Genomic DNA, 144,179 nt, shown 5'->3' on the forward strand with positions numbered 1-144,179 from the left:
CTCCAAATATCTGCTCAGACTTAGCCCTTAGGCCCGCAAAGTCAATCAAACAATACAAGCATTAAGTTTTTTTTTAACTTCAGTTTTTATCTTCTCCACCTGACTTCCTCTAAATCAGCCATTGTGTAAGGCGGGTGGTGTTCTTCTTGTCTCCCGGTCTATGCATCAGCTGGTTCATGGAAGGCCTGGTTTGGCTTCTTGGTTCTCTTCCTGTTCCCAATGGCAGCTTGCCCCAGCTGATGGGAAGGTGTGGTTTTTCTTGGCTGTCTCTTTTCTTGGGTCTCTTTGGCTGTCTTCTCATAGCCTCTTCTCCCTTCTTTGTGAATCTAATAAATCTACTCATAGTCTGATTCTTTGGCAAGCTCTTAAAAACAAGCTCCCTATTACATTGGGACTTTGACATGTCATTTTTCTCTGTCATCAGTAAAACTCAGATCTCAATACAGGCAACTTGTTCACTCTGGCACTAAGAATTTTTGTTGGTGTTTTAAAATTAGATCACTAGTTCCCAAACTCTAAAAGAAATACATCAACTCATCTAAGTTGTCTTTTAAAACCTTCTCCATAGGTTTAAGCAGGGAAAGCATTTCTTTTCCATTGTTTAAAGCAAGTAGAGTAGAAAAATATCGTAACATTCTCAAAATTGTCTCATCTTTCAGCCTCTCTTATCGAGATCGCTTTTTTAGTTAGATTTGCATAAAATTCCGCATAGGTAGTGTTCCGGTTGAGATTTTGAGGGAATAGGTTAGCACACATTGGGTTTTTTCAGCTACATGTCTGCCTTCATCAATACTGAGAATATTACCAGTTTAGTAGATTTTAAAACTAATTTTAGTTAAGCTTTCCCAGAAATGATGTGCTCTAAAAAATTAGAGTAAATTGGCACATACTGACCGGAAAACAAAAGAGGAGGAGCTACAGCTTAGTGTAGTAAGAATTCCTGGGTGCCACTCTAGTGTGCTTGCAAGATTATCTTGAGTGTGGAAAACTACTGGTCTCATGCACCTCTGCAATATGAATGTTGAGAGCATATGTTGAAGGACATGAAAGTCACACCTGACTGCATACCTTTCACAGCATGGCCAATACATGTATAGATGATGCATATTCTGCATGAAATATGAACATGTTTGGCCATTTCACAATATGCAAGGATTCTACCATACTGTCAGTATGAGAAAATTTGATATAAATATGTCAGTACTTACTTAAAACTGATTTTTAAAAAGTTGACATGACAATAGTAACATCAGACAAAGCAACTGTAGAATATGGAATATTACCAAGAATAGAGTCATTTCTTATTAATAAGGAGAACAATTCACACAAAACACATAGAAGCCTTAAATATTGGCATTAAGATGGAGTGCTTGGGAAGTCATTATCTCTTCAGTAGGAAAAAACTATGATATTCATCTGTGACCGTTAGAGTTTCTCACATATCTCCTCCACTTTATACCTATATGACCCCACAATCTGGTGAATGTCTCAAGGAGAGATTATGAGCTTGATGCTAATCACCCAACCACCGATCTCTACTTTATAGTGTTACTACTTGAGATTAAGGAAATTTAAATTTTTTCTTACAGAATATTTTCCATAACTCCTATATTCACTCCCAGCCCAGAATTTAGGAATTATTTCTTTAGGGCTCTTGAGTTTCCTCAAGTTTCCAATTTGTTTTATATCAGCCCCACATGAAAAACTTTCTGATTTCTCTTCCTCCAGAAGAAGGTTTAGACCTGAGCAAAGTGTTATGGTTGATAAATTGTGTCAACCTAAGAAGTTTAGAAGTTGAAGGGCAACTCAGCAGGGAATCAAGGTCTTCACTTTGTAAATATCCTGAGCCTGTACAGAAGGAGGGCACCCAGATGGTATGATTGCTACACTTCCCCCCATCCCCAACCCTCTGGAAAGGGGTAATATGCTTTCAATATAAAGGAAGAGAGATTTGTCCGGCCCCCCTTTGCTCTTGTTGTTGTCTTCTGCCACCTTGAAGTGTTGCCCCACCGCCATGCCACCCTGCCTGGAAGCCAGCTGATTATGGATTGAAACCTCCACAAGCTGTGAGCTAAATAAACCTTTCCTTCAGTAATCTTGCATGCTGAGTATTTTGTTCTACCCATGAGTGAAAAGTAACCAAGACACCAAGTCTATCTCTAATCCTGGTCTCAGATTGGGCGAATGCCCTCAGCAGGAAGAGATAATCAGCTCCCTTTGCAAAGGCACTTTTTTCTCTAAAATTTTAATCTAATCCCTGTAGTTGTCACAGCCTCCTGATGTTTTTAATTTAGGATTTATATAACTTATCTAACTTTTCCTAGGCTTGATTTTTACCCTAGTGAGAAATGTATTACTAGCCTTATTGCATTTAAAAGTTGAAAAACTTAGCTCTATCAGTTTTTAAAAGTTAAACTGCATTTGTTGAACTTTCCTTACTTATTTTATGAAACACATTTTCAACTTAGAAATTTCTTGTATGCAGAGATATAACGACTAAATACATTTCATCAAAACAGATTAATTTTATTAAGAAATGAAATTAGGATAAGTTCTTTAAAGTTAGGTCTCATTTGTCAACATGAGTTAATGTTTGCAGTATTATGAAAATAATATAATATGTATGACAGGGATTTGGATAATACAAAAGAATATACATATGTGAACTTTTAAAAAATTATAATGAGGTAATTTGAAGAGTAGTATGACTTCTTTTTATACTAATTATTTTTGCAAGAGCTACAGATAGAGCATCCAAAACATTGTTGCACACACTGTATAGTCAGTTCTAAAAAGAAAGGAAAAGATGAAATTTTCAATTTTATTTTATCTTAATATTAAAATACTACATGTTAAATATTTTATTTTAATATTAAAATATTTCAATTTCATTAAGTTATATTCACGTAAATTCTCATTAAATTTTCATAAAGATTTTCAAAGATATTTTCTGCATTATGAGAATAAGGCAACTTTTTTAAAAACTAGAAGCAAAACAAAGAAAATGAAAACAAATGTTGATCAGCTATAGGTGGCAGGTGTGCTTGCAATCCCAGCTTCTTGGTAGGCTGAGGCAGGAGCATTACTTGAGACCAAGAGTTCAACATCAAGATGGGCAATACAGAAAGACCCCATCTCCTAAGAAAAACAATGAGATTTAGGCTACAAAGGATTATGACTCTATGGCAGACACGTACGTACAAGACTCAAAAGCAATCATCGAAACTGTGACACTAAATGCAAAACCTAGGCTCTTCAAATCATATCAAAGCCTTTTTAAACAATCTTCCTAGGAAGAAAAATAGAGTTGAAAAATTCAGATAGTCTCTGTTAAGGTGATTGTATGATCAACAGAGGTAATTTGCGTGGAGGTAGAAAAAAATCACTTTAGAGCAATCCTTATGGAGCAATGTTTTCTCTTAACTGTTTGCTTACTGTATATTAAAATTACACTGGCATGTTAGAAAGACAGGAGGGAAGCAGTCTTAGGAAAGGTTAGTTTCCCTGACATCTAAGAGACTGTTCAGAGACAATGTTAAGGAGGTGGAGGATTTTACAGATAGCAGAGTATATAAGAGTTCTTGAGAACTTATTGCAAGGGTTTCAAAAGTTGAGGCCTACAGAGAGAAAATAAAGTTGGTGAGAAATGAGAGCTGGTTGGGGGTTACAGTTCTCTAAGCAGGGAGAGCCAGCAGACAGTGGAATGACTTGAGAGTCCAAGCTCTGGGAGCGAGGGAACTCTTAGAAACTACGATAGAGGCATCATAGCATTAGTTCTCAAAGACTTTCTGGCAGATGGCACTAGTGGGGCTATAGAATGTTGGGTAGAGAGCAAAGAGAAGAGTAGTATTGACTTAAAAATAAGTAAAAGCAAGTTGGTTTGCCCTTAGGAAGCCATCAATGTTTGATGATACGAAGATCACAGACGAGGAGGAGGATGGCTCCAGCAAGAGAGTAAGGAAATCTGCTGGGTCATCCACCAAGGCTGCAAGAGCAGTGCCCAAATTCTTCAGCCAAAAACTTGATTATCTCTTAAAAATACAGAAATTCAGCAAAAATCTTACAATTTTCTAGCTTCCTAGTACCAGTTACTCAAGCTAAAGAAATACCACTGTCTGTCATATGATGAATGCAGTACTTCCTTGTTAGTACTTTTTATTAAGGTCTGCTTTTTCTTTAATAGGTATCTATTAAAATATATTTATCTTGCTTTCAATGCAGCTGATTTGAAATCTTACTGAGTATTTTCAAGCACACTACATCAAGGACAAGTATTAGATAGTGAGTTTAACTGTTTTCACTACTAATAAGTTTGATGATTCATACCCTCGCATTGGTTGCAATAAACCTAATTTACCATCCCAATTTTATTGCAAGGTGTGAGAATAAATATGATCAAACTACTAATTGGAAAAGCAATCAGATGAATTGTAAAGATAATTATTAACTTAACTTTAACCTCATTTACCACATAAGGACATTTTACATTCCAATGTTTCCTTTTTGGGTTTTAGAAAGAAACTCAGTCTAATTAAATAAGCTTAATATATTCAACTAGAAAATTCAAATGTAATATTTAGTCCTATTCAAACATATTATGTTTCTTTTGTAAGTAGTTTATTCTGTCACAATATAGACTATCCACAGAGATTTTTAAAACTCTAGCACTTGTTTTACTAAAGCATGTTCTATCCCTTCTGCCTAGAAAGATCTCCCTACCCAGTCCGCGTCAGAGAGCCTTTTGGTATTTACAACTCCTCTGTGATGGTTTCCCTGACTCTCCTACTTTTATTGCCACCCTTTGAAGTTTATCACTCCAACTTTTAAACAATTTCTACATACACATATATAAAGTAAATTACATACATATATGATTGTTAAATATATACTTGTATATGTGTATAAACATACATATAATAAATATATGAGCACATATTTTTAGTACACTGTTTTACAATTTCATTTTCATATCTGTCTCTCAATGATTATTCATAGAATTATATTACTTTTTTATCCACACATTCAGTGTTCTATCTGTTCTCAATACATGCTCAATAAATATTGTTGAATTGAAATATTTGTAACTTATGGCCTAATTTTCTACTTCCTGAATTGTGACCAGTTTTCAAATATATTCACTTAAATTAACATATTGTTAAGTAAGTTAGATAGCAAGATAGAGATAATCAGTTTTAAAAATTTCCCTAAAACACTTAAAGTCTAAGAAAAAAGATAAAGATATACCACATGGATCTGAAGTATCTTTATTCACATAATTTTTTAAAAAATTAAGAATTTTTGGGTAGTATATTTTTGTACCCTTATCTCTCTTGAATCTATATCTTCTGCATTACATTTGTTCAGGTAATCTCATAAAAGCTTGAGAATTTCAGAAGTATTGAACAAGCTCTTCAACAGTACATTTAATTTAAAGAGTTCCATGAAACACTATTAGATTTTAAACTTGAATGAAGTACAGATTTCCCTTAACATAAAGATTTTCATGGATTGTTAGGGTTGTCGTAATTTTTATTATAATACTACTGAAGTATTTTTACGGCTAGGTATAAACTTGTTAGATTTTTGTTCTTTTGTTTTTGGTGTTGTGACTCCTTGATCATACTGGGAATTGAACCCAGATCCTTCATTCTAAAAACTATACTCACAGCCCTTTTTAAACTTTTATTTTGAGATAATTTTCGGCACGGGCTCCAGCTTTTAATCCTCTTGTCACTGCCTCCCTGAGTGCTGGGTTTATAGGTGTGCACCACAATGTTTGGCTTTTATTAGTTTATTTTGGACTAAACATACCAAAACACACACACACACACACACACACACACACACACACACACACAGAAACATACACAATACAAACATCTTAGACTGATTTAGTTAAAATTAAAACATTGAATGTGATGTTATTACTTGAAATTTAAATTCCAATATTAAGTCTAATAACATATACTTGAAATCAAATATGCATTTAATTGTTTTGTTTATTTTATTTTTCTCTTTTTTTTTTTTTTTTTTTTTTTTTTTTTGTCTTTTTCCTTTTTATCAGTACCAGGGATCGAACTCACGACTGCCTGCTTGCGAGGCAGGCGCTTATGCCGCTGAGCTAAATCCCCAGCCCCTTTATTTTTCTCTTTAGGATTTTGTTCTTTCAAACTGCTAAGATGATTCATTATCTGTTTTTAATTATCATTATATTTTAATTTCATTTTTTATAGATACATTTTTTAAACTACTGAAACCTGATTTTAGTGAGCCCATTAAATTAATGGTGCATACTATACAATACTGGGAAATTGAAAGTTCTATTTAATAAAAATTTCTTCATTTTATATTTATAACTCCATATGCCAGTTCATTAACTTGTATGAGTTGGTAGGTAAGAAGAGAAGACCTGCTCCATATATTTGCTTGCTGATTGAACTGACCATTCTACTCCAAGTCAGTTTGTCTTCATCACCTCACTAATAATGTGGTATTGTGATAGCTTTTAGACACCACATACAAGTAGCAGTAAGTGACTATTACCTAAAAGCAAACCAGAGCATAGAAAATTGTGGCAGAATTGATTTTTAATTTGGTTTTGCAAATGACCCATTTATTCCTGTGTTTGAATTACTATAGCTTCACTACTATATTTTGGAAGTGTCTAAGACCTCAATCAAGATATCTTCAATTATCAGTCACTGTTGTATGATTCACACTGTATGCTCAAGAAGTCACTTTTTCTGAGAAAAAAATTAATGTAGTTTTACATTTTCAGCAAAGAATATCCATTCACAATAGAGAATTTTGAAAACTTGCTCATTACACTTGGTTTTCCTGTGTTGGCCAGAAGAATTTTCTGCGTCCATTTGTTCCTAAGAAACATTCCTGATGCATATAGTCATAGAATTTTTTCCCTTCTCCGTATTGTACTCCTGACTTTTTACCTATTCATAAGCAATATGAAAGAATTTTATAAAATAAAATTGTGCCTGCATAGGCATGAGAGTGCACTGGTAATCCCTCCCTCCATGCAGAAGACCCTGGTGGACCTGAGAGAACACTAGGGACCCTTCCCTCCATACAGAGGGCCTGGATGGGCCTGTGGACACCCAGTGATATAATCAGACCTCAGTTAGGTGTACAGATGGCCAGGTGGGTCTCGTGGCCTGGAAAAGTCTGAAGCAGCAATAACAATGGTAACCAATGATTGGTTTACATCAATATTCCTAGGCTACTCCATCTGAAAAGAATCTAGGACTTGCTAAACCCTGCAGGGGGAATTCAGGTTAACTGGCCCCTCTGTTATACTGGAAGACTCTCAGACTTGGGGAACACCAGCCATATAGTAGGATTCTGATTAAGGAACAGCCAATGGACAATCAAAACTAGTGAGTCTGAAAAAAACAAAATATGAACCAACAGGTGGTAAGTTAGGTGAGTCAGCATTGTGCTTAGGGACAAAGACACACATAATAGAATCAAGTGGGTGAGGTGGTCCTCTTTTTTAAAAATAATTTTATTTTATTCTATCTTGATTTATTTTTGGTTTGTCTTTTTCTTTTTCTTCTTTTTTTATAATTTTTTCTCTTTTATTCTACTTTCTTGTTTCCTTTTTTTCTCTCTTTTCTAAATGACTTGGATGAATTCCAGCCATATATAATTAATCCCAGCCCCCAAACACAAAGACCAAATTCAGGTAATGCCCCAAATACTCCTTCATTCCTTCTTTTCTACTCTCATCTCTAGTTTCACAAACCTAGTGTGATAGTCCTTTTTCCTCAACTTTGCTTCTGCCTCCATTCATTATCTTTATTTTACACAATATGCTCCCTAAATTTTCCAACTACAGAGTGTAAAATGACTCTATCAAGGGGAAATATTTTGCATACAAACTGCATTTATGATTGGTTCTATTATATAACTACAGATTTTGTTCCTATTGTTATTGATAATTGTACAATTTTACCTAAGATGTCATATCAGTTTTAATCAGTTGTTCTCACTTCTGTAACAATACTAGGAAGCGCTGGGGTAATAACCTCACTGCAGATAAACACCAAAGAACTAGAACTAACAACAGAGTCAAATAAATACCAACATCTCACTATCAATTAATTGGGAAGGTAGGATCCTGGGACAGATACAAGCTAAGTATCTCTTACACACAGAAGGCATTCTTGAAGAACAGATTTTCCCTAAACAAATTAAATTTATTCTGAAATAGAAAACAACAAGATGAAAAAAGCAAAATGTAATCTCAGACCTCCAGCCCACCTAGGACATGTCCCAGAAATCACATCATAGAATAAATTAGAAGACAAACATGAAAATTCTGAAAAGACATCAAGTGAAAAGAAATAAATCTATGAGGCCATAGATTAAATCAGATTAGAAATAATCCCTCAGATAAAATCAGAAATGACAACCATAACAAAGGAATTGCTCAGTGTAGATAGAGAAGACATAGGTTAAAAAACAGAGGAGCATATGAAAATGGCGAAAGCCTAGAATGAACAATATAGGAAACAGATGTTTGAGACAGATTCAAAGAGATATGAAGGAAATTAAAAACTCCACTGAAAGAATGAAAAACCACTTGAATGAAACTGAACAAAGACTTTCAGACTTTAAAGACAGAGTTGTGGTTAGTGATCAAAAAATGAGATATCTCTTAAAAATAACAAGGGATCATGAAAGAACAATTCAAGAAGATTAAAAAGACAAACATAAGACTGTTAGGTGTGCATGAAAAAGGCAAAACACAAATAATATAAAAAATTTGCAAAAAAACATAGCAGAAGATTTCCCAAGCAGGGAATACAATATGCTGTACAGATTAGTGAGGCATATACAACTCCAAATACCATAATCAAAATCAATTAAAACCCAGATATATAATAATCAAAATGCTAGAATTTCAACACAAAAGCATAATATTAAAAGTTGTTGTTGGAATATAATTCAGTGGTGTAAGCATCTGCTTGGCAAGTGCAAGGTTGTAAGTTTGATCCCAGGGACTAATAAATAAATAAATGTTGTTGGAGAAGAGAAACAGATCACCTATAAGGGAAAGGCCATTAGAATCATGGCCAACTTCTCACCACAAACACATAAGTCAAGAAGAGCATGGAATCAAGTATTTTAAGTACTGAAAGAAAACAATTTCCAACCCAAATGGATGTAACCTACAAAACTATCTTTCAAAATTGATGGGGAAAGAAGGCACATCCTTGACAAAAACAAATGAGAAAATTGTTATACATCAAACCAACCCTACAAAGTATACTGAAAGACATTCTAGATAGAGATACAATGATCACAATTCCAAGAACAACATCAGAAAGAAGTTATACTCCAGGACAAGCAATTAACCAGACAGATAAAGCATGGAAACAGCAAGAGGAAAATAACATAACAAAGATAAGCCACTACATATGTTATAACCATCAACATAAATGGTCTCAGCTCAGCAACCAAAAGACATAGATTGACAGAATGGATCAAGAAATGCGATCCATATGCTTACACAAGAAACACATTTAACGCAAAAATAAACACATAGGTTGAAAGTCAAAGGGTGGAAAACAATATTCCATACCAAGGATCCAGAAAAAAACATGGTAAGTTATTCTGTTTTGCAGACAATGTGACCTTCAAACCAAAAATGCTCAAAAGAGATAAAGAAAGTCATTATATACTTGTTCAGGGAAAAATTCAAGATGAAGAAATAACAATCATAAATTTACAAGCAAAAAATATGGGAGCACACAATGCTATAAGACAAATAATAGGTATTTGTTCTCTGAGTGTGACTGCTGTGTGGCTGGCAATGGAGTTCTGTTTGAGAATTCAGCTGTGAATCCATCGTGACCTAGGCTTTTCTTTATTGACTTCTTTACTTTTGGATTTTCAGGCACTCCTTGAACTTGTGCTTCTGTGAGACAGGTGTCTGAGCTGCTAAAGGGTTTAACCTGAATATCTGGAAAACAGAGGAAGATCCGGGCCACGAACGAAAGCAGTGATGGATGCGCTTGTACCACCGCCTGCGGGAACTTTCTCCCTGACTTGGGAGACCAGTCCGGCTCCCCACTGAAAGGTAAGAGTAACAGCTGTGGCTGGGAGCTCCGCCCACCTGCGGGAACTTTCGCCCTGACCTGGGAACTCAGGCCAGTTCTCCACCAGACCCCCGGGACCAGGCCAGATCAGAGACTGTGGCAGCGGCGGCTGGGAGCTCCGCCCAGCCTGAGGAGACACTCTTCCTAGCCTGAGGAGCAGGCCATAGTTCCCTGCTGGGTCCAGTGAGTGGGGACATCGAAGGGTACCCCATGCCAGGCTGGTGGACCTCTCTCCCACACCTGGAACACTTGAAGCTTCCAAATACAGGAAAATGACCAAACGAAAGTCTAAAATGCAATCTCAAACATCTAGCCCATGCCAAGAAAGTCCAGGAGCCATGTGCATAGAAGAAAATACATGCCACACGACTGAAATACCTGAAATAATGGTAACCGAAATAAACAAGCAAGTATGGGAAGCCTTGAAGGAATTCAAACTAGAAATATTCTCTCAGATGAAAGAAGAATTGATAAAAGAAATGAAGCAGATGCTGAACATAGCTAAAGAAGAGGCACTTAAAAAATTAGAGGAACTAAATGAAAGGATAGAATCCCTGGATGAACAGTATAGGAAGCAAACAGAATACATAAAACAGATGCAAAGAGATATACAGGAAATCAAAAACTCCATTGAAAGTTGTAAAAACTGCCTCAATGAATGTGAAGATAGAATCTCAGACCTCGAAGATAAGATTGCAACAAGTGAACAGGAAAGAAAAGATCTTTTTAAAATAAGAAGAAATCAGGAAATAACAATTCAACACCTACAGGATGACACAGAGAAACAACATAAGATTGATAGGGATAAATGAAAATGAAGGGGACAACATAAAGGATATCAAGAGGATACTTAGAGAAGTAATAGCTGAAAATTTCCCAAACATGAGATTGGAAACTGATATCAAGATCAATGAAGCATATAGATCTCCAAATAGTCACAACCAAAATAAATCTACACCCAGACATATAATAATGACCATCTCAGAAATTGAACAAAAGAATAGAATATTAAAGGCTGTCAGAGAGAAAAGACAGATCACCTATAAAGGAAAACCTATCAGAATTACAGCAGATTTCTCAGCACAAACAATAAAGTCAAGAAGAGCATGGAGTGATGTATTTCAGATCCTAAAAGATTTTCAACCTAGGCTGATGTACCCTGCAAAACTGTCCTTCAAACTTGATGGAGAAATACGATACTTCCATGACAAAGATCAGCTGAAAAACTTCATGATCACCAAGCCAGCCCTGCAAAGAATACTGAAAGACAGCCTAGATACATTTAGGAAAAAAACCACTAAACAAAGCAGACAGTTGAACAGAGCAGAAAGATAAACATGCAACGCAAGAAAGATAATATGTCAACAATAAACCAATTTATAACAGTTCTTACTATTAATGTAAATGGTCTCAATATACCAATTAAAAGAAACAGACTGGCAGAATGGATCAAGAAACAAAATCCAACCATATGCTGTTTATAAGAAACCCACTTAACTCAAAAGGATACTCACAGACTCAAAGTCAAAGGATGGAAAACAACATTCCATGCAACAGGAACCCCCCCCCCGCCCCCCAAAAAAAGCTGGGGTAGCTATTCTGTTTGCAGACAAAGTCAACTTCAAGCCAATAATGATTAGAAAGGATAAAGAAGGTCACTACATACTGGTTAGGGGAAAACTCCAAGAGGAAGATATAACTATCTTAAATATATATGCACCAAACTCCAGAGCACCCAGTTATATAAAACAAGTACTAACAGAAATGAAAAACCAAATCAGTAGTAATACAATTCTGACAGGAGATATTAACACACCAATGACACCAATGGACAGATCAACCAAAAAGAAAATCAACAAAGAAATAAAAGAACTGAATTACACCTGTGAACAAATGGACTTAATAGATATATACAGAGTATTCCACCCAACAACAATAGAATACACATTCTTCTCAGCAGTACATGGATCATTCTCTAAAATAGACCATATATTAATTCACAGAACATATTTAAATAAATGCAAAAGGGTTGAAATTATCCCTTGCATGCTATTGGACCATAGCGCCATGAAATTAGTAATCAATGATAAAAGATATTGCAAAAATCCCACAAACACATGGAAACTGAATAACACACTCCTGAGTAATCAGTGGGTCACAGAGGAAATTAAAAAAGAAATTAAGCAATACCTACAAACAAATGAAAATACAGATACAACTTACCGGAATCTATGGGATGCAATGAAAGCCGTCCTCAGAGGAAAATTTATTGCACTGAGCTCCCACATCAGGAAAACAGAATGAATACAAATAAATAACATGATGCTACACATCAGAGAGCTAGAAAGAGAAGAGCAAGTCAAGCCCAAAGCCAAAAGAAGAGAGGAAATTATAAAAATCAGAGCAGAAATCAACTCAATAGAGACTAAGAAAACAATCCAAAGAATCAATGAATTAAAAAGTTGGTTCTTTGAAAGAATAAATAAAATCGATAAGCCTCTAGCCAACCTTATTAAAAGAAGGGAAGAAAGAGCTCAAATCCATGCAATAAGAAATGAAAAAGGTGAAGTCACTACAGACTCAATAGAAATACAGACAATCATCAACACCTATTCCAAAAACCTCTACTCTCAAAGGTTTGATAACACAGAAGAAATAGACAGATTCTTAGAAACATATGAAGTACCAAAGCTAGATCAAGAGGATGTAAAACTGCTGAATAACCCAATCTCTATCAATGAAATTGAACATGTAATTAATTCCTTACCTATGAAGAAGAGCCCAGGCCCAGACGGATTTACTGCAGAATTCTACAAGAAATACAAACAAGACCTAATGCCGACACTCCTTAAACTCTTCAATGAAATTGAAAAGGAAGCAATTCTTCCCAAGTCATTCCTGGAAGCAAATATTACTCTAGTACCAAAACCCAGGAAAGACCCAACTGAAAAAGAGAACTACAGGCCAATCTCCCTAATGAACACAGATGCAAAAATCCTCAATAAAATATTGGCAAATAGGATGCAGCAAATCATCAAGAAGATTATACACCATGACCAAGTGGGATTCATCCCAGGCATGCAGGGATGGTTCAACATACGTAAATCAATAAATGTAATCCACCATATCAATAAAGCCAAAAGTAAGAATCACATGATCATTTCCATAGATGCAGAAAAAGCCTTCGATAAGGTCCAACATTCATTCATGATAAGAACTCTACAGAAAATTGGAATAGATGGTCTTTACCTCAATATAATAAAAGGCTGTCTATGACAAACCAACAGCCAGTATCATACTAAATGGCCAAAAATTGAAGGCCTTTACTTTAAAATCAGGCACAAGACAAGGATGTCCTTTATCACCTCTTCTATTTAATATAGTACTGGAAGTACTAGCCAGAGCAATTAGACAAGAGAGAAAAATAAAAGGGGTAAAGATAGGAAAAGAAGAAGTTAAATTGTCATTATTTGCAGATGACATGATACTCTACATAGAAGACCCCCTAAACTCCATTGAAAGACTCTTAGATATAATGAATAAATTCAGTAATGTAGCTGGGTACAAAATCAATACTCAGAAATCAATAGCATTCTTATACACTAACAACAAAATCACAGAGAGAGAAATAAGAGAAGCCACACTCTTCACACTAGCAACCAAAAAAATGAAATATTTAGGAATTACTCTTATGAAAGAAGTGAAAGACCTATACAGGGAAAATTATAATACACTGAAGGAAGAAATTGTAGATGATCTCAGAAAATGGAAAGACATCCCATGTTCATGGATAGGAAGAATAAACATTGTGAAAATGGCCATCCTCCCAAAACTGTTATACAGATTCAATGCAATCCCAATAAAAATACCATCAACATACCTTATAGATCTAGAGAAATCACTCCTAAGGTTCATCTGGAACCAGAAGAGACCTAGAATATCAAAGGCAATTTTAAGCAACAAAGGCAAGGTAGGAGGCATCATAATCCCTGACTTGAAGTTATACCACAAAGCAACAGTAGTAAAATCAACACGGTACTGGAATCAAAACAGAGCAGAGGATCAATGGAATAGATTAGAAGATACAACCACAACTACAAACACACTCAACCACCTTATCTTCGATAAAGCAGCCAAACAGCTTCACTGGAAGAACGACAGTCTTTTTAATAAATGGTGTTGGAAAAATTGGCTCTACATTTGCCAAAAACTAAAACTCGACCCAAGCCTATCACCGTGTACTAAATTAAAATCTAAATGGATTTTTTTTTTGTCTTTTTTCATTTTTATCGGTACCAGGGATCGAACTCACGACCGCCTGCTTGCAAGGCAGGTGCTTATGCCGCTGAGCTAAACCCCCAGCCCCAAAATCTAAATGGATTAAAGATCTGAATATTAAAACAGAAACACTAAATCTATTGGAAGACAAATTAGGTAGAAACCTCGAAGACATAGGGGTAGGTAGAGAATTCATGAACAGGACTCAAACTGCACGGGAAATACTTCCCAGAATCAATAACTGGGACTACCTCTTATTAAAAAGTTTCTGTAAGTCAAAAAAAAAAAATCTCCAGCATAGTGAAAAGAAAACCCACAAATTGGGAAAAGATCTTATTGAACTCCCCCTCAGACAAAGGACTTTTGTCTAAAATATATAAAGAATTTAAAAAAATCAGACCCCCAAAATTCAAAGACCCAATCCAAAAATGGGCATCTGAGATGAACACATACTTTTCAGAGGAAGAAATACAAATGGAAAATAAATACATGAAAACATGTTCATCATCATTGGTTATTAAGGAAATGCAAATTAAAACCACACTGAGATTCCATCTCACTCCTGAAAGGATGGCCAGGATCAAGAAGACCAACAACAACAAGTGCTGGAGAGGCTGTGGGGAAAAAGGAGCTCTCCTACACTGTTGATGGGAGTATAGACTGGTACAACCTTTGTGGAGGTCAGTCTGGAGATTTCTCAAAAAGCTGGGATTGGAAGTCCCATTTGTTTCAGCTATTCCATTACTAGGCATCTTCCTAGAAGAACTGAAAGCATCATACCAAAGTGATATATGTGCACCTATGTTTATAGCAGCACAATTTGTAATTGCCAGATCATGGAAACAACCCAAATGTCCATTAACCAAGGAATGGATAAAAAAGCTGTGGTACTTCTATACAATTGAGTACTACTCAGCTATAAAGAAGGATCACATTGAGGTATTTATCAATAAATGGGCGCAGCTTGAAACCATACTCATAAGTGAACTAAATCAAACTCGCATCTGTGAACTCCGAATAGTTTACCTAGTGTAGGAAATGAATCAAATATATAAAACTACATGATAACCATGATTCCCCATTATACGGCCTTGAAGCCTCATAAAATTTTCACTTATTAATTGGAATGGCTTTATTCTGGGCTGTTTGATATCATGGCTGGAGATGCAATGAATAGCCACTTTGAAGAAAATAAGACATAATAACAGCTAGTGCCGATTTAGTAACATCTTGTCTTAAAGCCACACCAAACTATGGTTCTTCTGTCTCCATTGATTTTATCATGTTGTAACTTGCTGGATTTTATCATATGTGGTAGTATAAACAAAAATTGTTATAGGCAAAGAGATAATATTGAAACCATTGATCATTTTTTCTGTTAGCTGATTCTAAATACCCTACAATGCTTTCATCCACTTGAATGGTGTTACACAGTCTTGATATGTTTGATGCTATAGCATATGAAGTTATATTCAAATATTTCAAAGAAAAAGACACTATGGTAACTACTATTAAGTCGGGTTATTTGGTGGTGAAGCACTAGGTTGCTGAAAGTGTTATGTTTTAACCTGTATTGTTATGTTGTTGTGTCCCCTTTTATCTCATCCTTTCCCTTATTCATTAAAAATTATTTAATTTTTAAAAAAAAATATATCAACCAATAAAAAATGCTCCTGGATCTGTAGGGAAAAGAAACCCTTTACAACTGTTGGTTAGAGAGTAGACTAGTACAAACACTGTGGAAATCAGTGTGGAGATTCCTCAAAAAATTAGGATTAGAGGTCCCATTCAACCCAGGTATTCCCCTTCTGTGTATCTTCCCAGAAGGATTGAAAAACATCACACCACAGTGACATATGTGAAACCATAAGGTTCAAAATATACAATAGTCACTGTGAAATGGGAGGAAACTGTTCAATAAAAAGAAGAAACTAAGATAGGGGAAAAGAGAAAGGATAGAAAGGAAAAGAAAAAAATGCAAGTTAGTTATACCATTAGTGTCACTTAGTTCACTGAATAGGAAAGGTTGTGCTAATATTGATTGAAGAAATTTTTATGCCCATATTTTGTACTTGAGTGACTAAAGATAATGATGTGTAATTTATCAACAATTGTTACTTTTTCATTATTTTGTTGTGAAAATTTGTTTTACCTTTTCTTCTTAATATTAACAAATAAAGTAATTTATAAAAAATTTTTTTTTCTTCAACACAAATGAGTTTAGGTATTATCTGGCCTGTTGTTCAATGCCCTAAGATATTGGGACTGTGAGAATTGGCATAAGAAAATTGCTACCATTGGCTACTACTACTTTTGTGTTAGATATTTATCTCTGATCCAGGATTCTTGTGTATTTTATCAATGCAATAACAAAAGTTCATGCCACCTAAAATTTGTAAATTGAAATTGTCACCCTAAAAGTGTTGGTAATAAGTGATGGAAATTTTGGCAGATGATTAGGTCACAAGAGTGGAGCCTTCATGACTGGGATTAGTATCTTTATAAAGAAGACCCTTGAGAGCTCATTTACTCCTCCTACCATCTGAAGACACAAAGAAATGTTGTCGTTGATGAACCAAAAAGTAGGCCCTCACCAAAATCTCCTTATACTTTTATCCTAGGCTTTCTAGTCTCCGAAACTGTGAGAAATACATTTCTATTATTTATAAGCCATTGACATTATGATATTTATTATAGCAGCTTAAACAAACTAAGACTGTCAGTATCTGAAACTGTACTTATTTTTGTCATAAGTCTATGATTATGAAGAAAAATCGTCTTACAAATAAAAAATCATGCTAATTTTAAAAAAGGACAAATAATAATACACATGAAAAATCAAATAAATAACAACAGAATTGTAATGGGGGAACTTAATATATCATTGTCACAAAGAGATAGATCAAGTAGACAAAAAGTCAGCAAATAAATAACAGAACTGAATCAAATGTGAAAAAATGAACTTAGTAGATGTTTACAGTGTTCCTTGCAACAACAGAATGCACATTCTACACAGCAGCAAAGGGATATTCTCTAAAATAGAACATATACTAACCCATAGAGCAGTTAATTTAATGTAAAGGAAGTGAAATTATTCCATGCATGTTATCTGACTGTAATGCAATGAAATTGGAAATTAATGACAAAAGAAACTGAGAAAATGCCATAAACACATGAAAATGAAAGAACACACTCCTGAAAAACCAATAGGTCAACAATGAAATTAAAGAATAAATGAAACAACATCTATAATCAAATGACCATGCAAATATAACATGGCAGGTCCTGTGAAATGCTATGATATTTCCCTTGCCAGAGTAAAATTTATAGGGGTGAATTCTCACATTAAAAAAACAGAATGAGCACAAATAATCTAATGCAGCACCTCAAGCATCTAGAAAAATAAGAACAAATCAAGTTAAAGGCCCATAAAAAAGAAGCAATTATAAAGATCAGAGCAGACATTAATGCAATTGAGACTAAGAAAATAATGCAAGTAATCAATGAATTGTAGAGTTGCTTCTTTGAAAGAATAAATAATTGATAAATCTCTAGAAAACCTCAGCAAAAAAAGAGAGGAAAACTCAAAGTCAAGCAAAGAAAAATGAAATGGGTGAAATCTCTACAGCTACTGTGGAAATTCACATCATCAATACCTGCTTTAAAAACCTTTACTTGTGTAGGATGGAAAACACAGAAGAAATCAACAGATTCCTAGAAATATATTAATGAACAAAACTGAATCAAGAAGATGTAGAAGTTCTGAATAACCCAAAATCAGTTAATAAAATTGAAAACATAATTAAAAACTTATCAACAAAGAAAAGTCCAGGCCCTAATGGATTCACAGGTGAATTCCATGACAAATTTAGAGAAAACTTAATGCCAACATTCCTCAAATTATTTAATGAAATTGAGAAGGAAGAAATTCTTCGTAAGTCTTTTTTGGAGGCAAGTATTACCCTGATACTGAAACCAGAGAAAGATCCAAACAGAAATGAGAACTACAAACCAACCTCCCTAATGAACATAGATGCAAAAATTCTAAATATAATACTAGCAAACAGAATGCTGAAAATCATCAAGAAGATTATGCACTATGACCAAGTGAAATTCATCCTAGGAATGCAGGGATCATCCAACATATGCTAATCAATAAAAGTAATAAATGATATGAACATAGCCAAAGATAAAAATCACATGATCATCTCAATAGATACAAAAAAACCATTTGAAAAAGTCCAACAGTCATTCATGCCAACAGCCAACATCATAATAACGGACAAAAACTGAAAGCTGTCACTCTAAAATTAGGAGCAAGACAAAGATGTCTACTATCACCACTTTTATTCCATATAGTTTTTGAAAACCTTAACCAATGAATTTAGATGAGAGAGAAGTAAAAGGAATAACAATAGGAAAGAAAGAGTTAAATTATTACAGATGACATGATACTGTACATAGAAGCCCCCCCAAATTACTAGATTTGATAAGCAAATTCAGCAGCACAGCTGGATACAAAGTCAACACTTAAACATCAATAGCATTGCTGTACAGAAACAATAAACTCACAAAGAGAGAAATTAAGGAAAAATACCTTTTATAATAGCATCAAAAATGAAATACTTAGGAATCAATCTAATAAAGCATGCAAACGATCTATATATTGAAAATCACAGTACTCTGATAAAGAAGATACAAGGGAATTTCAGGAAATGAATAGATATCCCTTGCTCATGGATATGAAAAATAAACGTGAAAATGTCTATACTCCCAAAACTGTTATACAACTTTAATGCTATCCCAATCAAAACATCATCAGGATACCTCATAGGTATAGAGAAAGCATTCCTAAAATTTATTTGGAAATAGAAGAGACTAGAATAGCTATGACAATGCTGGGCAACAAAGGCAAATTAAGAGATATCACAATCATTATTTAAATTATACTACAAAACTACCTTAATAAAATCAGTATGGTACTGACCAAAAAACCAAAAATCAGATCTGAGGATCAGTGGAACAGTTTAGAAGACGTAGACACAACTACATACACATTCAACCACCATATCTTTGACAAAGGCGCAAAACATGTTCACTGAAAGAAAGTCTCTTTAATAAATGATGGTGGAAAAACTGACTTTCCACGTGCCAAAGGCTAAAATTAGACCCAAGTCTATCATCATGTACTAAACTAAAGTCAAAATGATTAACTATATAAATATTAAGACATAAACACTAACTCTACAAGAAGAAAAAGTGGTAGATATCTGGAAGACATAGGGATAGGCAGAGAGTTTATGAACAAAGCCAAACTCATGGGAGTACTCTAATGTATCAAAAAATGGGACTGAATCTTATTAAAATGTTTTTTCACATCTAAAGAAATCACTCACATAGTGAAAAAAACCACACAGAATGGGAAATATTTTACCCAACTATCCCTCAGACAAAGAACTTTTATGTAGAACGTATAACAATTTGAAAAAATCAGGCCTCCTAAATTCAAAGACCCAATCCAAAACTGGGCATCTGAGATGAATACACAATTCTCACATGAAGAAATACAAATAGCAATTAAATACAGGAAAAATATTCAACATCATTGGTTATTCAAGAAATGTAAATTAAAACAACACAGATTGTATCTCTTTCCAGAAAGAATGGCTACCATCGAGCAATCCATCAATAACTAATGCTGGAAGGACTGTGAAGAAAAAGATACCCTTCTCCAACCCTGCTGGTGGAGTCTGGTAGAACCACTGTGGAAAACAGTGTGAAAACTCCTTGATAATCTAAGATTGGAGGTCACATCCAACCCAGTTATTCCCCTTCTGGGTATTTTCCTAGAGAACTGAAAACATCGTATCACAGCAATACATATGTACCTATGTTTATAGTAGCTCAATTTTTAATAGCTAAATCATGGAACCAACCAAAATGCTTATCAACCTCAGAATGGATAAAAAAGATATGGTATTTTAATACAAGGAAGTACTACTCATCTATAAGGCAGGATAAACAAGGCTTTTATAGGTAAATGATACAATTTGAGACTGTACTCATAAATGAAATAAATCAGGCTCACCACATTGTCTCCCTAGTATAAAAACTGAAACAGTAAATAAGATCCAAAATGTACAATACCTACTGTATAAGTCAAAGGGTAAGAAACTGCTCAAAAGGAGCGAAGAACTGGGATTGGAGAAAGGCGAAAAGAAAAAAGGAAAAATTATATATATATATATATATATATATATATATATATATACATATATATTATTGAAAAAAACAGTGTGCTTTCATTGATGAACTTTTCATCCTATATCTTATACTCTGAGCAACTATTTTGAAGACAGAAACATGTAGTATATTAACCATTGTTAGTCTATTATTTTGTTTTGAAATTCTGTATCACTGTTTTTACTTATTTTTCAAATAAAAATAAAATGAATAAAGCCGCATAGGACTTAGATAACTAGGAGATTCTATTTAAGATATCTGGAAAGATAGTAAAATATAATGAAGTAACTAGAGCCATACCTATAATCACAACATCAATATTATTGCAGTAGTTATTTTCTGGTTCCCTCAATGCTTAGCTTTCATTCAATTGCCTTCCCTTTCCTACTAAAATCTGCGTAATCTCACCAAGATGAGAGTGTACTTAGGAGTGTGTGGCAATTCATTGCAAATTAGAGAAGTCGCCCATCTCACCAGGTGAACGCAGCCCAGTACCAGATTGTGTGGTCTGGTGAGCAGTGCGTGTGTTCACTGTGAGCCATCACTGTTCCCCGTGGTTAGGTGCCCACGATACAGTGCCCTTGACTGTGATTCATTCAGACACTGTTACATGGACCAATTTAAAGTAATAGAATGAGACATCAGTCAGGGCTTCAGAAGTAAAAATTATGGTTTTGTATTAAAATATACTAAAAACCATATTATGTTACTGAACTTGAGCATGAATTGTCTTAGCTGCAATTGGTTAAAATGATTCAATGAGAAGGTTTCATGACTACTGGTAGCCCTAAGAGGAAGATATTATGATATAAGAAACAAACATAACTCAAACTGAACATGGATTTATTTCTACTTCACATAAAAATCAGGTATTTTTTCCTTACTTTCAGGAATACAGGACTTTTACATTTTAAAAATCAGTTTTTTGATGGTATAATTGACATAACATAAACTACATATATGTGAATTATAAAATCAAATTTGGAGTTGTTCAAAAATGAGGAATATTACATAATTAAAATTTATTTTACTTTTTAAAGAAAATTTTTTCATCTTTCAATTTCTATAGGTTAACTCCTCTATCTGGAAGCTATTTTCTGAATAATTTCTTACCTCTCATAATAACAACAAATTAGCTTTGGGGAGTAGCTTCTTTTACAGGATTTCCACAAATTTAATAGGTCTTGGGACTAGGGATTTAGCCTGGTGGCTGTTATGGATTGAGAACTGGTGGTCAACTTAACGCCAGCTAGATTACACTAGCATGCATTGAGCAAAGATGCTCCACCTGAGGAGGGCTGCCAAGATAAATAGGTGGAGAAGAAGGGAAGTGTTGAGGTTGAGGCATTCAGGAGGCATTATGGGTTCTACGAGTTGCTGTGTGAGCTGTTGGTTCTCCTGGAGAAGCTTTGGTCCTCACACTGAGCATTGCTTCCTGGCTCCGGAGGGGAAGACATGTGTTGCTTGGTCTCCAGGATGAACTCATCACGCTGCTTCCTGGCACGTTGGAGGAGGAGCTTGAGGCCTCCTTGTCGCTGAGGACAGCTGTGGTGCCTTTCAGGATAGCCCTGGTCTTTATTGTGAGTGTGACTTCTCGGCTCCAGTGTAGAAGCCTCATCCCACTAGCACAGCTCCTTCATCCTGCTGGCATAGACTTTCTGGCTTCCACGGCTGACCCTTGAGTCTTCCCGGCATGGATCTGTAAAAGAGACTGGTGTGAGTCCTTCTTGTGGGCTCTGGACATCCAGCTGGACTCATGGAAGGCATTGTCCTGAGCTCTGGGTTTTTATCTGGACTCATGTGGGACACTGCCATTGGGTTTAGGCTCCTGACTAAATAATCTATGTCTTTGGTGTTGCGGATAGATTTCCTGCATTTTCCTGTGTTAACTTGCTGTGACCATTAATAAAAGTATTATAAACTTCATGTCCTAATCCTAGTTGTTCTCTGTGTACAACCCCTGACTACAACAGTGGCATAAGCACCTGCCTGGCAAGTGTGAGGTCATGAGTTTGATCCCTGGTACTGAAAAAAAAAAAAAAAAAAAAAAAAAAAAGAAAAGAAACAAATTTAATAGGTCTTTTATGTCCATGGCATTTTGCAGCCTCTAGATTTTTCAGTGTTGGAAATTTCTGGCTTGTTTAGTGATTCAATGTCTTTAACACTTAGTAGCTCTACTTCATTTCTGGCAGCCTCATCTGTTCATAAATACATTGAAGCTCCTTTTTAAAAAATTGAATTATAATTCATACAGAAAAATCTATGTGCATTATAAATATGTAAATATGCTAAGTAGCTATTATCTTAAAATAGGCTGATATTAATAGAGGGTATTTTAAATAAGCTTCATTATAACACAAAAATACCTAAAACAGATATACAAATGAAAGAGAAAAGGATAAACCAAACCAATAATATAATTATCAAATCAGGAAGAAGACTAAGAGAAGAAGGAAGAAACAAAAGAACTACAAAGAAAACAGAAAACCATTGATAGAATGGCACTAGTAAATCTTCACTTTCAATAATTACTTTAAGGGCCAGGGATTTACTAAGCATTTGCCTGGTAATCATAAGTTTGATCCTTGGTACCAAAACCAAAAACCACAAACTTAAAATTAAAATTAAACACATGTAAAAGGTTAAATATACAGCAATATAGTGCTTAAAAATTCCAACACTTCATCTTTAATAATAGATGGAATATCCAGACAGAAAACCAATAAGGAAACAACAGGATTGAGCAACACTTTATGTCAAATGAATTTGACAGATATATACAGAACACTCCACCCAAGAACAGCACAATATGCAATTTTTCCAAAGGCATGTAAAATATTCTCCAGGATAAAGTATTTTTTTCAGACATAATGTGAACCTGATTTATTTTTAATTTTTGCTTTATTATCTACCTATTATTCCCACTTAAAAAGATGATTACCTGGAAACATTTTAAAACTATGTGTTGGAATCCTTCACACTATTACACCATAATTGTAGAAAGTCTTTAAAAACCTTTTACTATTTGAGCTCTACAATTAGTCATGTTTTCAATCATTTGAGACCTCACACTCTAAAATCTATTATCTTTTATTTCTGGTTGACAGTTAAATTGATCACTTTCTTAACATAAATTGTTGACAAAGCAACAGATATCAGCAACACATACTCACATTCTGGACAAAGCAACAGATAGCAGTGACACATTCTCACCATCTGGATCTTCTCATTCAGTTTCCCTTAGCTACAAATTCTTGGTTTACCTTCCAAACTGCTACAGCATTTGTTAAGTCTTTTTCTACTGACTAGTATTTCAGTGTATTTTCTCTATAACTAAAACAAATGAAACCAATCTTATAAAAACAACCAATCTTATAAAATTTAGATTGCTCTTAAGAGATCATTTGACTTCTGGTATCAACATTTTAATATAGTGAGTCAAACAATGTAAGAATTTTTGGCTCTCACATGAAATTCAGGCTAAGTGTTCTTCATCTTCAGATGCCTCTCTTTTAGCTGATTTGAATGCAAGCTTATCATCTTATATATATGGCTTCTAAGATTGTGATGCTCTTCCTTACCAGTTGGTGCAAGAAGAAAACCTGCAGAATCACTCATACTTGGCTGGACAGGGATGTAGATAGAATTTTTCCCACTGTCTCTTAGCTAGAACTCAATCATGTAGCTGAAGTTAAACATAAAAAAGCTAAGAAATACACATAGTCCAGTTCTGTTAAACTGAAAATTTTCATAAACATCTAACCAGTTTCTACATCCAAACCAATACCTCAGAAGGTAGAGGATAAGGCTGACAAAATCATACTTTGAGATACTTCTTCACATTTTCCATATTACTATATTGAATGCTACCTTCCTTTTATCGAAGAAAGCCATTTTAGTTTATTTTCTGCTCCTTGTTATACCTAAAATTGTAATTAATGTTTGCCCAATTAATTTTCCATTGACCTCAACTAACAAACCAAGTACAACTGGCCACCTTCCTGTTATCTATGTTCACTAGGAATTTTAATACTTGGGTTGTCAATAAAGTGTTTGGTATATCAGGTCTTGGGAAATTCATGTAAGTGTAATGAGTAAGGCTTTACAATGCATGAGATAGGAGGCTGAGGTAGGTTAACTCCCTGTCTGTAGGAGCCCTTGGAATTTATATTATCTGAGAGTAAATCTTGGAGCAGGAATGTGGTCTATGATAATCCCCTAAAGTCTTAGAATCTATGGCCACACATTTGAAATTTCCTCAAGCAGGAGAAAATCCACAGATTAATTGATGCTTATGTTTTATTAGCTTCTTTTTTTCCCTTTCTTTCCAGATTAGATTTCTTGATGCTACCCGTTACTTAATTTGCAAGGTCAGAATAGAACTGACTGTGTAGTTCCCATCTTATCTTGTCTGCATCCTTTTGTTTCATTTAAAAGAACAACAGTTCATTTTTCTTCTGCTTTTGAGAATCATCTAGTTATCCAGTCAGATAACAAATGCTTGCTGAAGGTTTACGGTGTGTCAGATCCTAAAATGAGCTAGGAAAAAAGCCATATTGAACTACTTCCATAAATCAGGCAGTAGAAAACTCACTGTAATTTCAATTTCTATTATCAGTTGTATGATTTGGAAAACCATAGGCTCTGAAGTCAAACAAATTGATGTTAAATCCAAACTCAATTATTTGCAAACTGTATTAAGTATGAAATTAAGATAAATAGTATTTTATCAGTTTTAATTTCATCTGCAAAGTGGTGATAATATCAGTTTTAGGCTAATAGTGAAGTGACAGAATGTTGGCAAAAAATGCTTGGTACAAAGTACAAGTATAGTGAGTATGTCTCTCTCTCTCTCTCTCTCTCTGTGTGTGTGTGTGTGTGTGTGTGTGTGTGTGTGTCTATGTCTCTGTCTCTCTTCTTCTTTTTTCTTCTCTTTCAAAATTTCTTTTTTTCTGTTTTTATTCTTTCTTTTTTAATTCCCTAATTCCCTTCCTCAGATACATAGGTGAATGGGTAAATTCCCATTACTGAAGATTACATTTAAGTCCCAATAAACACAATATTTCTTAGCACGAATGCTCCAGATTGTATGTTCTTTAAATATCATTTTAAGAATATAAGTGAAAGTACTCTTTACGAGACTCATATTTTGTTCTTTTCTTAGATTGCTGAGTGAATAGCTTCTTCTTTTCCAGGTATAACTAATAAAGGGCATCCAAATTAATAATTACAAAGAGCTAAAAACTACAAAATGGCAGGGTAAATATTTTAAATGAGCAGAAGAACATTAGTAATTTGTAGTCTTTAACATGATTTATCTAATTGACTGTTCCGATTTTTAAAGTTATTATTTGGATTTATTTCATTTTTTAATTTCATTTATTTTTTCATTTTATTTCATTTATTTTTATCTCATTAAGTAAATGTAATAGGTAAAAAATGAGTTTGCTTAATGGATTTGCTGCACATTTGACTTGAAATATAGTATTCATTTTGGTGCTTTAGAAAGTCTTTAACCAAATACAGTAGTATTACATGTGGCATCTTATATAAAGTACTTTTTGATAGAATTTATTTATTAATATAATCCCAAATTGTAATTAAAAATAGCTGAGTCTTTATATTAAAATGTGTGAAATACTTCGGTACACTCAGATTAAAAGTATTATGTATAATTAGATAAAGAAAGTTCGCATATGCTAAAAATTATGTTTGAAAACCACATTGATTTTTTTGTGTGTGAAATTCACACTTTTGAGGAAATCCCAAAATATATGAGAGATAGCATGTATAGCTCGAGAAGTTTATTTTTATAACTTTTATTTTGGAAAAAGCAGATGTTTTATTATCTTTTGAGCAAAGGAAATGATATTTTATTCAAATGCTATTTCCTGTGATATATTATTTCATGCATAAGTGTTAAAATGATCTCATTAAGATTCTAGTAATATTATATTTAGAAAAGTCCTATTGGGTTGAAAAACAACTTACTGAGCTTTATCTTAAGTACAGTTTTAAAAGACAGTGGACAATGTATGGAAATTTAATTTCATAAGATTTAAATCAAGGAAACCTATAATGTGCAAATAAGTGTAACAGGAAACCAAGCTACATATATAGCCTTGACTTAACTATTTACATATCTACCTATAAGCATATACATCACAAGTAAGCACATAAATAATAAGAGGCAAAACATTTTCTTAGGTTTTTCTGAGATGATGAAATTTTGACTAACTTATTTTTCCCTTTCTAAATTTGTTATATTTCTTGAAAATGCATTTGTATCATTAAAACACATAAAATGAAGAGTCCTCTAATTCACTTAATAGAGATGAGTGAAAGTTCAGCATTTAATATATGTATTGGCAAAAGCACATGACTTACTATCACCTCTCCAAAAGGTTACTTTCTTTTTAGTGATATTTCAATTCTTCCTAAAATGAATAGTAGCACAGTATATTTGCATTAAAGATTGGTGAAGAGGCAAAAAATAATCTATGCTAGTAAGCAATATTGCACCATTTTAATTCAGTACTTCTTACTTTATATATACGAACTCAGTACTCAGGACAACCCTAAAAGTCAGTGCTAATAGGGGCTGGAGGTTTAGCTCAGCGGCATAAGCACCTGCCTTGCAAGCAGGCAGTCATGAGTTTGATCCCCGGTACCAATAAAAAGGAAAAAGACCAAAAAAAAAAAAAAAAAAAAAAAAGTCAGTGCTAATTATTTTGCCATCTTATTAGAGAAAAAGCTGAGGCACAGAAAACTATCTTGCTTATGGTCATACAGCTAATAGCAAGAGCACTGAAATAAGCCATGCACTTCACTTTCAGGGCCTACTCTTACACAACAGAACTCTATGTCTGTATAACAAGATATCTACTGTGTGCTTTGCACTTTGGATTATGCATCACTACATAATGGCAAAGATGATGACCTCAGACCTCGATGGCCTAGGTTTAAATTCTGATTCCTTTAAGTTCATCTGATCTATTGTACAACATGGTAAATATGGTTAAAAACAACATTCTCTATTCTCAAAAATTTTTAAAAAGAATTTAAATAATCTAACTACAGAACATGGCAGGTGAGGTGACGTGATGTATATGTCAATTAACTCAATTTAGCCATTCCACAATGTACACATATTTCAAAACAATGTGTTGTACATGATAAATGATTTTTTTTGTTAATTAAAATAATAAATAATGAATTCCAACTCAAGTATTTAGATGTCATGTGTCTTTGGAAAAGAGATTCAGTCTCTCATCTTGAATTTCTGCATAAATCAATGACAATAATACAACTATATTGTGTTACAGAAATGATATTGAATTACATACATATTGAAAACAAATATAAAAAATATGTGCCTTGACACACTAAGTGACTTCTCCAGGATTACACAGTGAGTGGTTAAAGTCACAATTCAAACTCAGTCACAAACTCTTTGTGATTCAAAGAAATACACATTATGTATGTCACAGAGCTGCCAGGGGCCCAGAAGATCACTTATAGTCAACAATGTTCAGCATTGCAGTTTTAAAAATGGATTTCTTTTAGCTTTCAGTAAGGCCAAAGGGGTTCTTTAAATCGTATAGTATAAGTATTAATGTTTGGAGTGTTTTGTTTTTTATACTTTAATAGAGCCATTATTGTCATACAGCAGAGTTCTCTGAATCTGAAAGCATGGTAATGAGAAAGTGAGAAATAACTTCTTTTGTATAGAAAGAATAACCTGCTTCTATATACAAATCCTTTCAATTTCCTAAGAAATTATTCAGTCATTTATCTGACTTGATTTTTATAAGAAGAATGTACTGTATTCATCATATTTCACTTCCTAAGTACGAGGCTTATGCTCCTTAATTCTTGTGGCTAAGGTCAAGTTTAGAATCTGTGGCTAGATGTGTTTCAATAACTGCCCAAGGTCATTCTGCAGTTGAGTTGTGGAGCTGGCACTAAATCCAATGACTTCTCTTTAACACTGGAATTTGATGTGCTGCAAAGCAAAGAGTTGGCCTTGTCACAGTGTTTTTCTGGGATCTGCTATAAGTATTTTCTTCGCTCAGGCAAGATGCTATCACTTCCTTTGCTGAGATCCATAATTACAAATTTCAGTATTGCTTGCAAGCCTAGTGTTTCAAACTTGCTTTCCTTAGTTCTGCTAGCATTTCTGTATACTAAATGCCAGGTAGCACTAGCTAATTAACAAAGAGCAAACTGTGAATGTTGATGCATAACTTGGACTCTTCCAAGTCCCTTCTTACTACCAGTGACTGTTGACCTCGCTGTGAACCCAGTAGTAATAAAGCTACCACTGTGATTAGGGTTAGAATAGATGTAATCTTCTTAGTCTTAGTTGAAACTGTGAAAATCCCTTCATGTTTAATTATTATTTATTTGGCCCACTTCTCTGAAGGGGCGGGGTTCGCTAATCCTTTGGGCTGAGTCTCTGGAGTCTGTCCTACCAAAAAAGAATGCAAGCCTTACATACCAGGCATGGGAGACTGGGCCATGACTCTTATGAGGGAGATGAGGATGCTTCAGGAAGTCACTTGTCTTATGATTATTCACCATGGAGCTGCTTTTTAAATGGCTTAAGGAAAGTTTTCCTAAATAGAGAATGAACTTTAAAAACTTTTACTAAAAAAAAAAAAATCACAGATAATAGAGTAAACTGAAAAACTATCAAGTGACTGAAGAAGGACCCAACTAATTAACTGATTGTACTCAAAGTCTCCAAAGTCAGCAAATCAATGTGTGCTTCTTGGAGAGCCCTAAGCTTTTTTCTATAACAGCTGTGATTACTGGAAAATGTATTCACTCAAACTTGAGTCATTCGTGGGATAATGTATACACACTGGGAACACAACATTGAGTGAAATAAATCAGACATGCATGTTTGAATATCACATGGTTTCTCTAATATGAGAAACACAAAATATAAATAAAGACCAAAAGAGAGGATAAATAGTAAGTAGGGAGACAGATCTTCTCACATAGAAAGGAGACAGATGGAAGAGGGAGGGAAGGAGGAGGTGAAGGAAATGAAAAAAATATTAGGATGTGTATACCAACTCCCCACAGTGAATTTAATCATTATGTACCATAAACATATACAAATATAAAATATTAATTAAGATGATGTATCCAGATGGTATTGTTTTGGATGGCATTCGTTTTGGTGAGTCAGTACTAAAGATGGATTTGTGAACGATTTTATCAAAAGGAGAGGATGTGCAGCAAAGGCTGCAATCATGTGGACCAAACAAGGTTGTCAGTGAGGCCTCCTATCTACAACTGCTGCAAACAATTGTCCCTTAGGTCTTGGAGGTTTGGATTAATGCAACCCTGATCCTCCTGATTCTTCTGGGATTCAGAAAGCTGGAAGTTCTCATGCCTGTTTTGGGGATTTATCAGCCTCAAGAAGCCCGATAGATATGTGATGGGGTACCTCTGACCCGCCCATCAGATGAAAAAAGTTTTACAACAATATGCCTTACTTGGGAATGATTATTCTATTAATTTAAATAAGTGTCTTTCCACCAAGGAGAAACAAACAATATGTATGCCATAACCTCAATGTTAGGCTGTCTTCAAATTTTCTGCATCAGATTAATTAGCTGTCCATCCTTAATTTTACACAAAGTCTCAGGACATAAGCAAGATATAGACAAAAATTTTGCCAGAGCAAAGCACACATAGTCTCTAGCCCATTTCTCACCATAGTCGGTCTTCCCAACGCAAATTTCCTGAGCCTCATTTTTACAATTTGCCATTCTATCAGCATTCGGGTCCTCTGAATTCTTAAAACTCCCATAAAGCTAAGTTACAGCATTTTAGGGTTTCTTTCATTAGTACCTCTAAGCTTTTCAAAACTCTTGCTGCCAACCAGTTCCAAAAGCTCTAAATTTCATGGTCAGGTTATCAGTACAATGATATCATCTCTCTGATATGAAATTCTGTCTTAGTTACCTTCTTTATCACTGGGACAAAATACTCCATACCTAAGATTTACAGGAGGACAGTTTATTTTGGCTCATATTTTCATTCTATGGTTAGCCAGCTCCTGAAGCAGAAACAGCACTACAGAGGAACTTGGAAAAGAAAAACTGCTCATATTGTGGTGGCCAAGAAACAGACAGAGAAGGAAGAAGCTAGAAAGGGAGTTACACTCTTCCAGGTCAGGCCTCCAAGTGACTAGCCCTTTTGGATAAGATTTCATTTATAAATATCATATTGAACTATAGCTCTCCCATAGCTCAACCACTTTTCAAAAGTCCTGCCTATTAGAGTATTAGGCCTTTGAAAGACATCTAGTTAGAAACCATAACAAATTATATATTCACACTTTTATATATTTTGCTTTTATCAAATAATATAATATCCTGAAAGTCACTACCACTAAATAATCTTCATAAACCAAATATTAAATGACTAAAAAGTGTTAAGTCATAAATATGAAATTGTATGTTTAATACAATTTCTTATTGATATGTCCTTGGGTTGCTACTAAAAGTGATATTCTATTAAATATTTTAGTACCTAAATCTTTGCAAGACTTCTTGATTATTTCTTTTGAATATTAAAAGAGGAGCAACTGTTAAAGTGCATTTATCCCATACTGAGTAATTATGTCCATGTTTGTGACCCTTAGTGCATATTGCCAAATTGTCCTGAAAAAGGACTTATCCATTTAGAGAAGCTATTTAAAAGAGATTGGCAGAGTGCAACATGAGGGAATGACACTGTCTTTGGAGTGTGTGTCAGAGTCAGGAAGGGAGTAAGTCCTTACAACTGTCCTTCTATCCATTTCTAGCCTTCCATCTCTCCTTGTTTTCTGTGGATTCTGGGAGCAAAGTTCAAGCTTCTTGTAGAAGAAAACAAAGCAAAACATGTAGTTCACTACATTCAGGGCTCACAGTGGTTGGAAGGAACAGAAGGCATGGCCTTGCATGTTTCATATTTCTCATGACCATTAAAATATTTATCAAGTATCTGTACAAGTCAGGACATTAAATGGAGATTTGTCTGAACAAATATGGGAAATATCTTGAGCATACAGCTACGATGCCCCAAGTGTTAGGAGGGTATACACTTTTGATCTCACAGACCTAGTCAAAGTGGAGAGAGGGGAACCTATAAAAAGAATGCTGATAGGAGAGGCAACTGCAAAATGGCACAAATAATAGCTGCTGTTATTCAGGCATGCTGGAATGGGCCATAACCATCCCTTTTAGACTTAAGTAAGTTTATCATTTAAGATTTGATTTTGTTGTATGGAATAGAAAACCCAACTTGATATGGGTTAAATAACATTGGATATATTTCACTCACACATGAAATAAATTTGAGAAAATGATTAAAAGAGTGTCTTACTAAGCAACTTATTTTTGAAGAAGATTGATCTGGGGGTGATAATGGATAGTTCACACAAGAGGGACCTGAGTCCAGGAGACCACTCTCAGAAGCAGCTACTTTGTGAGATATGATTAAAAAGAATGCAATGAAAAGGACAAGATGAATGGGAGAGAGACTGAAGAAAAGTGGTGTCAATCTGGTGTCAAAGTGGGAAAGTAGGCCACAAGCAGAGAGGAGACAAAGATGATATCAAGTTTTGAACACCAGTCCCCTGGTGGAAATGCAATCCATACAGAGCTGTGGAAATGATTTCTATCAGTGACTCCTGAGCTAGGCCTGGCCTTCTGTGAAAGTCATTGCAGGACAATATAGGGAGCCTGTCTGACTTGTTCTGGAATTTGTGTGATTATACTACCCGTGAAATGGTGCCTTGGTTCTCTTGGGAGAGCAGAATTCTCTACCATGATAAGATCAGTAGGATCACGATGACAAAAGTTGGCCAGAAAAATAGTGAAACCTGAAACACATACTAAGCACCTGGTAGTGACACTTAGGACATTATTGTCAGCACATACTGAACACCCAAGATGGAATTGGAATTGTTGAACATCCTTGTCCAAGGTACATACAGTGCATTTGAAAATATGATAATGTTTCATCTATGAAGAAAATAGAAAATATAGAAAATTAAAAAATATAAGGCAAAGGAGTGATTTTACCATGTAGTAAAAAACTCTGATAACATGGTATATAATAGGGTACATAATACTCTATAATATGGTGTATAATATACTTTTTCTGCCAACAGTGTGTTTATACTTTATGCTTAATTGGGGTTTTATAACACTGTGTGATTTTTTCCAAATCTTAAAATGTTATGGAAAAAGTAATGTGAACATCCTTCCAGTTTCAATGTTTTGCTGAAATATTACTTATCAGGTCTATATAACGTGGCATCACAGAGTTATACCATTAAAATATTTAATCTGATCTTGTTTTGCAATTTTCAGTTTTTTTTGTTATTATAAACGATACTAGTTCAGGCAGTTTGTTAGCTAAGCACTCACATATACACACATTTTAAATGATTTTCATATCATAAATTTCCATGAATAAAACTGTCAGATCAAAGGCACATACTCAAAATTTCCCTCCAGGGGCTGGAGATTTAGCTCAGCGGCATAAGCGCCTGCCTTGCAATCAGGCAGTCGTGAGTTCGATCCCCAGTACTGATAAAAAGGAAAAAGACAAAACAAAACAAAACAAAACAAAACAAAAACAAAATTTCCCTCCAACAGTTTTTTAATGTCCCATCAGTATCAGATGGTAGTATCCATTTTTTGCACCCTAATTAATTTTGGATATTTTAATATTAAAACATTTTGTGAATATGAAAGTCAAGAATGATATCTCATTGTTTAATTTTCAAATTTGTATTACTACTAGTATTTTTCACTTTATTATTGGCATTTTGTTTTGTGGTAATGTGATTATTCTTTTACCTGTTCTTTTTTCTTTGAAGGTTATTTTATTATTTTAATTTAATTTTTGTTATAATTGACATAAACTAATTGAAAAAAATGATGAGTTTCTTTATGACATTTTCAAACATACATATAATGTATGTTGACTGCATCCACTGAAGGAGTGTTTCACAGTAATTTAAGAAGTACTTATAAATAAAGTATTTCCTTTTTGCCTGTTGCAAAAGTCTCTCCATTTGCAGTTACCATATGTCTTGCTTCTGGACACACACACACACACACACACACACAGACACACACACACACAGATACACACATGTGCAGACACACACACTTAACACATTTTTCTTTTTATGATTTTAACTTTTCATTTAATGCCTACAATAATGTCAAGTGAGCATTACCTTTTTGTTCTAATAAAATGTTTTGGGGAACTGTACTAAGGAATTTGTCTAAGATAGATTTGGAGAACTCAACTGATGGGATGTGCGAGCAAGGAAGAGGGAGGAGTCAAGTGTGACTGAGTGTTTAGGCAGGGTAGATTGTGGTAAGGGTGGAACCACTGATTAAAAACCAGGAATACAGGAAAAGGAAGAAGTCTGTTAGTGCAGATAATAAGTTTCCTTTTGTCTTTATTGTAAAATGTGCCAGAAAACCTGGTAGAAAGGCCCAACAGGCAATTTGTAATCAGCTTATGGAATATCAGAATTATGTTGAGAAATGCCCAACAGGCAATTTGTAACCAGCTTACAGAATGTAGAAAGAATGTTCAAGTTTTAGTATAGCTACAGAAATCTTCAGCAATTAATATGACACTTTCTTGTCTATGCAAATTTGGGCTGAACCCTTCATTGCACTATTTCATTAAATGTCCCCAAAGAATTTATGAGTAAGGATTATTACTGTCCTCATTTTGCACAGGAAGGGAAAACCCTCCGGAAGTTAAATTATTTAAGTAAGGTCTTACAACTGAAAAGTAGTAGAAACTGAATGTGGAATCAAGTTACATTCACCTTTAGTTTAATTTCCAGTGTTTAATAACTAGTTTAATTTTTTATATTGCCACAAGAGTTAATGAGTGCAAGAATGAAAAGCCAAGATCTCAAGGACAAAAAAATGGCACAATAATGGATGAAAGGGAAAGAAAGTAAGATTCAAGTGAAAGTTTCTGAGAAGGAGGTGACAAGGAAGATAGAAAGCATAAGCATCCTTGTCAGCGTACTAACTGGAGAGGCTGCATTTTGATAATAGGGCTTATATTTAACATACACTTAAATAAATGGGAAATGTCTTTTGACTCTGACCATCAAAAAATCCATTTCATTACTTTACACATAAACATTTTATACACGTTAAACCACACGTGTCTTAGCCCTTTTATGGCCTAAGTACTTACCAGAGATCCCTGGTTTACTATTTCCTTCTCTGGAAGCAACCTTCATATCCCAGGTCAGATTACTGCTACAGATGAAGAGCATGCCATCGTACCTGCGCTGACTTTTTGCTGAAGGGAATGTAGGATAATACCCTTTTGACATTCAGCCACAGCACTTTGTAAACTAGAAGTAGAACTAACACTTTTCCTTTATAATGTCTAATAGTGTAGCAGCCACAAATCTGGAGTAGAAGGCACATTAGAAAAAGTATGCACTCAGCAAGTAGAGATTACAATTCTTACAATGACATTTTGTATCTATGACTTTGAAGAAATTATTGAAATACTTGGAGCATTATTTCCTGAATTCATTATAGAGTAGGGGCACACACTACAAGTTTCAGAATTAAATAAGTTTACCAAGATAAAGAATACTCAATACTAGGAAGCTGAAATGCTAGTACACACAGAATCCTTTTTTGTGTGCTCTATTCAGATGCTTTTGTTTTTCTTTGTTTATTTCATAGCTTGTTTCTACTCATGTTAGGTGGGTTAGGAGGAAAGTGAGTTCTAACTCAGCCACATCTTTCCAATGCAAATCCAGTGAGTACAACATTCTACTTGGCAATAAATGTATTAATAAAAACAGTGTGTGTAGTGTATAATCTGGTTCTCTGGATCTATACTAATGGAGAATATTTAAAACTTATGTGATAATTTTTTTCATAATCAGGTAAATCTTTCTTTTGGAAAACATCAAAATTCTCATACACTAAAGTTACTTATTTTGAGCACTTCCCATACTTAAGTTTCTTGGCTTCTTTCTATACAACCTAAAAGTTGCCGCTCACTTCCTGACAACTTTTATATCCTGAACACTGCTGAACAACACTGGTTGTAACTCCAATTACAAGTTAGCACAAGTTTTGGACAAGCCTAGTGGATGAAAGGGGAATTCTTTGAAGACAACAGAGAAATGAGCCAAGCCTTAACTTGGCAGACCTATTTATTAAAACAGTGATTTAGGAGATTGTATTTTTTTTTTTTTCAAATGCCACTTCAGACATCCATCTCATTCAAGATCTCTAACCTTCTGTTTCAGGAATGAGACTGTTCTTTAGACTCATTGACTTGTCCTTGTTGTTTGGCATAATTATTAATAATGCCCCCTTGTTCTTTCAAGAGGCTTGCTGTGGATGATAAATTCTATGGTCACCTTTTCCCAGGCTTTTTGCAGAATAGATTAAGGCTCATCTCTTTATGCATTCCTTATATCAATCTAAGAAACATTAGTATATCTTTCCTACAATAAAACCGTTGGGATCCTATCTTACAGTCCTTTGAATACTCCATTGATGAAATAACTAGAGATCACATAAGCTAATGAATAACTCCCTGTGGCTTTTCTTAGTGGTGAAAACAAACAAGGCAACTTCAGGGAGCTTGTCTAATTCAGCAGGCCTGTGAAAGAAACATGACAGAGTGTCTTTTCTAGTTTATATTTGCAAAGCAATCTCCAATCACTTCAATTAGTTTTCCACTTCATAAGTACAAGATACATACCCACATTGGACAGTGAGAGACAAGAGACTCAGATATCTGATACCGTGCTTTTTGAGATACCACTCCCAGCTTGGATTCTGAGCACTTTGTGATCTCACACACTTCCTACAAATTTGAGTCATCTGCCTTTCTGCATTTCAGGAGAGGGTATGTGGTGGTTTAGCAGTGTGAGAGTAATGAGATTGTCAGCATTGCCAGAGATGCTCAGAATATGTCCAAGATACAGAATGGCTGCTGGGAAGATGAGCTGCTTTTGGGCCTAGAGACTCGGAGTATCTTTTACAAAGATTTCACTGAGCTGCTTGTCTAGGTAAATCAAAAAGTCACTTTAGTTTACAGCATTTAAAAAAATATATAAACTGTGAGTATTTTCTTCCCACTCTGAACAATTATCATGAGGCTTAAATGAATTCTTCTGGAGAGAAATTACCCATACTTCCTGTCCAGCTAGGGAGCTTAACACCAGAGTTGGTCATCATCCCTGGGCATAATCTCCTGCCCTCTGAGAGGCACTGATGCTGAAGTTTCAGGACTCCTTTCATGGCCCTAGACCTGAATTTTTAATTTTAACTTCATATTTTTTGCTTCAGCAGCTCTCCATTTTCTAACTTTTGTATTCCTGAAAGCCTGGATCATGTGGTATTTGTCCTATATCATAAATCTAAATATCTGATTTTTCCAACATGCTGCTGATCACAAGGGAGACCACAAAATGGTGACAATGACTCAGCCTGCTTCTGGCTCAGGGAAACAGGTTGAGGCCTACCAGGAAGCTGGCTCAGGCACACCACTGAGGGCCAGCCCACACTATGCCTCAAACTTCTTTCTCTCCTTGTTTCTATCACCATCAGCTCCTCACCTAGATCAAACCCTTCCAGCCTTACCAAACTGATGCTTTACATTTGGCAATGATCCTTTTTGTCATAATTCATACATTTTAAGGGCTAAAAATGATTTAACCATCTCTGGTGTCTGTGTACTCCTCCTGTAAAGGTACGGTGTTAGCTTATTCTTTAACAAGTAGAATATCTGTCTCATTTGGTAGATACAATCTGCCTGATGTGTCCCTCTGTGGGTGAAAACTAATAAGACCTACTTATCTAAGCACCTCAGCACCTTATCTAAACACACATAAATGCAATTCTACATACCTTTCCCTAGTGTCTTCTAAGATAAAACTAGAGAAGACAATACCTGTTCATAGATTTAAAACATAGCCCTCATGTCACTCTAAGATGGGCTTGGCATTTTACTACACATATATATCATCTCTAGTCCTTTCACTGACTGTATAATATAGGTATCATTATTCTCATTTTGTGGATGTGAAAATAAAAGTTTTAGTGATTATGTAATGTATCCAGGTCACACATCCAAAGCGTTCTGTGCTTGTGAGGTTGTAGAGGCTGAAGTGTGCAATGTCAAAGGAAAAAAAATTAAAAAAATCATGGCCACGCTCAAACTTCTACTTCCCATTTCACACAGGCTTGAGTTTAAATCTTGGTTCTAACACTTGTTACCTTCATGAGGTTTTGGGAAGGCTGTTCTCAATCTTGGTCTTCTTATTTCTAAAGGGAGCAAAATATTTTACTCCATAAGGCAGCTGAAAAGATGGACGAAACCACGTCCATCAGTGGAGTCCGGCACAGCTTATTTGGGTTTGGAATTTTCATCCTCAGGACTTGCAGGTCCACCTTTTCATTTCCTTTAGGTTGTCACCGAACTGCCTCCTTCTCTGTGAAACTTTCCCTGACCATCTTTCTAAAATGTCAGTCCCATACCAAGTCTTCATATGTCCTTTTATACCTTATCCATATATACGTTTAGGCCAGGAATCTTTGTTTCTGTTATTACTTCCATATTATCCTAAGTACACAGAGTTGTAGATGGTGCACAGTAGGCACCCAAGGTACACTGATTAAATGGATGAATGAAAAAAAAATTCTTTAGCAGCTTCAAGATCAAAGTTTGAGCTTGGTTTTTACCTCAATAGCTATTAGACCTGGGGGACACTACTTGACATGTCTAGTTTCTGGTTTTCTCTGTTGTAAAATGAAACAGTAATAGTATTTATTTTTAAGACTCCTGGATGATTAAATGACATTCATATGAAAACCATGGAAATATATCAAGGACTCCATAAATATTTGTTATTAATCTTACCTATCACTTGTCTTCCAGTGTTGCTCAGAGCTTTTAGGATAAGAGAAGACGCTCAAACTATTGATGCTCTCACCATTTTCAGTCTAGTCCTTTTTCTTTTTAGAGTAGAGGTGAAAACATTCAATGTTCCTATCGAAAAGCAGCTCAGTGACTAAGGCCAGGAGAGCAAACGACTTGCCCATGGTCACTAAACTCTAGCACAGGGTCAGACAGGACCCAGATGTTAGTGTTGTGGCTCCTAACACTGCTTTCCGGGCTGCTTTTCTAAGCTTTCTGTAGTGGGAGGTGGTGTAGGGGCTGGTGCTGTCAGGGTACCTGGGTTCAGGTAGGTGGGTCACTAAATCACCTTCTCCATAATACTTTTGACACTCATTTTTCTCCTATGCAAAACAGTGTAAATAAAATCCATACCTCACAGTTTTGTTGTCAGGATCAAAGCGAGAAAATCTCTGGCAACTGCAGAACGCAATGCAAATAAATGAACTCCAGAGTCCCTTAGTTTTCAGGCTGGAGCAAAACTCCTATCTCCACCCACTTCCAAAACCGCGAAGTAGGCAGGAGGATTAAGCCCGGGGAGGAGTTCCGCCCAAACCCCCGCCCCGCCGCAGAAGCCTCACCCTGGCACCCACACTTGTGCTCCGGGTGTCTGTCCCGCGCCGATCCCACCCAGGCTGCTCTTCCTCGGCCACGCACGGCACGGCGGGCCGGCCGCCAGGATGCAGGCCCCGCACAAGGAGCACCTGTACAAGTTGCTGGTGATCGGCGACCTGGGGGTGGGTAAGACCAGCATCATTAAGCGCTACGTGCACCAGAACTTCTCCTCACACTACCGGGCCACCATAGGCGTGGACTTTGCGCTTAAGGTGCTCCACTGGGACCCGGAGACCGTGGTGCGCCTGCAGCTCTGGGACATCGCAGGTGAGCGCTGCGGGAGGAGGGCGGGGCGGGAGGGGCGGGGCTGCGGGTCCCTGCTGGTTCCAGCCCTGAGCAGATCTACTGGAATCTTCAGGGCTTTTCTCTAGAAGAGCTCTGGTATTTTGGAAACTTGTTTTCAGAGGGGGTGTGGGGCAGAAAGTTTCACTCCAGTGCATTCTCTAGTGCTTTGAAGCTAAGGTTCTAATACTCTCACTTTCCTATGGGATATTTCTGGCCAGAGCAGGCCTCTTTGGGGACTCAGGGAGTGCAACTGGGTTTAGTTCTCTGTCTCATTGGTTTTGTGGACTAGGAGTCTTACTAATGACAGTGCATAGAGTATCACTCATGCTCTTCGTGGCTGAGCCCACAGAGGGGAAAATTCCTAGCCTTGTATAAAGGAAACTGGAATAGTCTCAGGCTAGTTGAAGTTTGTCCATTCTTGCTTTTATCAGTTTGTCCCAAATGTCACCCTCCCTCCCACACTCTTTAGTCAAGGGAGTTTGGGGTTATTTGCTTTCTATACATCAGGGGCAAAATTACCCTCCCCGTCTGTCTCTCTGTTCTCTATCTTTCTATCTCTCTGCTTCTCTGTGGTCTATCAAAAGGAAGTTGTGTTGCATTTTAAAGCAGCCACGGTAAGATCTATGACATTAGCTATAAGGTTCCTTGATTTAACACTGAAACTGTCTTTGAGCAATCTGGAAAATGAGTTTTTTGTTTTCCTTGACACCTTTGAAAATCAGAATTTGACTCTGAAGTTAGTACCTGGAGTTACATATAATCCAAAGTGAGGGTGGAGGGTGTCTTTGCCCCAGTGAGGCTTGGACCTAAAGCTATTTGCAACCTGGGCATGTCCACCCTTTTTCTACAAGTCTTGGTTCTGCTGACTCACTAACCTGCTCAGTGGCTTTGGGCAAGTTCTTTCAGCTAACTCCCATCCCTATTAAGTGGAAAGGGGTTAGACAGTGACGATCCAGAGCCTTCCTGCCTAGCTGTTTTAAAGTCCTCCAAGATTCTCCATGAATCACTTAAAACAGTCCCACTTAATGTCTATTTTATGGTCTGTGGCTCAGGAATCTTTCTTTATTTGTGCTGCACACAAACTAGTCAATTTTCTTCCTCCAGAAAACAGGTTCGATTCATTTGGTGTATTTGCCTGGAAATGTTTTATCATGACTTGAAATGAGAACAAACGTGGAAAATTTTTGAAAGGGCATTGCTGGTGTGGGGATCCTAGACTAATGAGTTGCCAGGTCTTATGATAAAGCTCTTGGAATGTGAACAGATTCATGCTTTTGGAGGCATGGAGAGTTCTTTCAGCATCAGGTTACTGGTGACAGGAATGCGTCATCAACTAGTGGCTGATTGGGCTTTTGACTTTAAATATTCACTATTACTCTTTATAGTACTCAGTTACTACATGTTTTACTGTCTGAGAACTCTTTTAGATACATAAAAGTGTCTAGGAATGGGGTTTAGAAATAGCTTCCTGTTTCAAAAGAGATGTACTTCTGTTTAAAATCTGAGTAACATTGTGCCACAGGGATATTTTGCCTCCATTAGTCTCCATTCCCTTACCTGAATGGTAGAAAAAAAAAGATAATGATTACAAACCCAAATCCTAGAGTTGAGCTCTTGTCTGAATCTTGCTTTATTCCATATGCTTAGAAGTATGTAAGTAAGACTTCAACAAAGTTTTGGAAAATCAATTTTACAGGTACAGTGACGTTCAACCCTGATAGTGGACTCTTTGGACCAGAATTCTAATCCTCAGTTATAACTAATCTTTCTTAGGCAGTCTCAAGCTTACAAGATTGGTGGGACAAGTTGGAGGTGCACAGAAAGCAAAGCTGGTTGGGTGGAAGTGAGGCCTTGTTGGAAGATGATGGTGAGGCATATATGCTTGAGGCTATTTGAGAAACCTGTAGGTTATGAGTGCATTTGAAATGCAGCCACAACTGCCCACTCAGACTGTAGTTAACTAAATATTGCTTCTAGTACTTTCAAGTCACATCCTGTCTTCTTCCTTTGTGCTCAACTTTGGTGTGTTTTCATAAAGTATAGATGATGGAGTTTGGTGTGCCTAGCTCTGGAAGGGCTGGGGTTGTCAATAAGACAGACAGGACTTGCCACGGCCTGATGGAATATCAGACATATTAGCTAAATCTTTGCTCACATAGATTTTTGATAATCGTTTGGCTCAATGCTAAATAGGGTCTTATTTGTCCAGGAAGTCTCTGTGATAAATGTCTTGTAGCCACTTTGGACAGTCTAATCGTGCAAGTCTTTCCAGAAAAAAATATCATTAGGGAGTTGTAAGGCAAGGTGATACATTCCACAAACTCTTTAGGGACTGGCAGTTGCCCTAGATCTTAGGACGCTATAATACAGGAGCAGCTGGGTCAGTTTTGTTGCCAGAAGCTTTTGCGACAGTCAGAAAAATGAAGTAACTTCCCCCAAGGCAACTCAGCTCCTTGTGGAAGAGCTAGATTAGACTCATTCTATGATTTGGAATCAAACCATGGTCTTTGTGCCCATAGACTGCTGAGTGACTGCCACAGAGTTGGCCTATGGGGATAGGACACTGTTTCCCTTATTTAGTTGGTAGGTTATCCTTGCCTTATCCTTGTGATTTCTAACCAATTTTTGGGTATCAGTACCACTCTGTAGAAAATGGAAAGAAATTGTATGAAAAGTTCATTCTTGGTTATGTGAATTTATCAGGGTTTTTTTTTTTTCTTTTTTATGTGGATTAATCAACCAAAAAAAAAAAAAAAAGGAAAGTTCACATATGAGTCTCCAAATGTAGATACTGTAATTGCTCCGTTATCTCCCTCACTGAAAGCTATACAATTTTATCTAAAACTCTTCATATGCTTTGTGACTCAGCTACTGGAATTTGGACACTTCTGGTAACAGCAGTTAACATTTCTAAACATTATATTGTTACACTTGCTCAGGAATATTTTATTTTCTAGTACAGTAGATGGTTATGTGCTAGTGCTAAAATTAAAACATGACTTGAATCCAGATCTCAGGTTCCTAATAGCTTTGCTCTACCTTCCTCAAATTAAAATAGAGTACTTCAGACATATTCTAAATATACTGTAAGTCATACATACTGTAAAAACGTAGCATTTGTCAGTAAACAATCCATGAAGCTTTGGTGGATCTCAGGTGCCTCATTTACAAAATAGCAGTTATTTTATTTTCCTGTGATATCAGGTATTGTAAGATGTTATCTCTTGCAGTCCCTATCAGCTTCGTTATCCTAGTCTCACTTTGCCTGTGGTATAAGTAGTTTATGAAAGGTTATTCCAGCTTCTTTATCTACATGTCTCTCATGAGTTGGCCAAGTTACTTATCCTCTATGCTTTCGTTTCCTGTTTGTAACCTGGGTATCATAACAGAATCTGTGTATCTTAGATTTGTTAAAATAATTAAATGAGTTAGTTCCTATTAAGCTGTACCTGACATATAATAAATGTTGAACAAATGTTTGTCATTACCTTATTTTAATTGTAATAACAAATTACTTTTATATACATTTTCCATCTTGAACTTATCAAGGTCACTAACAATATAGATAGAAAGGATGAAGTTCAATCTGTTTCATATTATAGATGATCAAGAATAAGAGAGGTAACAAATTTGCCTAAGATAAGGGATTGGACAAGCTTGTAGAAAAAGGTCTCAAATGCCACAGAACAAGAACATGTGTTAGAAATGACCCAAGAGTGTTGATCATCAAAAAATCAGAAAGCCCAATGCTATACCTAATAGAGTATAAAGCAAATTATGATTGCAAATATTTTATTAGGTACATTTGCACTATGCAAATTTTTATTGAAAGTCTCTAGCAAATAATGAATGACTCTAATGATAAGATTCTTTTTTTTTCATAAGCCATGTACAAGTGTTTATTTCAGTAAGAGGTCGTAAAATATATTTTTATAATATATGTAAGAAAAACATTTGAATGAAAAAAAGAAACAGGAAGTGACAGAGTTTAGTGTTTTAAATGAAATTTCAATTAACAATTCATAAAAGAAGTTCAAAGTGTACCTACAAGTTGAGACCATGCTTTACAAATGTTCTAGAACGACAAAAGGTATTAGCTGTTTTAAGGTAATACGTGGATTAACCTTTTCAGAATGATTTCAAAACAGGTTGCTAGATACTGTCATACAGACATAAAAAAGACACAAGAACTTTGGTGAGCAAAGTATTATTCTATAGCAGTTTGGTAAAAGTTTACTTCTTTTAATATAAAGGTTCTTTAATTTACATTTGTTCTTGTTACAGGGACAGAAACAATTAAAATGCTAATGTTTGGGGTCTATAAGCTATATGGTAAAAATAATTATTTCGATAAAGCATGAATTCTATGAAAATGTGCACCACACTGCATATGTAACTGAGTAAACGTAAACCATGTGATTAACTCTTCCATACAAAATGTTTAGAGTACATCTATAGTAACTGTCACTACCAGCTTTGTTACAAGAACTCAGAGAAGAACATTATTACTGGGCAAAGTAGCAAGTTGATGGTAGGCCAAACCCAGAGTCAGGGTCCCTAGGCAGCTTCCAGGCTCTTCACACCAGGGGCTGTGACATTCATTTGGGTCACAGTAGGAGGCTATTTTACAGTTTGCAAAGTGCCTTCAAGTTGTGAAACACAACTGGAGGGATCCGACTTTACAATCTCTTTAGTATCTTATTTTTTGAGTAATTCTCCCATGAGTTTTATAAGGTAGGGATTAAGCATTAAGGTAATACATCTAGAAATGCAGAAAAACTAAATTTGGCAACTAGAAAAAAAATATACACGTGTCAAGTCTGGGGCACTCTCTACCTGGCAGTTTCTTGCCTTGTATCTAACCTGGCTAACTATAGATTTTCTGATTTCTGTGTGGAATAGCATGTTATGTGCTTATAGGCATAAGAGTGTGTACTGAAAGCAAAAATGATGAAATTTCAAAGGTGGACAAAGGATATGGGGAAAAACTCAGCACTTCTTGCAGAACAGTTGATAGTATTTATACCTAAGACATGCCTTATCAATTAGGGTTAGTTTTATATTCATGCTACATCCCTCCTCTGAATTTGAGATCAAAAGTAAGAAAGATATCAAAGAATTCTTAGCTAGTCTTATATTTTGTGTGCTCGTACCTAGCTCTGTGATCTTACCAGAATTATTCCCTGGAAGTGGGTTTATACTATATTCAGATGACTCACATTTCATGCTGACAAACTTGAGTTCTCATAAACTTCAGACTCACAATTCCCTCTTCCAGATAGACGTATTCTTTATAGTATCTTTACATAATGATTGCTCAACAAAAGCAATTTGATATTTAGCAGCTACCAGGATTGGTTATAAAGGTATTATGCACCTGACACTTGAGAATAGTTGTCTTAACATAGGGTTATAGCTTTTGCCTTCTCTCTTCTAATTATTCTACTTGTGGAATCTTTCAAAGCTCTTAGAGCCCTCCTTATTTTTTTCAGTCTTTTACTGTGAGATGCATATGGTTAGCGTGAAATTTAAGGGTTTTTATGATGAGATCTCTGTTCCTTCTTCAAGCCTCGTCTTTCACCTATGATCACCAGCTACATCTAATATCTTTGTGTCTCTGTTTACCTATCTTCTTCCTCTTTGTGCTGTACCTCACACAATTACTTCTGGATAGATCCACTTTCCTTTTTTTTCTTAGATAACTACTATGGATCCATCACCGTGCTGTCCGTTGCACTCCTCCAAAATGGCTCTATAAACTCTGTCTGACCAAGGGAGACATCATTCCCTTGCCTCCAACATACTCCATGTACCCCACATTCGAATAATCTAGTAGTACGTTGGAATTTCTTTTTCTTGCAAATTGTAACTGTGGGTTATAACACAGTGCTTGGAACATAATAGATGCTCCATGAATATTTGTTCAAGGAAAAGTTTTTTGCTCAACTATTGCATCAATGCCATAATTTTAAGGCATATCGTTGAAGAGATTCTTTAAAAGGAAACAAATAAACTTATTCACTGTGTTCATGATTGAAAGACTTCATAATTTTATAGACATTGATATATACTTTTTTTTAAAATTGAGAAATAGGTAACCAGTTTTCTTAAGGGACTCCTCTATTATTTTACCGTAAATACTGGAGAATGACCTTAAAAACCATTCTTAAAAGTTTTGCTTCTTTGCTTAACAAAATCTCCATAATTTGGCATGAAATATTATTTGGAGATTAAATGGAAAAATCATATTTTATGAGGATTTTTCAGTTACATGGCATACAGTAGTGACTTTCTAAAAGATAATTTTATAAAGTTAAATCCTTGAGGACTTATCTGAAACAGATTTAAAGAATTAAAAACTTTTTTAACAATAGGTATTGCAGTGCTGTCCTAAGTACCAGTGTAAAAAGATAATTGAGTAGGGGCCCGCTTAGGCCTGTGGGAGTTCAGGCAGTGAAGAAGAGGGGATGGTGGCTTACCACTGTAGACAAATTACCATTCGCTTGGCTGCTCACATTTCTCATATCGTTTCTGCCTACTGTCCATTATAAGCCTTACATTTTAGCCATTCAAACTGCTTTGTATTCTTTGTTCACCCCCATGTTTATTGCCTCTATAGTCTTTCTTCTGGCTCAAGTGCCCTTCTTTTTAGTTCCACTTGTCCAAATCCTTCCCACTTTTAAGATTAACGCCTCAGTGAAAGCTTTCCTAATTTTCCCTAAACTTCTTCCTTCCTCAAGTCTTGTGATTTTTCTTATCTCCTTTGCAACACTTCTCCCATTAAGAGTGTTAGAGTTATTTCATACCTGCCTACGTATCCTTCATGGTTTTCAGCAGACCCTGCTATTTGGTATTTAACTAATGAAGTTACTGTACAATCAGAAAAGACGCAGAGAAAGAGTAAATGCTAAGTTGAAGCACCAAGCAAAGGCAAGCAAGAGGGAGAAAATTTGAGAAGGCTCCATATTTCTAAATGTCTTACCTTTTCCTTTGAATCTCTGATTTTATGGTTTGTGTTATCCTCATAAATTATTAAACTTTTGTTTCTCATCATTTATATTTGGATTTAACTTTTAATTAGGTTTTCAGTCTAGTGTAAAATTGTTCTCCCAGGAAGAATGATAAGGAATTTAGTTTTTTGTGTGTCTCCTCAAGGTAATGCAAAGCCAATGCTATAGACTGGGGGAGTCAAACAAATTCTAATTCAATTATTATGGGGTAAAGCTTAAAACAACCGAGATGTTTAATTGAGCTAAATTTTGTTGGAAGCTCCATTTTCATCTGCAATACAATGTGTTGTTAATGATCAGTATTTATTAAGGGTTGGGCATGGATATATGTTTGTAGGAGGCCGTTTCATTTACTGTTTACAGTGAGTTTATCTGGTGAAATAAGACAACTATGCTGAAATAGGCTATAAAATAGATAAATGACAAACAAACACAGGACTTTTCAGAAGTGGTACAGATTAGGGGTAGTACTGCAATGTGAACTGATATTTATGTAAGCTACAAATCCTATTTTCTACCAGTACATTCTATTTACTAATGCAGCATAAAACAGTGTAATAATTTTCACATCTCAAAAGACTGTTTAAATTTAGAGGATTAGCTACATTCTTTATATATATCATTGCTGAGACCATATGGTTGACTTGGTTTAGTAACAACTATCTGTTACTACTTTGAGGCAGGAAAAAACACAGTGCTTGTGGGACATGATCTTTCACTGAAAAAATAAAACTAAGGACACTCATGATGGTTTTGATACCAGAAAAAATTAAACTTTCTATGGTAGTAGAAGGAACTATGCATGTATTGTGTGATGTGTTTTTATATGTATGTACTTTAAAGACAGCAGAAGTTCTCAAATTTATAGTTCGCGACATATTTAGTGTCAAACAAGTTTTTCATGGTGCTTCTAAACAAAAAAACAACAACAACAAAAAAAAAAAGCCTAATGGTTCTGTTCATTAGTTTGCAGAAGTATTTTGTTCTAACAACTTCCTAACCATGTGAAGTAAATGAAACAGGTAATCTAAAAGAAACATTTTTATTTAATTTTTTTAGTGGCTTCAGGTTAATCCAGGCATATGTGTGCCTTTTGCTATGAAGCAGTATCTCAGACCTCTAAAACAGTATGTACTCTAACACCCTCGTTTCCTATTCATATCGGTTTTCACGTGATTTCTGTTTAATTACACAAACTTTCAGAATTTTATGTTCAGAAGATAAGTTGACACCAAAAAAAAAAAAAAAAAAAGCACTGTTCAAAGTATGAACTGCTGTAAGCCAAAAGTTTCTTAGGTGTTTAATTGCTCTTGAGTATTACTGTGTTTTCTATGAAATGAAAAAAAAAATATCATCTTGCACTCTCTGAGTTTACTGTGGCATCTCAGAGCATGCTGGTGCATGCTTTGAGAATTACAGCTCTAGAAGAATTTGGAAAGTCTTTAAGAATGAAAGTTTTGGAGTTGATGGTTTCTTGTGTAATTTATAAGAGTATCTCTAAAGGTTACTTATAGGCATTGTCTCCAATGTTGACTAAGTTAAAGACAGCTTTTAATTTAACACATTTGAACTTATAATTTAGTGGAAATAGATTGTTTAATTTAAAAATACGAGATGCTGATCCTCCTATCTTGGTTCATGTTGATGTCTCATTGTGACTTAGTTTCATTCTTTCCCTCTGCTCATTACTGGACCTTCAATTGCTTAATGGTCATATTTCTCCATATAGATGGATTATTTCACATAAGCTGTTGGTGCTGAATCTCAGTCTGAAAAGCTCTAACAAAAAAATGTACTGTGCCATTTTATTGGCACTCATTTTCAAATATACATGTACATGTGTGGCCTTAAATTTAAATATAGATTCACAGTTAATGAGACTACTTTTAAATTTTAACAGTAAATCACTATAATCAATTCACCTTAGTTTCTGTATGTGTACTGCTTATAGACACCCAAAAAATCAGTATTAACTTTTTTGCCGTCTTATTCTCTTATGTGCTTAAGCTTACTCCAGTATATCCTATTAACTTTATTTCTGTGTTGAAAAGAGGGAAGATTTGCCCCTGAGATGAAAACCAGCATAAGATAAAATGAGAGCCATTGCTAATGGAGGAGCTAAACAAATTAGAGAAAGAACCTGATGGTTTTGAACTGTAAACAGTTTCAAGGGAAACTTAATGCGGAGGAGTTTGTAGGTACAGAAAATAAGTGAACTGGATCAGAAAGTTTCAGCCCATCTACTCTTATTTCTTGATGAGGTTTTCATTGGAGAATAAGAGTCAGTATTAATTGCTACTTTATTAAGTGAAAAGTACTTTATTAATTGCAAGTGCCATTCTATTATTTAAATCCATCGAGGACATAAACTAAGGGCCAGACTATACAAACAAATGTATGGTAATTGAAAAACTGGTGGAGTCAAGGAATCTACAGGGTAACTGGGACACAGTCTGCAAAGATTTGAAGCTTGTAAAAATTAGTATTAGTCAGGGTTTGATTAAATGGCTAAAACTGTGATAGAATCAGAGGAATGAAGAGATCGGCATGGAGCCAAGTAGTAATACAAAGTCAAAAGAAGGTTGAATTTGGATATAACATTGAAGAATGGATAAAAGTTGGTTAGGTATAGATAAGGAAGATGATAGGTTCCAGTGGGAGAGACATGATGGAGTGAAGGTAGGTCAAAATAAGAAGCAGAATTTAGCAAAACAAGGCATAGTTTACTATCCTTTAACTTGTAGGTCAAAGTGTACAACCTAATCCTATAATAGGACAAAGGTTAGATAAATGAGCTCTTTTATTTGGCCTGGTTAACACTTGTTCATCTTTAAAAAGCCTTTCTGGGCTGACTGCAGTCAGTGGTAGAGTACTTGTCTGGCAAGTATGAGGCACTGAGTTTGATCTCCAGCACCACACACACACACACACACACACACACACACACACAACCTTTCTGAAAAACATGTTTCCAATTCTGTACCACCTGAGTCACTGCTCCAGTTCCCCTAGGACATCAAAACAAAACTTCCCCACATCCCTGATTTTCCCTTACTCATTCCCCAAAACTCCATGTACAGGTAGATGAATAAACTAGACTGATCCAAAGAAAGAAACAAAGGATCCTAGGTAACCCCATAGAAGCTTTACAGTTAGAAAGATGGATCAATAACATGATTTCTTTTAAAATGCAATTATGTCAATTTTATAAATTTCTAAATACTTTGTTAGAACTTTTTATAAAATTGTTATAAATGCATGAAATTAAAGCAGTGTTTTATGCTGTATGGTACTGTGAAAGAAGTGGCATCTCAGCATATTGCTTTTCTTAAAGATTAGAAAATTGAGACTAATGGACTGTAAATTAATTTCTGAACATTATTATCTACTACGTATAATGTGTGTGTATATCTAAAGGCTCTCAATTCTCAAGATATTTCAAAATCTTTGTATTTATGATGCATCTTCCAATTTATAGCTGTAGGGAAATGATTCAAATTGCTTTAAGTCCTATTTGGATCACATAGCTCCATTTTTATTTAGCATTTTTATTAGCATCTCCTGCATTTTTATTCTTTTTTTTTTTAATCGGTACCGGAGATCGAACTCATGGCTGCCTGCTTGCAAGGCAGGTGCTTATGCCGCTGAGCTAAACCCCCAGCTCCTCTTGCATTTTTATTAGCATCTTCTGTGGACAGTAGTGGATATCTAAAGGTATTTATTTAGGAAAGTGACTAACTAGAGGTGAAACAAGGTTAATCTGACAAAGGGATACACAAATTAAGGAAAAAAAAGTTAAATTTTCAGCATTGACTTCTTCCTGAAATTTTAGTCTCCTATATACAACTACCTACTTAACATGTATACTAATGCACATCTCAAACTTAGCATATCTGAATCCTTCCTTCCCTTCCTGCACTGATGCCCCAAACCTAAGGCTCCTGAAGTTGACATTACTACCATGTTGGTACACATCAATATCTCTAGACTGAATTATTGTAATAACTTGCTAACTGTTCTCTCTACCTACCTCAACTCCCTCAAGCCATTCTTGAATTTTGAAGCCACAGTTATCCATTCACTTCTGCCAATTAGTATTTTGATCTGCTCTAACCCTTCTGTACTTATCACTCTCACCTAGAATTAAAGGTCTGAATCTGTCTGGACCTACTGATCTCTTTGCCTTATCTTACCATCTTCTGACTCCACACAGTCCTTTCCACCTAAGAGTCCTTGCAGTTCCCAAATCCTTTCCAGAATCATTGTGCCTTAAGATCTCTTCACTTGCTATTCTTTCTGTTTAAAACTTTCTTTTCCAATATATTTATAGAGCCTATTGCTTTACCTGTTTTGAACTTTGCTAAGATGATACCCTCTTAGTGGTTCTTCACTGTCCAAACTGTTCAGATATGCTCCCACCCCAACATCCTTTTTTTTTCCTTTCCAACTTTTTCTTTGTAACACTTTTCATCATATAAGAGTATTATTTACATTTGTTTTACTTTTGCTTATGTTGTGTCTCTTTACAATAAGTCATAATTATCATGAAGTTCTTAGGATTAAGTTCTTAGAATACTTCTTAGAAAATTATACCCATTCATAAATGAGAATAGATGAGTAATTTCAATGCGAGCAGAAACAAAGTGATGAAAGCAACAAATTGAGCAGACAGTTCTTGGTAAGTATGCAACTATCATCTCAAAGAGGGGTGAGGGCTTGGGGGTTGTTCCTTCAACTCAGTAAGGGATCTTACTGAACTCTTACTATGTACAGAATGCAGTGGTTGTCATGACAGCTACAGAAACTTGGTTATGATGGTGTATCATCCAGTAATTTTGATTTTATTTAAAGAGAGACTAAACAAAACAGAAAACAGGTAGAAATAATACATACTTTCAAAGAAAAAATAAACAATAAGAAATCACTAGTTGATGTTTGCATATTGTCCTCTTACAAATAGTTATTCAGGATACAAAAATGGAACATATAAAGTGGGAATTCATACAGCAAGACTGCAAACAGTTCTGTTCAACTATTCAACAAAAACTTAGTAATATGGTTATCATTCCTATACACTTAAACATACATGCAGTTATCCACATTTTCATTTATGTTGCAATTAAACAAACCCGAACAGGCTAAAATCACTCTGAACAAAGAATAATAGTATTGCTGGGTTTCACATCATGACACTCCAGGATCAGTGTCTCTAGTGTCTCTTTTTCTTCAAAGTATTTGTTCACTTCATCCTGTATCATAAGATCAGGTCTCATAAACTGTTTATAGGTTCTACGTATGCATGAGTCTTAACATGTATTTCTACACATGCCACTTTTCTGTATTAGAGGGAGAAACAAACAAAGCAAGACGTGTTATATTCCTATAAACACATGAAATGAAAAAGACATATAATATCACTGTACAAGGAGTTCTACCATGGTTACTGTGTTGTCTCTTGTTATCTTCAATAGAATTGGCTATATCATCAGACATAGTATAATTGAATTTATCAGTACAAAACAGTATTAATAAAAACCCAACTTTGTAAATAGTGTCAAAAATAGGTAGTAATCAAACCAGAATGGGTATCATAGTGAATCTTGTCATCTGCAGTATAATTGCCTATACTCTTAGACTTGATACTCTCAATCATAACAGTTTTGAATAAAATCTGTCCATACCAAACAGCAATGAAACAAATCAGATTTAACTAAGATGAGTCATGATAAAACAGTATAAGTCATATAGGACTCCAAATTAAGTCAATAGGAAATTAAAGATGATTACTGTGCTGTATCCTGATGTTTTTGGGATAGCTGTCTGTGCCCTCAAATCTAATGCAAGTAGACAAACTGGGACAGAATAAAATCTATCTAAGCAGAGTGATGCGAGTAATATGGGTTTTAATTCTTGATACACTATTAACAATATCTTCTGCCATCATTTTTAAGACTATTTTTCCCCTTTCACTTCCCCAGGGTGCACTGTGCATTTTTGGATCTCATCAACTCCCTCAGTTTTAAATTGGGGGAACAACTTGGTATTTACCTAAGTGGTTCTGAACCTTCTCCCTCCTGGATTTGATCTCTAGTTGTATTCCCTTACCCATTAAAGCCTATCTTTCCAACTTATCCACAAATACTGGTCTAGTTACCCCTATTAATCTCTGGTTCCCTGTCACATAGAGCAGTGTTTTCTCACATTTGATTTTCAGTTCATATACCCTTTTTCACGTTAATTATACTTCCTATAAAGAGCATCTCAGTGGACCCTACCTCCTGATCTACTCTACCTGTGATTCTCTTTTTTTAAAATTAAGTGTATCAAGGCCATTTATATTAGAGATTATAACCAACCTTCTCTACCTCATCTGTTGTGCTCTTTTTCTGCCATTAGTTGTCTGCTTGTCTTCTTCATTCTTGCTTTCTGCTCTATTCATTGAGGCTTCTCTGAGAGTGTTCCTGGGATCCTGGTACTTTTTTCTCTCTCTAGAATGCCCTGCAGTATTCTCTGTAGAGTTGGACTGGTGGTCACAAATTTCCCCCAATCCTCTTTGTCTTGGAAGCATCTTGTTTCTCCATTAATTTCTAGAGACAGTTTTTCAGGGTACATCAATCTGGGCTGGAGCTTATTTTCTTTCAGGGCTTGGAATATTTTGCACGGTCTTGACTTGATAGTATGTGTTGAGAAGTCTGCCGTAATTCTGATTGGCCTTCCTTTATAGGTGATCTGTTTCTTGTCTCTAACAGCTTTTAATATTCTGTTCTTATATTGAATTTCTGGGATCTTCATTATTATATGCCTGGGTGTAGCTCTGTTTTGGTTGTAGGTGGCTGGAGTTCTGTATGCCTCATCCATCTGAATATCATTTACTTTTCCTATGTTTAGGAAGTTTTCCTTAATTATTTCTGTGAATAGCCTTTGTAGTTCCTTAGTTTGTACCCCGGCTTCTGCATTCACATTCTTTATTATCAAGTTATAAATCCTCTTGTCATCTTCTAGCCATTGTATTGTTACTGCTTGTTTCCTTATTATTTTTAAAAAGTTTTTCCTTTCCTAACCCCACATTGCAAACCTGTCTACCAGTTTGGATAATCTACCCTTAGTTTCTTTCAAGTAGCTTTACCAGCTTTCAGTGGAGTTTTTAATTTCCTGGTAATGTCTTTGAATCTGCTTCATGTATTCTATGTTTTCTTTATATTCTTCATCAACGATTCTGTCATTTTTTTTGTGTGTTTCTTTTGTCTTTGTCTTCTTAAGAGGTGCTTACCATTTTTTTTTTATTAATCTATTTATGTCTTGCTTTACTTGGTTAAATATTTCACTTTTGAACTCATCTATGAGGTCCTGAAGATATCTCTTTATGTGCACTGGTGGTGTGTCCAATGTTGCATGTTTGCTGTCCTCAACCTCCTTTGTATTTACTTTTCCTGGATCAGTGTTCTTAGGGTTGGGGCTGAGGACTTTTTCTTGTTGCTTCCTCTTCTCATATTTTTTGTTTCTTCCATACAGGATATAGAGAAGGCCCCAGTCTCTTTCTTTGTTGGCTATGATTCTTCTGAAGCTCTTTAGCTAGGTGATCCTGCCCTCTCCAGTGTGCTATTGTGATGCAAACAGGGTCGGTGAATGCTGGCCACTCCCCTCTAGGTCAGTCAACCTGCTGAGGCCTTCACTGTGTTAGTGTGTGCTCTGCATAAGGAATCAATTTGGGACAATTTATTGGGTCTTAGCCAGGGGCGTGACCCAGGCCACAATCCCACCAATCCTGTCTGGGAAGGGAACAACTGACTGAGGTCTCTGCAGTACCTTGTTTCTGCCAGTCCTGCCTGGTTCCAAAATGTCGACTCCTTTCCTGTGGAAGGGTTTTGTTCCCAGCATGCACCACAGGCCAATGCAGGTCCCTTTCCAGCTCTGCTCTCTGCTGGTCTCACTGATCTCCAACTTCACAGCCCCTGAGGTTCCCATGAGTCAAAACAGTGGGACTCCAGTCAGACCATTGAGGCGAGTTTGGGCATGCCAGCTAGTGCAGTTCTCTGGAGCGCTATTCCCCTTTGCCATCACATCTCCCACTAAGGCTTTCAAGCTTGTCAGCCGCGAGCTTCATTGTGCCTGCACATCTCTGGGTTCCAACAGTGCTTCTGGCTCAGTGGGACCAGCTCTGGGGAGAGCACCGCCAGCTACCGCCTTCTTCTGTTCAAGTTTTTCTTTTTTTAAAATTCTTTCTGTGTGCTTCAGTTCTCACTTTAGCTTCTTCCTGGGTCAAGGGGACCTACATCTTTCCTGCTTTTATTCTCCAGAATGTCATATTCCAGCATCCAGGCTGTTTCTCTCAGAGAGGCTTTTTACTCTGCTACTTAGTCTTCTGCCATCTTCCCAGACTCCCCCAGCCTGCGGTTTTGAAGGGGACAATCATACAAGGTTAATTCCAGGATTTACATGTGGATTACTTGCAAAAAATAGTGGTTGACACATTTCTATTGCTGTTTTGGCAAGGCAAAGTGGTAGAGACAGAAAGAGTTTCAACCACTATCGGTGAGTCAAATATGTTCCCCCAAACTGGAGAAAATGTCACTCATTAGGATGTCAGCCTGACTCTAATTCTAGTACTCTGAATTTTTCCTGATTTTCAAAAACCAAGCACCACTGTAGTATCCATGCAGTATCAGTGTGACAATTGCAACAATTATATTAGTTGATATTTTTCTTCCAGATCACTGTGCAAGATCCATGCTTATTTTTGGTTATATATTGACTTCTTGCTTTTTATGCTGTCATTCTTAGAAATTTAGAAAATATCATTGACGTTAGGTCTTCTGATTGTTTCATGAGCCCCCAAAGCACGTATTATTTGTAGTATAGTACACTAATTACAAAAGAGTATTTGACAATGAACATGAATACAGAAATGTGACATTGTAGTTTGAAACTTGTTGCAACAGATATTTACATAACTATGTTAGAATAACATCAATTTTCTCCCTCACTGGGGGTTTATAGATTATTTACTAGAAGTGAGGATTGAATATAGAGTAAATATGTCAGTAAAACAGTAATTAAAAAATACATGATGATGTGTTTTAGGGAAAGAAGGAACCTTAATTTCAGTTTATTTACATCATAGTGTCTTACGTCTTCCTGTATTCAAAAAGTGAAGAAATAACACTTAAATTTTACAACATCAAACATGACTAACCTGCTTGCCAGGATTTTCAAAATGATGATGGAAACTGAAGCATGAATATAAATTGTACAGATACTCACTGTGTGGGATAAAGAAAACAAAGAGGTCACAAAAAAGAGAGTAAATGATTCCAACTCTCAGGTCAGGGAAGGCTGTGCAAATATGGTAAGATTTCAGGTTACCCTTGAAAGATACATAAAATTTCACTGAACAAAATGAAAGAAGTAAGGATTTGAGAACTGAGATGTAAGTGGCAAGAAAATCTAGAGTAATATAGGAGGTGTCTTAAAAAGAAAGAGTAGTCTAAGGTGACTTGAACATGAAATACCTTAAAGGAAGTGACAAGAGAAGAATTTGAAAAAGTGATTAGAGCCAAAAGATATACAACCTTTTGTGTAGTGTTAATGAAAGTCTCTTTTTCATAGCCTGCATAAGTCATTTGATATCCAAAACAGATGAATATAGCTGTAAGAATTACCTTTAAATGACTTAGAATAGAAATAGAATGTGTTTAAAAATGCAGATTCTTGAGTCCCACAAGAAACCAACATGATAAGAATCTGGGGATAGTACAGGCAGGAATGGGTATTCTATAAATAAACTTCACATGACTTTTTATGGTATCAGATGACAACTGTCTAAAGACCTATATTTATATTCATTTCTGGGAAGAGAGCATTGTGATGAGGGACAATTAGGGAGCTGTCAGAGGTCCAAGTGAGGAGCTGAGCTGGAGTGGTAGAAATGCTGACAGAGAAGAGAAGGCACAGGGCAGAGCTGCTTTTGAAGTGGAGATGTTGGTGGGTTGTTGGAGATCCTTCAGATGAGGGAGTCAGGAGTGAGTTGGAAGATGATGATCTGAAGATAACGTTCTGGGTGTTATCTTTGTTATACTCAAGCTGTATTGCTGGTGATGTTATGATCAGATTGGGGAACATAGGAATAGGAGGTAAAGAAATCAGATTGGGGAGCATAGTAGCAGGAGGTGGAGAGTTTGTACCTTCTGATGCTAACGCGAGTTATCCAGAGCATTAATAAATTTATTTTGGGATATCTAGCCATTTATTTTGGAACATATGTCTAGATTCTTTATTTTACCAGTAAGGAAACTGAGGTTCACAGTGGTGAAGTGATGAATCAGATCACAAAAGTAGTTGATCAGATATCAGAAGGATAGAAAAACCTGCTATGCTTTCTGCCAAGGTTTTATGTCTAACTAGATTTACTACTTGGTTGTGCTTCTTAAGAATATACATAGAGTACTAATTGTGAAGTGAAAATACCATTAAATGCACAATATAGTTGTGCTGGTTCTGTGTATTTTTAGCTGAGTCTGATACAAAATGGACCATTTTAAGGTGTGAGGAAAGAGCAACAGTTTGAGTTAATCTGACGAAAGATAGGAGGGGCCTTAGAGTTCAACCACACCAGGCTCACTTAACACAAGAGAAAATATTTGCTGTTCTGATTTTTGTTCAAGGCTAGTCATGATTAAAATTAAGAATCATGACTTCTGACCCTATAAGTCAGTGAATTTTGCCATGAAGTTGCCCAAATTGTTACTGCACCCATTAACTTTGGTGATTCAATTGATTGCTTCTTCACTTTACACCCCTAAGAGCTACAAGCTGAGTAATAAGTCATATCTACACAGGGAAGGGAAGGGACCTCAGGGAGTAAATTGGATCACTTTCAATGCAGGCATTTGGTATGATGTTTCTTAGTTTAGAAATTCCTCATGGGCTAAAAACTACAAATTTTCAGCACAAAGTATACTCTGGACCTCATTAGCAGTTCAGTATATGTGTGTTGAATGAGCGATCTAATGCCAAAGGTGATTTTTTAAACTACATTCTTTTGTTTTAAAGTAAATTTGCCCAGGGTAATTTTTCAGGTCCTTACTCTGCCCATAAGTAGGTACTCACTAAGGGTCACATGGTTCTTACTCTTTTAATAAGAAACAGCAGAGAGGGCTGTCAGCTGACAAAGGAGGGATAAAACAGTCTGATCTGAATGTGACCCTTTGCTGGAATGCCAAAAATATGAACTTTCCAAGTGGGCTGGCCCAGTGACCTCAATATACAAAGGTCTTTTCTTTCTAGAAATAAGCCATTTTTTCCTTATTTCTGATGTGACATATGTAGGCTCACAAACCCACACACATTTCCCTTTTTGAATCTCTATGAAGATTCAAGACTATCTGTTGCTTTTTGACATAATCAGAAAAATGACCCATTGAAATCAAGTACGCTGGCTTCAAAACACCAATTTGAAGCACCTAACAAAAGTTCTGCAGTAAGGAGATAAAGATATATTTCTTTTAGTTTGTTCTTGACTGAATAAACTCTGAAAACCTCTAGTCAAGCAGATTATTGAAAAACCCATGACTTTGCCATTCATCTGATTAGATCTTTCAGATGTCATAAGACATCTGTTTTAAAAAGCCTTTAGGGCTTTGGAGTTCCGAATGATCACATAGAGTTCCCCTGTCCTGTCTTTCTGAAATGTCATGGCTCATACTGAATGGTATCAAAGGAGATCACTGTTTGCATCAGGAATTTAGAAAAAAGGAAAAAAATTAAAACTTTGGGGAAAAGTGAAAGTTCATCTTTGGGTTGTGTGTCATATGAAGAGTGTTTTACCCCTTTCTTTCATTGACTAGATGGCTGTGGGAAGTTTGAAAAGTGTACAGCCTATGTAAGAAATGATTTTGGATTGTCATGAGCTAGTTCTCTTTGTTGGTAATATCTGCTTGAGCATACAGCTCTATAACTACACTGGAACCTCTGATTTTATCCGCTTAGTGTTTAGGGACCTCTTTACCTCTTCAATACCAATGCTAATGCCATTGTGAACATAATTTACAAAATAGTTTGTAATTTATATTAAGATTCATTGTCATAAATCCTTGGCTCAAAATTTGTATATCCTTAGAGGTATATGTACCTACATTTTGTTAAATAGTATCCAGTTTTAGCATTCTGTTTTTTCTAAGAACAGTAATATGTACCTAACTCTATTGTAGTTTATATAATTTCTTAAGATTGTTAACATGCATGCATTTCTAGATCAGAATTAAAATTTTTGTCTGGCTACACACTTCTGGAATTTTGTTTTTAAAAGAAATATAAACTCTGTCTTCATAACTGCTAGTAGAAGTTGCTTATTGGCAGAGTTAGAAATAATATGATTTTATTGACTGTTTTTGTTTTTTCAGCTGAAATACCTGAAATTTTTTGGCATTAACTCAGGTCTGATTTTTACCATCATATTTTGTGTTATATTTTTAATGTGCTAACTAAGGGAAGGAAAAACTCAAATGTTTACTAGTTCTAAGATAATGTGCCGAATGTTTTATATGTGTTAATTTATTTCTCCACAGAACAGTGCTGTGGTTCTTATTCTTATAGTCATTTTGCAGATGAGGAGCACTTAATTTACAGAGTCTAAGGAATTTGTATTTTAGAAAATTGAATAGCAAACTGATTCTAGCTGATTGCAACTAATTCTAGAATGACTGTCCGTTATTTTTTTAAATAAAAATTTTGCAGTGTCAGAGAGCTTTCCTTATCCAGTACATTGTAGATTGCTAGCTGGTTCACTGTTGTATCCTAAGAATGTAGCCCAGAGGCTGTCATCAGTACTGAACATCTTCAATAAACATCTGTCAAATTGGGTTGAATAGGCTGTTCTGTATATAAATGTAGAGGAAAGATAGTACTAGACTGTGGTTTAGTTGTTGGAAATATTCGATGCTAGTAAATAATAGTAGGCTTTGGAATCAAACTGCTTAGGTTTGAATTCTGATTTAGCAAGCTTGCCATCTGTTAAATATAAGCAAGTTACTTATACTTTGCATTTCAACTTTCTCACTTTATTTATTTATTTATTTATTTATTTATTTTTTGGTCTTTTTCCTTTTTTTACCGGTACCAGGGATCGAACTCACGACTGCCTGCTTCCAAGGCAGGCGCTTATGCCGCTGAGCTAAATCCCCAGCCCCAACTTTCTCACTTTAAAGTAAAAATAATGTCTGGGGGTGTAGCTCATAGATAAAGCACTTGTTAAGCATATTTAAGGCAATAGGGTCAGTTGACTGTACCACAATAAGTAAGTAAACAAATAAATCATTGGTAGTAATTATACCCTCATAATCATTTATCCAAATCATATTTATGATGGTTAGTAAATATATAATGAGTGCTAGTTAGTATTACTACTTTTAATTCAAGTAGGTTTTAGATGCCTTTTAAACATATGAGGTGTGATCAAAACATGTGATAAAAAATGAATATCTAAGTTAAAAATGAAAAAGAATTACAGTAAAAGACAGACTGATATTAATCTCCTTAGAAACACTTTCCCCTTTTACTTCAAACCTACTCATCCCATCATTCTTGCCACTTTCTCAAGGAGTTCTGAAACTCTTCTTTCTTGAGTGTCTTTTTGTGTTTGCTTCAATACCTCAATTTGTTTTAAAACATTTACAGAACTTTATGCCAAATAAGACCATTATGATGTATCTTGACCCAACTTATTCACTGAGTCTACTCACTCGGAGATTTCTGGCTCATCCCAAAAGTCAAAATGATCATGAAAGGTAAATATTATGAAAGAATTAAGAATATCAAGGTAGCTGCTAAAGCACAAGTAAAGACAGTCATGAAAGTGGACTTCCAGAACTGCTGTAGGAGCGATATTTTGAGAATAATTGGTGACAATGTGTCTTACACTGTAATAAAGTTTTATAAATTTGCACATTAACCGTAAGTTTTGATCACACCTCATACACAATCTTCTTACATAGTAATCTACCTTTCCACTAAAATTTAAGCTTCTTGATAGCAGGAATGTTCATGTTTCATTCATTGTGTCTCAAGAGTTTAATGCTGTGTTGCCCTACATAATGTCCTGTACTGGTGAAGATGTTTGTTACTGACATCATTTAATCCAGAAACCACATTTATCTGGAGGACACTTGAAATATAACTGTGACTAAGGAACTAAATTTAAGATTTTATTTAGTTTTGGTTTATTTAAGTATAAATGATGAATGGTAAATAGTACATTAGATATAAATAGTTGATAGTGAGATATTGTATTAGCAGTTCTAGATATGCACATGATATGCAGTGCTTTCTCACTAAGTATTTGTTAAATGAATAAATTTCCTTTTGGTTTCAATTATTAAGAGCAAAGATGTGGGACTGATTATTTAACTCATTCTTTAAAAATTAGCAATAAAGTTCTTTACTGAATGACCTGCTCATACTGAAGTACACATGAACTTGAAATATATGACTCAGTTTCTGACTGTGATAAGTTTTTGAATTCTGTTTCTTTTTGATGACAGGTCAAGAAAGATTTGGAAACATGACAAGGGTCTATTACAGAGAAGCTATGGGTGCATTCATTGTCTTTGATGTCACCAGGCCGGCCACATTTGAAGCAGTAGCAAAGTGGAAAAATGATTTGGACTCAAAGTTAACGCTCCCAAATGGCAAACCAGTTTCAGTGGTTTTATTGGCTAACAAATGTGACCAGGGGAAGGATGTGCTCATAAACAATGGCCTCAAGATGGACCAGTTCTGCAAGGAGCATGGTTTTGTAGGATGGTTTGAAACATCAGCAAAGGTAAAGTGACTCTAAAGGATTAATTTATAGGCAAGATTCACAAAGACAATGGAGTATAATCGTTATCATGATAATGGTATGTGTTTGTCCATGGCTTTACAGTTCCCAAAGTGGTTTAAGCGTTTTTTTCATCTCAAAGTTATGGAGGAATAGGGCAGGAGTTATTATCCACAATTTAAGATGGCTGTGAATAAGGGAGTAAGCCATGGTTATTCTGATAATAGTTGATTATTATGTTTGATATGTTTGAGTGCTTCCTGTGTACCAGGCATGTTTTAAACCCATTTTTGCATTTAGTTCTCACCACACACCTGTTAGGTATCATTTTATAGTAAGTGAAAGAAATGAGCCACACACTTTGTCATTTTCTTTAATACAGTTAACATTATGCAGTTAACATTCAATATGTTCACCTGCATGTCAGCAATTGTACTTTGTTCTAAAAATAAAGTGATCAGTAACAGAGATTTTTAACATTGGAAAACTGGATTGGTGTGGTGGGAGAAAGTAATATGTACAGAATATGGCTGCTGCTGCTCACCCTCCTTGGAGACATAAGTAGCATGAGGTAGGAGAAGATGCAGACCTGGAGGATGCAGGGTCCTGTTGGTATGATGAGTATAATATACTTTTCAGTGTGCCTCTCAGTAATATCTGATTGATTAGGTGCATGGTTGTTGTGCTATTCCCTTTTGATTTTGCATATATTTTTAAAAAATCTCAGTATCAGAGGAAAAAATGTTTCATGGTAAATTTTAATTTTTAATTGATACGTAATACACATGTAGATGAGGCTGTTTATGATGCTTTAATTCATGTGTACATTGGGTAATGACTCAAGGTAATTACCATATCCACCATCTTGCTTCAGTATATTTTCTGATTTTTTTGTATAGTAAATAATGTTTTACATTATTAAGATTATAATCTGCGTAGTATATAATATGATCATTTTATTAATTTGTGCTTTACAGTTATGGGCCTATTTATAGAGCAAATGTTCTGTCCTATTTGTTTGAAATTCAACTATGATAAGATAGATACTATTATCATTACTTATGAAGTTCATACTTATGCCTTATTATAAACAATTGTAAACATCATCAGAAAGTGGTTTGAAAGTATCATTTGTGTGGTGAGCATTCATAATAGGCCGAGGGTGTTCTATTGCACAGAAGTGTGACTATAGATATTGATCATGTACTAGGTATTTCAAAAACAATGGAAAAAATGTTAAATATTTGAGGAAGTACGTACAGTTACCCAGATATTATGTATGTTTCTATGGAAAGATGGTGAGGCCGTGTCCTAGTGTAGCAACTATAATGGTTGAAAATAAAAAATGACTTCAGAACATCATTAACTTTTGAAAACAGCAAGATTACATAATTTTTTAGTTTCCATATTCTTATTTTCTTTCTGAATTTCCAGTTTTCTAGCATGTTTTGCCCCCTTTCCTCTAAATGTTCTGTATTTGCCCTATTTCTCAGAATTCTTCTATCATCTCCTGTTTCTTAGATGTTACTGAGCCTTTTTTAGTTTTTTGAAGGATTATTGCTGTCAAGAGAGACAGGTAGAGCAAAACTCAGATATGATTAAGCTACAGAAATTAAACAAATATGACACTTTTTAATAGTCTACTTTCTTGGACATTAGCTGGGATTTTTTGGGGATTAATTTTGAATCTCAAAAGACAGGTGAATTGCATTTCCTTTTCTCTTAGCCACACCCTCAACTCACAGCTTCTGCATTTTCTTTAAATCCCTTTCTTTTAAAAAGAGCCACTCTCCAGCTCAGAACCCTCCAGGCACACAGCAGTAAGAGATTTGGAGAACTCCTTTTCTCAGTTGATTGCTTTACATTTTAAAGAAAAACTGTACTGAATGATTTTTATGGGAAGGACAGTCTTCCATAGTTCATTCACTTAATAAATATCACTGAATATCTGTTATGTGCCAGCCAAGTATTCTAGGCACTGAAAATACCCAGAACATTGGCACAGCATATAATGACACAAGTGAAATATATAGTGAGTTCAATATTAATTAAGTGATAATAAAAGAAAAGAGAAAGAAAAAAGCCTGTGAATTATGGGAAGAGTTTAAATGGCTTGTGGTGCTGAGAATCTTTTCAACATTTTTTCCACTTTACATTAACAATCTTTGTTCAGTCATACATTGTCAAATTCTGTATGCTTAAGTACATAATGTTCATTAACTTAAGGCCTGTTGACCCTCAAACTTAGGTACTGAATTTCTAATTCTTCAAATCCTCACAAATGTGATTTTTAAGAAGCTTGTATAGCATGGGAGGGGAGCATGGAATTTAATAAACTAACATGACCAAGAGAGCTCAAGAGCTCACTGTTAAAGGTAGAGCCTGTGTCCAACATCTTTTTTTCCCCATCAAAGCAAAGTGCATGTTGAGGTTGTCCTGAATATCTTAATGGAAGTTGCTTCCCATGACCAGATTACTATTGAGTCATCCACTGGAAGCTTGGGAATAACACTGCAGCATTGAGAAAGTAGAATGGTCATCTGTTTAAAGATCTGGAGCAAAGTTTTGCTGACTTTCTTCATACAGCATTATGACATTTATGAAATTGAGGCCTGGATCAAACCATCTGCCTGAGGCTAACATGCCAGATTTTAGGGACAGCTCCAAATTCCTCCTTTGATTACATTTGGGACCAGAGAATAATTCCCACAGAGAACTTTCTTTTAGTGAGTCTGTGAACAATTAGAGTTCTTGAATGACATCATAATCAGGCGGGTGATAGGCATCTGATTTCCTATTTTTTTTTTAACATTTCCAAAACTTGTAAAGAGCCTAAGGCCACAAACTCAAGCTTTGTGCCCCTGGGCAGATCCTGTAGAAATTCTCTGGGTATCATCCAAAGCCGGGCCTTCAGTGAAACTGAAGCTAGAAAGGATTAGAGGAACTCATCATTAAAACCATCTTCCAGTCTGCTTTGAACAATCCAGCTCATAAGCTGCCATCTTCTGGATCTGGAGTAAGTTCCCTTGGGAGTTTTTATCCCTACTCCTCTTGCTGGACTAGTGAATTAACCTCTGGCGGACTAGTGAATTAAGGGGAAAAAATTTTTTTAAGTTTGCTGATTTTTAACTTTATATCATCCAACATTGAAACTAAAAGCTAGGAAAAAAAAGAAAAAAGTCATTCTTAAATCAGGTAATCAGGTTTTCTTTCTTTTTTTTTTTTTTTTTGGTTATCTATTTTTGAATTTTTTTCTGGTTTTCAACTGTGTTTCTTTGTATTCTAGCTTTGGATTCTCTAGGTATCACTGGGGTCATCCTTTGTCCCAATATTTCCCAAAAATTCAGAGTTTTTGCCTATTGTCCTAGCATCATTATTAATAATGTTCTTATTCCTGGTTTGTAGTATACATTTTTTCTTTTGCCTTTTCCCTTTTTATCGGTACCGGGGATCGAACTCAAGACTGCCTGCTTGCAAGGCAGGAGCTTATGCCGCTGAGCTAAATTCCCAGCCCCTGTAGTATACATTTATACAGATGAAAAACTTTATCCATTTTGCTCTCTTTATCAGTTTTACTCTAGTAGTAAATTTTAGTATTCTTGCTCCCAAGTTTAGTCTTCATTGTATACTTTGATGATTTGCCTCATTGGGGCTTGGTCCTCTTGTTAATGCGTCCCCAACGTTTGGGCCTGTGGTCTAGGCCCATGTGACTAACTGATGCTTCTGACTCACTAACCAATTTACTGGTAGGTTCTTGGTATTCACTGACTGCATCTTAAAGATTTTGTGTTTATCCTCAGTTATGCAACTTTTAGAGTAGTAATAACCATTAGGAGAAAATTCAGGTTTCAGATGCAGCATGTCTGATCCCACTACATATACGATATCCACTTTCTGTTTTTACAGCCCATCTGCTGGTCCAGGTTTCACTGTTTGCTCCTGGTTTTAATGTATATGGTAGCTGTATATCAGTGGAACTGTTTGTTTCTGGGTCTTAATCTTTTCCAGTCTATTCCATGCTACTTTGAGAGTACAGTATTTCACAAGTGGCTATGTTCAAAAGTAAGTCACCAGGGAAATAACTCAGTAGCTGGGAAATAATGGAGAAGCTATTTCTATCTAATAGTGGAGACAAGAATCAAATTTACAGAAGGAACCTGTGTTTCTGCCTATTCTTTCTTTCCTCTATTTTATGTCTTGTACCTGATGGATTTCTTTGGCTATTTCTGTCTAAAATATAATGATATTTTAGGTTCACATCTCTCTCAAAAGTTCTAAGAGCATTCGTGCCCTAAGAAGAAGCTTCCTTGCATGAAATTCTGTCTAATTTTGGTCTTTCCTTTGAAGCTAAAGGAAAAATGTTGTGTGTCTTGCTAAGAAAATGAATTCTGTATACCCAATTGTGGTCCCTGAGATGGTATTGGCTTTCTGTGTATGAGTAGGAGCATGAATATTTCATACTGCTCAGTTTTTTGGAACTTTCTAGCAACTGTTAAACACATTTATTATCTTTAGAAAATTTCTAGGTCACTTGCTTAGGAAGAACCCATAAAATTTTCCTCTTTTGCTTCTTTTTGCAGTTAGGGCAGAGTTATATGCCCTAGATTCCAACTTATATGAATTCAGAAGTAAGGAAAGAGATGGAAAAGATAAAATGCAAAATTTATTTTTCTGAGGAGAGGGGTGAGAGAAAGGGCTTCCAGTTTTGTAAGACAGCAAAGTTTACAGCATCTTGTGCTTGATGGAAAAACAGGATCGCTGCTAGACCTTGAAAGAGTTGAGCTCATTTTAAGATCCTTGGAGCTTCAAAAATAATATGACCCAGTACTCAGATAATGACTAGGAACAGTTTCCTTCTGTGGACTATCCTCTGTGGGGTTTGAGAATCGTTTTAGAGGTTTATGCTAAAGGAACTTATCTAGACTTTTGAATATTTATGCTAGCTACTCCGCATTCTTTGAATTAACTTTGTCATATTTAACCAGCTGGTGTCAGCTTCTATACCTTGCAAATTAGAGCCTAGATTACTATACTTGTTCGTGACTGTCACTATGTCCATACCTGGTTTGTAAATTTGAGAAATCAAGTTAAATAATGACTTTTCTTACTTCTTTTTTGAAATTTTTATTAGTGTGTTTTTATAGTGCATAATGATTACAGGCATCCTGGGAAGTTTATATGTACAGAACACATGTTAATTTTTTATTCATTGCCATCCCCTAGGCTTCCTCCCCACTCGCTTCGTCTTTTGGTCTTCCTTGCACTTGCAAAGGATTTATCTCACTGTTTCCTATTATCTGTCTTTTATTTTGCTTTTCATTTGTATGTTTGGGGGGTTCATGTAAGTGAAACCAAATGATATTTACACTTGTATGTCTGATTTATGTCATGTAACATCGTGGTCTCAGTGTGCCTCCATTTTTCTACAAGTGATTCAAGTTAGTCCTACTTTGTGGCAGTAGTATTTTCATTATGTGTAAATGCCATATTATCTTTATCCACTAATCTGATAGACATGTAGGCTGTTTTCAAGATTTAGCTGTTATGAATTGTGCTGTAATAAACACAGGTATACTTGTATAATTGTAATATGATGTTTTTAACTCTTTGGGGAAGAAACCTGTGAGGAGAATAAGCTGGATGGCATGGAATTTCTACTTTTAGTGTTGTGAGGGATCTTTATACTGATTTTCACAGTGGTGTACAAACTGTAAGCCAAGATAAACCTTTTTTTCTTTAAGTTATGGGTGTTGGTAATCTTTTAACAGTGAGTAAGTAACTAAGACATATCTCCATTAAAGAGATTGGAGTATAGTTCTCTTTTGTGGTTGGATCCTTGTCTGGTTTTGGAATCAGTGTAACGGTAGCTTTCAGGAATAATTTTGAATAGACTTCCTTTTTCGATTTCATCGAAGAGTTCCTGGAGTGTTAGTGTCAGATTTTCCCTTGAAGCTTATAGAATGCAGTAGTGAATTCATTCAGACCTGAGCTCCCCTCGGTTGGTAGTTTTTGGTTTGTTTGTTTGATTGTTTTAATTACTGCTTCAGTTTCCTTGCCTGTAAATGGATTATGTAAGTTGCAAATTTTGACTCAGTTTTGATAATTCATATCTATCTAGGAATCTGTTTCTCCATGTTTATTGGAATACAAATTGTCTAAGTATTTGCTAACATTCTTTTGAATTTCAGTGCTGTTTCTTATGTTTTCACCTTTTTCATTATTAATTACGTTGAACTGAATCTTTTTTTTCCTGTTTTTTTTCTTTCATTTTCTTTTGATTTTTTTTTTGGAGGGGGGTTAAGATTGGCTAAGGATTTGCATAATTTGTTTATTCTTTTTAAAGAATCAGCTCTTCAATCGATTCTTTGATTCTTATTTTGACTTCTTAGTGTTAATTTTACTAATTTCTTTGGAGGTATTTACTATTTCCTTTTTTGTACTAGCTTTGCATTTATATTGTTTTGTTTTTCTAAGGACTTGAAATGCATCATTACGTTTTCCATTTGAACTCACTCTGTTTTTGTGTGCTAGACATTCACAGCTATGAATTCCCTTTTTAGGATTGTATTCATTATGGCCCCATAAGTTTTGGTAATATTTACTGCCATTATCATTTGAGTCTAGAAATTGCTAATTTTTTCTTTGATTTCTTCTTTGACCTATTGGTTATTCAAGAATATATTGTTTAATTTTTGTGAGTTTGCATAATTTCTGTCATGTTTTACCATTGGTTTCTGGTCTCATTGCACTGTTAGACACATGGAATAATTCTGATTTTTTTGCACTGATTTAAATATGCTTTCTTGGCTAAAATGTGGTCTGTTTTGGCCATTTTTGTGTATTAGCTTTTTGCAAAAATTTTGTGTGTATGAGCTCATCAGCATAATATTATAGATTAAGCATTATTATTATTCAAAGAAAAAAATAGGTGGCTTCCCTATGGTTACTATCTTATTTCCTTTTGTAGCATACATTTTTATTTTTACATTAATATTTTGAAATCATGGTATGCTCTGTAGTCACTGTGGTGTTTCAAAATAATGGTGTACCTTAAATATAATGTTGTTTATTACCCTTCATTTTTTATTATTTGCACCAAAAGGGGACTGTAACCTGCAGAAGTTCTTAATTTTTCTAGCCATGTTGAACACTTAACAGAATTGTGGAAATGCTGGCCTATAATTCTTTTGCACAGGGAATGGTTTCTGAGATTCATTAAGTTTGGTGAATACTTTTGTTTTTTAATTTCTCTGCATATTGAAATATGCAGTTAAAAATTCCTAGTTTTCTAGAAACCGCTTGAAGGATAATATCACACATCATTTATTTTATAGGCTTCTAGGAAATATACTTAGTTATAAAACATAATGCATTTATACAAACTGAAAATGCATTGATAATTATGCTATGGGTAGATGGTTATTCTAATTCATTTTTTAATGGATTGAGTATAGCAAATTACTTTTTAAATTCTTTATATTTACATTGGGTAGTAGGCCCTTTATGATTTCCATTTCTTTGTGAAAAAAATCATTCACAGTCACTTTTGCATTCATTAATTAACACAATTTGCATCAAGTAACATTTCTGGCTCTGTCCTATGAGTGATGTGAATTAAGCCCATATCATGTTCAAAGAAAGTACTTCTTTTTTTTTTTTTTTTTTGTTTAATCTGTCATTAGGGAAAGTAGACATTTAGGTGTTAGGCATCATCTCCAAAGATTTAGATTGTGTTATTTCGTGTGACATGACTGATTTAATTGACCACATTACATTCAGTTTTGTATTTTTAGATGATCTGGTTACAACGGTAATTTTTAGGGACATAAAGAGGAGAAAGAAATTTGAAGTCGAAAATCAGAACAAAGTTAGGAAACATAGTTTAAAGGAAATTATGCTCTGCTTAATAGTCATAATCTATTCATAGAATGACCACCGGTCTGTAGTACAACTATTTGAACCATTGCTTTTGACCAGTTCTTAATGTCCTACATGAAAAATGGAAATTGTTTCCCAGTGTTTGAGCATAGCTTAAGCACAAAAAACTCAAATTCAGCTGCTTTTCTGCTTAAGGGATAGTATGAATTATGGATAATGTTTTAATTGTAACTAGTTAGTTTCTGAGTGATTCTTTAGGTCTATGTTTGCAGTTTACTATAAACTGAAATCTAACTAGGATGTAAACATAGCTTGGTGTATAAAAGGCCATGTGATATAATTGTCTTTGTGTTCTGCATGTTTCGCTTTTTGACGATGTAGAGCTCAGCTCCTTTCTGTCTCATACTTAGACAATGACAGCGACCCATCTCCAGATTTGGCTTCCAGGAGTCTGTGGTCCTCACTACTAAGAATTCAACCTGACAAGGGTTAATTTTGGCATTTTCACTGCCTTCTTTAATAATCTTCAATAGGCTTTACTTCTGAATAATTAAAATGTAAACAATTTAGGTATCAGAAAACCATGTCCGATAGAACAAATATGGTCTTCTCCCTATACTGTAAAATAAAATTTTATTAGAATACAGGATTAGTTTACATGGCTGCTTTCTATTACAACTACAGAGCTGATTAGTTATGACTGAGGCTTAGTGGCCTTCAAAGCCTGACTTATTTCTCACTTGACCTTTTACTCTTTAAAGTTTGCTACTGATATCTTGGAGTAAGAACACCTTCTCCTTAGGTACTGTGCTAGGGACTTTAAATTTATTTGCTGATTCTTAAGACAAGCTCGTATAGTAGATACTGTTAGGGTTTCTTTGTACCATTGAAAGGATTAAGTTTCAATTAAAAAAGTGTAAGTAGATAGCTTAAGGTCTTGCAATTGGTATGAAGTAGAGTTTAAGTTTCAGGACAGATGTGTCACCTGACCACACACTGTACTACTTTGTAGCTTTTTCCTATTTGCCCTTATATAACAACTATTTATTGAGCAGTGGACACATTGCAAGACTAGGTACTAGAAGAGTCAGATGAATAAAGTGGGGTAAGGGTCTCAAGAAGATTAAAGTGTAACGAGGGAGGTGAAGATGTGCATAGGTCTTCCAGAAAATGCAACAAAATAGAGTAGTTCACTGTAATTTTTGAAGGGCTGAAGGAGAAGGGGACTTTTTTTCATGTATACTTTTCTTCAGTCATTTCAAGATACCAGTCTTGTTCATCTCTGTGCTTATGTTCATGATATGTATGCTGTGTGGAAATCATAAAGCAGTTGACCTTTTTGTTTTTTTGCTGTGGAGGCCATATTGTATTTTGCCTAATGAAGTCCAGTTTTGAGTGTGAGAGAACAGTATAAACCCCTGTAGGAACAGAAGTAAAGAGTATTCAGAAATAAAATGTCAGTGAACTCAAAGATGAGTCACCTCACTTCCCGGATTCTCCTGTCTTTGAAGAGACCTATGAGAATACTTTTTGAAGATTGTTTTGGTATTACTTAAAAATTTTATGATTATTTCCAGTGTTAATTATAGTCTCAGTGGAGGTGAATATTTGGCAATGTCTGGAGATCTGTGTGTTTCTTGTAAGTGATAGGGTTGTGAGGTCTTGGTAACATTAAATTGTCAAGGGCAAGAGCCACACATTTAAATCCTGCTAAACATCCTGCATTGCACAGCATAACTCTCTCCCTTTCCCCTTCTCAATAAAGAGTTATTTGGCCCAAAATGCAATAGCTCTTTGTATGAGAAACCCCAGATACCATGCGTTTTATTAAAATTTTCCAAACTCTAAAGAAAAGTTATTTAAGACTTGTTTTTATTTAGTTACCTTTTTTGTGCCGGGGATTGGACTCACAACCTAGCACTTGCCAGGCAGGCGCTTATGCCACTGAGCTAAATCCTTGGCTTTAATTAACATTTTTAAGAAAAATCAAGCAGTATTGTCTTTTGATTTTTGTATGATTTTGAGTGTTTGACTCAGGCTGTTATAGTCTATGAAGGATTCTTAGTCTGAAGATTTTTTGCTGAGGAACCTGATTTGACACACAGAGCAACTTTCTTTATTTCCCACCCACCTTACACATTAATCTCATTGAACTTTAGCATTTTCGGTACTCTTTGTATTTCTTACTTCCATGCCTTTTTCCAGTGCTGTTCTTTCTGCTCGTAATGCTCTTCTCTTTCACCCTTGACTTAAAAGATTCTATAGACTATACCAGAGGCTGTTCTCTTCCAATCCACATCATATGCCTCTAAGGTTTCCTTAAAGGGCTTCATCACTCTCACCCACTTGCTTGACCACAAAAGAAGATGTAGCTATCAGGCACACCCATGTGGTCTGCCTCAGCCTTCTCTTCTGATAGATGATCATTGCCTAGAGATGAAGCCAGTATGTGCATATGCCTGAATGATTGCATGCATTTTATCTAAAACAATAATAACAATAAGAAACAAGATGACAACAACAACAACAACAACAATAAGATTTTCGTCAGGTAGATGCAGGATCATGATGAACCCAAAACCCGAGATGGAACACAGAGAAGTGTGGAGCAGGGCAGCTTTGGCAGAGGTAGAAAGTGTCAGCTTTGCCCAGACAGATGTGTGTCAGAAGTTTACCACTAACCTAAGGCTGTGTAGCTTCAAGCCTGTCTCTTAAATCATTCTGAGTCTCTTTATCTCCATTAAAATAAGGATAGTGCTTCATAGTGTTGTACAAATCAGCACTTGTAAACTTGAAACACTTAAAAGATGGTATGCAATAAAGGACAGATCTTTTTAGAAATTATATGCACACAAAATTTGGAGAATTCGTACGCAAGCTTGTCCACTGAAGAATGGGCTCTGTTCTATCTCCAGCCCTTGTTACACTGAGTTGTTTAAGTCAGTGATGAAAAGGATTCTTCAGAAAACTATATGAGAGCTGAAGATTTGTGAAGAAAAAAATTACTTAGCCAGTGTAGAATATTTTGTTGGAGTAAAATAACAGAATTTATGAAGATGAAATAGAGATCTTCTTTACAAATTATCTCCTCATATTATTCTGTAAAATGTCTTAGTGGATGGTCCCTCTACTCTTCACCCTTCCCCTGTGAGAATCATTGTGTTTTGGGAGATTGGATTTGTTGAGCTCTATATAGTTTGGGAAATGAAAAAAAAATTAAAAAGCTCATTTAAAGGAAGGTTAGAGATTGAAGGGAGGAATATATAAGATCTATCCTAAAAAAATGAATTTCTCAGAAGGATATGCTGAACTTTATAGTGCTAAGAATGGCAAATAGGAATTATAGGTCACAGGCAATATATAGTCTGTAAAATTTCCATCTTTGCACTTTTGTTAATTATTTCTTTCCTTCCCATAATGACAAATTCCATGAAAAAATTTTAACAACATATGTACTGTCTTTTGGAATTTGAAGAATGGAAGACTCTCCTGAGACTCTGTCTTACCTCATACTTCATTTGAAACACGAAAGAGCCTAACACAAAATTGTAGGTGACAAAAGATGAGAAGAGGAGGTAGAATTCTGGGGCCTTTGAGAACAAAACATTTCTTAGGCACAATTTAGTATATACTATGACTGAATTTTGATCCTTAGATTTTGTTAGTGGGCCACATCTCTCATTCTAGATACACGGAATGGTGAAATAGAAGCAGATTCTGCTTCTCTATTGTGTTTTCTTTCTGGATCTCTTCTTTCATCTATAGCTTCTTTCCCCGAATTCAGATTTCTATGTTCTTCTGGATCACTGTCTTGGTATCACCCAAAGAACTCCTCAAGCAAAACATGTCTGAAACTCAGCTCTGCAAGTATTCTACAAACCTACTCATCTGATTGAAGACTTCACACATGTAGACACCTCAGACAGACATCATATAAGACATCATATAAGACAGACATCATATAACACATAGTGAGGCTCATCTCTAGCTCTCCAGGCCTATTTCTACTTCATCTCTGTATTCATTCCTTGGTTATGCTAAGCTGCATGAATTCCACTGCTCACCTTATTATATACCTGTCTAAAACAGTGTTCCTACGTTTATGAACCTGCCTCTTACTTGCAATTGATAATATTGTCTGTTGAGTCACAGTTCAGCTTTCATATGGTCTATTACTGGTGCTTTTGTGGTCACTCTTCTCTCTTGGCATATTACGCTGAAATTTCTTCTCTGTGGGTCTACCCCTGCCCTGCCCTGCGAGTGCTCTTGGTCATTACCCAGCACAGCAATCCCTTGGTTGGTGTTTATTGGGTGGAACAAGATTTCTTGCAACACTGCGTTTTCAGGACATCTTCAGATGATTCTTTGAGTGTACTATTTTTCTTGAACTTTGTAGGGTACTTCTGTCCTTAGAGAAACTTACAGAAGCAGAAAAATTAAATTCCTGTTTTATTTCCCAGAAGGATTCCACATAATGTAATTCCTTTCATCCAAAAAGTTCTCTAGACACTGCACAGCAAGGAGATTGTAATGCCCTGCTGTGTGGATAGGGAACTAGAGAAGAAAAATGGAGGTGAAGCAAGTAGCCTTACCCTTAATGACTTTATTCCTACAGTAAGAACTGAAAATTCTTTGCTTGATAATATCAGATAGCATCCCATAAGGATTTAACATAGCCTGTGGATCTGATGATCCAACTCAGGATATAACATATATCTCCTTATTGAAATTCTCATAATGTTTTACATATATTTTCCATTTCTTTCAGCTCATGTCACTTGGGCCATGCACAATGGCTATTGTAGTTATCTTCTTTACTGATAATGTTCCAGGAAAGCTTTTGTTGATTTACTTTGAAGGTGCCCACCATAAATGTCAGATCTATTCCAATGCTCTCACCAATGACTGTAGCTCTTGAATAGGTTTGTACATCAGAGTCACCTGAGGGATTTGATAAAATTTCAGATATCTTGATTCAACTCTAGGAGATGTTAAAAGGAGATTAAAATATATATTTTTTAAAATACTATGATTTAAATTTGCACACTAGTTAAGGTGCATTGTATTGCATTTCATTCATTCTACTCCGTCATTCGTTCCAAAAGCACTCCTTGGATACCTAGTGTGTAATCATACAGTTACCAATCAGCAGAATTGGAATTAGAACCTAGTTTTCTCTACTTAGATCCTTTATTCTCTATCTTTTCTTATTTACATGCATCTGAATAGCAGGGTTTTTTTAATTACTTTTGCTTGCTTTTGCATAACCCATCTGTTATGGTAGAAGATAATTTATATTTCCTACATGATCATTCTCCACTTACCCCAAGTTTTGCCAGTAGAAATCTGTTTCTACTTGAACCATGACAAAAATATGATTTAGATTATTTGACATGAAAATATTACTCACTTACATAATCTGTCATTTGTTTTTATCTTGAGTGAAACTTTGTTTTCTCAAGCAATGTTCCCCCAAATTTTTATTCACAATATTCATCCTGTGGAGAATAATCATGACTTAGTGACCTCCATCTTATTGTCCTGTATTTTCCACTTTCAAAACAAAAGCCTTATACACCCAGAACACAGGTGTCACCCTGGAACTTCCATTTGCCGATCTTCTGTGTATATTGCCTTCTCCCTGGATTCCAGTCCTGTGTCCTTATTTTGCTTCAATTGATCAAGGTCAACTATATGCAAATGAGGGTGAACCTTTTAGAGACTGACCAACTTGCACTTTATTATTGCAAAATGCCCACACTGAAATTAAATTCAAATACAGAAGTTTCAGTTTAGAAAAAACAACTCCTATTCTTGGCTCACGTGCTGACAGAAAGGACTATGTGTTCGCAGAAATGTCATAGGTTCACTGTATGAGAATTTCAGTTATCTTCAAGTGCATTTGCTAAGCCTCACACAATTTCAGTTTTCTGAATGAGTAAAAATGTCTAGTTTTAGAATGATTTTATAGCTCAAAGGCATTACTCTATGGTTATGATGTAGATCTAAATTGCCCTGTTTCATTTTATATGGGAAGTCTTTAACTTTCTAATCTACTAATGAGTTCATAGCTGAATATTTTGTTGGGAAATAGAGCCTGATTATGAAAGGCAGGTTACTAGGGCATGTGTTGAGAGGCTGTATCCCTCCTTTTCTCTTTGGCTTACTAGGATATAAGCAAGCTTTCCTCCACTGTGCCCTTTCACCATACCATTTCTGCCTTGTAACCTGCTGTTCATGGACTGAACCCACTGAAAATGTGAGTCAAAATAATTTCTTTAACTTGCAGATGTTGAGCATTATGTCTCAGCAATGTTTAAGTAACTGATATATCTACTACAGCATAACAGTGTTATTTAGAGCCCTGATACTGATTCTTAAAATTGTTTGTGAAGCTGTTTTCTGTTATCTGTCAGGGATAAAGATCATCTCTTTACCTCAGGTAATCTGTAATTCCACATCTTGATCTATGAACCATTGTCTATCCATTATTCTGAACTTTGTCAGTCTTTCAATATAAAAACTTACATTCTGAAAAATGTTATTTCTTTGGTAGTTTTCTACCCTTCATTTTCTTTATTATTTTTTGGAGATACCTTGATTTGGTATAAATATCTGAACTCAGTTTGCAAACCTAATTTTTCACATATAATCAGCATTTTGTAAATTTCATTTTATTCTGCACATTTTCTTGACTTAATTTACCATCCTTTTATTTTAATTTTAGATTTCAGCAGTTGTTTTAATTTCAGAGAGCTTTTTTGTATAATCGTTTTTCAGAGTATCCTGTTCTTAGTTAAGAATGTAATAGCATTTTGGAATATATTAATTCATTTTTCAAAAATTTATTTTTTGTTTCTCGTAACATTTTTCACTTGAGTTACTTTTTAGTACATTTTTGTCTTATTTTGAAATCTCTTTTAAACATCTGATTATCCTTTGCAGACTACTTATGTGCAGGAGCAAGAACTTCAAAAACAGATGCTAAAATCTGTATACAGATAGGGTTGCTGAAGCATTACACTGATTTTGTCATAAAGGAGCGGAAGTGAGGGTCTGTTGGGCCCACATTTCTTTTTTAGAATATTTTATTGATGCATTATTAATTTTAATTTTATGAGCCTTACTATATTAAACATTGAGTACTTAATTTTAGTATATGTGCTGCTGAAGTGAGCATAACAATTAGTGCTTAGCAGGAAAGAATTACAAAAATTAAATATTAGATTTTTAATATTTATTGTTTATAAGAAAACCATCAAAATTTTCAATATTCATTCTTTTTTGGTATACAAAGTCTAAAAAAGAACAATACAAATAAATTCTTATAAAAACTGCAATCACAATACCAATGGCACTTTACAAAAGAATAATATGTTGTAAAGTTATCATATTCAGGGAAGTCTGCACACATGACAACAACATGTTCCATATACATGTTTTGCTTATACTGATGCTACATGTGTTTTGCTTTCCTGGCTTTTTTTGTAGGATATGCTTAGCATCTCAATGGTCTTGCTGTTTTGTCAGGAGATTCTTTTTATATTATACTGTGTATAGTTAACAGGAACATAATATATTGATAAAATAATGTATAAATTCATATGTATTGTGTGTTTAGAATAGACGTTAGTATTTTCACATCAGCTGTCTACTTGCTTACAAAACCTAAAAGATAACGAGAAATAAGTTCCAATATGACCTACAATGAAAATACTAATAGAATTGTACATGAAAATAAAATTTACTTAAATTGTCACACCCAAGGCAATCTTCACACATGAAAACTGCATGTTCCATGCACAAGTATCCCTTACACTGATACCTGCTATCAGTGTAAAGGATACTTGTGCATGGAACATGCAGTTTTTATTTTCTGTCCTTTCTTGTTGGGGACAGTTGACATTTCTTTGTGCTATTGTAGATGTAGTAGGTCTCTGGGATGCTGTACTATGTGTCCACCTGTTACTTCACAAATGTGCTCCTCAATTTTTTTGCATGGTTCTTTGGACAGAAACATTTTGTTTTTCCTCTGCTGTAAAAGATCTCTTATGAGTTCCAGTCCAAATCCTCTAAGAAAATTTCTCCATGATATTTTGTACTCATTAGTTTCTTTGTAAACTATCAAACTATTTATGCCATGCATGTTTATGATCCAATAAAACACAACCATTAATCATTGTTTCATGTTTCAAGTGACACCATAGTTGCTGCATGACTCATTAATAGCCTACCCTACCTTTGGTTTTGTTTTAGAAAGTTTCCATCTCAGGCTTCTGTATTGTTGAGATTTCACTGTCAATATTTCTTCATGGTGCAGTGTTGATGGCAGTACCAGTTTGTTTTCTTTGCCATATACGAGGCCAATGTAAATCTTTGTGAAATCGAAAGAGTGTACTGTACACTTCTCTGTTTTGAAATTGCAGCATTTCATTTTCAGTTGCTTTGTTTCTGTGTGAAATTCCTGTGCTGGTCAACTTGTACACTGTTGGCAGACATAACACCAGTTTGAAATCGGTGAATCAATTATTGAATGCCACGTTCTGATTAGTTTGGGAAATGGGAGCAACAAAACTGTTCACAACATCATTTGGTTTATTACTATATGAACAAGAACCTGATGGCTGAGTTCCAGGATAAATGTTTACACTGAAAGCATAATAAGCCTTTGCATCTACAAAGGCATACATTTTTATGACATATTTTGATTCATTGCTGTTTCATAAGTCTTTTACAATCCTATGATTACCATGAGAAATCCTTGCGATGTACAGCAGGCCTATAAATGTTTTCCATTCAGTTCATGAGATGTCATGATAAATACATTTTTGAATATGGATATTGGTATATACAGACATTTTACTTGCATTTAGCCTTTGTGTATTTCACAACATCTTCTAGTATTCCATCTGTTACAATTTTCAATATTGAATGGCAATGCTGGCATTCTGTTCAATACATTTCACCCCTGCCAAGACCCTCACTATATTTTTGGATCTAATTCTAATGTTGAATTGTTTGTTTTGATTGCATGATCATTTTGCAACACTTTAGTCGAATATGTAGTCATATTTCTATTTTCCTCATCATCTAGATCAAAGAGGTCTGCATTCCCTGTGTCTGTATCAGTTGATTCTTGTTCCATGTCACAAGAACTTTGGCTCACATGCGAACATCAAAGTCATCATCATCATCGTATATGCACACCACCTTTCTGTTATGAAAGCATGCACTTTACCATAATGAGTCATCTTTATCATCCATGCATGAGTAATCTGATGATTCACTTCTGGCCTGCTCCAGAACTTGCAAATTTAGTTTATCATTTGCTGTTGTACTGTATTGGGCTACCTCTACCGGAAAAATCAAAGAAAAAAACAAATCAAAGAAAAATCAAAGAATAAATGTTAAAAGCATTTAACAAATCCTGCAGGAATGTTGATCTATTGAACCCACTAGAATGTTTGGGTAAACATATGCCAAATGAGTTAGATGGAGCATAATGTGGGCAGAAATCTCATTTTACCATTTTTACGCACGTGCATGCCCCTTACCATTCATCATGCCTTGTGGATAATCCCATAGGCTGCTTTCTCTACTCCCTCAGGGGAAGGTACTGAGAGAAGCAGCAAGATACTATTATGCTGAAGTACAAATTTATGGTAGAAAAGTAAGAGCTGGGTCCACAGGACCCAGTGTTTTATGGCTTAGTGGGCTTAGTTTTGATTGTTGATAATTAGGTTTCACATTAGGTTGGCAGACATTATTGGCAACTTACAAATGTCAGTTGTTGGGTCTTCTTTCTTAAAAGGAAAAAAAAATTCTCTCCTGTTTAAGGCTGGATATGCCAGAGTTCTGGGGAGAGAAGGTGTGCATAGCCATAATGGAAAACTTCAGTTGACTTTTCTTGGCCCCGCATCACCTTGACAGGTGCTTTATTTAGTGTCTCTTGGAGTCTCAAGTCACTTTTCTTCAGTTTATTCTGAGGAAAAACAATTATCTGACTCAGCATATAGACATTTAATGGTAGTATTTGTGGAAATGGAGTAAGAATGGAGTTGATATCCCTATTATCATTTCCATCTATTATTCTGCTTTTAGCTACCTTTTATATATTAGTCTCATGGCTGTTGGGTCTGGTGGAATGAATTAAATTTTTTATTGCCCATATCAATCTCTTAGACAACCTGGCTATCTACACAGTAGTAAATCATTACTTGTTCATTACTTTCAAATTTCTAAACATGTGGTGAAATCTTGATAGCTGACACACATTTTCTCATTCTTTCAATTCTTGAAATTATATTTGAAACATTTCATTTTTTAAAAATCATGTTTGCAGAGTTTTGGTAGGGAAAGCAAATGCACACATTTCTTTGTATTGCCTTTACTAAGTGGAAGGTATCCATGCTCTTCTACTTTGTTAATTGACCCAATTGCTTGCTTTAACCCAATCCTAATTAATATATAAATTAATCATTCTTATATTTGACTTTAGTATTAGTATTTTTTCCTTAATTTATAACATGCAAACTAATGTATAGCAAGCTTTAAGTATCTTCCCCACAGTAATTTGGTGTGTCCCACATGTAGGATTTAAACTCACGTCCAACTGATTCTATCCTGACTTCTACTTAGAAAAGAAAAGGAAAGAAAAGAAAAAAAAAAAGAGAGAAAAGAAAGGAGAAAAGACTGTATGTCCTCTGCCAAAGCCAGTCAGCTCACCTTTTTTTCATCCTTGGGAAAGGTTGCTTCCTAGTTTCAGGAGGAATTTCCTTAGTAAGACTGTTTACCCTTCTTTCTCCTTCCGTTACTCTATTATTTTCTGTATTGATTTTGTTTGTCCTTGTTTTGTGGTGCTTTGCCTTCTTCAATATGTCTTGTTTGCCATCTTTGAGGTATTCTTAGATTTGTGGGTGATAGTCCTACCCTCCAAAGGCTTTCCGTTTCATCTCAGTCTATTTTGCTGCTAGTGAGGTATTGATTTCTTGGAGAACTCTGCCAGGATTGGGGGGAAATCAATACCGCATTAGACATAAGTGAAGAGAAGCAGCCACTCCTCAGCTCCCGGTCCACTGACCTAACATGCTGAGGCAGTGCTCAAAGGTTGGGCTCGCTTGCTGAGTCCAGAGATATGTGAAATGACTATTTCTCCTTAGAGAAATATAAAGGAGACAATGACAGAACAATCAAGAATCATAAATCTACTTTCTTGAACACAATGAAGTGGAGTGATTTTATGAGAATAATTGTGCATTTAAAAATTGCTCCCGATGAAGGCAGTTGTGAAACCTTTATAATTCTCATAATTTTGAATTTTCTAGTATAGGTAACATCATTAATGGCAAGTTCAGGCTGAAAATATCTGTTTAGGTATTAACAGATGGAATTAAATCTCTTGTTGAACTTACCTATAGAAAAGGCCCAAAGACTAATCTTTTCGTACTCTTGTATTTAAAAGGGAAATGAGGCCACACAGAAGGAAAATAGTGGACATGGCATTGATTTGCAAAAGAACCAAAGTGGAATTCATTAGATTCCTAATTCATAAACTTAAAGAGATTATTTGTGAATAGCCTGAGGTTTTACCTGCTTTAGCAGTAACAATATTTTGAGTTATAAAATGGGCAGTTCTTGGACCCATTTATACAAAATTTATGCTTACTGTAACTTAACAAAAGTTGGATTTATTTACTATAATTAGTGATTTTACAAACCTAAATAAGAGGTTTAAATGATTGTCTTTCTCCATTCTATCAACAATGTATTTTGTTTTAAATTGTTAGGATTCTAACATAAATGAGGAGTATCTTGTTTGGAGCAAACTTTTGACCAGATTTTAAGTTAGTTAGAGATATTGAAGTACACTATAAGGAATTTAAAATGCAAATGTGAGTTTCAAATCCACAAAAGGGTCAAAATGTTCTGTAAAGGAGTATTTTCCTGTTAGGCTTTTTGTTTTGTTTTTGTTTTGGTACGGGCGATCAAACTGATGACCTCACACATGCCTGGCTGGCATTTTTGCCACTGAGCTAAATCCCCAGTCCTGTAAATGAATTCTTAATCTAGACTGAAAAGTCAGCTTTTGCTATTTGTCAAATACTGTTCAAAATGAGAATAATATGTGACACTTATTTAGAACTTTTAAGTTTTGAAAAATTTCCATCATCCATTTTCTTATGTAGTTTTTATGAATCTCCAACAGAGAACTGTTTTCACTGTTTTATAAGACTTCTCTTTGTTGAGAATGTTTACTATGTTTCACATGAAATGGAATTAAGAACCCTTTCCTTTCTCTTGCTTTACCTGGGTGCCTCTTCATTCCATTAGCTCTTTTTTTCTGGAGTGACCAGACCTCCTGATTGGTTATAGGTCTAATACAGTATGCTACAATGATGCTCCAACCTACTTTGCCTGGATAACAATATATCTACTCTGTATAGTATTATTCATATTGATTTCTTTGGTATAGGTTTGTCAAACTATGGACATGCTGCACCATGGTCAACTAAAAATATCCTTACTTTTACAAATAATATGCTTTCAAATGAGGCCTTCTGCCTTGAAGACAGTGATAATTTGAACTCAAGTATAGAGTTTTCTATAAGTATTCATTTTTTTCTATACATTTAATCTACTATCCTAGTATTATTATTTTTAAGTCTTTTTCTTTTTTATCAGTACCAGGGATTGAACTCAGGACCACACACTTCAAAGGCAGGCGTTTATGCCGCTGAGCTAAATCCCCAGCCCCAATCCTAGTATTATTTTTTAATCTGTGTTTTTTGCTTATAAAATAAAATAAAATATTCATTTTAATTAGGGTTATACTCATTTTTACTTGAAAGAGATCCTAATCAAATAATTTATTTTTAATACATAACAAGTTCAAAGGCTTGTTTCCAGAACCAGAAAAGCAGACTCAGGACACCACAAAGGGTTCAATTTCCTACATCACCAACCTTAGCACATGGATTTCTTCGTCATGATTGTAAGATGGCATCTTGTATTCATTTTCTACTGCTGTGTAACAAATCACCGTAAGCTTGGCAGCCAGAAACACCTTTATTATTTCACCTTCCGTGGGTTAGTCATTCTGGCATAGACTGAATCTGGTACTCAAGGATTCATCATGCTCAAATCAAAATACTGACCATGGCTGTGTTCTCTTCTGAAGCTTGAGGTACTTCTTCCGTGCTCATTAAGTTATTTGCAGAACTAAGATCCCTGTGGTATAGGACTGAGGTTCCTGATTTCTTGCTGTCTATTGCCTGGGTGTTCTTATCAGTTCTAGTGGCTGATCTAGGAGCATTTGGCCTTTCCACAATGGTAACTCACTGTTCAAGGTCAGAAGGAGATTCTCTCCAGCCTGCTGCAATCTAGTCATGTGTAAGCAGCCTAATCAAGGGGGTGACTGTCCCATCATACCAATAGGTACTATCTGCACTCAGTTTTGTACTCCAGAGTTATTGATAAGATCAAGTATTTTGAAACAATTAAAGGTTAAAGGAATAGAACAACTCTGCATAGCCTTTTTTTTAATATTCAGAAAACAAGTACTAATTTTACCTGCCAACAGTGAAGAGAAGTGTCTGTCTCTCTGTGAAAATACTCTAAATTCCTGATTTCATCATGTTTGATTCTTGCCTTCATAGCTAACAAATATTTGATAAGTATGCCTTTCAAGACAGTCTTCTGATAAAAATGAAGTCAGTTTTGGACTTTTAAAGTATAATTAAATATTGAGTCCTCAGTTTGAGTCAATACAAATCTACTCAGTTCTCTTTGTGTTCAACTCATAGTCACTTGTCTAGAGAAACGTGATGAGAAGAATTATTCTTAAAAATGCACAAAGCAGTCTCTTGATTCGTCAATCTAAAATCTTTAGCAGGGAAGTAAATGGAGTTCTTGTGTGTAGGTCTGTATTCTCTGAGTGTTCTTTTCAAAAAATAATTTTTATTAGTACATGTTTGCTATATATATGAACACATTCTTCATGGTGAATTTGTACGTGTTCATAATATGTCTTAATTATTTTTCCCATTCCCCTTCCTTCCCTTCAAACCCTCTTCCCCTCTCCATTTAAAAAAGCTTTATATCTTACTTTTTCCATTGTTGAGACAAAATACTCAACACTGAAAAGTTAAATAAGAAAGGTTTATTTCAGCTCATAGTTTATAGAAGTTTCAGTCCATAGTTGGCTGGCTACAAAGCAGGGTGGCATGGAAGAGGGGAAACAGTTCTTGGTAGGCAGAAGTCAACAAAGCAGCAAAACAGCAGCATAGATCCAGACACAAATCTCTCCCTTTAATCCCTTCCAGGCTACTGCCTTTTGGACACTGACACCCAGGGTGGCCTTTCCTATCATCCACACCAGAGCTATGCTAGACCAATCAGTGATCACTAAATTGATAATTTAGTAACCACACACCCTTGAATCCCAGCATCACATACTTAATCCTAGCATTACACAGTGTAGAGCCATTCACCTATGAAAAGTCTTACTCATGACCCATGAGGCTTTGGGATGACAGACACAAGCTATCACACTGTCTTTTCATTTTCCCTTCCATTCTCTATTTTTAATAATACTTTCCCTTCCTTCCTTTCTCCTACCCTTATGCCCCTCCCTATTTTGCACTAATTCTTCCTACTTCCCAATATCTGTCCTCCATTTTGCTCCTTATTTATTACTTGTAAATTTCTGACACAGGCAAAAAAATTTGTACTTAAACTTACTTTAGAGACGTTTACATCATCTACTCCAATGCAGAATCATGTATTTATATTTTAGATAGAAACAGTGCCGAATTTCAGTAAGAAAATAGAAGAATATCTTTCACAAAGTTAAACCCCATCAAACAGGTATAAATCAGGTAACCTTAATGTATAGAGGATGAGAGGATAACTGAGGCTATTATTAGACATGTAAAAAGCAGTGAAGAAAGTAGAAAGTAGAAAATTATGATCTTAGAATACATTAATTTACCTAAAAATATGTCGTTTATACTTCTTATAGGTAGAACAGTACTCCATAATATATAAATACCACATTTTCTTTATCCATTCATCTGGTGATGGGAATATGGTCTATTTCCAAGATTATCTATTATAAACTATTGCTACTCTAAACGTGGGAAAGCATATCACAGTGGTATGATGCTTTTAACTCTTTTAGAAAGCTACCTAGAATGAGAAGAGCTGGGTAAAATGGAACTTGTAGTTTTAGGGTTAGGGTTAGGGTTTTGAGAAATCTCCATACTGAGTTCCATAATGGCTGTACCAATTTGCACTCCCATCAACAGTGCAGAAAGGTTCCTTTTGCCCCATAGCCTCACCAGCATTTCTTATTGGCTAACTGCTTGATGATAGCTATGCTTTCTGTAGAGAGACGGAATCTTTTCAAATATAAATATGTTTTATCTGGCAAAGGTTTTGTTCTTTGGAATCTATTTGAGTTAGTAAATTTTGTCAAACAACCAAGGATCAAAATTGAGATTAATTCTCAAATTCTGAGAAATTCTTAACTCCCTTATTTTTTCCCTCAAAAATGTATTGAGGAACTTCTTTATACCTTAGTTACGTTTCTTGTTGCTGAAACAACATATCTAACACTCAATGTTGAAGGAGAAAAGATTTATTCAACTCACAGTTTGTAGAGGTTTCAGTCAGTAATTGGCTGACTTCCAGTCATGATGGCGTGGCAGCAGACGTCACAGAGGAGAAATAGTTAATGAAAGGCAGAAGGTGGCAAAACATTAAGGGAGAAGACAACCCTTTTTTGTCCCTTACATTTATACAAGCTTCCAGGATTAAGGCAGTGCCAAACCATCAGTGGACTGATTTAGTAATCTTACACCTTTAATCCTAACATCACATATTCTAGATTCAACAGTCTCTGAAAACCTCACCTATGACCACATGAGGCTTGAAGGGATCATCTAGATCCAAATCATAGCAATACTTTTCTGATCAAGGTAGTTTTTAAAAGTCATTTATATTTCAACTCCACTTTCTTCACTGCTTTTTACATGTCTAATAATATCCTCAGTTATCCTCTCATCCTCTATGATTCTGCCTTGGAGTAGATGATGTAAATGTCTGTAAAGTAATGCAGCAAAATCTGGAAAAATCATTTTCCAGATTCAAAATGATTCAACTATGACAAGTTTGTACTGCTACTACCAGTTGCTCCAGTCTCTCTACCCCACCCATGTACAAATGGAAGGTGCATATTGTGTCTATCAAGTCCATATAATGGGTTAATAGTGCCCACATGATCTAAGTGGGGCCACTCTTGGTGCAGCCATGTCCTGGACCTGAAGTTGTTCTAGTCCTCAGTGTAAATATGTGACTGAAGCTAAATTCCTTTAATTTCTTTTCACAGTCTTTAGGATTGAGGTTGAGGGTAGGAAACTTTTTGTTGTTGGGAAAACTGTGGCGGTTAGAGGATGTAAGGATCTTTAAATGCAAAAAGCTGCTAGCAGATGGAGGAAATGAAGCTGATGGTACTTGAGAATCTTATTTTATTTTCTAGGGTTTATGGAGAAACCTGGGACTTTCAGCAGCTCTATCACTCCCGGGAGCTACCCTCCAGATGGTGTAGGCAGTTCAATGAGTTTCTGATTTTTGCGACCAAGAACATGTGGCAAATCAAGTTGATAAAGTACCCTTGCTTTAGTGAGTGATGTTTTAAACAAATGCTTTATACTTAAACCCTCAATTTGAGAAATTTTTACCATTGAGCATTGTTCTCAGATCTCCAGCAAGTTTAACTACATTAGTCAGATGATGAAGATGATCTTGAGTCTCATCTTCAGTCTTGTTTGGAAAAAGAGTGTAGATTCTCTCCCTTCATAGCTGCTGAAATTGACACCAGAGAGAGGATTTGGTGATGACCAAGATAGAGTACAGTAACATCAAGACTAACACTCACGGCCACGTGTACAGTTATGGCATAATGCCTGCCTGGAAAAATAAGGCCCTGAGTTTGATTCTCAATATAAAATAAGGGAAGCTATTATGTAGTGAAAAAGTATGTTTCTCAAAAATAATTACAAATTCATGTGGTAATAGTTACTACAGAGGACTGCTAAGAAAAACATGAGAGAGATACTTAATCCTACCTTGCTTGGAATGTGGATAGACAGTACTGGCCTACCAAAATGGCAATGCCTTGCCATAACCTGTGAGGCATGTTGTTTGTAGATTTGCATTATGTGTATCAATTCTGTTAAACTCATATTAAAAAGTATCATCTGAACTAAGCTTATAAAATGGAGAAAGTTTAAAAAAGAAGATAGCATTTCTTAGATAAGCATTTAAAAAAACCAGGAGTAATATGAAATCAGTTAACAAATGTCTCTTTCAGCCCAATCTTCCATCCATGACTACTACACATACCACCAATACTACAGGTCAGTGGTTGTCAAATTGTGTAAAGATGAACACTATTTATATAGAGATGTGACATTAGATAAAAGTTCTGTAAGCAAATAAATTTATGAGTACTTCACACTCTTTTCTTGCTTTGAATGGGAGATTGCTTGTTTTTCTCTAAACAGCCCCTACCAACCTGAAGCTGACTTTCCCTAATTCATATATTATAGTTTTGTCACATTGCTTTGGTTTCCCTCATGTCACCCAACTGATGATGCTAAACCACCCTATCAGTGTCACTTCCATTTAATGTAAAAACTAGTCACATTCTATCTTCTGTGGGATTCTAAGATCATTCAGTTATGAAATATTTTTTAATTACTTTGAACATTTTCTATGGTTATTTAATGACGAAGTGCCTTCTCTCCATATTATCTTATTAAACTCTGGAACTCACATTGAGATATCTTATGCCAAGAAAAGATATGTCGGCTTCTCCGGACATTGCCATATGTGGCTTTATAATCATGTTTATGCAGCACTGCAACATTTCCTGAGAATTTTGTTTTCAGTGTCTATTGTATGTGCTCAATATTCCTGAGATCACAAACATATTTCGTTTTACACTCATCTTTAACAACTTTGTGATGCTGGCATTATTTCTCTTAATATTAATTAAATATGCACCAGTAGTAAATATTTCACATGCCAGAAGCATATGAAGCTGGAAAATGTGCCTGAATTTCATTCAAAGTTTCAAAGTGCAATAAAATGATATCCTGTGAGTTGGTTAGATGTCAGTAGCTAAAAATTTCCAAATGAGGTCTCTTTGTTCTGGATGGAGAGGAGATTTACAAATACAGATAGGATAAGAACAACCCAAGCAAAGACTTCTAATGGTCCCAGTAGAAAGAGGAATAAGCACAAAGACACAGTGAAGGAAGGGTCTATAATCTAGCTCAGCTGGAATCTAACTAAAGGGAGTCAGAGCAGATGATACAAGACAGTTAAGCTTGGGCCACGTTGGTTGGCCCTTAATTTAGTGGCCTGCATTTATTCTCAGTAGACAGCGTGAGTCAGTAAAGTTTTTAAGCTGGTAAATGAGGATGATTTATGAACATAACTATGCTTTAGTGAGAACAGTAAAGAGATATTGTGATGGGAGTATGAAAGATGATTATAGGATGATTACAAAGTGAAGAAACTGAAAGCATGTAACCATTGAAGAGACTGCATGGGGCATGCTGGGATGAGGTACTGAAGAGCCTGAAAGAAGAATGCATTGTGTCCATTAGCATCTCTAAAGAGAACTACAAAGGCCTTGAACCAAAACTGTCACACAATGACTCATTTCATGGTGCATTAAACTATAGAGTACAGAGTCTTTCATGATTAGCACTTGGTCCTTGCAAAGAACACTATGATTATAGTAAACTAACTTATTTAGTTACATTATATTTCAATTATTACATGATAAACATTCAAATGAATGTATGCCCCATTCTTTTATCCTATTATAAACTTGTGGATTAAGGAAAAGGACATGTTATTCCATATGAGAAAAAAAATAAAACTGTACAGTCAGTCCTTGATTTATGAGCATTCAAGTTGTGAATTTTCACAGATACTAAGAGATCTTGCATTACAAATGTTCCTACATATGATCAAATTGCAGAAGTAGGTTATGTGTCTCCCGAACCTTGTCATAATATGCTGCTGTGTGTTTACTATACATGCGGTAATGTATGGTAGTACAATGCTCAACCGGAGTTCAGGATGTCTGGAAGCAAAAGGAAAAGCAGTGATGGTGTGGAGGAGGCTGGTGGTAAGTGCAAAGCAATAACCATGGGAACAAAAGGGAAAATAGTTGAAATGTGGACTGTAGCAAAAAGATGGTAAACATTACTCATTCTTAAAATATGAGTCATTCAACTAGTGGGACAGTTGTAGAGGACAAAAACAAGATCATGGTGCCAACGAAGTCAACAATAATAACTATGTAGTTGTGTCAAAGGTATATGAGACTTACTTGTTAGGATTATGAACAAATTTGATTTATTAAAATTCTCTGAGAAGGAGAGAATGTGTTTGTAAGTCAGAGACTTAGTGTATAACACTGGTTGATTTCTGTCTCGGGGAGGTTCCTAAGGATAAGAATGATTTGTCAGCAGACTGTGGAATTTAGGTGGTAGACATTAGGGATATCAGAGATGTGTAGAGTAGGATAGACTTAGTTCCTAGGGTTGAGGCCAGAGGTCTGGTAGTTACTTAGTACCATCAATACTCCAAATATAGGAAGGTGATTAAATGATGAATGACTTTAGCTTAATTTATTAATGCATTTGTATCCACAGTTCTTGTTCCTGTGTGTGAATGCTAACATTTTTCTAAGTATGGTGGCAGAAATAATTTTACTTACACCACCCAGAAAAGAATCTCTGCTGAATAGATAGTTAAGACTTGGACAAAAGAATAGTATACAAAGAGAAAAGAAAAAAGAAAGAAAGAAAAAAAGAAACCAAAGGCCTGAAAGGAAATTGGTAAGCCAGAATTGGTTTAACATTTAATTTCATAGAATTTTTAAGGGAAAAAGATACTAAATAATGACATATATGGTAATATCTATTTTATTAATGCCTGAACATAAAAAATTTATACTTTCTACTTTCGCCCCAATATAATACTTTTAGTCCTCCTAATTCAAGTGGATCTTATTATCTCTTTTAGACAAGAACAAAGATAATTAAGTACAGTTAGTTATTAATAACAGGAGATACCTGAAACAGGTGACATCTTAGAACATCACGTTAAAAAGAATTATTTTAAAACGGAAAAGGCAGGACTCCAGTTTAGCTGTGCTTACGTGTAAAGCCTAATTGCCACGCTGAATTCAGCTCAGTATTTGTAAACTGGCTTGAACACCTTTCTTCCATTTCACCTGAAAGGAATGGTGTCAGATAGTAGAAAGTAAGCATGGGCAGTTCGACTTGTGTACTAAATTTTATTGAGAATATTCTTTTTCACAGCCTACAAAAATCACCACATCTAAAATTATTTTTAGGTTGAAATCTGAACTCATCATTCTTGTGAAGGCTTCATTCATTCATTCATTCATTCATTCATTCAGTTTACTATCTGCAGGCATTGTGATAGACAATAGGATACAACCATGGATCCTCTAGGAGCATCCTGGAGTGTACCAGTAGAGGATACACTCAAACAAGCCATTATCTGTTGACTACAGTGATAGGTGACTAACGAAAGTGATCCCAAAAAATGACTTGAAGGATGCAGGCAAAGAAGGGGCAGGACAGGAACTCATATTTGTTAGAAGATCAACTATTTAAAGTCTAGGTGTTTCATGTATGTATATTACTTAATTCTAACAAGAACTCTATGAAATACACATATGATAACATTTTACCGATTAAAGAGTACAGACTGAGATGTTCAGCTTGTACTTGTCCCACGGTAAAATTGAGTTACAGTTCTTGACCCCAAAGTTCTTTTTTCCTTCCATTGCATCTAGGTGCTTCCTGTGACAATGATCTTGTGGTTTCAGTTTGCAGTCTTGGCACAGAAAGGTGCCAGAAAAAAATCACTTAATCATGTTCAAGCTAAATTGTATAAAACATATTTCTACCCATAGTTATCACACATTAAATGAAATTTAAATTAATTTAGTCCAGCAAATACTACAGGTAGATAATTTATTTTATATGTGTCTTGGTCCCTCCCTCCAAAACATAGGGATATTAGTGTATATACCTCTTCAGTGTCCTAAATGAGATTATCTGTATTTATATAACATGCATAACAATTCAGAGTAAGTGTTCAGTAAATGTTAGTAATTATTATTATTAATATTTGTGTCTTGTTGGCATTTATCTTTTCAAGCTGACAAATGAGAAAGTATTTTAACTGAAAGCTGCTATGCATCATCAGTGGGGCTTCAGTCTGGATAAATGATAGTTTTTAAGCTTGTGTTTATTCTCTTTTCAAACCTGATTATTGGGTGTTTTAGTGGTGTTTCAGGAAAGACTCACAAACACAATTAAATTGAATACAAAGTGCTAATAGATGCAAAAATCTATGAATATTCTGATTCTTAAAAGTCATTTATGGTAAGTTAAACATTATGTATTGGATTTGGAAAATCTATCTCTATATTGCCAAATGTAAACTCCAAAACAGACTTGGTACTGTGCCTGCCTAATATTAGGATTATAAGACAGTGTGAAAGAAGAGGAAGGGATAACGAACTTAAGTTTTCTTCACCACATTTGACAGAAAAAGTGAGGTGACAAGAGAATGCACATATGCCATTTAAATTAAAACCACTACATTAATTCATAGCTGTAAATGAAACAAAACAGTTTGTACACTGCTCATTTATAATTGTGGAGATTTGGGAAAAAAAAAAAAAAGCAATAGGCAACAGTTTAGGTGACCTGATTCCTGATGCCATCAACAAACATTTATGGGGCGGGATAGGTTAAAAGCAGAGAATCTTGGCTGGAGTCTGACTCTGCCATCTGACTGTGCTGGAATTTGCAGACATCCTATAAATAGTGGTTGACTGTGTAATCATGAGGAAGTCATTTAACCTCTGTTATCTTACCTTGGTTTTCATGAGGATTAACTCATATAACATTGCCAAAGTACTTACAGGCTTCCTGGTTTATACTTAGCTCTTCATATATACTACCTGTTTTTGGAAATATATTTTGGAGATCCTTTACCACACTGGAAGCCAGGACCACAAATATAATTAGATACAACACTAACACAGATGATAAGCAATATGGTTAAAGTGGTTAGTGTTAAGTGAAGTGGGTAAAAGAGCGAGGGAAAACCGAAAACACACTTCACAGTGCTGAGAGAAGCTAATAAATATTTCTAGAAATCGAGACGTGTGCTGCAGGCAGCAAGTGCTAGAGAGGAGGTGCATTCTAACATATGTCCCTGTGAGGTGCAGTAGCCTGTTTGATGCCAGGAGAGTCGCTTTTCTTCTCTTTACTAAAATCCCTGGTGTGTGAAAAGGGCAGGTTGAATTAGCCATGTCAAGTCTCCTCCTGCCTCAATATTTGGTGATTCTCTGTAACTCTAAGTGAGGCTTTTTATGGCTGAAATAGGATACTGAAGGCTGCCTGGGCGATGGAAAAAATATCTCTTGGCAGAGGAGGGGAGAAGGCAGAAGTCATAAGTCCCAGAAGCTGTAGAAAAAGGGATAAAACAGGTTCAAATGACAGGGATTGAGGTAAAGATACAGTGGAGCTGAGGAAGCCTTGTCCCAAGGACGGTGCAGATGACTGTGAACTTTTCTTCTTCATACTCCATTTCTTCACACTGACAGTGTAACTTTGTCCCGTGTTAAAGTCTGACAGTGTGGCTTGATCCGTTCTTCCTGTACTTGTTAGACTTCCTGTACTTGTACTTCTAGACAATAAGGCATCATTAAGACCTGTCCTCTGTGCCTTGCACACTGCTTATACTTTCCTTCCACAGAGAAAGCATGGCAGAACACAAAACCATGCTGACTTGTATGCTGGTGACTTTGATTTGGTCTTTTCAAAAAGCTGATCATGAACTGCAAGAAGACAGAAAGGAGAAGAAAAATGGAAAATATCAAAGCTTTGAGTATAAGAATTTTAAACCAGGTTCCGACATTTATTATCCCAGAGACCTATGTACATCATTCTGCAAATTTCATTTTTCTCATCTGTCAAAAAAAGGCATTAATTCTTGCTTCAAAATTATTGTGAAAATTAAGTAAAATGCCACATTCTGAGAGTCATGTCTGAGACATAGAACTCGATTATGAGGGGGTTGCAATAGAACCTCAAGATTGCAGTGGGCTGTGGTAGTTCTCCAGGGAAATGGAGGAGGCAGTGATATTAGGGAAGGAGAGAAGTGTTTGGCAGACAGAGGTGTAAGTGACCACTGTATTAACACTGACAGATATAACTGAAGTAAACTGAAAGCTGTCAAATGCTTGGCACTAATGTGCTCAATACTAAGTGCTGAATCTTCTTAGGGAATGTCTAAACCTCTATTCTATGTGAGAATTCTTATATTGATGTTATTATCCAGCAGGCCATCTGCTTTAATTAAAATTTTACACAGCTGAGGAATTTAGTGCCCTAAACTTGGAACTTCTGGCACATTTGGTGTTTCGTTTGAGGATGATGTTTTTGCAAGGATTATGGGAGAATGAATTCTTTGCCAGCTTCTAACTAGGCAGTCAGCTGTGAAGGTTTTCTAGTAAGATGTTTTTTTTATTCTGGCACAAATGGCCAAGGATTAAATAATTTTCCACTAAATATATGTTTTAAAGAGTTAATTAAAAAACTGACAAGCATTTGGGATCTCAGATGGTTAGATTTATATGACATTCTCTATTGAAAGTTAAGAATCACCACAGCTGAGTGTCACTCTATCAAATTATATTTCAAGAAACTCCACAATAGAAGCAAAAGGGACATAGTCCTTAAAAAATTTCTTAGTTGTATGAATGGGTCTCTGAACTAGATGCATATTTCCAATAATGAGAATCTTCAAAAATATGGCCATCTTAAGGCAACAAGCCAAACCAGTTAGAGTATGTCTGGGAGGAGGTAATGCACTTTTAAAAGCCCTTCAGTGATACAAATATGCAGCCAGGATTGAGAGCCACTGATGCAAAAGTAAATATATTTTAATGTCTGAGAGACATTGTAATGTAGTATTCAGGGAGCGGGGTAAGAACTTGAGTTCATGTCCTGTTGTTAAATGAAAGATTGTCCAAGATCATGGTCTGCTCTACGTAAGTTACATAACTTTATGGTGGCTTCATTACCTTTCAGATGTGGTTGTTGGCTTCCTAATAGATTTTTATAAGACTGGTTGTAAACATTATTTTATAAATAAAGCACTTGCTTATTGGTAGTAGTTACTACCATTTGTTTTAGTAAAATACTTTGTTAGGAATTTTTAGCTTTTTCCTCAGATTTACTTGTTGATATAAATGAAAAGATTCTTACCAGCAGCACAAAAGCGAGTACACATCAACCTAAAGCAGTCAGCACAACGGACCATCTGATCATATCGAAGATACATAAATAAAGCACAGTCAGATCCAGTGGTGTATGTGACTTGGAAGTTATACAATGCGTAAATTTCATTTCTAGCATAAGATGCTTCTGGATATGTTGTTACTACACTCTATAATAAATACAAATAGACATTCCCAGGCAATAAGTTCCACTTGAGCCAGCAGCTCTGTTTCAATGCCATCACTCAGAAAATGTGAGCCTGGCAGTGTTTACCTGGATGCCAAGTGGCCAAATCAATTACACTGCAATCTATTTGTCCAAAGGATCTGAACCAGCATTTAATCAAGAAGGGTTTGATTATCCATGTTGGCCTTGGGGCAGAAAAAGAGAAGTTGCTCTATGTTGCTGTTCCTTCTCCCTTCTTAGACCTGTTGGCTGTGATTTCAATGGTGTACAGAGAGTGATAAAATATATTTGGAAGTGTATAACTATGCAGATCAACCTTTCCTGAGATCTTGATTGCAGGCTCCTGCCCTTCCATGCTGGAACTGAGTGCCCTGTCCATTCTGTTCCCTTATTTATTTTAAAACTATTTTAGAGGAGTTGAAATGAGCATCCAACTTCAAGCTTATGTGTTCAACACAACACAGTTCCCTTGCCTTTTTATATATTATCGATATGTTTCGTACGTTTCTCCCCAGACTCACACCTCTTCCCGTCACTAATTAATGTGTGACTAACCATGTAATTTTTTTCAATTTCAGTTTCCTCAGCTGAAAAATGATGGACTAGAATATACATCCTAATATATACATTGGTAATTAAATGAAGTATTGAAGAATATATAGATAACATTTATTAAATGTATACATGACTCTATTCCCGTCACTATTTTACATGTTCTAAGTATTAACACATATTAGCTTACCTTTACAGGTAGACTTTTTTTCTCCCTTTATGAATGAGAAAACTGAGGCATGGAGTAGTTAAAACAACTTTCACAGTTTACACATTCATGAACACATTTGTGCCTGAAACACTATTCCCTTTCCATTGTTATATTTGCATGGGCAAATATAGTGGTAAACAATAGCATTTTCTCCTCAACTTCCTCTTAAGATTTCTGATTGAAAATAGTGTACTGTAGCAAATAGCATCTGGGTCTACATGATAAATATTTACTAAATGCTTGCTCATAGACTAATTGTTAGCACACTGTGTTAGATGTCTGAATAGACCTACCTAGTAATGGACTGCACTGTTCCTAGCACTGTTCTTTGACACTTCACCTTCTGAATCACCTCAGTGACCTTCTCTTGACCAACTTCAATATTCAAGACCGTAGTGCATGTCATCAGATGTTCTTTCCAGATTTTTCTGTTTATACAAACCTTGATTATGTCAGCTCAGTCAAGAATGGGACTTAGTTCATCATCCTTATCTCTGGCTGTCTAGCACTAAGCAGAAATATAAATGATGTTAATGGAGAGAATGAAAGTGGCTCAGTCACTGTAAAGTGCTGCTCTGTAAATACTTTCAGTCTTAACACAGACCGTGCTGCTGTTTGGTTCTGTGGAAACAGAGCCCCATCCTCCATGGCATCCTTGTGACCACCTGTCCTGATTCTAATGCCAAGTTGCTTCTATTTGGTGTGTTAAACTTCTCAAAAAATGTTTTACTGAAATGATCCTGCTGGGCTGATACTAATTGGGCTTAGATTTTAGTTGTTTTTCTCATAATGAGGACAGACTTTCATTGATTTTCCCATACTAACATTTTAAGTACTCATTAGTACATTTTGCCAATTTTCACATCAATGAAAGAAAACCCTTTTTATCTGGCATGTTAATATATGAATTGAAGTTTTGAAAGAAAACTACTGGCGAGTCTAACTTACACTGTATGGAAAGGAGGATCCTTTTTTAATGTGTATAACTTGGTTTTTCTGTCATATGAATGTAATTTTTATACAAAGAATTAAAAATGAGATTTACTTAATATCTACTAGGTCTGACAACAGGGAAATACCTTTTATTTGCTATTGTGTGTGATCTTACAAACAATGTTGAAGAAAGACAGACTTTGATAACAGGATCTGGGTGTGAGCGGCCTTGCAGTCCACTTTCTGTATGACCATGAGGAAGTCTCTATTCCCTCTAAACTTTTAGCTGTAAACATATATGATAGTATCTTACAGTTGATAGTCAGGATAGGATTTTATTGCTTCCTTCCCCAACATAAAAGGAACAATCAAACAGGAATTAAAGTAGCATAATTGCTGTTAGCAGTGAGAAATTTGGAAAGCATCTCTGTGTCCCACAGTTTTCATGCAACAATCTAAGTATGTATCAAAAACAGACAAAAATTAGGAATGTTTCATTTCATATTGGACAATGAGATACTGTAGTAAAATAATTTTTTAAGAAGCATACTTATCAAAGAAGTTCAGCAAATTGTGATAGAAATAATTATACAATTATACAATTATTTTAGTATACTGGCAGTATTCCATGTTTCCACTTTCTAACAGGAAAAGGGAAATTCATATAGGTTAGTTAAGTAAGTAAACAAAACATTTTAAATTGCAATGCTTGCTTCATATTTTCTTCAAATTAAAGTTTGTTTCATTCTTGAAATGAGATTTTTTATCTCACATTTTCCTTTAAAAAATTAGATCCATCTATATTGCCTAATAATACTACAGTAATAAGGAACTTTGAATACCAGTGGTTTTAAAAAAAATTGTAATTTTCATTCATGCTATACATACTATCTTGATCTGGTGGGATATGTGCTTGATCCTGTCTCATAAACCAGGTCAAGAGAATTCCCATCTCTGTGCTTCTCTAATTGCAGGAACAGAGTCAAAAGGACATCAGGAATTGAGCACTGGTTGTTATTGCTTCTATAAGAAAGACAGACACATTACTTCTTATGTTTTGTTGGCCAAAGAAGTTCTCATGACCATGCCTAATTTCAAAGTGGTACAATCCTACCATATCATCCAGAGAGCCAGAAGTACTTTTTAAACTAGTAACAATCTCTGCAAAAGATGTCCTATTAATTATATTTCATATCAAAACCACAAAAGTCATGTGCAGACAGTGAAATTGCAATCTAAGTTAGACCAAAAACTTACGTTTCTTCTCCAGGATAATGCTACAGGACTATCTGAAAATAAGAAAATTACTCTCTTAACAAATTCACTCTACTAACTGAATCAACAAAATGGTATTTTCCTATTTGACAAAATTCATTGAGTGCTTTCCCTTTTGTAAGGGATTAAAAGTTAGAGATTTTTAAAGGAAGAAAGGAGTTAGGGGAAATGAGATACATGGATACTTTATAGAAAATAGTATTTAAAAGAATTGTCAGAAGTGATGCCTCACATATGAGACTGCTTGAAAGTTATTTCAATAAGAATAACAAGAAAAACTTAAAATACTGAATAAGAAAAGCTTCTTTTTCCTCCCTTTAGGAAAATATAAACATCGATGAAGCCTCCAGATGCCTGGTGAAGCACATACTTGCAAATGAATGTGATCTAATGGAGTCTATAGAGCCGGACATTGTGAAGCCCCATCTTGCATCACCTAAGATTGTCAGCTGCTCCAGCTGTGCCAAATCCTAGTAGCATCCTCTGCTGGCACATGATAGAAATAGGCCCTTGACCCTATGAATTGTGCCTCTTATTTTGCCATTTTGGGTAAAGGTCAGATTAGTAAAACGTGGCAAACCAAAGATCTCTGCCTACATTTTTCTTATAAGAAAGAAATAACAAATGCTTTTTTATATCATCAGCACAGTTTTTACAAGCTTTTTAAACATCTAATTTGTTACAAAATTCTGTTGTGTTGCTGAGCAAACTTTTGTAGGGCTAGAGTGAGCCCCGGTATTTGCTCCTTTAAACCAGCAAAAGCCTTAGGACTTAAAGAGAAGAGGGACAGAGCGAACTAGCTGTCAAGTTAAGCATTGATATTTGCCTTGTCCTAGTGTGTCTTTGTGCAGATTTCAATACATTCTCTGCTGGCCTGACAGGTCTATTAAATAGAAATGGTATTTTCCCCAGAGATGACCTCCATTCTTGGCAGACCTAAGAGCTGTCTATGATTTAGCTCTTCAGAGTCGTGTACACAGGCTTCCTGTGCTTTTGTTGTCTTCATTGCCACTTGCTGTGACATGAATGTTGGTTTAACTGAACACAATCTGAAAAGAGCTACCCCCTAGATGTGCCTTTTCTGTTAGCTTTCTCTGAACCAAGCTGTGGGACTCTTCTCTACATGTAATATATATTATATATATTTTCACAAGTGAAAAATAAAACATTAAAAGATGCTGTTTCCCTGTTTCTGAAAATCCTTTAACTTTCTTAGTACTGGGATTATTTTTCACTATAACTATGTAACTGTGCTTCTCAAGATCCATTTTTCAACTTTATTTCAGAAAAGACATGAAAAATTGTGATGAATTTATTGCTTTTACATCTATTCTTTATGTCAGTATTTACACCAAGAAAGTAAATAGTGTCCAGATATCTTGTTGTTGATCAGAGGAACATGCCACAACAATCAGTGTTTTTAAGGAGACAAGGAACGCATATATAGTGATGCCTTTTTTTTTTAACCCAATCACTGAGATACTAATGTGCTGTAAGAGGCTACTATTGACTGATATTTATCATATCTTCCAGGAAGCTTTATGTTTTGCAACAGATGATTTTTAGTGTCCTACTAATACAGTCTTGGCCTCCACTGTTTCTGTAAGCACTGACCATAAATTCCTATTCAAATACCTTAAGGGCATTCTCTGGTTTCTGGAGCAGTTTGCTCATAAAGTAGAGAGGTCAGAATTGCCAGGAAGTTAATGTTAGGAGGGGTCAAATGATCAATACCCCTGACTCCTTTTCCCTGGAAAGGACAATTTGACATTTGCCTTGTGGACTTTCAGAGGTCTGTAGTAAGATGAGTTCTTGGTTCTCAGAGAGTGATGATGGTCCTACAGTGATCATTCTACTAGAGTTGACCTAAATTAATTTACTTTCCTTTCTTCCTTTATCTCCTTACTCATCTACTGATGATTCTCAAGTTCATCTTCCAAATAAGCTGTGTTCATTCAAATCCTATCTCAGGGTCTTGTTATAAGAGAACTCAATATGAGTTAGGACAAGTCTCGTCCTAGGAAATTGATCATCATTGGACAGGTTGAAGACACAAGGAAATACTATTGCTCTTGAGTTTGAAAGACATATTATTGTGAATTTAGTTACCTGCTATAGAAACCCTAAAGAAATAGGAACATTTCAAGACATAAGTATGGGCAGTGTGCAGGATAAGAGCCCAAAGCAAACAGCAATAAAAGCAATAATAGACAAATGGCATTATATCTGCACAACAAAAGAAACAATCAAGAAAGTGAAAAGAAAACATGCAGAATGGGGGAAATATTTGCAAACTATTCATTTGACAAGAGACTAAAATCCAGAATCATTAATAAAGTCAGTAAAGCCTCAACAAGATGCAATAAAACAGTTACAATGGGGCAAATGATATGAATAAATGTCTTAAAAGAATGAATACAAATGGGCAACAAACATATGAAAAAGTGCTCAACAGGCCAGGGAGCACTGGTGCACTGCTCAGGACTTGATAAAGCCCTGCCCAGCAACCCCAAGCAACCAGGAAGCCTCAATGTGCTGGGTGGCACCTGGTGAAGGCCTACCCAGCATACTCCACCTAGCTGGGCCATCTCCATGCATGCTGGGGACCTTGAAAGGCTCTGCCCAGCAAACCCAAGTATCCAAGGAGCGTTGGTGTGCCTGCTGCAGGCCTACCCAGTATACTCCACCTAACTGGGGCTGCTTGGTGGGGATCTGGTAGAGCCCTACCTAAGGACCAAAGCAGATGAGGGGGTTTGGTGCACCACATAAGGCCTGCTGATCTGCCCAGCATACCCCAGCCTTCAGGGGAACCTCCATGAGTCACTTGGGACCTGGTAGGGCCTGCCTAATGACCCACACTCTGCTGGAGAAACTCTTCCTCCTCAACTCAGGAAGCAACTGAGACTTTACATTCAGCTTCCCCAAAGAAATACAGGAAAATGACAAAACTAAAGAGCAAAATGCAACCCCAAACCTCTAGCTCATCCCCTAAAAGTTTAGGAGACATAGCCATAGAAGAAAGTATAAGTCACACACCCAAAATTTCTGAAATGATAGCAATAGGAGTAAAGAAACAACTCCGTGAAGCTGTACAGGAACTCAGATAAGAAATTATCTCTCAGGTAAAATAAGAAATGATAAGCATAATGAAAGAAATACTGAATACATCTAAAGAAGATATAGTTAAAAAATAGAAGAGCACAAGAAAATGATGGAAGCCTTGAATGAACAATATAAGAAAGAATTAGCATTAAACAGATTCAAAGAGATATCCAGGAAATAAAACATTCCATCAAAAGCTGGCAAAACCACCTGGATAAATTTGAAGATAGACTTTCAGAACTCGACAAAATTGCAACTAGTGAACAGGAAAAGAAAGATCTTTTAAAAATAACAAGAAATCAGGAAACAGTTCCACAGTTACAAGATGATGCAAAGAAAAACAATATAATGTCGATAGGGGACAACACAAATTATATAAAAGGTGACAACACAAATTATATAAAAAGACATTATAGGAGTAATAGCAGAAAATTTCCCAAGCATGGGTAAAGAAACTGACATACAGATAAGTGAAGCATATAGAACTCCAGTTAGCCATAACCAAAATAAATGTATGCCAAGACATATAATGATCAGCACCTCAGAAATTCAACATAAGAACAGAATGTTAAAGCTCTTAAAGAAAGCAGAAAAACAAGCCACTATAACGGAAAGCCCATCAGTATCACAGCAATCAAACAATCAAGAACAGCATGGAGTGAAGTATTTCAAATCCTAAAAGAAAATGATCTCCAAGCCAGATTGATGTACTTGCAAAACTATCCTTCAAAAATCAATGGAGAAATAAGATATTTCCATGACAAAGAACAGTTGAAGAGCTTTATGACTACCAAACCAACCCTACAAAGAAAACTGAAAGATATTCTAGATAGACATAAAAATGACTACGATTTCAAGAATATCAACAGAAAAAAACTACCAAGCAGGACAAACAAGTAAACAGAAGAGAAAGATAACCAATAGCAGAAAGATAACATGACGAAAATAAGCCAATACATATCAGTTATGACCATTAATGTAAATGGCCTCAATTCATCAAATAAAATAGACTGGCAGAATGGATCAAGAAACAGTATCCAACCATATGCTGCATACAATAAACCCATCTAACCCTAAAAGAATTTCATAGACTGAAGAGGCAAAGGATGTAAAACAATACTTCATGCACTGCAACCCCTCCCACGAAAAAATAAAGCAGGTATAGCTATTATGTTTGAAGACAACATGAACTTTAAACAAGGAATGATCGAAAGAGCTAAAGAAGGTCACTACATATTGGTTAGAAGAAAACTTCAAGCGGAAGAGATAAACAATCTTAAACATTTATTCACTAAATATGGGAACACTCAGCTATATAAAACAAATATTAATAGACATGAAAAATCAAATAAGCAATAACACAGTTATAACAGGAGAATTTAACACCTCATTGACACAAAGGGTCAAATCAAACTAGACAGGAAATCAGTAACAGAATTGAATCAAGCATGTGAACAAATAGACATTTACAGAATGTTGCACCCAACAACATCAGAATACACATTTTTCTCAGCTTCACATGGGACATTCTCTAAATGTCCATCTACTAGCCCACAGAACATGCTGTAGTAAATGCAAATAATCAAAATTATTCCTTGCATATATATCTGATCATAGTGCCATGAAACTGGAAATTAATGACAAAAGAAACTACAAAAAATGGATAGATATTGTAGAAACATGAATTACCAAAGCTGGATCAAGAAGATGTAAAACTGCTGAATAATTCAATTTCAGCTAATGAGATTAAAAATATAATGAGAACCTTACCAATAAAGAAAAGCCTAAGTCCTGATGGATTCACAGCTGGATTTTTACAAGAAATTTAGGGAAAACTTAATGCCAACACTCCTCAAACTCTTCAATGAAATTAAAAAGGAAGCAAGTCTTCCTGACTTATTACTGGAAACAAGTGTTACCCTAATACCAAAACCATAGAAAGACCCAGCCAGAAAAGAGAACTACAGGCCAATTTCCCTAATGAACATAGATACAAAAATCCTCAAAAACAGACTGTCAAACTGAATGCAGCAAATCATCAAGAAGATTACATACCATGACCAAGTGAGATTCGTCCCAGGAATGCAGGGATACACAAGTCAATAAAGTAATACACTATATCATTAGAACCAAAACAAAAGTCACATAATAATCTGAATAGATGCAGAAAAAGCTTTTGATAAAGTCCAAAACTCATTCATAATAAAAAACCATAAGGAAAATCAGAATAGATGGTCTTTACCTCAATTTGATTACGTCATCTGTGACAATCCAACAGCCAGCACCATACTAAATGGTCAAAAACTGAAAGCTTTTGCTCCAAAATGAGGAACAAGACAAGGTTGTCCACTGCCACCACTTCCGTTCAATGCATTCTGGAAACATTATTGTCATGGCTTATGTCAGTGTCCCCCAAGCCTCATGCAATTATGCATTTGTGATTGGTTCATTGTCCAGCACTTGGATTTGGTGGTGAGTGCTACACCCACCTGGGGTGGAGCTAGGATCTGATGTAATAGCGAAAAGAAGGTACGTCTCTCTCTTGCCATTTTGTGACTTGCTGTTTGCAGCAACCATGAACTGCAGCCCCACCATGTCACTCTGCTTTGGAGCCAACTGAGTGTGGATTGAAACCTCCAAGAACTGTAACAAATAAACTTTTCCTTCCCTAACTTTGAGCATCAGGTATTTTGTCTAAGCTTTGAAAGATAATAATCTCCAGCCAAGATTGATATATCCTGCACAACCATCCCTGGAAATTGATGGAAAAACAAGGTGTTTCCAGGGTAAAGAGGAACTAGGGGAATATGCAACCACCAATTCAACTCTACAGAGAATACTACAGGATATTCTAAAAAAGAAAAATACAAAGAATCCAGAAATAGTGGCAGAGAGGCCACAATGAATGGAGCAGAAAACAAAATGAAGAAGACAAACTGACAACTAATGACAGAAAAAGAGCTCAACAGAAATGAGGTAGAGAAGACTGAATGATAGGAACAGCTATTTTGGAGAAAATGACATCTTAATAGGTAATACTGATTTAGTATCATCTTGTTTTGAAGTCTCATCAAGCTTTTGTTCTTCTGTCTCCATTGGTCTAAACAGGTTGTATCTTATTGGATTTTATTATGTATGATAGTATAAGCAAAAACTTTTAAAGACAAGGAGATTATACAGAAACCATTGTTCATTTTCTGTTGGTTGATTATAAATACCCTGTAATGCTGTCATTCTCTTAAATGGTTTTACATTGTTTTGATATATTTGATGCTACAGTATATGAAGTTATACTCAAAGATTTCAAGGAAAGAGACAATATGGTAACTACTTTTATGTCAGGATTATCTTGTGGTGAAACACTATTCTGCTTAAATGGTTATGTTTTGATCTGCGCTGTTTTGCTGTTATGCCCTCTTTTATCTCAATCTCCACTTCATTATTTACTTTTTTATTTTTATCCTTTTAATTAAGGGAAAAATAAATAAAAAATAGCAGGACATATTATAGTAACCCACTTTGACTTTCAATTATCTTGATTTAAAGCCCTGTATTACTCTCACCATCTTGTTTTTGACTGATGTCCCCCTATTGTGTTTTGCTTGATAGTACCAGGTTCGAAAGTTTAAGCAAGAGCTGTGAAGATAGTGAGATTCATTATAACGCCCATTCTCATTGACTATTATCTACTTTTGAAGACCTATAATGTCTCCAATGTTTTGGTTTTGTCAGTTTTGTTCTTTACTGTATTGTTCAATTTTATTATAATTGATGATATAGGCAATTCTATTAGAGATAGCGGGAGGCATTATGGTAACCATTGTTGATCACCTTGTATTATGCTTTTACATTATCTATTATGTCCACCCTTTTGATTTGATTGACTTTGTTCTGTTATGTCACATTTGGTTCTACTCCCGTCCAAAAAAGTAATAAGAACTGTGGGAGCAACAAAACCCAAAATGGGTAATTGTCATTGTACAAAAGAGAGGAAAAGAAAGTGCTCTAAATGATATAACTGCATGTATATATAAGTGTATAAGATAGATAATGATATCACTGAGTTTTGTTGGATCATTGAACAGAACTGTTTGCAGTCTCACTGTTGGAATGTCCACTTTACAAGCTTTAATTTTGTGACTTGAACAATTATTTCTAAGATGACAATATGTAATCCATTAACTAGTGATTTCCTACTGTTTATTTTTTTCTGTAAATCTGTATAACTTGTACCCTTTCTCTGCTTTTTTTCCTCCTTAAATAAAATTTTTTTAAAAAGTGACAAAATCAATTATCCAGAGTAATTAGATTAGAGAGAGAAATAAAAGGAATAAAGATAGGAAAGGAAAAAATTAAAATTAGTATTATTTGCAGATGACATGATACTCTACAAAGACTCCCAAAATTCCATTGAAAGACTTCTAGATGTAATAACCAAATTTGGTAATGTAGCTGGATATACAATCAGCACTCAAAAATCAATAGCATTCCTATATACAAACAACAAACTCACTGAGAGATAAATAAGGGAAACCACATCCTTCACAATGACATCGAAAAAAATTAAATACTTAGGAATAAATCTAACAAAGGAAGTAAAAGATCTATACAGTGAAAATTACAGTACTGTAATAAAAGTAAACAAAGAAGATTTAAGAAAATGGAAAGATATTCACTATTCATGGATAGGAAAAACAGACATGAAAATGGCCATTCTCCCAAAATGGTCATACAAATTCAATCCAAATTCAATCAAAATAATTAACATTCTTCACAGATCTAGAAAAATTCCTAAAATTCACTTGGAACCAGAAGAAACGTAGACTAGCAAAGGCAATTCTGGGCAACAAAGGCAAGGTAGGAGGCATCCATTATTTAAAATTATACTATAAAGCTACTGTGATAAAATAAGCACAGTACTGGAATAAAAACAGACCTGAAAATTAATGTAAGGGATCAGAAAATACAGCTACAACTAGAGACACATTCAGCCACCTTATCTTTGACAGAGGCCAAACAAATTCTCTAGAAGAAAGATAGCCTCTTTAATAAGTGGTGCTGGAAAAAGTGGCCTTCCAGATACTGAAAACCAAAACTAGATCCATGTCTATCACCATACACTAAACTAAAGTCAAAATGGTTCAAAGATCTAAATATTAAAATGGAAACTCTAAATCTGCTGGAAGACAAAGCAGATAGCAATCTTGAAGACATAGGGTTAGGTAAAGAATTCATGGACAAAAATCAAACTGCATGGGAAATACTTTTAAGAATCAACAACTGGGATCTCATGTTATTAAAAAGGTTTTGCATGTCAGAAGAAATCTCCAACAGAATGAAAAGAAAACTCACTAATTGGAAAAATATCTTAGTCAACTCTACCTCAGAAAAAGGACTTCTATCTAGAACATAGATAGAATATATGAAAAAGAATTATAAAAAATCAGTCCCCCAAATTCAAAGACCCAGTCCAAAAATGGGCATCTGAGATGAATACAAACTTCTTATTTGAAGAAATGCAAATGGTAAGTAAATGTATGAAAAAATGTTCAGCATTATTGGCCATTAGAGAAATGAAATGAACACTGAGATTTCATCTCACTCCAGAGAGAATGGCCTAGATCAAGAAATCAACCAATAACAAATGCTGAAGGGACTGTGGTAAAAAAGGAACTCTTTTCCACTGTTGGTGGCAGTATAGACTGGTGCATCCACAGTGAAAATCAGTGTGGAGATTCCTCAGAAAGCTAGAATTAGGGGTCGCATTTGACCCAGTCATCCCACTTCTAGGCATGTTCTAGAAAAACTGAAAATACCACGCCACAATGATACATATGCTCCCATGTTCATAGCAGCACAATTTGTAATAGCTAAATCTTAGAAACAACCCAAATTCCCATCAGCTGTAGAATGGATTAAAAAGTGTGGTATTATTATACAGTGGATTACTACTCAGCTATAAAGAAGGATCATACTGAGGCTTTTATAGGTAAATCGATGTGATTAGAGAGGATAGCTATAAGTGAAATAAATCCACATGTGTAAATACTGTATGTCTCCTTAATGTAAGAAACTGAAAGAGTAAATAAGAACTAAAATAAATATTGTGAAAGGGTAAGAAACTGCTCAAAGAGAAAAAATCACTTGGAAAGGGAATAGGAGAAAAGAAGGAAAGGAAATTTAAAAAAATATAAATCTGTATATGTATAATTACATAAAATAATTGAGATTGTACTACTTATTATATTGGTTCTTTGAAGAGAACATTTAATACTCATTGATTAGATCAATTTTGCATGTCTATATTTGGTAATCTGAGTAACGCTTTTGAAGAATACTATGCGAAGTAACAACCATTGTTAAATTCCTATCATCTTATTTTGAAAGCCTATATTGTTTTTTTTTGCATGTGTGGGTTTTTTGTTGTTTATTTATCTCTTTTGTTTCTTGTTTTTCTTGTCTTTTTGTTTGTTTTTTTCCATATTTTCCCTGTCTAAAATAAAATTTTAAAAATTCTCAACCTAATTAACCATAGGGAAATGCAGAAATTCAAATAAAAACCCCCAAGAGACATCATCTGACCCAAGTCAGAATGTAATAAAAAACAGTAACAATTGCTGATTAAATGAAGTAATATGAATTGGAGAACTTTAAACTTATCTACCCAAAATTGCTTTCTATTTTCAAGTTAGCCTTTCAGTGAAAAAAATGAACTCTGTCACTGTTGGAAGGAAGGTAAATTGGCAGTCAAAAGTCTAAGACTAGATCCAGCTATTGAAGTTCTAGGTATATATCCAAAGGAAACAAAACCACCAACAAAGGGATAGCTAGACCATCATGTTTATTGCAGTATTATGTACAATTGGCAAGATTAACTTACCTATTATTCACAATAGGCAAGATCAAGTGTAATCAACTGAGTTGTCCATGAAGAGATGAATCAATAAAGAAAGTATATGTATACATAATGGACCATTATTCCACCACACACACAAAGAAACCTTGTGATTTGTGGTAAAAGGTAAGTGGAGCTGAAAAATACTATGTTAGATAAAATGAATTAGACATGGGCAAATATGGCTTGGTGTCTCAAATATTGGAAGTAGATTATCTTAAAAGGGAAGAAGAAGTAGTTACTGGAGGGTAGAAAGAGCAAGGAGTAACAGAAAGTCTGGCAATTTGTATGCTAGGCACAGACTACAGCTAGGAGGTATATATTCAGTGCTCTATAAGACAGTAGGGTCATTGTAGCTTGCAATAAAAAATACATATTTAATAAAGATTTAGAAGAGATAAGTTTGGAGGTCCAAAACATAAAAACTGATAAAAGAATGAAAACTCTTAAGACACATTCTGTATGTATTGAATTATCATACTATATCCCTTAAATATATACAACTATGTGATGATTAAAAAGAAGAAATGAATTGTTAAAAGAACAAGACAGTAAAGGAGGGAAAAATATCAACTCACACCAGCCAACTTTTAGTTTAGGATGTGGTGTGAAAGCTGAAGATTTCTAAGCAGCAAACAAAATTACTCTCATTTTGTTTTTAAAACAGAACACAAGCCTTGGTGTAATTGGTTCTAAGGTTTGGCTTCAAAAGATGCAAAGTTGCAATTGAACCTCAATTCACAGAGCTATCAAATGTCTTTTATAAAATCAGGAAAGGAAAAAGACAGTAAAATTTAGGGTGAGATGTGGGAAAATATTTTCAAATGTCTTGAGCCCCTAAATCTTCGGAATTCTAACCTAGGAAATAAGACTCCATTCTTTCCACTGCAGTTACTAAATGTACCATGAAAATACCATCTCAGAAGAATGTTTTGAAATGCTATTTTTTCCAGCAAAGTTCTGCTTTCCTTTCCTGTCATTGAATATAGACAAAAAAGACCTTGGCAGGATCTGAATGGGGCAACTTGATCTCTGTTACAGAATAAAATACATTGTTCATCAAATGAATCACAGGATCTGGTGAGAAATTACAAAGATTACCTTACTGAAACACTGGACCAGGAGGACAGAACACAAGGCCATATGGTAGATAACTAGTTATGTGAGGGCATTCTTTTGCTGTATTATTTTGGCAGACGAACCTGTAGTTGATTTTAATATGCTACTGAATGGCTGTTTGAAGCTTGCAAATAACATTGGCCTAATATAGATGATATATAGATGCTATAACCACTTTGGCAAAGTGCTGTAGAAGAGATCCAAGATTTCACAGAAGTAGAGATGTCAAAATGTATTTATTTGAAATCTATCAGCTGATTAGTGTCCTGAGATAAGTCTAGAAGACACTCCCTTCATTAAAGCAATAAGAAGTCTTTCAAAAAGAGATACAGTATCAATGAGAAACTCAGTTGTAGTTTTTTTGTGTTAATTTGTTTTTCTATTATAACAATTTATTGAAATTACTTATCACTTAAAAGTAAAACAAGTACAATAAAACTAAAGGAAAAAATGTTTTATGTCTCTGTCCCTTTGGTACTTATGATAAAGTTCGATGAAGCTGGGAGCTGATATTCACCATTTTGAATTGCTTTTCAAAAATAGAAACCTTGTTCTATAAACACAATAAATCTGTATACAGTAATATTAACAATTGGTGGCTTATAGAATATAGAACAATGATTACATATTTTAAAAAGTGAAACTTAAGTTATAATTTCTATGTGAACAAAAAAATGAATAAGTGTAAATCAATCCCATGATTGAGTGCCACTGTATTTCAGAATGAAGCAAGAATAGCTTACACTTGGGTTCTTGGAAGACTGAGAATGCTTAAAGCTACTCACTGTTCTTACTGAACTAGATTCAGGTCTTTTTGAAACCATGTCTGACTTTAGAAAAGCAGAGTGATTATGAAATCTGGGTCAAATGAAGTAGTAGTATCAATTGGAGAACTATAATCCTATCTATCCAAAATGGTTTTCTGTTTTCTAGTTAGCCTTTCAATGAGTTCAAAATACTTTGTTCTTCACTTCAAGCTAATTCTTCTTGCAAAATGATTCCAGCAATGGAAAGTTTTAACTCAAGCATTATTCACTCCAAAAGTAATTTACAGACAAGTTGAATTGATACATGGAGATTCCCAGTGTGTAAGCAACTTGTCACTTATGAACTGTATGTGCAGACATTTATGGTAGTTGTTTTCTGTAAATAAGATTTGACCTTTTAAAGTTGCTGCTGTGTTTTGATGGGAATGACTTTGCACATGATGAGACTATATATTTCATAATAAAATGCTGCAAGTATATTCAGTGCCATATTCTGCATAGAACCAAAAGGTGGAATTGAATTGGATCTGCTCACTGTCACTTTTAATAACTCATTTAAAAATGTGCTCCTTGCTATCACTTCAGGTTTTACAGAATGAGGGATCTGGATGCATCCTCCAGGAAATGTAGGGTTCCACTAACTTTATCACTTCTGCCACTGCCTGGTTACTTTTGGTAGCTCATGTCCATAGAGAAGCTATTAGAAAAGGTAGTTGCTAAATGGGAAGGGGATGTTCATCCTGGTGGTTAAGGGGAAACAGGCAAGCTGCTAAATATGGGCAGGGAAGAATAAATCTGGATGTTTGGGTTCACCTTGGTGCCTCCTGCTGCTTCTATGCCTGGTGATAACTGACAGAGCAATTGTACCATAAGGGTAAGTAACTAAGGACTCATTCTCAGGGTTTGTAAAAGTCTCAGTTACTGTACCACACAGTGCAATTGGTTTAGACACAGTTGGGTCAAGGGGATAAAAATCATAAGTAAGGAGGGAAATGATGAACATAAATTATCAATTATGATTTCAAGACTAACCATAACAAGAAAAAATGGAACTCATCCCGTTAGCTCCTGCTCCCACTTTTTCTCCCTCTGTTTCTGTCTCTCTCTCTCTCTCTCAATGTTATTATCAGTGACTTGAACATCTGTGAAAGAAAAAAGAGGGTTTAAGATGTAGCATGAGTGAATCTATTATGCAAGTGTGGACTACGGCAGACAGTGGCAGAAGCCTCCTGTCACAATACCCAGCAACTCTCCTAAAAGGCTTTCGCTGAACGCAGTACTGTATTGCACTCTCAACAAGTCAGGCTGCCACAGTCAACATTTGCCAGAGCAACCGCCTCATACAAGACTCACATAAATTACCACATAAATACTCTAGCTTCCTCCCGCCCTGTGGGAACAATCTGAGGGTTTTTCCATACACTCCCTCTGAAGTCTGCAGTGAGACTAAAGCAAATTTCAAACAGTGGTAAACTCATTTTCACAAGAATCTTTGTTTCTTTTGTTTCCCTTTATCACTTACCTATTCCTTTACAAACACTACCTAGGACCACCTCTTAGTTAAGAGGTTTTCTTTTCTGGTTGAGCTTTAACTGCTAGTGGTTCCTCATACATCAAAGCATCCAGCTAATAGCTATGGTTTCTCTAATAACCTGCTTTATTTTTTAATTGTTTTGTTGTTGCTGTTTTTTAACATAGGGTTTTTGTCTGGTAAGCAGGCTGGTCTTGAACTTGTGGTTCTCCTGCTTAACCCCTCTAAATAGCTGAGATTATTGGCTCGAATCTTGCTTTTCTTTCCAAATATTCTCTGAAAAATGGCCTTAGACATTTTTCTAAGATGCAAATGGTCTTCTAACCTTGTATCACAGAAAATCTCGATCTAGCCATCTAATCTTGAAATGATTATTGTTTCAGTAAGCCTCTCAATCCCCAAACAGATATTCATTAAATAATTACTATATTCTTTATATTTTGCTCGCCACTTTTGTGGAGCTACAAATGACCATCATAGACTTAGTTCTGAAGATGTTATGATAAAATAAGAAACTGAAATGTGAACAATTCATTATGTTTTAAGAGAGAAGTCATAAGGTCAAGCCAAGATATTTTGTTTGAAAACATAATTTTCTTATAAATGCAGGGAAAAAAACTCGAATTATGAATCAGGAAACAGAATATATGTATATATTTCCATCATTTTCTTCCTATATCAGTAGCATCTAGCCTTACTAGACAATTTTATTTACTCAGCTCTTTCTGATGTTGGGAATATTCTTTTCTTTTTTGCCTTCCCCTGCCTTGTTTTCTTTTTGTCTTTATTTTGGGGCCTGAAAATCCTACCCAACCTCAAAGGTCAGCACAATGGCAAAGCCTAATAGGTTTTCTCATCTCTGTAAATACAATAAACAACGTCATCAAGTTCACATAGCTACCAACCGGCAAATGAAGTATTCAATCCTAGAAGTCTGAGGTCAATATCCATGTTCCTAAACATTTTGGTAAACTATGTGCTCTTAGATTTCTGAAGGGGAGAATATTCTGAACTAGTAACTGCTGAGCCTAAAAACGACAATAGAGCTATATAAACATTGCACCGCTAAGCAGCTCTTTTTAACAACTATGAGGGCTAGTGTTGTTAAATAATGCAGTAAAACACTTAGGATAGTGTTTAACAGTAAATAATAAAGTGTTTATTTTATTATTCTGCCTACTTATTTATTAAGTTGAGATAGTGCAAAATCTATGATAAAAATGGCATACAGTTTTTTATTTTTTTCATATGTGTGTGTGGTGCTGGAATTGAACCCAGGACCTTGTCCATGCAAGGCATGAACGTTACCACTGAGCCACATCCTCAGCCCTGGCATCTATCTTTTGAGGTGTAAAAAAATAATACCTTAGAACAAATCAATAGAGATAGCAGGTAGATAGGCCGCCTAGGCTTGGAGGAGTTGGTGAGTAAGAATTGAAAGTATCAGATACTAAAAATGTTTTGGAGATGATGAAAACGTAAAACTAATTGTAGTAATGGTGGCATATACATGATGAATATATTAAGATCTATTGAACGATGTAATTTATAAGGAATATATGGTAGACAATAAAATCATGAAAAGAAAAATGTGGAGCCATAGGGAAAAAGTAGCATGAAATTGTGTTTTACACAGTGAATCTATTCAGTACAACTAGGGTATATTGCTTCAGTGTTACGCAACAGTAAGTAAATTTAAGAAGTGCTTTCTTCTCATGACTGTCATCTACCTAGTTAATCATCACTTCAGCTTCAGAGTTTGCTCTCATACATTGCAACAAGCATTAGGCATGAGTTTAAATCCAGTCGCATCTGGGCTGCTATTTTGGAAAAATAATATTTAACTTTCTGGGTTCCCTAAGCAATAGAAAATTTCCCAACATGGTAAGAAGATTAGCATGAGAAATTCCAATAAATATATCAAAAGTGCTGATGGAATAAAGCATAAGTCTCAAACATGAGAGTCAAATGCCTCTAAGAACTATTTGCAACTATTTCAGTGCCTTGATGAGTCTTATATTTTTCCATTTTAACAAGCCAATATATTTTCTTCTATTTGAATTTCAGAATATTAATCTGTAAAGATAGGCAGTATATTCTTTAACATGACAGATTCACTGTAACTGTAATGGTAGACATAAGACTATAGAATTTAAAATTCCAGATGGGTCAGATTATACTTTTGTTCCATGAGAACAAAATTTACTTTCAGAACTAAAAGAATCTTATGGAGGTGGTTTGTTTTTAATGTCAAATACCACATAATTGGTGTTCATTGTAACATAATATAATGTTTTCTGTTTTGCCCTCAACTGAATTTTTTTAAAAAAATTCTTATGCAAAATGTGTAACATCAATTAATTCGTATTTGTTGAACTTCTTAATCAAACAGCTTTCAAATTACTACTCAGAGCATCTTGCTGTGTTTGACACATTATATAGGTCATATGTCTAGGTCTCTAACAAAATATATTGTGCTTAATATATGTTGGATTTTTTTCCTCTCTGTGATAATGTTGTCATGGAAACAGAAGGAATAAAGCATCATGGTTCTGTGCTCTGTTAGCTTGGAATTTTCTTGAAGGAAGAGGAGTCTGTTAATAAGACAAGCAAATGATGTGACTGAAGACCAAGGAAAGAAGTTTTTTTTTTTTTTTCTGTTTCTACTGTATGGCATTCTCTACTTTATTTTTGTTATTATAATATATCTTAATAGTTATTATTTATTGCTGGATTTTATATTACTCTTTCAAACACAATGTTAGCTCATTTAATCATCCCAGGGAGGGCAATTTTAAATTTTGTACATAATAAAACAAGCTTATTGAAAACTATCTATATGTGTTACATGATTTTTCAGTTTTTAGTCAATACTGTCTTGGACACAATGGGCTAATCATACTACTGCACTCTTCTTGGCTAAAGAGACAGATAAAGGTGTGTGTTTGTGAAGCACATTACACATCCTGTTTTTTTTTTTTTGATCAAAATTTTAACAAAGGGAGTTCTTGCAAATGACTATCATTATCTCAATCCATGTAGCCCTTTGGTTAACACATAAACAACACATAGAGATATGAAAGATCAAGAAGTGAGAGAGAAGAGTCCACAGAGAAAGAAAGAACCTATCTAAGTCTTTTGTTGTAACAACATGTAAATTCTGATTTCACTTTTAATTATTACAAGAAGCAATTCCTTTTTGGTTTCTTTGTTCATTTGTTCAGAGAATATTAAGTTGATTTTCTGCCACTGTTGTATCAAATGCTCCTAATACAGCCACAGAAACATTAAAAGTGGAATTAGACTGGTATGAAGTTATATCTGTACATCATCTACAAGCTCCATGGTGTTATCACAATGTTTAATAACAAGAGCTCCCACTTAAATAAGATATTTTTGTTTCATTAACGTAGTCTTCAAGTATTCTATTAGTAAGGCAGTACATAAATACATGGTTCATTGAAGAAAAGTGATTTATGCTAATACAGATCAAATAGTATCACAATAGGAAGACAGTGACAAGTGGCCTATAGAATAAAAACAGGCAAACAAATATTTTGGGGCAATAATGACATGTGAGCTTACTATAGAGAAAAGTGTTGTAGATGTGATACTACACATTTCACATGAATCAATATTTTAAATTTAATATAAAATGCTTTAATCAGCATGTGTTTTAAGCAGAGTATGTTCTTATATATTTCTATGTAAGAATCATGAGTTAGGTATTCTTAAAATTCTAATTTGAAGTAAGATCCTGGAATTTTTATTTTGGAAAGATTAAAAAAATGTTGAAAAAAATCAAAGAAGGGAAAGAGTACTGGAAGACATACTAGAAAGACATAAAACTGATTAAAATTCCCAGAACAACAACAGAAAGAAACCACCAGACAGGGCAAGCAGTTAAACAAGGGGGATAAGCAGAAAACCAACAGCGGAAAGTAACAAGACAAAGTTGAGCCAGTACATAACAGTTATATCCATAAATGTAAATGGCCTCAATTCACCTATTAAAAGAAATACATTGACAGAATGGATTGAGAAACAGAATCCAGCAATATTCTGTACACAGGAAACACACCTGACTCAAAAGGAAACTCATAGATTAAAGGTCAAAGGATGAAAAACAATTGTCCATCTGCGAGGAACCCAGAAAAAAGCAGAAGAAGCCATTCTGTTTGCAGATAATGTGAAATTCAAACCAAAAATCATCAAAAGAGATAAAAAGATCACACATAACTTGTCATAGGAATAATTAAAGAGGTAGAGCTAACAATCATAAACATATATGCACCAAATACAGGAGCACCCAATGATATAAGACAAACACTAATATATATAAAAAAGAAATAAGCAACAACACAATTACAATAGGGAACATTAATGCCCCATTGTCACAAAGAGATAGATCAACTAGACAAAAAAATCAATAAGGAAATAAAAGAACTGAATCAAAACTGTGAGCAAATGGACTTAGTAGACATTTACAGAGTGTTCCACCCAACCACATCAGAATTCCCATTCTTAGCTGCACATGGGACATTTTCCAACATAGACCATATATTAGCCTATAGAACATTCTTAAGTAAATGTAAAAGGATTGAAATTGTCCCATGCATATAATCTTAACCATAGTGCACTGAAACTGGAAATTAATGGCAAAAAAATTGCAAAACCTGCATAAATACATGGAAATTAAACAACAACCTCTTGAACAATCAGTGGATTACAGGTGAAATTAAAGAAAAAATTAAAAAATACCTACAATTCAATGAAAATGCAGATACAACATACCAAAACCTGTGTGATGTAATGAGAGTGGTCTAAAGAAGGAAATATATAGCAATAAATTGTTACATAAAAAAAGAATGAGCACAAATAAAATCTAATTCTATATCTCAAGCTTCTATAAAAACAAGAGCAAGTAAAACCCAAAGCTCACAGAAGAGAGGAAATTATAAATATCAGAGCAGAAATTAATTCAATTGAGACTAAGAAAACAATACAAAAATAATGAATCAAAGAGCTGGTTCTTTGAGAGAATAAGCAAAATTGATAAACCCTTAGCCAAGCTTATCAGGAAAAAATAAAGAAAAACACAAATTCATGCAATAAGGACTAAATAGAGAGAAATTACTACACATCCCATGGAAATTCAGAAGATTATGAATACCTGCTTTGAAAATCATTACTCATGTAGGGTGGAAAACACAGAGGAAATGGACAGATTTCTAGAAACATATGAATTACCAAAGCTGCCTCAAGAAGATATTGCAATTTTGAATAGCCCAATATCAGCTATTGACATTGAAAACTTGATTAAAACTTACCAACAAAGAAAAGTTTAGGTCTTCATGGATTGATAACTGAATTCTACAAGAAATTTAGAGAAGATTTAATGCCAATAATCCTCAAACTCTTCAATGAAATTGAAAGGGAAGCAATCCTCCCTAACTCATTCCTGGGGGGAAGTATTACTCTGATACCAAAACGAGAGAAAGATCCAGCCAAAAATGAGAACCATAGGCCAGTCTCACTAATGAACATGAATGCAAACATTCTCAATAAAATAATGGCAAATAGTTCTTTTTTTTTTAATACCAGGAATTGAACTAACAACCTTGTGCTTGCCAGGCAGGCACTTATGCCACTGAGCTAAGTCTCCAGCCCAAAACCGACAAATAGAATGTAGCAAATCATCGAGGAGATTATATACGTCATGACCAAGTGAGATTCACATCAGAAATGCAGGAATAGTTTAACATACACAAATCAAAAAATGTAATATACCACATCAACAGAGCCAAAGACAAAAACGACATGATCATCTCAATAGACACAGAAAAAGTTTTTGATGAAGTCCAACACTTGTTCATGATAAAAAAAAAACCCTATAGAAGCTCAGAATAGATATATTTACCTCAATCTGATAAAGGCCATCTATGACAAACCAACAGCCAACATTATACTAAATGGACAAAAACTGAAAGCTTTCACTTTAAAATCAGGGACAAGACAAGGATGTCCACTATCACTATTCTTATTCAATATAGTACTGGAAACATTAGCCAGAACAATCAGACAACAGACAGAAATAAAAGGAATAAAGATAGAAAATGAAGAAGTTAAATTATCACAATTTGCAGACTGTATGTAGAAGACCCTAAAACTCCATCAAAGGACTACTAGAGTTAATAAAAATTCAGCAGTATAGCTGGATACAAAGTCAACACTTAAAAAATCAATAGTACACAAACAACAAACTCACTGAAATTATGGAAATAACATCTTTCAAAATAACATCCAAAAAAATGAAATACTTAGAAATCAACCTAACAAAGAATGTAAAATATCTGTATGCTGAAAATTATATTACTCTAACAAAGGAGACTGAAGAGGATATTAGACAATGGAAAGATATACCTTGCTCGTGAAAATAGCCATACTCCCAAAATTTTATACAGATTTAATGCAATCCCAATAAAAATATCACTGACATACTTTACAGATTTAGAGAAAACATTCCTAAAATTCATTTAGAATCAGAAGAAACCTAAGATAGTGAATACAATTCTGGGCAACAAAGGCAAGGCAGGAGGCATCTCAATCCCTGACTTGAAATCATACTACAAAAATACAGTGATAAATCAGCAAGCTACTGGCAAAGAAGTAGACCTGAAGGTCAATGGAACACATTAGCAAACACAGATACTAAGACACTGAGCCACCTTGTATTTGACAAAGGTACTAAACATGTTCACTGGAAGAAAGATAGCCTCTTTATTAAGTAGTGTTGGAAAAATTACGTCTCCACATGCCGAAGACTGCAACTAGACCCATGTCCATCACTATACACTAAAATAAAGTCAAAATTGATCAAAGATCTAAATATTAAAACAGAAACACTAAATCTACTGGAAAACCAGGTAGGTAGAAATCTTGAAGACATAGGAGTACGCAAAGAGTTTATGAACAAAACACAAACTACAGGGGAAATACTTCAAAGAATCAACAACTGGGATCTCATCTTACTAAAAGGTGTTTGCACTTCAAAAGAAATTACCAACAAAGTTAAAAGAAAACCCACACAATGGAATAGAATTTTAGTCAGCAGTCCCTCAAAGGACTTATATCCAGAAGATACAAAGAATTGAGAAATATCAAGCCTCCCAAATTGAAAGACGCATTCCAAAAATAGGCATCTGAGATAAATACACATTTTTCAGATGAAGATATACAAATGGCAAATACGTATAGGAAGAAATGTTCATCAGCACTGGTCATTTGACAAATGTGAATTAAAATAGCATTGAGATTCCATCTCACTCCAGAAAGAATGGCTTCCATCAAGAAATCACCTGATAAATGTTGGTAGGGCAGTGGGGAAAAAGGAATATTTCCCCATTGTTGGTGAGAAGGTTGACTGGTGCAGCCACTGTAGAACTCAGTTTGGAGGTTCCACAAAAACTAGGATTGGATGTCTCATTCAATCCAGCTATTCCCCTCCTGGTTATTTTCCCAGAAAAATTGAAAATGTCACATCACAGTGATATATGTGCACCCATGTTTATAGCAGCACAATTTGTAATAGCTAAATCTTGGAAACAACCAAAATGCCCATCAACTGAAAAATGGATGAAAAAGATGTGGTATTTTTATACAATGGAATATTACTCAGCTATAAACAGGATAATCTTGAGGCTTTTAAAGGTAAATGGAAGCAATTTGAGACTATCTTCATAAGTGAAATAAATCAAACTTGCATTTGTAAATATGGTATAAATAATAATAGTAATAATAATAAACTGAAAGTAATAAGATCCAAATGTACAGTAGATATTGCAATAATGAAAGTGCTTGAAAGGAAAGAACAATTTGTAGATGTACATATATAAATGATATATATTTAAGTGTGCAAGATAGGTAACCATACTACTAACTCTGTTAGTTCATCAAAAACAATATTTTGTGCTGTCATTGCTTGATTGTTCATTTTTTATGCTTTGATTTTGTAACTTGAGCCACTACTTCTAAGATAGCAATATGTAAGGTAACTAGTGCTGATTTGTTGCTTTTTTTAAAATTCTGTATTATGTCTGCTTTTTTTTCTGTTTAAAAGATAAAAAAAAATCAAAGAAGTATGGAAAATAAAAATTGTGTGAAAGTGCAAAACAATATGGGGTCATAGAGAGTTTCCAGGGAAACACATGGAAGAATTTGATACATGCCTTAACTATTGCATGATGATCAAATACTAAGAAGGGTGATACTCTGCTATTATCTTTGATGAAGGAAACAAAATAAAAGGACAATGAATAAGCCAAATTTAACTGCATAAAGAAGTGCAGTGAGAGTATGGGGAACACAATCATTTGACTATGCAAATAAGTAAGGGTCAATTAGAGGTACGGAATTTTCATCACAGTTAATTCATATTCAAAAATGCTACTCACTTCTTACCTATTCCCGCCTCTTAGTCTTCATAGGGACACAAGACAACGGCATTAATCCTTAAATTATGTATTTATTTTGTGTACATGTCAGTGATATTTCATTAAAGCGACAAGATATTCAGCAAGTTAAATAAGCAATATTTGATATAATGAATCATTGACTAGTGAACGCATGTTAATTATGATCAGTTAGTTAAGAATGCTTAAAAATACAAGGATAGCATACGTAAGAAAAGGTCACTATGTTTCTTTTCAAAGAAGGAAAACTCTTGTTAGAGTCTCCTGACTTCTTGGAGAAGGTGTTCCGGAGGCCCAGGAAAAGGTGGAGAAGGCACTCAGGTGCCTCAAGCCTGGGCAGATGACCAGGAAATCACTCCCTGGAAAGTTACTGGTGGGGGTGCTCTGAAAGTCGCTCGAGCTGGGCGCCACGGAGTCTCCTGCCCTCGCTGCAGATGTCTTCTGGCTAGAAAGCTGGCTGCCAACGAGGAGGCTGTCCTCTGTTGGGAGACCCCTCAAGCAAGGAAAGCAAGGGACCCCAAAAGAAGTAGCGCCCTCTCCTGCTGCCATATCTCTCTAGCACCCTCTGCTGACAAGGCCTTACACTGACCCTGCTGGGAAATGTTCATGGAATCCAGTTCCGGACTTAAAACAAAAAAAGAAGGGGTGGGGAGGAGGCGTGGGGGGATAAGTTGAAGCAGAAGAGCCTTGAATTGATACCTGCAATAGTGAATTAATTGGGGAAGCCAGGATACCCGTGAAAACAGAGTTCCAAAATTTCAATCACTTGACATAATAAAGGTTTTCTTCTCACTTAAATCATGATCTGGTGCTAGAGCACTCTATTAGGCTATTCTACCACAAGAAATTAAACTGTTGGGATTCCTCCACTTGTGCATCTATACACCTTGGAATCTCTGTTTCTGTATCAGCAGACAGAAGAGAGAAAAAAATGTGTAACAAATGTGTACTTCAGACTCAGCCTTGGCAGTGGTATTTACACATATGGCCATGCTGAGCTGACCAGAGCTTAGACTCGCCTTATTAGAAAAATGAAATAAACAGTAAGTGTAATCTTGTCTCTGCCATGTTAGATTTCAAATGATCTCTGTTTTTATATTTAAGCAAATTATAGTGAATTATCTGTAATATAAAAGTATTGATAATGACTTCAAAATAAAGATACAGTATTTAGAGTAATATTATGCAAAGTGTTATATGTATTTTGTTGTAAACCATTATATAATTTCCTTAAATAATTATTGAAATAGAAGAAATGGGATATGTATGCAATCTTGATGAATTTATAATAATCAGACAATTATTCAATCTAATAGTTTTATATTTGGAACTAAAATATCTAATGTCTTGGCAACCAAAACTTAAGATTTAAAAATCATCTGTGGAGTATTTGGAAGTTAAATTCACACCCAGAATTTACAAAGGAAAGGGAATTGCAGATGTGAGTAATATTTAGAAACAGGCAAGTGGGTGGAATGACATATCAGAATATTGGCATTTGTGAGTTAAATCAATCTCTCTCTCTCTCTCTCTCTCTCTCTCTCTCTCTCTCTCTCTCTCTCTCTCTCTCTCGTTTCTCTATCCACTGACGCCTAGGACCTAGGGACTTAGGCTTTCAAGGCTAGCACTCTACCATTGAGCTATGTCTACAGAGGGATGGAAAGAGAAGAGAGTGATAATGTGACATTTATTAAAAGATGTGCTGGTTAAAAACAGTTGAGAAGCATTTTAGTAAGTGCATGTTAGATACCTGTACCTACCTACTAATATTGTTACGCTCATTTGACTTTGCTCATCTGCTTAGGAAGTTTAGGAGCACAGAGTCAGAGAGCTTTGGTTCTGAAATGACTATCTCCATTTAACTGGAGATTTGCTATTTACATAGTATCCGTGCGTCCTAAAGCAACCGTCTCAGTATCTCTACTTAGCTGAAAATAAAATTTTTATCAGGATATTTTGGCATTCAGATAAATAGAACCTTTCCCAGCTTCTCTTGCAATTATCTAATATGTGATTATATTTCAACCAATGTGAAATCACCAAAAATTAGTGTGTAGAAATTCAGAGATTTGTCCTTCAAGGAAAGGAGTATGTCCTTGATTTCCCTTTTGATTGTGGATGTAAGGTATGGAAAAGTCATTTTGAACATGGAGAGTAAAGAGCTTAGGATTCTGGGTACCAGGAAACGGTGAGTTACCCTAACAACTGTAGAATTATCAATTTGAGTATCTTCTAGACAGTGGGAAAAACAATTCTATCCCATTGAAGCTCTGATACCATGTCATCGAATATCAAACCTTTTAATTAAAGTTCATGCAAAAATTGAAAGCAGTCTGAATATTGCTTTCAGAAAGCTTTTACCAATTTGCACTCTTATTAGTAATGATTGAAAATACTCAAGGAGCACAAAATTTATGATCCTCTCTCCTACACACTATCATAAACAATATAGATCCATTAGGGAAGCTTTTTAGTATATGTGTTGGGAGGGATTATTACATATATAAGAAAAAAAGAAAACTTTGCAGATGCCACAAAGATGATATCAAATTATAGCAATGTCACTTTCAAATGGAGAAAAAATTAAATTTAGACTTTACTTTTCTCTCTCCTCTTCTCTCAGTGACCTTGAAAAAGGTCCGTTTATTCTCTAGTACTTGGGAGGCAGTATGACTGCAATAAGTAAAGTGAAGTTAAGTAAAAATAGGTTTTCCTAGGAAAAATTTTGTCTATTTGAAAGATGTAGCCAACAGGCTCCTGCAAAACATGTTTGCCCCCAACATTGCTGAAACCAGCATCTCAAGTCTCTATATTTTATGGCATTATATTTATTCTATCAAAATATTATCAAAATTTGAACTACTAATGGATCAACATAGCTTGTTTTAAATCCATGACAATAAACTGCACTTTCTAAGAAAATATTGACTTTTTTTGCATAAAATATGATTCCAATGGCAGAATAAATACCATAGGAAATTTTCCCTAGAAATATTTAGTACTGTGTTTTAAATCACACAGGAACCAGATTGCTTGACATATTGGATTAGTGAAATATAAAATATAATATATATCTAGGACTGTGAGCAGTTGGAATACAACTTTAAGTGGTCATTGTAAAGACTAACTTACATGACCATATATGGAGCAAATATTTAAATTAAGTTATTACAGTAAAAGACACATTGCCACTAATATCTCTCAAACACTCCCACTAGTTTTAGACACGCTTATCCCATCATGCTTGCCACTTTCTGAAATGGTTCTGAAACTCTTCTTGCATGAGTGTCTTTTATGGCTACCTTGGCATTCTGAATAAATTCAAAGCATTTATGGCAACGTCCATCAAGTAGAGCCATTATAGCCTATCCTCACCCCCCTTATTCAGCAAAGCTGGCACTGTGCAGCTTCTGGCTCTTAAAGTCAAAATGACCAGGAAGGGTAAATATTTTGAATCAATTTAGGACATTGAGGCAACTACCATAATTATCAGTCACATCTTATGTGTAATTTTCCTTTTTAAGATCATGTATGTATAATTTCACATCCCCTTCTCCTTTTTTATACCCTTAGAAGAATACTAGGCTTACATAAAAGATTATTTCATAAATGTTTTTAATTTATCTTGAGTATCCTAGAATCAGTTTATGATATGTATCAATAGTGTACTATCCTTAGGATTTGGAGTAGAACAATGTATGGCTTTTTTAAAAAAAAATTTTTGTTTTCTCTTGTTTGTTTTTTTTTTTTCTTTTTTCCTCCTTCTCTTCCTCTTCCTCCTTCCTTTTGCTAAGTGTGTTTTTTTGTTATTAAGGGAAGCTACCATAAATCTTTCATGGCTAAACACTTTTAGGTAAAACTATAAGAATGAAGTTTCCAACTGTGAAATAGACTTAAAACATTTAGAAGAGTGCCTGGTATTTTGAACCGAGAACATGTTAATCTTATGCTAATATGAACCAAAATTGAAATTTCACCAAACAAAAGGTATGTTTTTAACCCTGTGTGACAAAATCATGTGAAGTAGCAATGATATATTTAGATTTGGAGAGGTTAAACCCAATACCTTTGTTACAAGAGCATCAAATACTACTAGTGTTGGAAAACATTTTCTGGTACACCTTAACATATTCTCCCATCTGTTAAACTCTAGTGAAGAAGACTCTGTGTTTGTGGAGTGTGTATGTGTGTGTGTGTATGTGTGTGTGTGTGTGTGTGTGTGTGTGTGTGTCTGTGTGTGTCTGTGTATGTGTGTATGTATATGTGTGGTCTATGCAGTTATACATGTGTTCTCTGTTATGTTTTAATTCACCATTCTTACTCTCTGAATTGATGTACTTTCTTTAAGAGATTCAAAATGATGATAATGAAAAGCTAATGTGACCATTTAAATCTCTTTCTTCCTGTTCTTTTGAAAATTTGGAATACCACACAAACAAAACTGAAGAGTCGCAAAAAGAAGTGATGAATTTTGTGAAAATTGAAAAAAAACTAACATAACAAGACAAAGAATTTCCTTAAGCTCTAGGGACAAAAATCACTGAATATTTAGTAACAAGCCAGACTTGATTTTAATCCCAGCATTTATTTTTCAATACTTGATTGCATGTTTGCATATTACATATAATTAGTTTACATACCAGAATTCCATAGACAAGTTTTTTTCATTTTAGTTAGCCTGTTTTGATTTTTTAAAGATTAGATAGTTCTAGGTGAGTTTTAATAATTATTAAAATAAATAGAAAAAATAAAGAGCTTTATTTGAAACAAAATATACACAGGGAAATATTTTCGTATTTTCTTTTTTTTGACAACTCCATGATCAATTAGAAATAATAAGAAAGATTCACACTGGAATTAACTTTCTAAAACAAATATGTCTTTTTTTCTTGCCAAAAAAACAAGCAATATAAATATGATATACAATATACCCTGAGCCATTAACTGGTAAGTCAGGATTCTAAAAGAGCCAGCAAGCTGAGGACAGTTTAAATGTGTACTGATAGTCTGGCTGTGAATTTGGTGACTTTCAGAAGTATTCAAGTTTTTATAACCTAGGTTGTTGTAAAAAGACGGAGCACATAATCTTAGGTTTTTATTCTAGCCATTCTATGTAAAGATGTGACTGCTGGTTAGGAAAGTTCTGAGACATACATGAGGTTGTGTGATTAATCTGACAGTAAAATAATGGCTCAAAACCACATCTCATCATATTACTAAAAATATCTCCTGTCATTGACAGACTGTTGAGTATCTGGCATCTAATTTACATTAGTTTTCTTGGTGGGCATAACAAATATGAATAATACATGTAAATTTACAAGAAATAGGTCAGGAGAAGTTAAGTAATTGGCACGAGATCACGAAGGTAGGAATAAGTTCAAATTCAATTCAGACTTTCACTATCTTTTTCTCATATGCTGCCCTATTTCCTTCGTAGCAGACTGCTTGTCCATTTTGCTCTTTAATGTTGCAGTATCTTCTACTGTGCTCCTATTTGCTGTGCATCATATTTCTACAAAGAAACTAGAGAGCCACCACCAAATGAGTTTACATTTATGAACATATCTTTAGAAGATATGCTGGAGCAAATTTCAAAGGTGTTTAAGCATATTGTTTAGTGAATGAAACCAAAAGGAAAGTTACTGTCTACCCGAAGGACAGAGTGTGAACAATAAAATACTGTTAAGGTGATACTATCAGAATTTTGTAAATTGGTCTTAACATATTTTACTCTACCTACTGCTATATGTATATGTACTCCTGTATGCATAATACATATTAATGTGTTTAATGTATCACTGTAAATGATCCATTTTACTGATAACGTAATTGGGGTTTTGAGACATTGAGACATCCTTCATCTTCAGAAGCCCTGTTCTGGCCTTTTATAATTTTCCAGATCTTTCAATTGTTAAGAACCTTAAAACTTGGAAGTGGTGCAGTGGGGGTGAAAGTGTAGAACTAACAGATGAGATTGTGGGATGAAAGAACTCACATTCTTTGTGAGGTAGTGAATGGATTTCTTCTCAGAGTGTTCACTGACGCCCACCTCACCTACTTGGTGAATCGCCAACAAGGCTGAGGATGCCACTTGGCACACAGGATTTGAAGGGATCAAAGTGCCACCGGAAGCCCCAGTTTACTCTTCCTGACTTGTCTCTGTGTGTTTCTGTGAAGAAGGTACAAATACCACTCATGCTAAAGAGTGCTCTGTGTTCCAAGGCAGACTCAGTGTTTCCTCCTACAGTTAATGAAGGGGCCGGGGGGACAAGACACCTGTCACACTTTGAAATGATGGCTGGATTTATCCTGGGTGTTGAGGCATACATAGCCTGGAGGTCACAGGAAACGGGGAGGAAAAGTACCGTCTCTTCTCTGTGGGTAAAGTTATGTTTGCTTTTGAACCTCAGTACTTGAACTTTCTTTGTAGAAAATGAACTTTCAGTGATGAGTCTACAAAGATATTTTTCCTTATTTGATCCTTACTTCTTTCAAGAAATATTTCCTGTTTAAAAATTCTCACCTATAGAAATGTTTCTTGTTTTAAAAACACAAAAATATACATCACAATCACATTACGGACATATATACCAAAATATCAACATACTATATATTTTAGCATATAAAGGATTTTCTATGTATGTATATATAATTCAAATGATATGATATCAAGTTTTATATACATTCTTTCCTCACACAATAAGATATTTTATTATGGTGGAGTTTTATTTCCTTCAGCTCAGTGGCTTTTTCCTTCTTCCTTTTCTTTCCTCATTTTTATTTTACTTCTTTATTTTTGTCATAATAGAATCCTGTCTTTGAATGTCATTAATTTATTCAGTAACTTATTTGTATCATTGAAGATGACAGAAGTGAATAAAACTAAGTCCCTGTTTTCTGGTAGGTAGCATTGGTTTATCAGGATGAACATACAAATACTGTAAATATGTTAGATGTAAATGCATTTGATAGAAAAAAGACACGAGAGAGAAAGAGTTTGTCTAGATACTACTTTATATAGGTTAGTCAAAGAAGTCATGTATAGTGAAAACAGAGCAGAGCTGAGAATAAAAATGAAAAGCAAACAATGAAAATGTCTGGGAGGAGAAAATTCTAAACATGAAGAACAGAAAACATGAGGGCCTTGAGGTGGAAACATGCTTGGAGTTCCAAACGAACTTAAGAGAAAGTGGCTTCAATACACTGGGCAATGGGAAAGAAGACATAGGGAAGGGTGAGGATGATGTAGGACTTCTCACCTGAACAATTAGATGGCACTCATAGGAAGAGTGGCATGAGTGAACAGAAATTTTAAAAAAGCCACTCGGGATGCTCTGCAGAGAAGAGTTTATGAGGATCTGAAGTGGGACGCAGAGAGACCAGATAGGAGCATTCCAGTTTCTCCAGGTCTTTGGCGATACCTGTTTAGGCTCTTTTCAATTATATTCATTCTAGTGGCTATTTAATGATAAATCTTTGCAATTTTTTATTTTTGTTTAACTGACTAGTAGAGATTTTGAACATCTTATCATGTATTTTTCACTACATGTCTCCAGACACTTATTTTAATATTAAATCATTTTTAAGGATAAATTGTTGAATTGTAAAATTTGTATAAAGTTACCTTTGCCTTTTTTTAGGGTGACTTCTTACCATGTAGCCCAGGCTGGCCTAAGACTCCTTTTGTTGCCCAGCCTAGCTTTGGACTCTCGATCCTCCTGGCTCAGCTTTACAAATGCTAAGATTATAGGTGTGGACAACCACGCCTGGTTTAAAAATGTTGTTTACGTATTTTGGATAAAAATATTTTCTCAATATATAATTAGTTTTTCTCCTACTTTTTGGGCTATCTGTTCACTTTCCTGACAACATCTCTAGAAGTATAAAAACTTTTTCATTTTGATAGTCTAATTCACTTAATTACTTTTTCTCTTGTGTTGGTTATATCATAGCTAAGAAGGGCATGGCTAATCTTAGGCTGTAAAGATCTATTCATTTTTCCTCAGGAGTTTTATGCTATAAGCTCTTATGAGCTATTTTAAATTAATTTCTTAGTGCTGTGTGAGAAAGGGGGCTGACTTCCTGCTTTTGCCAGGTTATTCAGTTGTTCTGGTTTCAGTTTTGAAACACACTATACTGGCCCCTTGCTTTTCCTGAAAAACTAAGTGGTCTCAGAGTTGGACCCACTGTGTAGCCAGCTTCAGCGCCCTCAAAGATTACTGCACTCCATGCTCAAGCAAATGCTGCTGCAGAAAGAAAAAATGATGGTGAAATAAGAAACAGAGGTTGGTGGAAGAGAAAAAGAGCATGTTAAAAATATTTCATTTTCCTCCCATTTATAATCTGAGAGAGAGAGAGAGAGAGAGAGAGAGAGCAGAGACAACTCTATTCCCAGAGATAGTTGAATATTTTAAAAAGTACATGCTAAGAGGGCCATGTACACTTGGACTCATCAGTGAGGCTCAGGGAGCACATCCAAGCTCTGCTGATCAAGCCTGTCTGAGAAAGAATTTCTTCTAAGTAGATGAGAATATTCTTGGGCTCATGTTTATATTCTGACTTCGAAGTTCTCAGAGTGTTTTAAGTTGTGTAATACAAATCTTTCATCACTTACGTTCAGAAAAAAATTTTCTTATTATTTGACTTTCTTTTTCACACTCATTTGAATGATTTTGGAAAAGCAAACCTTTAGAATTTAGTTAATGAATAATTCATTATTTATCCTTTTATGCTTTATGCATTTTTGCATCTTAAAATCTTTCCCAAACTCACCTTTACAAACATTGTTTTGAAAATCCAGCAAAACCTAAGTTCACTCACTTATAGATTTAGTATTTATTTTGTGATCTATGATTCACGTAAGGGCGATTTGTTAAAGGATGTAAGAATATGGTCGAAAGAAACACAAACATTTGGATCACAAAAGTCTTTGTTACAAAGGACAATTAAAACACTTAATAACATGTTGTATAAAGTTGGACTGTTAAAATCTTACTGTTTTAGCAGGCTGGACTACCCTGTGACCTTTGGACAATTATGTTAGGATTCTGCTGGATAGGCCCCCAAAGGCACAAAGAATTAGATAATCTTGAACATAATAGTCAAAACTTGATTCAGCTTAGATGTCCTTTAGGATGAATAATTAAGGATCCTAAGAATCAGGGAGGGAGACATAATCTTCCAGGTCATACCTCTAGTGGCCACCTCCAAAAAGGACACACCACTGAAAGCAAGTTAGGTATAGTGCCCTCATAATCTAATCACTTCAAAAAGCATCACCTGTGAAAATATGAGAGCTTTGGGGGACATTTGAGATCTAAAACATAACATTAGTCTTATTAGTTTTTAATTTTTGATAGCCTATTAAAGTAGACATTTCCTATAAATTTATTCTCCATCCTTTTTGTCAGAATGGGAGTTTTAGTCTAATTATGGCCAGTTGTTTGTGAAGACTGAGTTGGCACCTTATTGAGGTTTAACTTGCTGCTGGTTCTCCTTTTTCCCACTTTTTCAAAAGAGAACCTGACAAATTCTTTACATTCCTCACTAGCAAGTTCAGAAATCTTTGGTTCTAGTCTACTGAAAGCCCCACTCAACTCTGTTGAGCGCTTCCACGTTGGCTTTGAACCACCTGTCTCACACAACCTATATTCATTACAAGTTCTGAGAGGGGAAAGCTGGCAGTCCGTTTGAAGCTCCCTGAGTGTCTTCCAATACTCTGCTAGGTTTTCCTTTTTTTGTTTTTTTATTGTTGGTACGTATCTGTGATGCATAACAAATGCATTCACCTTGGGGAACTGATATGTATACATATTTCACAATGATGTTTTGAACTCCCTTTCTCACTTTCTCTGTATTCTCCCCTTCTCTGTGTACACTTCTGATCTCCACAAAGTTTAGTTCTTGTGGCCCTCCCATGGATTCTGTGCCTAAAATTGTAGCCCAGAATTAGCAAATAATCTCCAGAGTAGAGAAAATAACAGAGAATCAACTAGTGTCCCTGAAGTTCTGTATTCTTCAAAATTTCAGCACCTTTAGTTCCAGTTTCTCTAGCAATTTTCTGCTATTTTTAAATGTGTCCTATATTTTATTACTATTATTGTTTCTGGCTACTCTAGTTAGAGGTACTCTCCCAGTGTATTGTGTTCTGAAATAGAAAATTAATGCAATGAAATAAAATTCAACAGCAGAAAGATCCACAATTACAATATTTTAAATTACAGAAAACTGATGCTGAGACTCAAGATTTAGAAAACAAATGTAAAGTTTTTTTCACAAATCAGTATTTTGCTTTTATCTATCTTAATAATACTATTTGTCATTTTCATTGATATCAGTACATACCAGGTAGTGTTTCCAAGTGTTATCTATATAATCTCTTTCAATCATCTTATCAATATCACTGAGGTAGGTCAATTATTCTCATTTTACAGTTGAGGTTGCTGAAACACAGAGAGATCACATAGCTAAAGATAGGCGATGCTGACATCTGAAATTTAATTTTTTCTCAGCCACTAAAGCAAACTATTTTGCTTGCAAATCATTTTTTCAATGAACTCCTATTGTGTGATTTGTAATTAATCTTTCCAATCACCGAGTTAACTATCCAGGACTCATTCATATAATCTATAAATCAATTCAAATCAAAAGAAAAGTGGTAGAGGAGCTATAGTTCTCTGGGTCTTTGCATTTACTGTTCACACTGAGCAAAAGCTCTGTTATGAAACAACACACTGGCTTCTAACAAGAAGCTGTTGATCACATTTTCCTGGAATTTAGGCTGTTCCTGGGAGAAGAAGCTAGTGCTTTGATTTCCTGATAGATGGTTCTAATTTAAAAGTTTCCTGTGTTTTCATAGCAAAGCACTAAAAATGAAATGTTTGGTTTCTCTAAACCTTTTGTCATGCAGGAGTAGAGCAGAAACAACTGTGAAACAGTACAGTCAGAGGAACTTAACCTCTCAAAAAGATCTAGGATGAGTCAAAAGTTTTACTATTTTGGCCAGAAGTGATATAGGGAATGAAACTCCCACCTTACTATATGTCCCTATTAGTGTTCTCTAAAATCAAGGAATGAATTTTAGAAACAATAGAGGTTAAGAACAGAATATATTTATTGAGAGAAAGAAAGCTCTGTCTGCGAGAGAGACGGAGTCTCAAATGGGTTGCCAAAGACTCTGTCTTTTCTAGAGGCTTTATTTATAGAGTAAAACCATGAGGTGAGACAGGTCCAAAATGGAGAAAACATGGGAACTTGCAAGATGGACAGGAGGTGAGACAGAGCTATGGTCAACCAATAAGATTAATTGTTCAGATAAAATTGATCAAATGAGGGACAAATGGGAAGTGAGTCATGTAGTAAGTGGATGAGCTTAAAGAGCAGTGACTCTTTCTGTAGGAGGCTGGCTTCCTCAAGGTGATAGAGAACTATTTAGACTACCATCTTTAGGATGTGGGTGTATGCATTTGCTTAATCTTTTTTCTTGCAATGTGTCACACAGCAGGAGGTGTTTGTCTCCTCTAAGGTTGCAAGGTATCTAGTCTTCTGCACTGGCTCCTTCGAGGACCTAGGCTATCTGACTGCCTATTATATTTCTATCTAACTCAGTTGCCTGTAACAAAAGGAGTATGTCTTGTTCAAGGGACCATCAGAAGGGTTAATAATGACATGGTTTTAACTCATGAAGTGATGCCTATAACAAGGTCCCAGACAGCACTCTCACACCAACCCACATAGACCCATGCTACAGCAGCATTAAATAAGACTTAGGCAAATGCTGATTTTATGGGAAAACCCTGAGTGACTGGGAGATTAGGGTTTCATTAGAAAACAGAATAGGAATTTGGGAGAGAAGGTAAATTATGTAGGAAAAATATGTTATTCTTTTTTACACCTGAATTATATAGTCTATAAAAATTTCACTATGAACTTCTAGGATTGCCTGACTTAAATACATAGTATTCTTATCTACAAAAAGCTTCTTTGAAGAGCAACTCACAGAAAAGGGAAGAGTTCCTTATGAGTAAAAAGAGATAGCTTAGTCCTGAGAAAGAAAGAAATATTTAATCTTACAATAATCTATGAAGTAATTATGGTGTCATTTGGAAAAAGTATAGCCCGGGTCTTAAATAACTTAAACAATTTGCCCAGAGTCTCAGAACTTGTGAGAGAACATATAATCAATCCTGGAGATATGTTAGTAAAAAGCCAATGTCTTTCTACTGTACTCTGCTGATCTTTTAGCACTGTCACTGAGTGTAGATTTCATTGAGGAGCAGTTATGGAAAAGAAGACATTAAATTAAACTTGTCTTGTAAAATTGGTATTAGGCATTTATTTTCTACAGTGCTTTTGTTTGTGACTCTTCCTTCTGCCTCCCACATCCATGAAACTATCTCTTGACCAGGTCTGATATATGAAAATCCTCTGACAATGAGTGCTAATTTGATTACTGACCCAAGTGATGAGCTCTTTTAAATTTTACAAGATCTCTATTAATAAAAAAACAGAGATATTTCTTATTCCACAAAACTCCATTGAGAAAATCTATTTGTTGATTGTATCTGGGATAACTCGGACCCCAGTATAAAATCCAAGGAAGCAAGAAATTAAAATTTGGGAAGCAAAGGCTTTATTTCCAGGCCTGGTGACGAGTCTCCAGGAGCCAATTTGGAGACTGCATACCTGACAGCTAAAAGTCAGGGCTTTTATCTTGTAAATCCACAAACAGCTGCTGGTCACACAATGTAAGGAGGGGATGGGGGTGTGGCGCAAACAGAAATGGCGATTACATGTCTTGGGAAGGGCAAGATCAGGTAAGGGTTGTGCTAACAAGCAAGTCTCCCTGCATACTAGCAAGTTTAGATAAGAAGAAATCTTGTTTTTCTTAGCAAAGAATAGAGAAGTCTAACAGCAATTAACAACCTTAGTTACCTTACTTTAGCACCACAACTGTAATTTGTAGAGGGCAACAATGGTTAACATATCAATTAGGTAAGATTTTACAATTCTTTACACAGGAGAGCATTGATTAACATATCAATCCTTTACCCAGAGGGAAAAGGAACACACAGGTATTGCTATGATACAAATGAAGCTATTACAATCTAATGCAATTAACACAATTTGTGACCCGGTAGAGAAGGGGGTTGTCAGGAGCTATTACCTCAGGCCTTTGTTTTATGGCCTTTTAGGAAGTTAAAACTTAACCTAGTTAGATTTGAAGGGGGAAAAGGAGGGAAATCAGCAGGTGGGCTTATACAGAACAGGCTTCACAGCGCGATAGTTAGGGGTCCTTAGGTTATTACAGTATCAGTCCTAAAATCTCTTATGAGCAACAAACTCTGTTAGTACTTCTCCCATCAACATCAGTTCTCTTTCTTTAGCTATGAGCTCTACCACTGAGAATGATTTGGTATCCTCCCCTGGTGAAATCTGTATTGCTGGGTAATGTTTAATTTGATGATATTACAGCATCATCTATATTGAGTTCACTGAGATTGTCCAAGTGAAATTTCTTATGAATATTTTGCTAGAATAAATTAAAATAATTTATTTTGAGTGCTTTTGGAAAATAAATGATTTTTGGAGGAAATTGCCCTAATGCAAAGTTTATATTCCTAATTTCTTACACATTGAAAATGAGTTTCTATACCACTAAATTTTACAAATAACATAGATAATTTTCTACTATTGATTATTTCTCGAAATGAACCAAAATTCAAAACCACCTGAGGAAATGATATGCCCCTTCTCTCTCTTGTCTAAGCATATGACATGGAATTAAATGATCCTGACTACAGAGTAAAGTGAGAAATGCAAAAGTCAAGGTCAATATTAATGGAAAGACACTGAGGGAAGCTGTCAGGCTGAAATATAGACCACACAAGACAACACCATGGATGAGAGTGAGCAAAATGAGAACTCATTAATTGCTTAAATAGGGATGACCAACTGTCAGAACAGAAATATCTATACTCATTAAATTGAGCACTAGCACATGGTTTAAACAATAAGCCTAGATTTTCTAAATACATGAAGTCCCTGACTTATGAACCAGTTCTACTCAGGAGAACATTTGTAAGTCAGATTCATCTGTAAATCCAACAAAATGAGTCTTATAAACCTTGACACACATACAACATTAAAAAGATCCTAAACATATGCACAAAAATACAGTCAGATTCCAAGTCTATTATACTACCATTGCACTGTACAGTAAGGACATAGTAGCACAAGTGTGACAATGTGTGGCAGACACATGAGCTACTTTTGTGATTTGTCTGCATCTACAAATGTAATGAGAGGTCTATCTGTATCTGTGAAAATTCACAACTTGGATGTTCATAAGTCAGAGATTTAGTGTAACCAATATTCTTTTGAATAAGTGAGTTACAGACAAATGAAACTGGAAAGTAGGAAGATGTGAGTTGCTAGAAATACCAAGGATGTCAAAAATGTACAACCAGTTCACATTTTAAAGAAAATACCTTTTATAACAGAGCTAAACTGTTTATCCTCTGTTTATTTTGAAGCCCACAACCTACAGTATTGTCTTAGTTACTTTTTACTCATTGCTGAGACAAAATATCTGATGACCAAAATTGGGAAGGAAAGATTTATTTCATACAACCTAACCCTAATCCTAACCCTAACCTCCAAAAATGGAGGTTTCAGTCCATACTCAGATGGCTCCAATGCAGGGTGGCATGGCAGGGCCACAGTTCATGGTGGCTGCAAACAGCAAGGCAGAAACAAAGAAGAGAGCGAGACACACCTTTGTCCTGCCATTACGTTACATCCTGGCTCTACCCCTAGGCCAGTGTAGCACTCACACCCCCAATCCAAGCGCTAGACAATGAACCAATCACAAATTCATAATGCATGAGGTCTGGGGGCCACCCACATAAATCATGACAAATACCAAGCAGTTCTTTACAGGTGCAATTGATGTATGTAATATAAATTTAGTCTTCCAGTTATTGCAGATTAGATGAGGGATGAGTATCTTACCAAAAGCAGTCAGTCACTTTAGACTGGCCAAATGTTTGTGAAGTTGCTGAGTGAGATGACTCCAGCCTACTGACATGTGGGGACTCAGAAAACTATATGCTATTTCAATAAGTCAATTATATTTTCGCTGAAGAAGGTTTAAGATGAGAAATAAGGCAATAGGTGGTGTCTGGAACCAAAAAAAGCAAAATTGTGTGATCAACATGGTGATAAAAAGGAATTTAATAGCCATCAACAGTCTTATATACTCTTCTAGTTCAGAATTTTTCCATTCATTCATCTGTTTATAAAAGAGAAAAATCTTATCTTTTATATCCTTTAAGTGAACTTCCATGACTTTACTATCTCTTTTCAAACTTGTTTCATTTGCATACTCCCTTGGAGGGCCAAGCTTTTGAATAGTCTTTGAGATGTTAGCTAGTCAGTCTTGAAGTTTATGTTCCTGATTATGATATTTTAAAAATTAAATATGGTGAAGGTTAGAATTAAATGACATTCCTATAGGTACACAACTGTATGATAAAGTACTTGAAAAATAAAAGAAACAATATTAAACGGTGAATTCTTTTCTGTTTTCTACAAAGGCTTTGCTCTGGACCTGGGGTGCAAGTGTATCCTTCATTTCAAATTCAGTGCTTGGAAAGACATGTGACCTCAGGTAAGATGATTAAGCATTAAGTATTTGATTTAGGGGATGTTCTCAGAAAAGCATACAGTGCCTGTCAGAGGCAAGGCAGATTCAAAAATGTCCTTCTTCTGTCCTTTCCATCCTCTTCAGCCCTTAAAACTATTTTATTAAAAGTTAAAATATGTCTTCTCTTTATAGCATATTCTTCCCTCTCTCTCATTGCATTGCATATCCTAGATTGCTTTTTAATACCAGCAATTTTCTTCCATGTTAAAAAAAGATATCATTTATTGAATATTTACTGGTTCCTAGGAAATGGAAGTATGATAAACATCTTATCTCTGTTCAAGAAACATCTAAGTTTGTTGGCAATAAAGAAGTGTCCTCTCCTTTTAAGAGCATAGGGTTTAAAATCAAATGCATCCTTAGAGAAGACAGTGAAGGCCAAAGGGAATCTTACATGTATTCATCTAGCGATTTATCTATGTCACTTCTGCTTGCCAATTATTGACATCAAATCTATGAAGTGTTTGCTAATATGTTGAAAAGTTCAAAGCACAGGGTTGTTTGTCTAATTGAGTTGAAAACACTGCAATTTGGAACTTTACCAAGGTTTACTTACATGTCCTAATATTTAGTTCTTGAAAGGCATAAGTCTCAATAATTGGACCAGTGTATGTCAGTTCTCATCAAACCACAATAGAATTAAAAAAGTGTAACACATTAGATCCCAGTGTCTAAGCTCTTAAGGCAAAGCATCATTTTCTTTGTGTATGGACAGAGGCAAAAGTGGTAGCATCAAGTTCTCACACCATAGATTGCCTTGGAGCAACAACGAGGTTATTTGACTTCCTCACAAGCATTCAGTTTATGATGAGTGCCACATTAGTGACTTTAGGACTGACAGCAAATGTTGGCTTCTTGGAGCAAAAGTGAGGAATTGCATAAAGATGAAAACATACTAAAAATGCCCAAGGTTATGACTAAATCTTGATATACAGTAGCATTTTGCTTCATTCTGAATTTCTTGGCTGTCACAAATTGTTTATTTCTCCTTGATAACTTGCTTATAAAGTTACCATTGTGGAATAGGGCTTGTTTCTCATTGATTTACCTGCTCGTTGTTTTCTTGTTCTACTCGTTGGTAGAACAAGAAAAAATGACTCTGTAATTGAGTATTTTTCCAGTTTTGTTAACTGAGAAATAAAAATTTCTTTTCTAAAAGAATATTTGTGTACTTCATGATTCATAATTATTGCTGTCTTATTTTTTTTTTAGTCACTGAGACAAAATACCTGATGCCTAACGTTAGGGAAAGGAAATGTTTGTTTCTTATAGTTTTTGCGGGTGTTACTCTACATTTAGTTAACTCTAAGGCAGGGTGGCATGGCAGAGCTGCAGTTCATGGTGGCTGCAAACAGCAAGTGGAAACAGGCAAGAGAGAGAGACATGCCTTCTTCCTGTCATGACATCACATCCTGGCTCCACCCCTAGGTCAGTGTAGCACTCTCACCCCAATCTAAGCGCTAGACAATGAACCAATCACAAATGCATAATGCAAAGGAGTGAGGCTTGGGGACCACCAACATAAACCATGACACTATCCCTCCATCTTCCAGAGCAACACAGTCACAGTCACAGTCACAGAAAGACTTAAGACTTTCTGAGTCGAATGATCAAGTCATTTAATACTTATGATAACCAAATCAGATATGATTACTAGATCACTGTTTCGAAGTGAAGAAATTCAAGTGTAGAGAAAGTGAATTACTTAGTCATGCATATAAGAATCTCTGAAGCTAATATTTGAGCTATTCTGTGGACTCTGATGGTTCTAATGTGCTTTAAGCTGCTTTCCTCTTCTCTAAACTTTACCCCTGCATGCACCAAGTTGGAAAGGTTCAGGACCTAAAATATCCTCAGCTTTTCTCCTGTAAAGCAGGGGTTTTGGTTACATTTTTTTGTGTGTGTTTGTGTGAAAAAGCAGGTAAAAAGTACGAAAGTACTCAGCTTTTCAGTTGTAGTGAAAAAGGAAGATAGACAGTACATAAACAAATAAAATTTGTGAAAATAAATCACAGATGAATTTAGCCTGGAGGAATCTTCTATTTCAGAGAAAGTAGCTCCCAGTTATTCTTTAGAGACATCTGGATTGATGTACCTGTTTCTTTCAAAAAACACATAATTAATAAAGTTTTCCCAGACCATATTATAATATTTACATGTAGAATTTAACCCTAAGAAATATCATGCAGTAATGCAATTCAGCTAGAGGCCAGAAGATCTGATTACGAGCTCTGTTTTGTCTGTTTTGAAATAAGTGACAGTAGAAAAATCACTTCTTTTCTGGGTTTAGCATTTTGCAAACCTCCATTTTCTATCCACCTTTGTGGTCTATTTTCAGGAACTATATTAAAGAACTTCTTTGTCCTCTGGCTCTCAGGTTTTTCCCATGGAAAGAGAAACAGAGAAGCCAATGAGACTAGTTCCCTCCCTACAGGATCCTCAAGGCTAGACACTGCAGTTCTATTTTCAGATGGTTGTTGTACCTGCAAGACTGCCCTCTCCTTATCAGAGTCTTTTTCTCCAGGGTCTAGTCACCATTAAGCTTTAAAAGTAGGTAATAGTATTTGTTGTTTTCCTAAACATCGATTCCTTTTAAATAGTCCTGGTAGGAAACTATTGTGAAATTATCCATTTTAAATGTCAGCTATTTTTGTAGTTAGTCAAGATTGAGTAATTTCTTCATACTTTAATTGTCTCTTATAAGAATGGAAAAATATGCACTCTGTCTATATTTCACATGGTTGTTTGTTCTTTTGATATTCAGCAAATAATCATTTAGTGCTATTATATCTTCAGTACTAGTTCTACAATGAGATGTAATCCTACCCTCAAGAATTCCCCCAAAATGGTGGAAAAAAACATCAAAACAATGCATTATTATATATTATCATACAGTCAAGGTCAAAGAAAAAAGAAATCAATACATTAGAAGAAAGAGCTGTTCTGTGAAGGGAATCACAAAAGGGCATAATTATTATGCATGAGCATGAAAGGTAAAATAGACACTCAATCCAAAGAGATTTAGTGATACAAGGATTTTATTGATGAAGTCTGACTTACTGACCAAATGATCTCTCTTGCTTCCTTGCACATTTTCTTTTCTGATCAACCTCTGAATCCTTTTAGAGGTTACTTTTCTTATCATAATAGTGACAGTCATAGACATTGCAAAGAGAACAAGACAATACAGGACTCATAATTTATAGTATTATTTATAATGGTCACCCAAGGAGTAAAATACAAAGAAAATGCAGGTTATCTGTCCTCACACTAAAGACCTAGAAAATCCAGCCAAGGGTCTGGATCCCATGTCAATAACCTGTATAAGTTCAGCTGAAAACCTAGAGCCCATAACAATGCTTCCCATGAATTTAGCTGGAGGCCTACAGCTCATGACAATGACTTCTGCAAGTCTATTTCATAGATCTGTATCAGGTCCTAACATAGATCCTCGATCTCTCAAATGAGTGTGCAGTGGAGGTTTAAATGAGACCAGTGGTATGATTTTAGGGCTCCAGAGGGTCAAAACCTTTTAGTTGAGCTCGAGACTCAAAGGGCTAAGACAAAGACTTTTCTGGACTATTCACTTTTAATAGGTCCAACAACATGGGGCAGGGAAACTGAGGAAAGCCCAAGCAATGAGTAGGACCTTGGGAGTCACTTCAAAGACGTCTCCAAGTAATGAATCAAGTCAATTCAGTACAACTGTCTTATCCTGAAGGTATGGTAGGAGTGAGACTGTAGTAATAATTTTTGCAGCTGTAGTCTCTATCTACTTAATTGATGTTTGAGCCAAGTGTCCATAGCTGTGGTCCTGTCTTGCCTTTTGGGGTATCTCTGGTCTCACAGGCCACTATAGGCCTCAGCCAGGACCAGTGATTCATAGAGGTTCACTTACTGTGAATCAGCTCCCATCACCAGGCAAGGGGCCACGGCCTAGGACAGACTCACAGATAAACATCAAAAGCAAATTAGTTAATTTTAAATCCTGCTCAGAGCCACTTCATAGTGGTCTCCAACAGATCTGCACTGGAAAAGCACTAAAGTCAGTGGTGGAAACTACAAAGTATGCCAGTGGGATAAAAGATCTGTGCCAGTAGGTTGAGAGTTCTGCACTAGAGCCAAGATGTGACATTCAAAATAAAGACCAAGGCTCCCCTGAAAAGTACCACCACCATCCTCAGTGACAACAAGGTTCTGAGCTCCTCGGATGATGGGAACAACTAAGTTCATATCAGAAAGCCAGTGTGACAGGCTTCTTTTGGAGATGAACAGCACACATCTTCCCTGCCAGAGCCAGGAAGTGATGCTCAAAGTAAGGACCAGAGCTCTCTCAAAGTGAAACACAGCCATTCTCAGCGATCAAGGTCCCGATTTACTCCAATGTTAAGAGCAGAGTTCATATCAAGGAAGCCAGCATGACAAGCTCCTCCAGGAGAACTAACAGCTACAAAAGAATGAACAGCTCCAAACAACAACACTTAGGAGAACACATGGTGCTAGTCTCCCTCTTCATATTTCCTTTTTATGCTGGCAGTTTTCCTCAGGTGGTCCATCTACACTCAGCACCATGCTGATTCAATTCAGGGGTGTTAAGTTGGCCACCAGTTTTTAATTCACCCCAGTGACTGTTCAGAAGGATCTTATTTTTTGTCTTTTCTCTCTTGAAGTTCCCATTCCCATCTGTAGTTCATCTCCTTTCTGGGCACATGGCATTAATACCCAGACTTTACTTTTTACTTGAACTGTAGTCCCAGATGTCTAGTACAGCATAATTTATACAAAATCCCTTACTTTTCTCCCTCTTCAGTTATATGGCAAAATTTCCTCCCAAGTTCTCTATTGCTAGTAACTGCTGATCATATAACAGAATCCTGGACTCTAGGACTTGCATGAAGGTATATTGACACACATGCTATTATTCCCTACATAGACTGTGCTACAGATGTCTTTTTATGCTACAATCATTCATTTGTTACTTCTTTAATATTATAAATCAATATCTAACAGGTAAATATAATTAAACACTTGCTGAAATATTTGTAGACACTACATAGTTCCTACATGAAATTCCAGAAGAAAGGAACATTGTGATTAACTGGAAAGGGAAAGAATCCCATTTTCCTATCTTAGTCTTGCAGTGGGGCAAACAAGAAACCAACATCTAGGTAATTTACAATCAACAGAGATCTATTTTCACAGTTTGAAGTATGAAAAGTCTGAGATCAAGGTGCTGGAGGATTTGTTGTCTGGTGAGGGACTTTAATCCTACTTTCAAGATGATGCTTTTTTGTCAACACCATATACATATATGAGGAAAGTAGAAAGGCTAGAGGAACCTAAACTAATTCCTCCAGCCTTTTTGTTCACATATTATTAAATGTAATCATTTAATTGTAATACATTCATAAGAGCTCCATTGCTCAACTGCATCCCAAAGGGCCATGCCTCTTGGCACTACTACAACAAGGATCTGTAACCATTTTATTATTTGACTTATTCTAAGTAGAGATTGTTAGAATGTTGTTTTTGACTAAAATCCTCAGGGTATTTTCTCTTTATCATGCATACATAAATTAAATTTTAAAGCAACATTGCTTGTCATGTTGATGACATCCATGCTTTAAACTTCTGGGAGGATTCTGAGAATAGCTAAAATTCATGGTGACTCTTAGTGCCTACTCAAAGCAACTGTAGATGAACCAAGTAAATTGCATTAACATACTCATTTTCATTAAGGGAAAATGGGCTAATGCCAGAGTTGTTTAGTGGGTTAAAAAACATAGTTGATTTCAAAATTTCTTTATGAAGACTAATATTTTGTTTAGAAGACCTTGATTACAAAGATGATTTGTTATTTGAGGCAAATATGAATTTGTGATAATACAAAATGCTTATTTGGGTTATTTAATTTTTGTAATAGTCTTACAAAAACAAGGACATTTTATTTAAAATTATCACTTGATTTCTTTTGATTAAATATTAGTGAAAAGAAAAGAAGGAACTCGCGGTATGGATGCAGTCTCCCGCTCAGTTTCAATTTCTACCTCATATCTTAGCCTGAAAATTTTCTGCTTTAATGAGCTTCTGTAATGATGAGTAAATTGTTATTTGTTACTTTATTTCTAAAGACAAAGGTCAGACAAATCCTCCATACATAAAAGAAAAGGCAATAAATAAAAATAGATACCAAACTCAGAAAATAGCTGATATGTTTTCAAGAGTAAAATAAAATAAAAAAAAACTACCAACAAGGTACTTTACTCAAGTCTGTATCTAGTTTAAAATTTGTACTTCGTCAGTAAGTTTCTACTTCCTTAGATCTGACATTATACCATATTTTCCAACCGTATTTCCTTATCACATGTTTTTATCTCATGTTTAAGTGTTAAGATCTCAATTGAAACTTCTTTATGATTTGAGTCTCTGAGAACTGGATTATTATAAACGTTTTTTGTTTGCATTCAGATTTTTCTTTTTTTATGGATGTGAAGAGTGTTTGTTATTTAATATTAGTTCAAAATCTTAATTCTGATGCTCAATTCTCTGTATTATGGAAGAAAGTAACATTACTGATGATTAGATTTAATAATATGTGAACAGCACCAAGATTAATATATTTCTATTTAAGGACTCAGTTTATGCTCTGTTTCCTTTCCCTTATATGTTTTTTAATATAGAAGTCTTAGAACTCCATTAGAATTAGTGTAGCTAGAGTTGGCAAGAGGCTTACATTCCAGTTCTGATATTTAGTGCTACAATGTGATATTTAAGAAAAACTAGTTAATTTTTGCTTAATTTCTCTGATCCTGATTTTTTCCATTTGTTAACAGAGGATAATAATACATATCTTACAGTGGTGTTAAGATTAAATAACATAAGCTATTAACATAGGTTAGAATTTTGAAGGCATTCAGTGAATATCGAGCAGTATCCTTCTTTTACCTATTTCTTCTGATCTTTCTCTTTTCTACATTTTATTTTTTCACATATAACCTTCTGCCATCAATTTGAATTTCCCTTTATTCTTTCCTATGATGCTAGCTGTGCACCAGCCACCTCACCTATAACTGTATAGATATATTAATAATAATCCTAGATATCCTTTATAGAGTAATTATTATACAGAAATAAACATTCTAAGCATTTGAAAGCAATGTTTCATTTAAAATTTGCTCATCTTTAAGGGGAATTCTCATGTGTAATAAAAGAAACAAGGACAGTGATTGTCTCTGAAATGGAACCAGCATGGACTAAGTGAGAAAGGGTCCCAAGAATGTTTGTAAAGTAATGGAATGTGAGATTTCTTGTTGAGGCTTATGAGCATTTGAAAAGCTCATCAAAATATACACAACAATAGGTATTTCACTGCCACAAAATTATACCGCAATAAGAAATTGAGAGGAAAGAACTACACTTAAAAATATCTTAGGTGATGGAACTTTTTAATGTCTGTTTTTCAGAAGAGAAAAGTAAGGAAAGAAGAAATTGAACATTCATTCAGGTGACTTACTAAGTTCACAGATACTGCTGGCTGTGCCAAAGTGAAATCTAGTGTATTGCAGTACATGGCCCATGCACGAATTGTACCTTAACACTGGAAGTTACTGCCTCTAGAAAGACCAATGCATCCTGACCCGTGTTTTAAAATCCATAACATTTTATTTTATCCTTAGTACCCATATCATACAGATTAAGGCAGAGAAATGAAATATCATGACTTTCTTTTTGGGGATAGATAGATGGGTATTTTGAACAAAAAACAACTTTATGAAGAAAACAGATTACACTAGGATGATGAGTCTGAGAATACATCCTAGCATTTGAAGAGAGTTTGAAGGTGATGTCTCAGGTATAATAACCTCAAGTAGCAAGTTCAAACGGTAGTTCAGGCAGAATCCATCCGCAAAACTGCTGTGATGTGTGCTGTGCAGCGAACCATCAAGCAGTCAGGCTATTTCTAATATGGCTTTAGCAGAGAGGTAAACGTCTTATCTCTCTAACCCTCTGTGACAAAGCATACATTTAAAATCCAAATCAAGCATGTCAGCAAAGGTCTCTTGCTACTTTGTAATTACCACATAAAGCAGCCTGCAGTTCCTCTGCAGGGCTGGAGTCATTTCAGGATGATTTCCTCTTTAAGTGAACCAGCAGCTTCTAAATTTGTGACGACCTAGCCTCACATTTCACCTCTCAACTTCCCATCAAAATGATTATAAGCATATGGAAAATAAATTAAATCTTAAATGTAAGTTGAAAGACAGGGACAATTGATTAAATCGAAGGACACCTTCCTCTGTCCTTATAAACAAAACTGAGCAATTTCTATTACTCAATAAATCAATGAGTTCTCTTTCTGTAACCCAATATTCATGAAAAGTGCTTCATATATCCACTTAATCTGAACAACATATCTCTGAGACTTTATTCTTAATATGCGCATTTATAGATTAAAAAATGTGTTAGCTGGATTAGTTGATTTTCCCAACACATACAATTTTGATGGGAGAATGACGATTTAGGTCTTCTTCCACACTGTTTTCCCTTGCTTTGCCACTTTCCAAAGTGAAGGAAAACATGGTGATCTGTTTGCTGCCTATATCTGACTCAGGAGATGCATTAAACCAGGTCAACTAGCTTTGGAATTAGAGCTAGGCATTTTCTCTGTCCTTTATATTCTTCTTTTTCCCTAAATATCTTTTCAAAGCTCAGAATTTCTAAGGCTTTAGAGATAAAGTAGATACATTAAAATCAATAGTTAAGGCAGAAAAACTGTTACAAGAATTTAGATGATGTGGTGTATCCCATACAACTTTACTAAGAATTATAGGCAAAATTTTAGTTCTGTTTAAATTGTGAAACACATAGATGTGGCATTGGTTAGAAAAGACTCACTGTAAAGCATATACCTGTCCATCACACATGGAACTTGAATCAGTCAGTTTTCCATTACTGTGACAAAATGCCTGACACCTACTGTTGAAAAAAGAGAGTTACTCTAGCTCATAATTTCAGTGGTTGTAGTATGTCATTATCTACCTCCAAGGCAGAAATATCATGATAGAAGAGCTTTCACTTCATGATGAACAGGAAGCAGAGTTCTGGAGCAGACCAGAAAGAAGGGAGTCTAGAACCAGATAGAGTGCACAACATTAGGCCTCCAGGACATACTAAGGAAGCCCTTGCTAAGCTAATCAAGTTCACCCAAGCCAATAAAGTTAATCATCCAGCATAACTATCAAAGAACTAGGAGATAAACACAAAATCTTCCCTTTATATCTGGTTCTGAGATGAAGATGAAGCAAGCCCACTAAAGTCAGAACTTGTTTGAACTCACAGAAAATAAAATCACTGCAGAAAAATCAAAGATTGTGGGACCCATGGCCATATAGTATAGCAGAATGTTGGAGAGCCTTAGAGACTAACACATTTCTGAAAATGATTATTTACAAGAAACTGATGTTTACTCTATTAGATTGTAAAGACCATATGGGTAGGAGCACAACTTATCCAAAGAATTTCCATCATCAAGGGCACAGATGAATAGCAGACACTCAAAAAAATTATGAATATTTATTAAACAGAAAGTTAAATAAAAACAAAGATCATAACCAAAGAATTCCCTAAACTGTCAAAAGCAAAGACAATCCTAAGCACAATAACTGAAATTTTATGGCATTCTTTTATTCTTATTCCAAGAATTTAAAGATATATGTTTCTATGTAAAATTAATCATATCTCCTTTAACAAAAACTCTCTAAATTTCAGTCTTTTTTCGCTTGCATATT

At 35.2% G+C, this 144,179-nt stretch overlaps 1 protein-coding gene and 1 long non-coding RNA gene across 2 annotated transcripts; both read left to right on the plus strand.

Moving 5' to 3' along the window:
- The first annotated feature begins 39,184 nt into the window (after positions 1–39,184).
- Rab38 (RAB38, member RAS oncogene family) lies at positions 39,185–97,978 on the plus strand. The gene is made up of 3 exons (XM_003468605.4): positions 39,185–39,509; positions 61,072–61,352; positions 97,119–97,978. Exons 1-3 carry the CDS (start codon positions 39,308–39,310, stop codon positions 97,269–97,271), a joined length of 636 nt encoding a protein of 211 aa, XP_003468653.1. The 5' UTR covers positions 39,185–39,307; the 3' UTR covers positions 97,272–97,978.
- Positions 85,666–92,282, plus strand: LOC134477675 (uncharacterized). Its single transcript, XR_010049805.1, has 3 exons — positions 85,666–85,907; positions 86,599–86,644; positions 88,961–92,282. It is a non-coding gene; the product is annotated as an uncharacterized LOC134477675 (long non-coding RNA).
- Positions 97,979–144,179: the final 46,201 nt, after the last annotated feature.

This window comes from Cavia porcellus, unplaced genomic scaffold, assembly GCF_034190915.1.
Source record: "Cavia porcellus strain 051 isolate PalLab524CR breed Dunkin Hartley unplaced genomic scaffold, mCavPor4.1 scaffold_9, whole genome shotgun sequence".
Taxonomy (NCBI): Eukaryota; Metazoa; Chordata; class Mammalia; order Rodentia; family Caviidae; genus Cavia; species Cavia porcellus.

What these genes read in the sequence shown, in the direction of transcription:
- Rab38 (XM_003468605.4), top strand. Translation starts at nt 39,308, where the DNA reads ATGCAGGCCCCGCACAAGGAGCACCTGTACAAGTTGCTGGTGATCGGC. An exon ending in GCAGCTCTGGGACATCGCAG is followed by an intron (nt 39,510 to 61,071) that starts GTGAGCGCTGCG and finishes TTTTGATGACAG; the next exon opens with GTCAAGAAAGATTTGGAAAC. An exon ending in GGTTTGAAACATCAGCAAAG is followed by an intron (nt 61,353 to 97,118) that starts GTAAAGTGACTC and finishes TCCTCCCTTTAG; the next exon opens with GAAAATATAAACATCGATGA.